Source organism: Lethenteron reissneri, chromosome 20 (assembly GCF_015708825.2).
Source record: "Lethenteron reissneri isolate LAM-NWPU_2019-01 chromosome 20, ASM1570882v1, whole genome shotgun sequence".
NCBI classification, from domain to species: Eukaryota; Metazoa; Chordata; class Hyperoartia; order Petromyzontiformes; family Petromyzontidae; genus Lethenteron; species Lethenteron reissneri.
This window is the reverse complement of record NC_083798.1, coordinates 10711457-10833469: the sequence shown is the minus strand read 5'-3', so window position 1 is coordinate 10833469 and position 122013 is coordinate 10711457. Positions and strand designations below refer to the sequence as shown.

Here is a 122013-nt window from a genome sequence, read left to right as displayed (position 1 = left end):
ATTGGGCTTGTTTGACCATACTTCACCGCGCTCGTTTAGTCCGGGTTGGTGAAAGGGGGAGCGGTTCAGAGGGCACTCATCACTGATGTCAGCCGTGGCTGGCTGGTAATCAGACTCTGGTTGCGACCGCTACCCCCCACCATCATTGTATATACAGCAACAGAATAAATACTCCACCGTGTATAACGGCGCATCTCGCCTATTTATACCTCGCCGCGTGCACTGTGATATCTTTTTCCTCCGAAAACCGGAATTCGCGGCGGAAACTCTCACGGGAGATTAAAAATCCTTGCGCAAAAATTTAAATAAAAATACCACAAATCCACGCAGCCACGTGCTCGCTGCGAGAGTCACGGGCGAGGCGAGTGAGCGAGCGAGCGCGAGATGAATTGCATTTGCTTTTTGATTGGGTTTTATGTTCGCTCCGACGTAACTAATTTAGCTTATTTATTCGGTGTAAATAATGCGCGCTGTTACCACTGCTATTACAATTTTTTTTTATTTTACCAGCTAAGGCCCACTGAGCTATATAGCTCGTTATCACAAAGCGTCATAGCCACAAATGATAGCTCAACAAAGTGGATTATCACGTGAAAATACTCTAAACGCATGTTTCTAAATGTGGAGGGGAAAACCGGAGGACCCGGAGAAAATCCACGTGACCACGGGGAGGACATGCAAACTCTAGATATACAGGCATCAGAGTCGGGGTCGGGATCGAACCCACAACCTCCTGTATACCATCTTGCCACCGTGGCGCCCTGTACGAGCTCATCGCCCTCGCGCTCGGGGAGAGAAGTTTTACACTCCCCAGGTTGCGGCTGGCTGCTGCTGAGCCACTTACCCATCGCCGCTTCTGAAACTCCACTATGCTTGCTCTTGTCTTACTTCTGCTTTTCAGCATTTCGTGCAACTTAATTATCATCGCTTCCTTCCTGGTGCGCTTCCTGCGTCAGTGTTAAGTTGTTTTTTTGTTTATTTTCCCCTCTTTGTTCACGTGCTATTCGTGGAATGGCCCCAGTTTCGTTTTTTAATCCTCGGTTGTGCTTCAGTGGCCATGTGATTTTCGTGCAAAGCGCCTTAATTGCCCATAGTTTCAACACGTTTTCATACAACACTCAGATTCACAAGTGGTTGTGCTCTAGAAAGTCCTCCTCCCTGCCACAGGAAATGTGGAATTTCCCCAAGCAACTCGCCGCCACGTAACGCTCCTTTGAGCAGAAATACGCGTGGACTTTGTTTACGATGCCAAAAGGGCCGTCGCGCGGAGTGGACAATATCACAGTTCAGGGAGCGTACATCTGCGAGCGTCTATGCTCCCAGCTGCCCTCTGCTCCCCACCTTGTATTCCCTGCAATCTGTAACTACCTGGTATGCATTCTGGTCACTCCTCCGAGCATTATCCAGGCCCTAGTCTGCTTTGGGTCTTGTCATCATTGGGCCCCGCACCTCCGATGAGCATGGTTGGCCATGTACGGTGCTAAAGAAGTTGAACACACACGTATGCATACATCTCTGCGGCAGAGAAACCGAGCTCCTTCCTGACAGGCACTCTGTTTCCCCTTCGACGGTTCCCCCAGCTCGTTTCTCGTTTGTCGACACTCGCAGGCCGCTCGCGGGGACGAGCGTTGTGATCGTCGAGCGAAACGATTCCTTTCACGTGCACCTGCGGTTCCGCCTGTTCCTTCCTCCCCCCCCCCCCCCGCCACTTTCCTCCGAGCGAGACCGTCCGTACGCGTGCAACATCCGCCGCCGCCTGCCTCCGGCGAGCCGTCCAAGATCTCGCGGCTAAATGCACTGCTGTTGAGAAGTGCGCACAGGGCATCAATTTGCCGTGTAATTGTGGCATTTTCATGACTTTAAGGTATTAGAGTGCATGGTTTTAATGACTAATGGGCTAGAAAGTATAATCCATTTTGAAGCCTTTAGCAAACCCGCATATTCTCTCTTCCTGTAATTCCCGCGTGCCCAGGGGCTGCCCCTAGAATGGTGCGCGCAATTTAGAATTGCACGTTAATGAGAGATTGAAAAAAGCTTTGCAAGAAGCGCGGACACGCGTTACATAAAGCCTGAATATTTAACAAGCCGCGAGCGCGCACGCGGAAGGCGGCGGTGCCGCGACGGCGCCGCCAGTCCGCGATGTGCACGCCGGGGGCCCCCGCGGCGAACTTAATGAGAAGGTTCATATTCGTGAGGGAGAGAGACAGAGAGAGAAAAAAAGCAAAGGCGCGTCGCGTTTGTGCAAACTCATCAATGATGTTACGGGAATTCATGGCCTGGCGGGGCGACCTTGTTCGTAGCCAACCGCGCTAAGCAGAGGTGCGTGGGGAGAACAACAAACTAAACACAAAAAGCAGTTCTAAACAAATAATATTCTTGGGTCTTTCGGTAAAGTCACGTAGATAGGTTAAAAGAAAATAACAAAAATACCAAAAACTACGACGTTTCGATCGAAACACAAGCAATCGTCATCAGGAGGTAGTTCTCCGATCTTACATTTACATGCAAATTTCTCACTTTAACATCACTAGCTCCGCCAACTTCGTTTATGACCCTTGGGCTACACCCATTTCAAACCCTTTAAACATCCTGACTCAGCAGCTTTCCCGCTCTTTTTTCTCATGATGACGATTGCTTGTGTTGTGATCGAAATGTCGTGATATTTTATTATTTTTATTCACTTTATTTTTATTTCTTACTTTTGTTACTTTCTTTTAACCTATCTACGTGACTTTACCGAAAGACCCAAGAATATAATTTGTTTAGAACTGCTTTTTGTGTTTCGTTTGTTATCCTCCCCCCGCACCTCTGGCTACGAGACAGTGCGAAAAAAAGTTCCTCGTACATACATACAGGCATGAAACATATTGTCCTAAGAAAAAGTTCACCGTTCCTAACAACGACATGAGGGTTATTGTTCACCTGGGACTCTGTCCCCAACCATCACATGGCAATTACTCGAGACCATCTATACCTACAGCAGGGTGTGCGGGCTGGGAGTTCCGTATGCTTCTATCATCAATGTCGTCGTCATCTTCAGCTGGGTTGGCGGTCGGTGGCTGTCGCTTGCCGCCACTGTGCCGCACGTCCAGGCCAGGAGGGCGACTTCTCCGTTCGCGGTTCGGTGCGAATTCTAGATGCGAGTTCTTGCACTCAGTTTTTCCTTTCGGCGCTCGGAGTGGCGTGCATCATTCCTCCACTTAGGCGCTCGCACATTTCTTAATTTTAAATGAAAATAGCATTAAATATTTACCCTTCCCCACGAAGTATTTATTGCGGTTTGCCGCATGTTATCTTTTGCGCCAAACAAATAATAAACGTGAATAATTAATGCGATATGTTTTAAATTTCCGCACGCAATATATCTCGGATATATAGCGGGGATGCTCCCCCCCCCCGCCTCTTGCAGAATGTATCTGCCCCGTGCAGCCGCGCTCGGAGCACTCGCGCCGTGGGTCCACGCTTAGCGGCGCGCCATCAGCTATGTTCAAAAGCCTAAAAGAGTTTGAGCGTGAGCTTCTTTATCACTTATTCAATCATTTAACACGCTCAATCATGCACTGTGTGGCCGACATAAATTTTTGATGGGAAGAGGCGGGGGCAGTGAGCTTGCGCTGGCTGGGTGGGCTTGGAGGGGTTGGGTGGTGGTGGGAGAGTTGGGGGGTGGTGGGGGGGTTGGGTGGTGGTGGGGGGGTTGGGTGGTGGGGGGGCAGCCTTTGGGGGGGAGGGGGGGGCGGACTTGACTGTCAAAATGCAAGCGCAACGCATCGCGTGCGTGACACACGCAAAAAGACAAAGACTCTCCGTATAGCCTTTAGCAGACTGTTGGGGCAAGTGCTGTTGATAAAGGCCGGCACGGCACACGAGGGAGTGGGTGGCCGGCACCACCTCCGGCTGCTTTTGTCTCCCCAGTGGCGATGTTTACTCCACACCGCACCGGATACTCGTTTGAGGCTGAGTCGACCTAGGAGAGGCCCAGGACCGGTTCAGATAATCGTCACCGGTGTTGGCCGTGAGTGGGAATCTGACTCGGGTCACCGCTTTCGTAGCGCAGCGCGCTGCTAACCACTGCGCCACCGCTCCCCGCACGCGCACGCACTCCCAGACGGGCGCGTGTGCGTGCGCGTTTGTCCCACGGACGGCTTTATAGAGAGAGCTCGCGGCGGGTGTGAATGGAAGGGGGGATGGGCTGTGTTGCCGGGGCGTAAATAATTTAGGAGTTGGGCCCCCCTTTCCCCCGGCCCCCCCCCCCCCACTTCTCGTGCTTCTCGCGGGGGCCACGCGGCCGGGCAGCCGCCGATGTCGAGCGCGCGACCGTCCGCGCGCGTCTTCTTAACGGCCGGCGTTGCGACTTTTGCCTCTGCGCCATAAAACAATTGGCGGAGCCGTGTGGGGTTTTTTTTGTTATTTGCACGAGCGAACGAGCGAGCGCGTGCGCCCTTCGTCTCACTAATAAAGGGCGACCGTGACAGACGTAATGGTACGTGCCGATTGGATGCTGAGCCGTGGCAGGTTGTTGCCTGCAGAACCCAATTATCTGAGATAAGTGCTCAATGCACAATTAGCACTCTGTAACCAGCCAAGCCTGATCTTATCAGATCGTGAAGTGTTTGCACTTTGCCAAAAATAGAAATAATTGTTTCTCCGACTGAGAAATTGACTGAGAAATTCCGCTAAAGCTGTGCACTAGGCCACTGTCAAATGCATTGCACATTTCATTATTATTGGTATTCGTGCGTTTCCGTATTAAATGCCCATTTATTGCTGACCCCTTAATGCATAACTGCCCACTAGTGTTCTCGATGAATTTGTCGCTCTGCTCTGAATGTTGATGTCATGGCATCCGAGAGGTAAATTCTCGTTCATTCGGGCTATTTACAAAAGCCAGCGGGGCATTGCTCAGACACACATCTTTGCAAGCGAGATGTTCCATCTCAAGGAATTATCCGGGTGAAATACTTTAATAGATAAATATCCCGCTGCGAATTTATTGAGCTTGTGATTTTTTCTCTTTCAAGTGACGCCTATTTCTACAATGAAAAATTTAATGGAAAAAAACGGAAGAGAAAAAGAAGTAACAACCGTTGAAAGGCACAAATAAACCCTTAATTTGCGTGAAAACGCGCGACGGGCACGGCTGATGGCCCATGGTCGCGGCCTAACAATGGGGTGGCAGACAAAGGAAGGAAACAAAACCGAGAGAGAGATCATCCACCACGAAGATGCAGTGATGAAATCAGGAGCTGGATGGATTGATGCAAGACGGGGCGGCATAGCTACGGCTTTGGAGAAGCCTTCATCTGGCAGTGAATAGATCGTGGCAACAACAACAACAAAACATCTGGTAGTTCACCAGCTTTGGCTTTCAGCAAAGCTGACACTGCTGGTGAGATGCTGAATGTCGACACCGACCCACAGTTTGCTTCTACAGTTGATCATCAATAATTATCCGGCACGCGATTATCCGGCTTCCAACATTATCCGGCGGTCCCGGGCCGATCCGGCGAAACCAGCCAAGCCGCTCCAAAGGCTGTAGCCAGTCCAGCGATCGTCTCAAACACGTGTTGTTGACGCCAACCAATAATGCAACAGCAGTGGAGGCCATATGAAGTGGAAGGCATTTGCGTTGAGGTTGTCCGAGCGTTGAGTCACGTTTTGTCATAGAAAAAATAATTGTGAAAGAATTCTCCTCGCGTACGAGAGGGATGTGCTTTTGCTTGAGCTTAATTCAAGTTCAAGGTTAACGTTTTTTTGTTGTTTAACCAAGCGAGGAGTCGGAAGACCAGCGATAGGGTCTCATTTGCAAGAGCGTCCTTAGTCTGCCAGTAGGGTTGCGATGACTGCTATTTGTAGTCCCATTTGAGTAATATTCAAATCCCTTTTATTTCATCCACTGCTAGATGAGGGCTCTCCCACATCGTGTGGGTTATACGACCGGGGGCGGGGGGGTTCATCCGGACCAAACCCCGCTTCATTATCCGTTGGCGTAGTGCTGCGTTTTCCTATTGGGCCGCGTGGCAACGGTCGACCTCCGCGGGTCTCACCTCTCCCTCTGCTGCCCCCCCCCTCCCCCAGGGTCACGAGTTGGCCGAGCGCTCGTAGCCCGGGGAGTCCCCGCGGTAAACAAATTAACGGCGCGGCCATAGCGACCATTCCCATCGCTGGCTCGGACCGAGGGAGGGGCGTCGTGTGACCTCTGCACTCTCATCTCTGCGGGTCGCAGCTGAGGGGGGTCCGGGTTTGGCGGCCCCCTTCGGGTCGCCACGGACGCCATGACCTCGCCCGGCCAACCAGGTGAGGTGAAGAGAAAATAATACCCTCCATGTAACCCCCGCAGTGCCGTCCGTTCTCCGCCCGTCACGTGGAAAGTGATTCCCGAAATTGCTGACTTTGCCGGTGGTCTGCGTGAGACGTTATGCGTCCTTGACGTTTGGCTGTTGAGTCGGCGAGTCGGCTGAAAGTGGCTCGAACGGAATTGTGCGACCTTTTCTTTTTTTTTTGCTGTAAAATTCCGCGCGTGGGTTAACGATATCAGTGCGTTGCACTTGCGGGGAAAATGAACGCCTTGCAAATGCGCCGCTGGCAAGAAGTGGAGCATTGACAGGCTGTGGTTACGCCTTTGCTCGCTGTGCCACCCGCTCGGAGTTGATGGGCGACACATTTCCAGCTCAGAAGTTGGGAGTTTCTCACAAAAATATGGCCCGGAGCTTAGCAAAGCAATCATCAATCACTCATTCCGAGTCACCAGCCATTGACATTTTTTAAAGCACTTTTTTTGTTATTTATCTGTATGTGTTATCTTTTTGTTCGCACTGATGTATTACCAAAATGCCAGAGGGGTTTGGTGACAGAGCAAAACGATAATAATAGGCAATTAATGACAATAATGATGATGATAAGTATTGCTGCGTCTGTCCGAGATAGCTTCTCTGAGTGTCTTAAATTATTTTTTTAGGAGAGTTCCATTTTTTAACTTTTCACCGGTTCCTATGTTTGAGAAGGGGTCTGTTTTTGTGTGGCATGAAACTGGAGTGCTGCTGTGAGGCAAGCGCACACGAAACAAAGCAGGTAACTCGTTAAACCCGCCACCACCCGACACGGCCAATTAGTAAGGTTTGTCACGTAAACAGAATGTGCTGATTGGTGACAAGTTCAGTGCACCGGAGTGTTGGGGAGTAAACCCACAACATTTACAGTTGGGTGGGTTTATTCTCAAACACACCGGTGTGCTGAACTCGTAACTAATTGGCACATTTTTTTACATGACAAACCTTACTAAGTGTCGGGTGGCGGTGAGGTTAACAACACATTTATATTTACGAACTATAACCCAAAAACCCTTTATTATGGATATTGGTCGTAAAAGTCTGCATGTTAAACTAAAAGGAAGTAACTCTCACAGAGCTACTGCAGCTCGGCCTCCGACAGGCACCACCGCATTGCCCTGGAGGTGAGCATTTCAAGCAACTGCCATCCCTGTGCGGTGCACCAACCCCACTTTCCATGTTGCTGGATTACAGGCGACCATCGCAGTAGTTGTCTCATAATCGCACAGGATCACGTCTGTGCATAATAACAACTGTCGACTGCCCTCAGGTTGTCCTCATTTTACGGACCTCCTTGAATGAGTGGACACATAACCAGAATGTGCTGTAATCTCAGCCCGGCCCAGCCAGGTTGTAATAAGTTAATATCGCCAATGAAAAAATTGCAGCGTCATTGGTTATTTTTTTTTCGACGCCTCTTCCCCGCTACCGTAACGTCCTCCTGCGAACAGGAACCGGGCAAGCAGCCGTGACCTGTGGCCCGCGCTGCAGAATGACGGAATGAAAAATGCAATTTGTCGGCATCGCGCAAATAAGAGTAGCCCAACGCTCGCGTGCTTGCCGCAGTTTCCTTCTTCCGCCGGCTAAATGGTTTAAGTCCAGGGTGGGACAGTGGGTGGGGAGGTAGGTGGGATGGCGGGTGATTGGCCACGGAGTCGGGAGTGAATCCGCGTTTTGTTGGAGAGCCGGGGACATTTGAGCAGGGAAATTAAGTTGCGGCCAATCCAACGTCATGGCTTAATTAAGGGGCGACTCAATATTTCAGTGTTTGCCTAACTGGTATTTTGGCAACACATTAAGTCAAATTAGCAGAATGTAATATGGACGGTTTCGTGTTTTGCTCGTTAAAAAAAATATTACTCCTGATGGCCAGCTTAACGGGACGGCTTCGTGAGCCGCCTCCGCGCGCACGGTGGGCCACGTTGCCGCTTGTCAGCCTCGTTGGCGTCCGATTATGAGACGCGGGCTAATTTGGTATCGCGTTGCGACCCGCCGCACCATGCAGCTTCACGGACTGTTTTATTAAATTTTTGTCATTTTCAGTGGGCTGGGGTGGGGGGAGGCAATGCCCGGTGTGAAATGGACACTTTGACAAAGGCGGACGGGCAAGCAATCGGCTAATGACCGCACGGCTCCTGTCTATAATTGCTACTGTTTATTTCTCGGCTTGCCCTGCCACCGGGGTATCTGGTTCTCTGGCCGAGCCTGGCGGCTTTTATTGTCTCGGGTTGCCGCTGCGCCGTGGAGTGGGCTGCGCTGTGCCGGCCTTCCCGAAGGAAGGGCTGTGCTTGTTCTCTGTGCCGTGGAGTGGAGGTGTGTAATTCCACCCCGCGGGGGGCATGGAAGGGGGGCAGGGATGGAGGCCATGATGTGGTGGTGGGGGGGCCGGGGGGCAAGGGTGAGAGAGAGAGAGGGAGGAGAGTGAATAGGAGCAGGCTCAACACCCAGTGGAGGAGACCTGAGCAGACAGGGAAAAGAGGGCCTTCGTTGGATCACAATAATAATACGATACAATTCCTTTATTTATATTCTTTGGGTCTTTCGGTAAAGTCACGTAGATAGAACAAAGTATAACAATATAATAAAAATAAAGTTAATAAAAATATCACAACGTTTCAATCGCAACACAAGCATTCGTCATCAGGAGGAAAAAAAAGAGTTTTATTATGATTTGTTATTCACTTTATTTTTATTATTTTATTGTAATTTTTTCAATCTACGTGACTTTACCGAAAGACTCAAATAATATGAATTCCTGCAGTCACGAAAGCTTTAAGTCAAGAATTCCTTTATTGTAAGAAATGTAGGTATGCTTGAAATATGTCCAATGTGTATTGGATGTATAGGCTTGTCTGTTTACATACTAGAACAAGAGTCACCAGAAATATATTTTTCGTGACTTAATTTCTAATTACGCTATGGTCAGTCTAAAACTAACCTGCCTGAGCCAACTTTAACGCTGCATGGAATTTCCAATGTTTTGGCATGTCTCACGTGACGTGGTCATATTTGCTCCCATCGCTCGCACTTGAATGATTTTTTGCTCTTACAATTTAGCGAACCCTAGGTTGCTCTTGCAGTCGAGACTCACCCGGGCTTCTTTGAGTTCCCTCGCCTGGTCCAACAAAATAAATGTTGAACTTGAACGCGTGGGGCAGGGCATGTCGTCCGTCCCTGGGACCGGGGTGTGGGGTGATGGTGTCCGGCGGTGGTCGAGACTGACCAAACATTACGACACGGATCGCTCTGTCGCCGGACTGTGCTAAGTGGCAACGGCTTGCAGAGGCCTTCGTCCACTGTAGCTGATTGATGATGATGATTGATAATAATGGAGGCGCAGTGGTTTCTTGCGCAGTGCTACAAATCTGGCAACCTGAGTTCGATTTCTAGCCATGACTAAAATTGGTGGCCAGTGATCTGTCTCCAACGGTCATCAACACTCACTGACCACCATGGTGAAGTGTGGTCAAACAACTCGCATGTCCGACGCAGCATAGGGAGTTCTTTATCCATTAGTGGAATGAAAAAATGGTTGTACATTTTTCTAGATTTTTATTATTATAACCTTAACTTGTATTCCTATCCCTAACTCTAACCCAACTTCTGTTCCTGACTGTAAGTCTAACTCTAACTGGAACACGCCGGTTATTGTCGGTTCTGGTTTCCCAGCGGAAACAAACAGATGTTTGACTTTTAACTTTTCTGTAACCCAACGAAAAAAACCCCACCCCGTTTTTTTTAGCTCATAAAACTTGAATATGCAAATTTAATTTTGCAGAGGCCAAGTTGGGTTACACGTTCTCTTGACCGGGTTTTAATGTCACAACCACCCAGAGACTGTGCTCGTACTGCGCGTGCGCGCCGGCACGTGCCATACTGTGCTGTTCCGCGTGCACGTGCCGTACCACGCGGACACGCGCCGTATCGCGTATATACATGTCGTACTGCGTGCACGTGCAATGCCGCGCATCTGTGTTGTGTCACGTTTGCGCGGCAGACTCGTACTGCGGAGCGCGTGTGTGCGTCGTGCACGGGGTTTGAGCGATGATGCACCGCCGCTGTGGTCGGCTTGGGCCCTCGACGCTCGCTCCGAAGCATTGGGTTTGCATGTTTTGGTTTACCTCATAAAAACTAAGCTCAACTATTGTTTATTTTTACCAGGGAATGCCCACTGAGCTATGTAGCTCTTTTAAAGATTCGACCTGCTCAGATATGATTGCGCAACAATAAGGCTTACCATCATATGGAAGTTTATAGAAGCCAAATACGCGTGACGTTGATTCTAAACGTGGAGGGAAAAACCAGAGGACCCGGATAAAAATCCACGTGACCACCGGGAGAACATGGAATCGAATTCACGACCTCCTGCATAACACCACGCCACCATGGCACCCCATTCCCTGCGTTGTCCCAGCTGTGGCACAGAGGTTGACATGCGAGCATGTCGCCTAACTGCTGTTAAGCTGTCCGTGTCGTTTTATTGAAATTTACGCTTATCTTTACGAGTCTGAGCGGGCAGCTTTAATGGTTTTGACTCTTCTGTGTACACACAGCCGATCCCTAACCTTGTTTGCTCGCCACCTTTTTACGGATGGAACCCTCAACGGTCTAACGATCCTCTGAGCCGATTTTACATCTTCCCCGTAATGAGTTTTTCCACGGCAATATCCGTAAACTCCAATTGTGGCCGCTTGATTACCGGCACTTCTCTTGTGTTTACCTTCGGGTCCGGCGGTCGCCGTGAGGTCACCTGTACCCTCGCCGTGGGACCCGTCTGCGCGTGCGCACGTGCCGGCCGTGCATTGCACAAGGCTCGGCACATCGCAGGGAAAATGAGATTCATACAGTCTATTCTCCTATAACGTGTAGTTTTACTAACGCAAATTGAATATAACACAATTAATCTATTGGGGAACGTGTGTTTTTATAACCCGATGCGAATTTCATATAACGCGATCGAGTCAACGGAATACATCACGCGAGTAGGAATAAGCAATCTTGATTTGAAGCTTTCGTGATTGCAGGAATCCATACTCTTTGGTTCTTTCGGTAAAGTCACGTAGGTAGAAAATTAACAGATCACGACGTTTCGATCGCAACACAAGCAACCATCATCAGGTGAAACAAACACAGCAGGAGAACTGCTGACGTAGAAGGAGGAGCTGCTGCAACAAAGAGTATGGATTCGGCAGTTGTACGGCTGCCTGGGCGTGGAATCGCACGAGGCGGGATGCTGCTGGATGCTTCTAGATGCTTTGTTCATCCTGCATACATATCTCACGTGTTATCGCGGACTGTGCTTTAACCTATATTATTTGTTATTTATTATAACGCGATTTTTCCATAACGCTGTGTTCTTCAGGAACGCAACTACCGCGTTATAGGAGAACGGGCTGTAATAAGATAATTCACCACCCTTTGTCAATCCGCTATGGGATGAGGGCCCCCTTCCCGTGGCTGTTTTTAGCCGTGGCGAGGGATCGGACTCGGGTCGCCGGCTTCAATAGAGCAGGGCGTGAATTACCGTGGTGGAAGTGTCCGATGGGAATCCATGTCCCAGCCCTGACTGCTGGAAGATCAACCCTGCTCGCTATACCCCCCCACCCCAGGGCCTCCCACCGCCCCCGTATCGTCGCAGTGCTCCGAGTGGACGGCAACAAATGTGCCATTCAGCTCCAATGCAAGGCATTGTGGGCAGGGAGTGGATGGAATGAATAGCGGCAATTACTCTTGTTTGGGCACAGTGCTTCTCAGTACTGAAGTGGCTTTGTTAGGCTCACGTGATTCGCAGCGGAGGCGTTTTGAGTAATGCTGGGGTGGCGGGCCGCCCGGTGGCCTCCGGAGCCGCCGCTGGCGCTCACGGCGGCCGGCACGGAAATCGGCAGAACCTGTGCCGGAACCACTATGCGGCGCGGCGTTTTGTGCGGAACGGCAGGCGGCCGCTGCGCTCCTCTGCCCACGACGGTGCGCCGCTCCACGCGCACGTTGCCATTATTTTGACGCTCTTTTGGTAATGCTGCCACCCCCGCATTCCACTTGTTAAATTTACGAGTCTGCAAATGATGCTGCCGCACGACGGTTTGCCGATTTTGAAAGCGGTGAGCACACCCCGGACGCGCTGTCATTTTTGGCTACGGTACAAAAAGCATGCCCCCTTCCCTGCCGCCCCTCCACCGGATCGGCGATTGATTTTGCAAGAGGGAAATGTGGTCCGCTTTTAATGTCGGCCTGCCACCCGCGGTACGGACCGTCAACCGTCGTTGCCTTGCCTCGTTTCAGATTTGAGTTGCGATTGCGCCAGTCCGCCGCATCAATCTGGTCCCGCGATGACTTAATCCGCGAGAAGCGTTTTTGAGTCCCGTAAACACCGCGTGCGCGCACGTGTGGGCGCCGTTATCGCCGTGCTCCGGCGCGTGCATTAGTTTTTTCGCGGCCGCTCTTGCGGGCGGGAGAGTCGCGCGCGGTTTCCTCACGGGGGTTGCAAGAGAAGCCAGCCCCGGGGACGACGCACGACGCAATAAGCACGCTAAATACAACGAAATCACTCACGCGACTGACTCGGTAAAGGTTTAGTTTTTGTCGAACCCTCTGAGCGCGTACCTGTACGCCGTGTTTGTCGTACGATGTGCGGTGCGGGTTGTTCTGCTTGAAGATGGCGAAACAGCAATTGATGCTTGAATGTGCCTGGACACACTTCACATGTGGACCCCCAGAAATGGGTGGTGGGTTTTATTTGGGATATCTACAGTTTTTCTCCCACATGAAGCCAAACTCTCATCCATGGAATTGGTCAAACATTCCGAAATATAAGTGGTGGGACACTCCTTGGATTCGGCCAGGCCCTCCTGGATAATTGAAGGTCATTATTCTTATAATGACAGCGTGCCTGCAATTGTAAACTTCTTTGGGATAAAATACTTCACATGTCAGTTAAAGTTTTCTTTTTTACGAGCGCCACATTAAACATTCATGCTCATTCACGGCACGGCACGGCACACGTGCCATCGTCAGGTGCTGCTGCCTCTGTAGGCGCCGTCACTACGCTTAAACAGATGATGGGAAATGAAGGAAACACTGCGCCTGCAGAGTTTTTTTTTATCCACGTTGCTGCGAGCGTGGCGCAGAAGCATCAGCATTCAAAACATCCCCCTCCCCTAACCGTACACCACGGCCGCTTCCCCGTCGTGTGGAACTGCGTCCTGTGCGATGCCCGGCAAGTAAATCGTGTGTTGTGTTTTTTTTTCTCTTGCTCCCCCCCCTCCACCTCGCTTTCTCTCTGCCGTCTTAAGGACTTGGGAAGTAGTCCATCTGAAAGCACTTAACAGGCGGGGGGGGGGGGGGGGGTCCCTTTGTCTCGCGTTGTCGAGTCGGCTGACCCAGACTCTTGAGTCTGCATCACATGGACGCGGGGAGCCGCGTTTATTTTTTTCCCCATCGCCAAATAAATTTGCCCGCCAGCCCCCTCGGGCCCCCTGTTGAGCACCGACCGAGCCAAGCTTGCCGTTGAATCTCGAAGGTTCACGCTTTTCTGTCCCATCCTTAGGAGATGGTGCTGCCCAAAGGAAAACATTTAGGGGTTAGGGGTATGGGGGGGGGGGATTGTTGGTTGTGGTGTGGTGGTGGGGTGGTGGGGCCGGTGGTTGTGGGGCCGCATTGGGGGAGGGGATCGGGGGCCGGGTGCACTTATCTCCCCGGGGTTACAAAACCTGCTGCTCACACGGTGTACCAAGTGGCGAAAAACAAGGAACCATGGCTGTCTGGCTGACAACCCACGGCAGCGCACCGAGCGGCACGCCGCCGCTCGTGACTACCGACGACAATTTCCAATTAATTATTTTTCTAAATGTTTGTTGGGTTTTTTTCTTCTCTCTCTTCCTTGGGACGAAGTTCTTTACTTCTTATACAAAGAAAGAGGGTCGGATGTAGAGGAAAATGGAGAGGGAGGGGGAGGATGGACATGACATTTGCAAGCGAGATGTTTGGCTGCCTGTGCATCATTCCCCCGACTTCTTCTCCATGAGCTCTGCTTTCAGGCGACGCCTCCACGCGCTCACCACCGCGTTTACCGGCTTGGCAACAAGGAAAGCTGCAAAATATTGAGAGCTCGATGCAAACTGGCGGCGCTCTGAAATTTCCACACCGATCCCGGATCATGACAACATGAGCGCACCTCACGCAACTGCGTCTTCCTTTTCTTACGCGCATGCCGCTGTCCAGAGGACCTCTTCTTCATTCCTTTGTGTTGAGCATCGTCCCTCGTTTCCGAACTTACGCCGGGAGAGGAACACGTTGACCAGAGAACAAATGCGAATTACAGCTGTGTGGATCGGCAAGTTAAGCATGCTTAGGCAGGACTCGCCGGGAGTAGAAGTGATGATTGCCAGTGGGTGAGACTAACGGCGGAGCGTCTCAGTCGGGAGAGGGAACGTGTCTGGAGAACGTCACCGTGAGAACGGAGGGATGAGATACGCTCCTCTGCAAAACGGCTAATGGCGATCATAATAATGACGATTTTTTTTCTCTATAAACTCCGCAGCTGCCGCACGTTTGCGAGTTATTTTGCAGACTTGTTGTGGGCTGAGGTTGCATGCGCCATCTCATTAACAGTTTGGCATGTTTGTGTAAGTGATTACGTATTGAAATTAAATTTTTATATATTTTTAAAGGAGTAATGATTTTTTAAATAAAAATTTTCTCAATCAATTTCCAACTTTGCGTGCGCCGCCTCTTGAGCCGCACGTATAATAAAGCAAACCTCAGCCAAAAATGGAAGTCCCGCGGTTCCCTTCATTAATTAGAACTGTGAAATGTACCAACTATTTTCTTGCAGAGACCGTTTAATCATTTCTAGAAAACCCGTCGAATCTCACCGGCGGTAATGTGGTTATCGGTCCTACGCACATCAGACTAGCCGGGATATGTTTAAGCTAGTAATTATCACAAATTTACCCCAGTGAGCCCACTGTGGATAATGACTTGGCACGGTATTGTATTGTGACGGATATTAGCGAAAATGTACGTGCGCAGCACTAGAAAGCATCACCGTAATGGAAATATTTGCTGACACATGCCGCCTTAATTTAGCACTCCCAGCCTAGCTAAGCTCGATCAAACTGCTCTGAACTGTAACCTTACGTTATACTTTCTTTTTTTGGCTTTTCAGCAACACAAATATCGACGAGGCCAGCAGAAAAACGCTAGCACGAGGGTTAAAGGACAAGTACGACACGCTTCTCTGTAGTCACCGCCTGCGATAAATATGAAGTATGTATGTTGAACTTCTTTTTCACCGTACGTAGCCAACCGTGTTAATCGGAGGTGCTGGTGGGTGGGGAGGACAAGAAACTAAACACAAAAAGCAGTCTTAAAGAAATTAGCTTTCAATCTAGATTTAAAAGTGGATAGCTCCAGCGGCTACCTGATATCGGAAGGAAGAGCTTTCCGGCCGAAGTGCATCTGGAAGTCTTAGCTCAATTGAGAGGGAAGGATGGGGTGGGGGTGGAAAGATGGGAGGGGATTGGAGCTTTTGGCAACAGAGAAAAAGGGAGAGAGTGGGTGTCGGGCAACTTTGCTGGACCCCTGACCCCAAAGTGTGTGGGCCCCCTGATTTGTTGAGGAGAGACGTCCGTCCGTGCGGTGTGGACGATAGAGGGGCGCGCAAGGCAGGGGGGGGCGGAGTGGGGGGGTGGAGGACATGGGGCCCACGAGGCCTGGCCGAGACGCCCGCAAGCCCCAGGCTTCCCCGGCTATCGAAGTCTGTGGGTGCTCGGTGGCCAGCGCCTGCCAGCCCGCGATAGGGCTGGCGAGTTTTTTTTTGTGTGGACGCTGATCGCAGCGCGGCGATAATGCACGCAGGGGGCCCCGGGAAACGGCTCCCGCGCGCCCGCCCGCGTGCGTCTCGGCCCACCGTGCAAGCGCCGAGATGGCGGCGCTTGCGCCCTTGGTGGACGATGATTTGAGAGTCGGGTGGACGGGACGAAGGTGCGCCCGTTGGTTGCCAGGCCTAATGTAAGAAGGTTCCGCTCACAGTGGGCTGTTTTTGGCGACTTGATTTGGAAGGTGAGAAGACGGTGTTTCACGCATCGCGTCTTAAATGTTAGAGGCGTTCCGCGAGAACTAATCGTACACCCACAAAATGAATGGAGAGCGTCGTTGTTAAGGCTTTGTGTGTGTGCTTGATTTCAGAAGTGACATTTTATTGTCATTGTCTTTCTCTCACTTGGGTTCATTCTCCCGGTTGTAAATTATTTATCAGCTTTTTATCTGGGCACAGTTGGGGCTTGGAACTCCCTTCCTGGTTCTGCATTTTTGATCTAACATAACCCACAGTTCAAGATGCCTGTCAACTCAACCCCACTATACTCCAGCCCACTCTCTTTTTTCGGCCGCTTTGCATCAAAGGCTCGGGATCTCTGCTTGCAATTGGATCGTCATCACTTCATCACAATGTGACAGCTCGGGGAGACCTTCATCCAGCAGTGAGTCGAACCTGGCTCATGATGATGATGTTGTTATCACAGCCTCCCCCCAGCTTGCCGAGCACCACGTGCGTGCCGTTCAAGCGTCTCGTTTGTTGTCGGTTTTCATTTTCCCCATGAGCTTATCTGCCGGGTGTCTTGGTGCGCTGTTCCGCACGTCGACGTTGCCCGTCTGCCCGGGCAGTGCCGTAAGATCGCGTTGCTGTCTCGGCACGCGCGGCACGGCGTGGGAATGTCAGAAATCCCAGCGAGTCGCGCGCGGGGGCTTCGTTGCGCCCAACGTCAACACAGCCATGCGCCGGCAGCCGGCGGCCTGTACGCAGCCACAGGTAGCGCTGCCACCACCCCCCCCCCGCCTTGCCTTTCGCTGGGCCATGTGTGTGCTCGCACGTCAGCCATTCTCTGCGAACCGATCTATTAGTGCAACGCAGCCGTGGCCTGGCATGGCAAAGTGGAGGCCTGGCAGTCTGGCGTGTCAGGCCCAGGACAGCACCTTAGCAGCATCCTCTCACCCCGCCCATGCGCCGCTGTCGGCCTTTCACCGCAGCCCGAGTCGTTGGCGCTACGTCGGCCCGGTTCGGGCCGGTCCGCCGACCCACGGCGCTCCGGGTTGCCGTGGAGCGGGCGGTCGCTTTCCCAGAAAACCGCACGCTTCCCCTCCCTCGCTACCCACCCCACTCGCAGCAGATACGCAGGCCGCAGGCTGTTAGTGTTCGGTGGCAATCTCTCATCTTGGCCTAATTTCAGGAAAAACCCTGCGAGGGAATAACAATGAAGTGAGAATTTCACCCGAGCGCTTGAAACACGGCAGCGGGGTGCTCCTAACTGGACCCAGTCCCATTTTTCAAGTTTTTTTCCCCCCGCTTTTATTATTTCGTCCCTCGCTCCATCAATATTTTATTTAGCGGAAAAATATATACTACCGGCAGCCAGAAAACTTTGCTTAACATTTTTATTAATATGCCTGCTTCATCGAAACTTCAAAGGAGGTTGTTAATTTCGAAATGCGGCATTTCATGAAACATTCAAAAACCCATAGTCTGGAAGGAGTCGTGTGTTTTATACTTAATTGGATCTTGGCCATTATTCATCTTCATTGCCGTGGACGTTTGAGCTTTGAGATGCTGCGGGCGGCGAGAGCGTGCCCACGCGCGCTCTCGGCTGGCCGGGAGCCACGGGAGGAAGAAGCGGAGGAAGAGAAGGTGGCGGCGTTTCGATACTTGATGGGTTGTTTTGAAGGCACTCGCCCACGTTCCCCAGAGGCACGCGCGGGCGCGCGCACGACTCCCGGACGGGTTTCCTTACCCCCACGTGCGTCGCTCCATCGGCATAACCCGAGCTCCCCCGCAAATCTACACCTTCCAGATGGGAGCTGATAGGGGGGGCTCGTGGCAGAAAGGGGGGGCGGTTGCTGGACCACAGCTGTGGTGGGGAGGGGCACTTAGCCGCACACACACACACACCTGCCTCGCTTCTCTGTAATCTGTGCCCCCCACCCTTCTCCCCCCACACACATGCACGTGGAGGAAACACGGGGAAATTCCTAGAACTCCTCTTCGTGCGCTATTTTAACACGGCCCGGGCACTCGCGGGCCTTGTGTCCCGTGGATACTCGCTGCGGTGACGCTCGCCGTCACGTTGCCTGCGGCCCCCCGGTGAATGCCGGGGGTCGCCGCCCCCGGTGGGGGAGCCGCCGCTTGCAGTGCTGCTGTTTACCGCCTGGGCCAATTTTGTAATTGAAGCGAGCGTCGCACGCGCCCCTCTCTCGCCGCGGGTGATTGATCGATGGTCGATCGCATTTTCGTTGGCCCGGGCTGTGATGATGAAGATGATGAAAAGCCACGGCGTTGATGCACGAACTCGTAATCGAGCTGTAACTTACGGAGGCCTGCCGCTGGTACGTCCGCACGCGCGGGAGGGGTGGTTAAGTGGAAATGAAACGCCTTCGGTGTGTCCACCGCCCACCCCCACCACCCCTCACCGCCTGACGAGATGAGCTGCCCGCTAACGAGTGCAGAGAAGTGTATTCGGACCCCGGTGCGGTTGGAGCTTTCGATACGATCGATGCCGTGGGTCACCTGCGAGGAAATCGGCGCAACGCCTGTGCAGCGGGCGGTGGCTTGTTTTTGTCAGGATTCATTCGGTCCCAATGATCGTCCCCTCAGGGAACCCTGCGAATCCTGATTGAGCCTTGCTCCAGTTCTACACAGTGTCAGGAATTAACGCCGAATCCTAAGAATTCTATCCGAGTCCGGAACACGGAACCCAGGCGAGTGCTGCTGGCGCCAGCGACGATCTGTGGCCCGGCGCTCTACCGTCAGTCGTGCCACTCACCCCGCGCTCACTTGCCACGCTCGCCCCGCTCTCATCCCACCCTCGCCCCACATTTGCCCCACATTCTCCCCACAATCGTCCCAAACTCGCCCCACGCTCACTCGTCCCACGCTCGCCCCACACTCTTCTCATACACGCCCCATACTCGCTCATCTTACACTCGCTCGTCCCACGCTGGCCCCACACTCGCCCCGCACACACACCACATTCTCCCCACACTCGTCCCAAACTCGCCCTACACTCGCCCCACACTCACCTCACACTCGCCCCATAATCACTCGCCCCACACTCACTCGCCCCACACTCGTCTGGGAGCCTTCTGCTGCTGCCTGCGGTGTCCCCGAGTCAGATCCCGCCGCTGGCGGCGGCTGCGTTTGATAGCGGCGCCCGTGGGGGTAAGTGACAGTGACGCTGCCTGTTATGTCGCTGGCTATTTTGCGTTTTGAAGAGCGCGGGTGGGATCGAGCGCGCCTCTGATCTCCGTCTGACGGCCGAATTCATCGTTTTCCTTTTGCGAGCGTTCATGGGGGCACCTTGATACGTTGTCCCCAAGCAATAGAAACAAATCATTCCACCGTCTTGACCTTTTCGAGGTTTTGGTAGAGGCCCGTCGACGTGGACCTCCGTGTGTGTGGGGGAGATGTTAAACTGTGCTCCTGTTGGTTTGCATTCCTGCCGCCGCGAGTCTTTTGGAAATATTGCTGCCCGGTCACGTGACCGACGTCCACCTCAACATTTGGTCGGCCACCAACACGAGGACCGGCCGGCGCGTTGACTTCTTTAAAAACGACGCGCCGTAAATTCTCACGGCGCATTTGCGTAATGTCCCGCAGTCCGCACTGTACTTTGGCAGCTGTGAGCCCGTGGCTTGTTTTCGGCCCATTTACAGATTGCTTTTTCGCCTCTTGGCTTTATGCGCGAGCGGAGAAAATTTAATTCGGCGGCGAGCTGTGGACATAACCGAGCGGGGCGAAGCGAGCGAGCGAGCGAACAGCACGCTGTGCCTCTCTTTCAAATGCAAAACACGGCGGTGGCCAATAAATAAATTGCACGGCGCGGAAGCGGCTTTGAGTAGCTGTCAGGTGTACGGAGCCACGGCCGCTGGGTCGCGCGCCTCCCCATTGGACTGCGAGCGGAGCGGCACCGCTGTCGCCACCCTGCAAGCTCCTCCCCGCCATCGCCCCTCCTCCCAGCTGCCCATCACGCAGCGCCTATTTTTAGCTCCCCCTTTCCCAGGGGCAGCTTTTGTCTGCAGCCCATGATTCATCATGAGCAGCACTCTCCCTCCCTACCCTTGCCCGTGCTCTCCCTCCCTCCGTCCCTCCCCTCCCCTCTGCTCGCTCGCTTTCACACTCTTCCTTTCTTCCCATCCCGGAGCGGGCGGCGCACACGGGAAGTCTCGCCTCGCATGCCGAGGCGGTGCGACGCGGTGCGATGAGCCTCAAGCGCGGTGCCCCCGCATGTTAATGGTCGGCAGCGCCCACGAGCAGCGTGTTCTCATTGTTTAGTCCACACCTGGCGCTTGGAGCGGCCGATAAGCAGGTGAAGCGCTCGTGTTTACACCCGCTCGCCAGCAGCCAGACGCTCTGCAAGAGCCAGGCTGCGTGCGTGCGTGCGCCCGATTTCACACGCCGACTGAGCAGCTGTTTCCCAGAAACAATTCGGTTATCTCACTTTGTAAAACGTTTATGAGCAAACGGCTGCGGTAATTTTATCAGTAGGTGACGGAAAGCGTTTTGCAATGACAGTGTTTCATTTATTTTGTGTCCGATTTGGATGTGTGCCTCTATTTGCCCCCACGATGTGTGCATGTACACTCTTGACCGTGCCGCGCACACACACAGCAGGCGCTTGGGGGGGGGGGGATTGTAGCGTCCTGCGCCTTGCCGCGTCCGCGAGGTCCACGCGTTTTCCACGCCCGCGGGGTCAGCGCGCCGTCGCGTTTGCTATCGCACGTTATGTCCGCCGCGCCGCTAGCTCGCTCACACACGTGGCCGCCTCTGTCTCCTCGGTTTGCAGACAGCTTGCCTGGACGCGAGCAAGTCGGGGAGCTGACGTCTCACCGCCAGCCCACCGCCGCCGCTGCCGCCGCGTGCTCCGGCCCGGGTAAGGAGGCCACGTGCGCAGGGCGACCAAGCGGCGTCTTTGGTGGTGGCGGGGGGCGGCGGGGAGCGGGGGAGGTCCACCCGCACCCCCTTCTCCCCCCATGCTGCGCGGGGCTCGGCCTCGCGCTTCCGAGAGCAGCGCTCGAGGAGTTCGTTGGCACCCGTCGGCAGGCGACGCGGCACGACGGGAGCGTTTGGTGTTCTTCGCGTCGATTTTAGCCGGCGACTCTGAAGACTTTTGTCTTTTTTTAGGTCCCTTGTTTATGTGGCCACTCGTTTGGGGGGTGGGGGAGGGCTGGCTGGGGGCGGGAGGGGGGTTGCCAACAGCCTTGACCGGGTGGTGGTGACCGGCCGCTGGTAACCGGCCGCATTTAAACAGAGCCTCCCTATTCTTGGCCCGAGTCACGGACCCTCGGAATGACAATGGGATAACCCTCCTGGGGTCGCGACCTGCGTGTTGGGAAGCGCCGCTGCACAGGAGGCTGCCCATGGTCGTGGTGGGGGGAAGAGGCTCACGGTGGAGCGTGAAGTGCACCGTTCAATGCATTTCTTTTGTATATTTTTTTATGGGCGCCGTGGTGGCGAGATATCAAGTACCTCGCCTGGTATGGAGGAGGTCGTGGGTTCGATCCTGTATACCTGGAGTTTGCATGTTCTGCCCGTGGTCGCGTGGATTTTTCTCCGGGTCCTTTGGTTTTTCCCTCCACATTGAGAAACACGTTTCGACTATTTGGCTGCGCTAAATTTCCACGTGATAAGCCACTTGGTTGAGCTTTCATTTGTGGCCACGTCGCTTCTGAAAAGCCCTATACAGCTCAGTGAGCCTTAACTGGTAAAACAAAACTAGTTTATCCACATTTGTAAGTTTAAAAACATGTATCTTTTGGGAGGGACACTGGACAAATTTGATTCCGTTCTCCAGGATATTAACTCCATTCGTTGTGCGCGGCGAGGGAAAGACAAAAACGTAAGCGTCGTGAAATGTTAACGAGGGGAAAGGGGGTCGGTGCGCGTGGTCAAATTGACGGCTGGCGGCAGAGTGCGGGAGGGGGCAGCAGAGGAGAGGAAGCAGCTACACACATTGCCCCCGGCCGCCCTCGGCGTCGAGCGTGAGGAGGAGGAGGTGTCAGTGTTTGCTGGAGCAGACAAAGCTAAGCGGGGAGTGGGGTGAGGAATCGGTGGTGGGGGGGTGGTCCCAGGTTCCGTGAGAGCAATCTCCGCGCGGCGCGAGCGAGAGAGTGGCCCCCTGCGCGTTGTTACCACCGTCCAGGGACTGGTGCTGCCGTGGGTAGGGGGGGAAGGGTGGGGGGGGAGCTCGGCCTCGCCTGGCGGTCGCGTGACAAGAGTGGAATGAACGCCGAGTGCCCGCCGGCCAAGACGGTGCGTGAATTGTGGAGCCGATAACGGCGGCTCCATCCCATTGTGACGTTACAACGCCGAGGCACGAGGTCACCCTCACTCCCCACCCGACCCCCCTACCCGACACCCCCCACCGTCAACCAGAGCACCGTCCCTCCCGCCAGCCCGTCCGTGTTTATCTCGCGCTAAATAGAAAGGGCCTTGTTTCATGTGCGTCTATTCTGGTCGGAGCTATTGCTGGGGGGACAAACGCGTGCTGTGTTCAGAAATGACAGGAACGTGAGCAGGGCCCGGCCAGATGCACGGCCCGTTTGTGTCACGCATCTAAAAATATTTAATCTGCTTCTCATCCTTAATCCCCCGCCATCTGGCCGTTCGCATGCACCATTCTCCTCCGACCCTTGTACGTGGCCAGAGCACGCACGCGCTAAGCAGCCACCTCGCGCTGATGGGGAGCGCGCGAGCCTCGCGCATTCCACCTGTTGATTTTATACATTTTTTTTTATGGCCACGCAGACGTGGATTTTAATATTGATAAGTGTGACTTGCACTGTAAATGCGCCCTTTACTGCGCAAGGCAGGGCGCCCAGCGTAGCCTGGCGTACACAGATGATCTGTAAATATTGACCGACACGGAGCGTTTTTGTGTGTAGGGGGGGGGGGTGTCGGGGTGGGCGGGCATGGCTTCTGCCAGTCGAAGGATCGACGTGATGAGAGATTGGTAGAGCTCTCGTCTACGTGGGAGGCTGGGCTTCAGATATCCGCTCGCTTGGGAGCCAGTGATCACGGCCAGAATCTCTTGGAACGGCACCAGCATCAGGAGCGGTGGCCCGTTCTTTGAATGATGAGGTGTGCCACCTTTCACGGCAGCAATCGATAATCAAGGCAAGCTAGGAAAGATCCGTGCATAAGCGCATGGCTTATGTAACGCTTTGACACGTGCGTTTGCCTTCGGAAGTATTTAATTATCAGCATCGAAGCTATGATGGGGAGCTATCGGGCTAAAATGTCTTTGTGCATGTTAGCAAGGAGTGGTTTTAGCACTGCTACTGTGGGTCTCTGAAGTCTTGGCCAACACTTTCACCAGTTTGGCCGTTTTTCAAGCAGGCCATTCATGAATAGCAGCACAAATTTGCGCTGCAGGTTCGTTCGTATGATGGCATCTCAACAAAAGTTACCATGCCCCCCCTACCACCCCCCCCCCTCATTACAAACGTTTAGGAGAACGCTGACGGTCGACGCTTTGGTCCGCTCCGCAGGAGTTGACGTTACCTCACCGAAACCAGCGATACCTGGGAGGTCGCTGCGTGAATTTTAATTAGCAACCACATTCCAGAGGGGGTACGTTGCGCGTACATTAATTTTAGCGTCAGAGGCGGTCTCCCGGGAGAAGGCGAAGAAGCCACAGAGGCAACGAGAGCGCCCCACCAATTTTAAACGCGCGCTAATCCCCGCGCAACAGTCGTGCGTGTGGCGCGTGCTGCCCACCGCCCGGCGGGGGCTGTGAGAAGTGGGGACCAGCTGTTTTGGCACGGGCGTCGTGCCACGCACGTCTCGTGCCACACGCGTAGCGGCGGTGGCGCGCCCGCGTCTTGAACTATTCCGCCTGAAAACAACAATCTTGCCGTCGCAAAAAAGCTTTTGAGCCTTCTTTTCCGAAGAGAAGGGTGTGTACGTTTTTATTCAAACTGTTTTACTCTAATCACGCTCTCGGTGGCATTGGGGGCAGCAACATATGAGAGCAATGCTCGTCAGAGGACAATCAAACCGATGTTGTGTTATTCTCATAGCTGGAATTTAGCCAAATTGGGAGCAGAACCAAATTTACTGTGACGGATGGTTTTGTGTGGTTGTTGGAGAGATTCTGGCTCCGGGACCCAGAATCTCTGCAGGTGCCATCTCAGCTGTCTGAACTGCGAATCCAATTGACAGGCGAAATTCGCCGGGCGGAACGCACGCACGCACGTGCCTCAGTTAAGATGGCAAACAACCGCGTCGCGGCCGGAATTTGCCCCGTCCTGCCCGTCGCTCGCCCCCCACCCCCCCACCACGTTGCGCGAGCCGCTGCGGCCGACGCTGGAGGGAGAAAGTGCCGCTCCTGGGCTTGAGAAGCGTTCACCTTTACAAGAAACGCCATTAGGAGAGAGAGAGAGAGAAAAAGCCCGAGAACAAAGGAGCCGTCCGCGGGAGTTGGTGTGTGACCTGGGGGCATTGAATCATTGATTTTTCGGGGGTGATGCCATTCTAAATATAGAGGAGCAGCCACGGCCGTCCTGGTAGAAAGCTTTTAAACGATGCATTATGTATGAGCCGGTGCGAGCGGCCCAGCAGCGCGGGCCTGCGTGCGCGAGGCTCGTGCATCCGTGTGCGTGACTGCATGCGTGACTGCATACGTGACTGCTGCATCAGTGTGTGTGTGAGTGGTGCATCAGTGTGTGTGTGAGTGGTGCATCAGTGAGTGTGTGAGTGGTGCATCAGTGAGCGTGTGAGTGGTGCATCAGTGTGTGAGTGAGTGGTGCATAAGTGTGTGAGTGGTGCATCAGTGTGTGTGTGTGAGTGGTGCATCAGTGTGTGTGTGAGTGGTGCATCAGTGTGTGTGTGAGTGGTGCATCAGTGTGTGTGTGAGTGCTGCATCAGTGTGTGAGTGAGTGGTGCATCAGTGTGTGTGTGTGAGTGGTGCATCAGTGTGTGTGTGAGTGGTGCATCAGTGTGTGTGTGAGTGGTGCATCAGTGTGTGTGTGAGTGCTGCATCAGTGTGTGTGTGTGAGTGGTGCATCAGTGTGTGTGTGAGTGCTGCATCAGTGTGTGAGTGAGTGGTGCATCAGTGTGTGTGTGAGTGGTGCATCAGTGTGTGTGTGCGTGCTGCATCAGTGTGTGTGTGACTGCTGCATCAGTGTGTGTGTGAGTGGTGCATCAGTGTGTGAGTGAGTGGTGCATCAGTGTGTGTGTGAGTGGTGCATCAGTGTGTGTGTGAGTGGTGCATCAGTGTGTGTGTGAGTGCTGCATCAGTGTGTGTGTGAGTGGTGCATCAGTGTGTGTGTGAGTGCTGCATCAGTGTGTGAGTGAGTGGTGCATCAGTGTGTGTGTGAGTGGTGCATCAGTGTGTGTGTGCGTGCTGCATCAGTGTGTGTGTGACTGCTGCATCAGTGTGTGTGTGAGTGGTGCATCAGTGTGTGAGTGAGTGGTGCATCAGTGTGTGTGTGTGAGTGGTGCATCAGTGTGTGTGTGAGTGGTGCATCAGTGTGTGTGTGTGAGTGGTGCATCAGTGTGCGTGTGAGTGGTGCATCAGTGTGTGTGTGAGTGGTGCATCAGTGTGTGTGTGAGTGCTGCATCAGTGTGTGATGTGAGTGGTGCATCAGTGTGTGTGTGTGAGTGGTGCATCAGTGTGTGTGTGAGTGGTGCATCAGTGTGTGTGTGAGTGGTGCATCAGTGTGTGTGTGAGTGCTGCATCAGTGTGTGTGTGTGAGTGGTGCATCAGTGTGTGTGTGAGTGCTGCATCAGTGTGTGAGTGAGTGGTGCATCAGTGTGTGTGTGAGTGGTGCATCAGTGTGTGTGTGAGTGGTGCATCAGTGTGTGTGTGAGTGCTGCATCAGTGTGTGTGGGTGATTGGTGCATCAGTGTGTGTGTGAGTGGTGCATCAGTGTGTGTGTGTGAGTGGTGCATCCGTGTGTGTGTGAGTGGTGCATCAGTGTGTGTGTGAGTGGTGCATCAGTGTGTGTGTGTGAGTGGTGCATCAGTGTGTGTGTAAGTGGTGCATCAGTGTGTGTGTGAGTGGTGCATCAGTGTGTGTGTGAGTGGTGCATCAGTGTGTGTGTGAGTGGTGCATCAGTGTGTGTGCGAGTGGTGCATCAGTGTGTGTGCGAGTGGTGCATCAGTGTGTGTGTGAGTGGTGCATCAGTGTGTGTGTGAGTGGTGCATCAGTGTGTGTGTGAGTGGTGCATCAGTGTGTGTGAGTGGTGCATCAGTGTGTGTCTGAGTGGTGCATCCGTGTGTGTGTGAGTGGTGCATCAGTGTGTGTGTGACTGCTGCATCAGTGTGTGTGTGAGTGGTGCATCAGTGTGTGTGAGTGGTGCATCAGTGTGTGTGCGAGTGGTGCATCAGTGTGTGTGTAAGTGGTGCATCAGTGTGTGTGTGAGTGGTGCATCAGTGTGTGTGTGAGTGGTGCATCAGTGTGTGTGTGAATGGTGCATCAGTGTGTGTGCGAGTGGTGCATCAGTGTGTGTGTGAGTGCTGCATCAGTGTGTGTGTGAGTAGTGCATCAGTGTGTGTGTGTGGTGCATCAGTGTGCGTGTGAGTGGTGCATCAGTGTGCGTGTGAGTGGTGCATCAGTGTGTGTGTGAGTGGTGCATCAGTGTGTGTGACTGCTGCATCAGTGTGTGTGTGAGTGGTGCATCAGTGTGTGTGTGAGTGGTGCATCAATGTGTGTGTGAGTGGTGCATCAGTGTGTGTGTGAGTGGTGCATCAGTGTGCGTGTGAGTGGTGCATCAGAGAGTGTGTGAGTGGTGCATCAGTGTGTGTGAGTGGTGCATCAGTGTGTGTGTGAGTGTGTGTGAGTGGTGCATCAGTGTGTGTGTGAGTGGTGCATCAGTGTGTGTGAGTGGTGCATCAGTGTGTGTGTGAGTGCTGCATCAGTGTGTGTGTGAGTGGTGCATCAGTGTGTGTGTGTGGTGCATCAGTGTGTGTGTGGTGCATCAGTGTGTGTGTGAGTGCTGCATCAGAGTGTGTGTGAGTGGTGCATCAGTGAGTGTGTGAGTGGTGCATCAGTGAGTGTGGCTGCTGCATCAGTGTGTGTGTGAGTGCTGCATCAGTGTGTGTGTGAGTGGTGCATCAGTGTGTGTGTGTGACTGCTGCATCAGTGTGTGTGTGACTGCTGCATCAGTGTGTGTGAGTGCTGCATCAGTGTGTGTGTGAGTGGTGCATCAGTGTGTGTGTGTGTGACTGCTGCATCAGTGTGTGTGTGACTGGTGCATCAGTGTGTGTGTGACTGGTGCATCAGTGTGTGTGTGACTGCTGCATCAGTGTGTGTGTGAGCGGTGCATCAGTGTGTGTGTGTGAGTGGTGCGTCAGTGTGTGTGTGAGTGGTGCATCTGTGTGTGTGAGTGCTGCATCAGTGTGTGTGTGTGAGTGGTGCATCAGTGTGCGTGTGAGTGGTGCATCAGTGTGTGTGTGAGTGGTGCATCAGTGTGTGTGTGAGTGGTGCATCAGTGTGTGTGTGAGTGGTGCATCAGTGTGTGTGTGAGTGGTGCATCAGTGTGTGTGTGAGTGCTGCATCAGTGTGTGTGTGTGAGCGGTGCATCAGTGTGTGTGTGAGTGGTGCATCAGTGTGTGTTCGAGTGGTGCATCAGTGTGTGTGTGAGTGGTGCATCCGTGTGTGTGTGAGTGGTGCATCAGTGTGTGTGTGAGTGGTGCATCAGTGTGTGTGTGTGAGTGGTGCATCAGTGTGTGTGTGAGTGGTGCATCAGTGTGTGTGTGAGTGGTGCATCAGTATGTGTGTGAGTGGTGCATCAGTGTGTGTGTGAGTGGTGCATCAGTGTGTGTGTGAGTGGTGCATCAGTGTGTGTGCGAGTGGTGCATCAGTGTGTGTGTGAGTGGTGCATCAGTGTGTGTGTGAGTGGTGCATCAGTGTGTATGAGTGGTGCATCCGTGTGTGTGTGAGTGGTGCATCAGTGTGTGTGTGAGTGGTGCATCAGTGTGCGTGTGAGTGGTGCATCAGTGTGCGTGTGAGTGGTGCATCAGAGAGTGTGTGAGTGGTGCATCAGTGTGTGTGAGTGGTGCATCAGTGTGTGTGTGAGTGGTGCATCAGTGTGGGTGAGTGGTGCATCAGTGTGTGTGTGAGTGGTGCATCAGTGTGTGTGAGTGGTGCATCAGTGTGTGTGTGAGTGCTGCATCAGTGTGTGTGTGAGTGCTGCGTCAGTGTGTGTGTGAGTGGTGCATCAGTGTGTGTGTGTGGTGCATCAGTGTGTGTGTGGTGCATCAGTGTGTGTGTGAGTGCTGCATCAGTGTGTGTGAGTGGTGCATCAGTGAGTGTGTGAGTGGTGCATCAGTGAGTGTGTGAGTGGTGCATCAGTGAGTGTGACTGCTGCATCATTGTGTGTGTGAGTGCTGCATCAGTGTGTGTGTGAGTGGTGCATCAGTGTGTGTGTGTGACTGCTGCATCAGTGTGTGTGTGACTGCTGCATCAGTGTGTGTGAGTGCTGCATCAGTGTGTGTGTGAGTGGTGCATCAGTGTGTGTGTGAGTGGTGCATCAGTGTGTGTGTGAGTGGTGCATCAGTGTGTGTGTGACTGCTGCATCAGTGTGTGTGTGACTGGTGCATCAGTGTGTGTGTGACTGCTGCATCAGTGTGTGTGTGAGCGGTGCATCAGTGTGTGTGTGACTGCTGCATCAGTGTGTGAGTGGTGCATCAGTGTGTGTGAGTGGTGCATCAGTGTGTGAGTGAGTGGTGCATCAGTGTGTGTGAGTGGTGCATCAGTGTGTGTGTGACTGCTGCATCAGTGTGTGACTGTTGCATCAGTGTGTGTGTGAGTGGTGCATCAGTGTGTGTGTGAGTGGTGCATCAGTGTGTGTGTGAGTGGTGCATCAGTGTGTGTGTGTGAGTGGTGCATCAGTGTCTGTGTGAGTGGTGCATCAGTGTGTGTGTGTGGTGCATCAGTGTGTGTGTGTGAGTGCTGCATCAGTGTGTGTGTGAGTGGTGCATCAGTGTGTGTGTGAGTGGTGCATCAGTGTGTGTGAGTGGTGCATCAGTGTGTGTGTGTGAGTGGTGCATCAGTGAGTGTGTGTGAGTGCTGCATCGGTGTGTGTGTGAGTGGTGCATCAGTGTGTGAGTGAGTGGTGCATCAGTGAGTGTGTGAGTGGTGCATCAGTGAGTGTGTGTGAGTGCTGCATCAGTGTGTGTGTGAGTGGTGCATCAGTGTGTGAGTGAGTGGTGCATCAGTGTGTGTGTGTGTGTGAGTGCTGCATCAGTGTGTGTGTGAGTGGTGCATCAGTGTGTGTGCGAGTGGTGCATCAGTGTGTGTGTGAGTGGTGCATCAGTATGTGTGTGAGTGGTGCATCAGTGTGTGTGAGTGGTGCATCAGTGTGTGTGTGAGTGGTGCATCCGTGCGTGTGTGAGTGGTGCATCAGTGTGTGTGTGAGTGGTGCATCAGTGTGTGTGTGAGTGGTGCATCAGTGTGCGTGTGAGTGGTGCATCAGAGAGTGTGTGAGTGGTGCATCAGTGTGTGTGAGTGGTGCATCAGTGTGTGTGAGTGGTGCATCAGTGTGGGTGAGTGGTGCATCAGTGTGTGTGTGAGTGGCAGTGTGTGTGAGTGGTGCATCAGTGTGTGTGTGAGTGCTGCATCAGTGTGTGTGTGAGTGCTGCGTCAGTGTGTGTGTGAGTGGTGCATCAGTGTGTGTGTGTGGTGCATCAGTGTGTGTGTGGTGCATCAGTGTCTGTGTGAGTGCTGCATCAGTGTGTGTGAGTGGTGCATCAGTGAGTGTGTGAGTGGTGCATCAGTGAGTGTGACTGCTGCATCAGTGTGTGTGTGAGTGCTGCATCATTGTGTGTGTGAGTGGTGCATCAGTGTGTGTGTGTGACTGCTGCATCAGTGTGTGTGTGACTGCTGCATCAGTGTGTGTGAGTGCTGCATCAGTGTGTGTGTGAGTGGTGCATCAGTGTGTGTGTGAGTGGTGCATCAGTGTGTGTGTGAGTGGTGCATCAGTGTGTGTGTGACTGCTGCATCAGTGTGTGTGTGACTGGTGCATCAGTGTGTGTGTGACTGCTGCATCAGTGTGTGTGTGAGCGGTGCATCAGTGTGTGTGTGACTGCTGCATCAGTGTGTGAGTGGTGCATCAGTGTGTGTGAGTGGTGCATCAGTGTGTGTGAGTGGTGCATCAGTGTGTGAGTGAGTGGTGCATCAGTGTGTGTGAGTGGTGCATCAGTGTGTGTGTGACGGCTGCATCAGTGTGTGACTGTTGCATCAGTGTGTGTGTGAGTGGTGCATCAGTGTGTGTGTGAGTGGTGCATCAGTGTGTGTGTGAGTGGTGCATCAGTGTGTGTGTGTGAGTGGTGCATCAGTGTCTGTGTGAGTGGTGCATCAGTGTCTGTGTGAGTGGTGCATCAGTGTGTGCGAGTGGTGCATCAGTGTGTGTGAGTGGTGCATCAGTGAGTGTGTGTGAGTGCTGCATCGGTGTGTGTGTGAGTGGTGCATCAGTGTGTGAGTGAGTGGTGCATCAGTGAGTGTGTGAGTGGTGCATCAGTGAGTGTGTGAGTGGTGCATCAGTGAGTGTGTGTGAGTGCTGCATCAGTGTGTGTGTGAGTGGTGCATCAGTGTGTGAGTGAGTGGTGCATCAGTGTGTGTGTGTGTGAGTGCTGCATCAGTGTGTGTGTGACTGCTGCATCAGTGTGTGTGTGAGTGGTGCATCAGTGTGTGTGTGAGTGGTGCATCAGTGTGAGTGTGAGTGGTGCATCAGTGTGTGTGAGTGGTGCATCAGTGTGTGTGAGTGGTGCATCAGTGTGTGTGAGTGGTGCATCAGTGTGTGTGTGAGTGGTGCATCAGTGTGTGTGTGAGTGGTGCATCAGTGTGTGTGTGAGTGGTGCATCAGTGTGTGTGTGAGTGGTGCATCAGTGTGTGTGTGAGTGGTGCATCAGTGTGTGTGTGACTGCTGCATCAGTGTGTGTGTGAGTGGTGCATCAGTGTGAGTGTGAGTGGTGCATCAGTGTGTGTGAGTGCTGCATCAGTGTGTGTGTGACTGCTGCATCAGTGTGTGTGTGAGTGGTGCATCAGTGTGTGTGTGAGTGGTTCATCAGTGTGTGTGTGAGTGGTGCATCAGTGTGAGTGTGAGTGGTGCATCAGTGTGTGTGAGTGGTGCATCAATGTGTGTGTGACTGCTGCATCAGTGTGTGTGTGAGTGGTGCATCAGTGTGTGTGTGAGTGGTGCATCAGTGTGTGTGTGAGTGGTGCATCAGTGTGTGTGTGAGTGGTGCATCAGTGTGAGTGTGAGTGGTGCATCAGTGTGTGTGTGAGTGGTGCATCAGTGTGTGTGTGAGTGGTGCATCAGTGTGTGTGTGAGTGGTGCATCAGTATGTGTGTGAGTGGTGCATCAGTGTGAGTGTGAGTGGTGCATCAGTGTGTGTGAGTGCTGCATCAGTGTGTGTGAGTGCTGCATCAGTGTGTGTGTGAGTGGTGCATCAGTGTGTGTGTGAGTGGTGCATCAGTGTGTGTGTGATTGGTGCAGCAGTGTGTGTGTGACTGCTGCATCAGTGTGTGAGTGAGTGGTGCATCAGTGTGTGTGTGACTGCTGCATCAGTGTGTGTGTGAGTGGTGCATCAGTGTGTGTGACTGCTGCATCAGTGTGTGTGTGAGTGGTGCATCAGTGAGTGTGTGAGTGCTGCATCAGTGTGTGAGTGAGTGGTGCATCAGTGTGTGTGTGTGAGTGGTGCATCAGTGAGTGTGTGACTGCTGCATCAGTGTGTGTGTGTGAGTGGTGCATCAGTGTGTGTGTGAGTGGTGCATCAGTGTGTGTGTGAGTGGTGCATCAGTGTGTGTGTGTGAGTGGTGCATCAGTGGGTGTGTGACTGCTGCATCAGTGTGTGAGTGCTGCATCAGTGTGTGTGTGACTGCTGCATCAGTGTGTGTGTGAGTGGTGCATCAGTGTGTGTGTGACTGCTACATCAGTGTGTGTGTGACTGCTGCATCAGTGTGTGTGTGAGTGGTGCATCAGTGTGTGTGTGAGTGGTGCATCAGTGTGTGTGTGACTGCTGCATCAGTGTGTGTGTGACTGCTGCATCAGTGTGTGTGTGACTGCTGCATCAGTGAGTGTGTGAGTGGTGCATCAGTGTGTGTGTGAGTGCTGCATCAGTGTGTGTGAGTGGTGCATCAGTGTGTGTGTGAGTGGTGCATCAGTGTGTGTGTGTGAGTGGTGCATCAGTGTCTGTGTGAGTGGTGCATCAGTGTGTGTGTGTGGTGCATCAGTGTGTGTGTGTGAGTGCTGCATCAGTGTGTGTGTGAGTGGTGCATCAGTGTGTGTGTGAGTGGTGCATCAGTGTGTGAGTGAGTGGTGCATCAGTGAGTGTGTGAGTGGTGCATCAGTGAGTGTGTGTGAGTGCTGCATCAGTGTGTGTGTGAGTGGTGCATCAGTGTGTCAGTGAGTGGTGCATCAGTGTGTGTCTGTGTGAGTGCTGCATCAGTGTGTGTGTGACTGCTGCATCAGTGTGTGAGTGGTGCATCAGTGTGTGTGTGAGTGGTGCATCAGTGTGAGTGTGAGTGGTGCATCAGTGTGTGTGAGTGGTGCATCAGTGTGAGTGTGAGTGGTGCATCAGTGTGTGTGTGAGTGGTGCATCAGTGTGTGTGTGAGTGGTGCATCAGTGTGTGTGTGAGTGGTGCATCATTGTGTGTGTGAGTGGTGCATCAGTGTGTGTGTGAGTGGTGCATCAGTGTGTGTGGTGCATCAGTGTGTGTGTGACTGCTGCATCAGTGTGTGTGTGAGTGGTGCATCAGTGTGTGTGAGTGGTGCATCAGTGTGAGTGTGAGTGGTGCATCAGTGTGTGTGAGTGCTGCATCAGTGTGTGTGTGACTGCTGCATCAGTGTGTGTGTGAGTGGTGCATCAGTGTGTGTGTGAGTGGTGCATCAGTGTGTGTGTGAGTGGTGCATCAGTGTGAGTGTGAGTGGTGCATCAGTGTGTGTGTGAGTGGTGCATCAGTGTGTGTGTGAGTGGTGCATCAGTGTGTGTGTGAGTGGTGCATCAGTGTGTGTGTGAGTGGTGCATCAGTGTGTGTTTGACTGCTGCATCAGTGTGAGTGTGAGTGGTGCATCAGTGTGTGTGAGTGCTGCATCAGTGTGTGTGAGTGCTGCATCAGTGTGTGTGTGACTGCTGCATCAGTGTGTGTGTGAGTGGTGCATCAGTGTGTGTGTGAGTGGTGCAGCAGTGTGTGTGTGACTGCTGCATCAGTGTGTGAGTGAGTGGTGCATCAGTGTGTGTGTGACTGCTGCATCAGTGTGTGTGTGAGTGGTGCATCAGTGTGTGTGACTGCTGCATCAGTGTGTGTGTGAGTGGTGCATCAGTGAGTGTGTGAGTGCTGCATCAGTGTGTGAGTGAGTGGTGCATCAGTGTGTGTGTGTGAGTGGTGCATCAGTGAGTGTGTGACTGCTGCATCAGTGTGTGTGTGTGAGTGGTGCATCAGTGTGTGTGTGAGTGGTGCATCAGTGTGTGTGTGAGTGGTGCATCAGTGTGTGTGTGTGAGTGGTGCATCAGTGGGTGTGTGACTGCTGCATCAGTGTGTGAGTGCTGCATCAGTGTGTGTGTGACTGCTGCATCAGTGTTTGTGTGAGTGGTGCATCAGTGTGTGTGTGACTGCTACATCAGTGTGTGTGTGAGTGGTGCATCAGTGTGTGTGTGAGTGGTGCATCAGTGTGTGTGTGACTGCTGCATCAGTGTGTGTGTGACTGCTGCATCAGTGTGTGTGTGACTGCTGCATCAGTGAGTGTGTGAGTGGTGCATCAGTGTGTGTGTGAGTGGTGCATCAGTGAGTGTGTGAGTGGTGCATCAGTGTGTGTGTGAGTGGTGCATCAGTGTGTGTGTGGTGCATCAGTGTGTGTGTGTGAGTGGTGCATCAGTGTGTGTGAGTGGTGCATCAGTGTGTGTGTGTGAGTGGTGCATCAGTGTGTGTGAGTGGTGCATCAGTGTGTGTGTAAGTGGTGTATCAGTATGTGTGTGCCTGCTGCATCAGTGAGTGTGTGACTGCTGCATCAGTGTGTGTGCCTGCTGCATCAGTGAGTGTGTGACTGCTGCATCAGTGTGTGTGACTGCTGCATCAGTGAGTGTGTGACTGCTGCATCAGTGAGTGTGTGACTGCTGCATCAGTGTGTGTGTGACTGCTGCATCAGTGTGTGTGTGACTGCTGCATCAGTGTGTGTGTGACTGGTGCATCAGTGTGTGTGAGTGGTGCATCAGTGTGTGTGAGTGGTGCATCAGTGTGTGTGTGAGTGGTGCATCAGTGTGTGTGTGACTGCTGCATCAGTGTGTGTGTGAGTGGTGCATCAGTGTGAGTGGTGCATCAGTGTGTGTGAGTGGTGCATCAGTGTGAGTGTGAGTGGTGCATCAGTGTGTGTGAGTGCTGCATCAGTGTGTGTGTGACTGCTGCATCAGTGTGTGTGTGAGTGGTGCATCAGTGTGTGTGTGAGTGGTGCATCAGTGTGTGTGTGATTGGTGAATCAGTGTGAGTGGTGCATCAGTGTGTGTGAGTGGTGCATCAATGTGTGTGTGACTGCTGCATCAGTGTGTGTGTGAGTGGTGCATCAGTGTGTGTGTGAGTGGTGCATCAGTGTGTGTGTGAGTGGTGCATCAGTGTGGGTGTGAGTGGTGCATCAGTGTGTGTGTGACTGCTGCATCAGTGTGTGTGTGAGTGGTGCATCAGTGTGTGTGTGAGTGGTGCATCAGTGTGAGTGGTGCATCAGTGTGTGTGAGTGCTGCATCAGTGTGTGTGTGACTGCTGCATCAGTGTGTGTGTGAGTGGTGCATCAGTGTGTGTGTGAGTGGTGCATCAGTGTGTGTGTGAGTGGTGCATCAGTGTGTGTGTGAGTGGTGCATCAGTGTGTGTGTGAGTGGTGCATCAGTGTGTGTGTGAGTGGTGCATCAGTGTGTGTGTGACTGCTGCATCAGTGTGTGTGTGAGTGGTGCATCACTGTGAGTGTGAGTGGTGCATCAGTGTGTGTGAGTGCTGCATCAGTGTGTGTGTGACTGCTGCATCAGTGTGTGTGTGAGTGGTGCATCAGTGTGTGTGTGAGTGGTGCATCAGTGTGTGTGTGAGTGGTGCATCAGTGTGAGTGTGAGTGGTGCATCAGTGTGTGTGTGAGTGGTGCATCAGTGTGTGTGTGAGTGGTGCATCAGTATGTGTGTGAGTGGTGCATCAGTGTGAGTGTGAGTGGTGCATTAGTGTGTGTGAGTGCTGCATCAGTGTGTGTGAGTGCTGCATCAGTGTGTGTGTGAGTGGTGCATCAGTGTGTGTGTGAGTGGTGCATCAGTGTGTGTGTGAGTGGTGCAGCAGTGTGTGTGTGACTGCTGCATCAGTGTGTGAGTGAGTGGTGCATCAGTGTGTGTGTGACTGCTGCATCAGTGTGTGTGTGAGTGGTGCATCAGTGTGTGTGACTGCTGCATCAGTGTGTGTGTGAGTGGTGCATCAGTGAGTGTGTGAGTGCTGCATCAGTGTGTGAGTGAGTGGTGCATCAGTGTGTGTGTGTGAGTGGTGCATCAGTGAGTGTGTGACTGCTGCATCAGTGTGTGTGTGTGTGAGTGGTGCATCAGTGTGTGTGTGAGTGGTGCATCAGTGTGTGTGTGTGAGTGGTGCATCAGTGGGTGTGTGACTGCTGCATCAGTGTGTGAGTGCTGCATCAGTGTGTGTGTGACTGCTGCATCAGTGTGTGTGTGAGTGGTGCATCAGTGTGTGTGTGAGTGGTGCATCAGTGTGTGTGTGACTGCTGCATCAGTGTGTGTGTGACTGCTGCATCAGTGTGTGTGTGACTGCTGCATCAGTGAGTGTGTGAGTGGTGCATCAGTGTGTGTGTGAGTGGTGCATCAGTGAGTGTGAGTGGTGCATCAGTGTGTGTGTGAGTGGTGCATCAGTGTGTGTGTGTGAGTGGTGCATCAGTGTCTGTGTGAGTTGTGCATCAGTGTGTGTGTGTGGTGCATCAGTGTGTGTGTGTGAGTGCTGCATCAGTGTGTGTGTGAGTGGTGCATCAGTGTGTGTGTGAGTGGTGCATCAGTGTGTGTGAGTGGTGCATCAGTGTGTGTGTGAGTGGTGCATCAGTGAGTGTGTGTGAGTGCTGCATCGGTGTGTGTGTGAGTGGTGCATCAGTGTGTGAGTGAGTGGTGCATCAGTGAGTGTGTGAGTGGTGCATCAGTGAGTGTGTGTGAGTGCTGCATCAGTGTGTGTGTGAGTGGTGCATCAGTGTGTCAGTGAGTGGTGCATCAGTGTGTGTGTGTGTGAGTGCTGCATCAGTGTGTGTGTGACTGCTGCATCAGTGTGTGAGTGGTGCATCAGTGTGTGTGTGAGTGGTGCATCAGTGTGAGTGTGAGTGGTGCATCAGTGTGTGTGAGTGGTGCATCAGTGTGAGTGTGAGTGGTGCATCAGTGTGTGTGTGAGTGGTGCATCAGTGTGTGTGTGAGTGGTGCATCAGTGTGTGTGTGAGTGGTGCATCAGTGTGTGTGGTGCATCAGTGTGTGTGTGACTGCTGCATCAGTGTGTGTGTGAGTGGTGCATCAGTGTGTGTGAGTGGTGCATCAGTGTGAGTGTGAGTGGTGCATCAGTGTGTGTGAGTGCTGCATCAGTGTGTGTGTGACTGCTGCATCAGTGTGTGTGTGAGTGGTGCATCAGTGTGTGTGTGAGTGGTGCATCAGTGTGTGTGTGAGTGGTGCATCAGTGTGAGTGTGAGTGGTGCATCAGTGTGTGTGAGTGGTGCATCAGTGTGTGTGTGAGTGGTGCATCAGTGTGTGTGTGAGTGGTGCATCAGTGTGTGTGTGAGTGGTGCATCAGTGTGTGTGTGAGTGGTGCATCAGTGTGTGTTTGACTGCTGCATCAGTGTGTGTGTGAGTGGTGCATCAGTGTGAGTGTGAGTGGTGCATCAGTGTGTGTGAGTGCTGCATCAGTGTGTGTGTGACTGCTGCATCAGTGTGTGTGTGACTGCTGCATCAGTGTGTGTGTGAGTGGTGCATCAGTGTGTGTGTGAGTGGTGCAGCAGTGTGTGTGTGACTGCTGCATCAGTGTGTGAGTGAGTGGTGCATCAGTGTGTGTGTGACTGCTGCATCAGTGTGTGTGTGAGTGGTGCATCAGTGTGTGTGACTGCTGCATCAGTGTGTGAGTGAGTGGTGCATCAGTGTGTGTGTGTGAGTGGTGCATCAGTGAGTGTGTGACTGCTGCATCAGTGTGTGTGTGTGAGTGGTGCATCAGTGTGTGTGTGAGTGGTGCATCAGTGCGTGTGTGAGTGGTGCATCAGTGTGTGTGTGTGAGTGGTGCATCAGTGGGTGTGTGACTGCTGCATCAGTGTGTGAGTGCTGCATCAGTGTGTGTGTGACTGCTGCATCAGTGTTTGTGTGAGTGGTGCATCAGTGTGTGTGTGACTGCTACATCAGTGTGTGTGTGAGTGGTGCATCAGTGTGTGTGTGAGTGGTGCATCAGTGTGTGTGTGACTGCTGCATCAGTGTGTGTGTGACTGCTGCATCAGTGTGTGTGTGACTGCTGCATCAGTGAGTGTGTGAGTGGTGCATCAGTGTGTGTGTGAGTGGTGCATCAGTGAGTGTGTGAGTGGTGCATCAGTGTGTGTGTGAGTGGTGCATCAGTGTGTGTGTGGTGCATCAGTGTGTGTGTGTGAGTGGTGCATCAGTGTGTGTGAGTGGTGCATCAGTGTGTGTGTGTGAGTGGTGCATCAGTGTGTGTGAGTGGTGCATCAGTGTGTGTGTAAGTGGTGTATCAGTATGTGTGTGCCTGCTGCATCAGTGAGTGTGTGACTGCTGCATCAGTGTGTGTGACTGCTGCATCAGTGAGTGTGTGACTGCTGCATCAGTGAGTGTGTGACTGCTGCATCAGTGTGTGTGTGACTGCTGCATCAGTGTGTGTGTGACTGCTGCATCAGTGTGTGTGTGACTGGTGCATCAGTGTGTGTGAGTGGTGCATCAGTGTGTGTGAGTGGTGCATCAGTGTGTGTGTGAGTGGTGCTTCAGTGTGTGTGTGACTGCTGCATCAGTGTGTGTGTGAGTGGTGCATCAGTGTGAGTGGTGCATCAGTGTGTGTGAGTGGTGCATCAGTGTGAGTGTGAGTGGTGCATCAGTGTGTGTGAGTGCTGCATCAGTGTGTGTGTGACTGCTGCATCAGTGTGTGTGTGAGTGGTGCATCAGTGTGTGTGTGAGTGGTGCCTCAGTGTGTGTGTGAGTGGTGAATCAGTGTGAGTGTGAGTGGTGCATCAGTGTGTGTGAGTGGTGCATCAATGTGTGTGTGACTGCTGCATCAGTGTGTGTGTGAGTGGTGCATCAGTGTGTGTGTGAGTGGTGCATCAGTGGGTGTGTGACTGCTGCATCAGTGTGTGAGTGCTGCATCAGTGTGTGTGTGACTGCTGCATCAGTGTTTGTGTGAGTGGTGCATCAGTGTGTGTGTGAGTGGTGCATCAGTGTGTGTGTGAGTGGTGCATCAGTGTGTGTGTGAGTGGTGCATCAGTGTGTGTGTGAGTGGTGCATCAGTGTGTGTGTGAGTGGTGCATCAGTGAGTGTGTGAGTGGTGCATCAGTGTGGGTGTGAGTGGTGCATCAGTGTGTGTGTGACTGCTGCATCAGTGTGTGTGTGAGTGGTGCATCAGTGTGTGTGTGAGTGGTGCATCAGTGTGAGTGGTGCATCAGTGTGTGTGAGTGCTGCATCAGTGTGTGTGTGACTGCTGCATCAGTGTGTGTGTGAGTGGTGCATCAGTGTGTGTGTGTGAGTGGTGCATCAGTATGTGTGTGAGTGGTGCAGCAGTGTGTGTGTGACTGCTGCATCAGTGTGTGTAAGTGCTGCATCAGTGTGTGTGAGTGCTGCATCAGTGTGTGTGTGACTGCTGCATCAGTGTGTGTGTGACTGCTGCATCAGTGTGTGTGTGAGTGGTGCATCAGTGTGTGTGTGAGTGGTGCAGCAGTGTGTGTGTGACTGCTGCATCAGTGTGTGAGTGAGTGGTGCATCAGTGTGTGTGTGACTGCTGCATCAGTGTGTGTGTGAGTGGTGCATCAGTGTGTGTGACTGCTGCATCAGTGTGTGTGTGAGTGGTGCATCAGTGAGTGTGTGAGTGCTGCATCAGTGTGTGAGTGAGTGGTGCATCAGTGTGTGTGTGTGAGTGGTGCATCAGTGAGTGTTGAACTGCTGCATCAGTGTGTGTGTGTGTGAGTGGTGCATCAGTGTGTGTGTGAGTGGTGCATCAGTGTGTGTGTGAGTGGTGCATCAGTGTGTGTGTGTGAGTGGTGCATCAGTGGGTGTGTGACTGCTGCATCAGTGTGTGAGTGCTGCATCAGTGTGTGTGTGACTGCTGCATCAGTGTTTGTGTGAGTGGTGCATCAGTGTGTGTGTGAGTGGTGCATCAGTGTGTGTGTGAGTGGTGCATCAGTGTGTGTGTGAGTGGTGCATCAGTGTGTGTGTGAGTGGTGCATCAGTGTGTGTGTGAGTGGTGCATCAGTGAGTGTGTGAGTGGTGCATCAGTGTGTGTGTGAGTGGTGCATCAGTGTGTGTGTGAGTGGTGCATCAGTGTGTGTGTGGTGCATCAGTGTGTGTGTGTGAGTGGTGCATCAGTGTGTGTGAGTGGTGCATCAGTGTGTGTGTGTGAGTGGTGCATCAGTGTGTGCGAGTGGTGCATCAGTGTGTGTGTAAGTGGTGTATCAGTATGTGTGTGCCTGCTGCATCAGTGAGTGTGTGACTGCTGCATCAGTGTGTGTGACTGCTGCATCAGTGAGTGTGTGACTGCTGCATCAGTGAGTGTGTGACTGCTGCATCAGTGTGTGTGACTGCTGCATCAGTGTGTGTGTGACTGCTGCATCAGTGTGTGTGTGACTGGTGCATCAGTGTGTGTGAGTGGTGCATCAGTGTGTGTGAGTGGTGCATCAGTGTGTGTGTGAGTAGTGCATCAGTGTGTGTGTGAGTGACTGCTGCATCAGTGTGTGTGTGAGTGGTGCATCAGTGTGAGTGTGAGTGGTGCATCAGTGTGTGTGAGTGGTGCATCAGTGTGAGTGTGAGTGGTGCATCAGTGTGTGTGAGTGCTGCATCAGTGTGTGTGTGACTGCTGCATCAGTGTGTGTGTGAGTGGTGCATCAGTGTGTGTGTGAGTGGTGCATCAGTGAGTGTGTGAGTGCTGCATCAGTGTGTGAGTGAGTGGTGCATCAGTGTGTGTGTGTGAGTGGTGCATCAGTGAGTGTGTGACTGCTGCATCAGTGTGTGTGTGTGTGAGTGGTGCATCAGTCTGTGTGTGAGTGGTGCATCAGTGTGTGTGTGAGTGGTGCATCAGTGTGTGTGTGTGAGTGGTGCATCAGTGTGTGTGTGACTGCTGCATCAGTGTGTGAGTGCTGCATCAGTGTGTGTGTGACTGCTGCATCAGTGTGTGTGTGAGTGGTGCATCAGTGTGTGTGTGACTGCTGCATCAGTGTGTGTGTGAGTGCTGCATCAGTGTGTGTGTGAATGGTGCATCAGTGTGTGTGTGAGTGGTGCATCAGTGTGTGTGTGACTGCTGCATCAGTGTGTGTGTGACTGCTGCATCAGTGTGTGTGTGACTGCTGCATCAGTGAGTGTGTGAGTGGTGCATCAGTGTGTGTGTGAGTGGTGCATCAGTGTGTGTGTGACTGCTGCATCAGTGTGTGTGTGACTGCTGCATCAGTGTGTGTGTGACTGCTGCATCAGTGTGTGTGTGACTGCTGCATCAGTGTGTGTGTGAGTGGTGCATCAGTGTGTGTGAGTGGTGCATCAGTGAGTGTGTGAGTGGTGCATCAGTGTGTGTGACTGCTGCATCAGTGTGTGTGTGTGTGAGTGGTGCATCAGTCTGTGTGTGAGTGGTGCATCAGTGTGTGTGTGAGTGGTGCATCAGTGTGTGTGTGTGAGTGGTGCATCAGTGTGTGTGTGACTGCTGCATCAGTGTGTGAGTGCTGCATCAGTGTGTGTGTGACTGCTGCATCAGTGTGTGTGTGAGTGGTGCATCAGTGTGTGTGTGACTGCTGCATCAGTGTGTGTGTGAGTGCTGCATCAGTGTGTGTGTGAGTGGTGCATCAGTGTGTGTGTGAGTGGTGCATCAGTGTGTGTGTGACTGCTGCATCAGTGTGTGTGTGACTGCTGCATCAGTGTGTGTGTGACTGCTGCATCAGTGAGTGTGTGAGTGGTGCATCAGTGTGTGTGTGAGTGGTGCATCAGTGTGGTGTGTGACTGCTGCATCAGTGTGTGTGTGACTGCTGCATCAGTGTGTGTGTGACTGCTGCATCAGTGTGTGTGTGAGTGGTGCATCAGTGTGTGTGTGAGTGGTGCATCAGTGAGTGTGTGAGTGGTGCATCAGTGTGTGTGTGAGTGGTACATCAGTGTGTGTGTGTGTGTGGTGCGTCAGTGTGTGTGAGTGGTGCATCAGTGTGTGTGTGTGAGTGGTGCATCAGTGTGTGTGAGTGGTGCATCAGTGTGTGTGTGAGTGGTGCATCAGTGTGTGTGTGAGTGCTGCATCAGTGTGTGTGTGACTGCTGCATCAGTGTGTGTGTGACTGCTGCATCAGTGTGTGTGTGACTGCTGCATCAGTGTGTGTGTGAGTGGTGCATCAGTGTGTGTGTGAGTGGTGCATCAGTGAGTGTGTGAGTGGTGCATCAGTGTGTGTGTGACTGCTGCATCAGTGTGTGTGTGAGTGGTGCATCAGTGTGTGTGTGTGTGAGTGGTGCATCAGTCTGTGTGTGAGTGGTGCATGAGTGGTGCATCAGTGTGTGTGTGTGAGTGGTGCATCAGTGTGTGTGTGACTGCTGCATCAGTGTGTGAGTGCTGCATCAGTGTGTGTGTGACTGCTGCATCAGTGTGTGTGTGAGTGGTGCATCAGTGTGTGTGTGACTGCTGCATCAGTGTGTGTGTGAGTGCTGCATCAGTGTGTGTGTGAGTGGTGCATCAGTGTGTGTGTGAGTGGTGCATCAGTGTGTGTGTGACTGCTGCATCAGTGTGTGTGTGACTGCTGCATCAGTGTGTGTGTGACTGCTGCATCAGTGAGTGTGTGAGTGGTGCATCAGTGTGTGTGTGAGTGGTGCATCAGTGTGTGTGTGACTGCTGCATCAGTGTGTGTGTGACTGCTGCATCAGTGTGTGTGTGACTGCTGCATCAGTGTGTGTGTGAGTGGTGCATCAGTGTGTGTGTGAGTGGTGCATCAGTGAGTGTGTGAGTGGTGCATCAGTGTGTGTGTGTGTGTGGTGCGTCAGTGTGTGTGAGTGGTGCATCAGTGTGTGTGTGTGTGAGTGGTGCATCAGTGTGTGTGAGTGGTGCATCAGTGTGTGTGTGTGAGTGGTGCATCAGTGTGTGTGAGTGGTGCATCAGTGTGTGTGTGAGTGGTGTATCAGTGTGTGTGTGTGACTGCTGCATCAGTGTGTGTGACTGCTGCATCAGTGAGTGTGTGACTGCTGCATCAGTGTGTGTGTGACTGCTGCATCAGTGTGTGTGTGACTGCTGCATCAGTGTGTGTGTGACTGGTGCATCAGTGTGTGTGACTGCTGCATCAGTGTGTGTGACTGCTGCATCAGTGAGTGTGTGACTGCTGCATCAGTGTGTGTGTGACTGCTGCATCAGTGAGTGTGTGACTGCTGCATCAGTGTGTGTGACTGCTGCATCAGTGAGTGCGTGACTGCTGCATCAGTGAGTGTGCGACTGCTGCATCAGTGTGTGTGTGACTGCTGCATCAGTGTGTGTGTGACTGCTGCATCAGTGTGTGTGTGACTGCTGCATCAGTGTGTGTGTGAGTGGTGCATCAGTGTTTGTGACTGCTGCATCAGTGTGTGTGTGTGTGGTGCATCAGTGTGTGTGATTGTGTGCGTGATTGGTACAGTGAGGGAAAAAAGTATTTGATCCCCTGCTGATTTTGTACGTTTGCCCACTGACAAAGAAATGATCAGTCTATAATTTTAATGGTAGGTTTATTTGAACAGTGAGAGACAGAATAACAACTAAATCCAGAAAAACGCATGTCAAAAATGTTATAAATTGATTTGCATTTTAATGAGGGAAATAAGTATTTGACCCCTCTGCAAAACATGACTTAGTACTTGGTGGCAAAACCCTTGTTGGCAATCACAGAGGTCAGACGTTTCTCGTAGTTGGCCACCAGGATTGCACACATCTCAGGAGGGATTTTGTCCCACTCCTCTTTGCAGATCTTCTCCAAGTCATTAAGGTTTCGAGGCTGACGTTTGGCAACTCGAACCTTCAGCTCCCTCCACAGATGTTCTATGGGATTAAGGTCTGGGAGACTGGCTAGGCCACTCCAGGACCTTAATGTGCTTTTTCTTGAGCCACTCCTTTGTTGCCTTGGTCGTGTGTTTTGGGTCATTGTCATGCTGGCATACCCATCCACGACCCATTTTCAATGCCCTGGCTGAGGGAAGGAGGTTTTCACCCAAGATTTGACGGTACATGGCGCCGTCCATCGTCCCTTTGATGCGGTGAAGTTGTCCTGTCCCCTTAGCAGAAACGCACCCCCAAAGCATAATGTTTCCACCTCTATGTTTGACGGTGGGGATGGTGTTCTTGGGGTCATAGGCAGCATTCCTCCTCCTCCAAACACGACGAGTTGAGTTGATGCCAAAGAGCTCCATTTTGGTCTCATCTGACCACAACACTTTCACCCAGTTGTCCTCTGAATCATTCAGATGTTCATTGTCAAACTGCAGACGGGCATGTATATGTGCGTTCTTGAGCAGGGGGACCTTGCGGGCGCTGCAGGATTTCAGTCCTTCACGGCGTAGTGTGTTACCAACTGTTTTCTTGATGACTATGGTCCCAGCTGCCTTGAGATCATTGACAAGATCCTCCCGTGTAGTTCTGGGCTGATTCCTCACCGTTCTCATGATCATTGCAACTCCACGAGGTGAGATCTTGCATGGAGCCCAAGGCCGAGGGAGATTGACAGTTCTTTTGTATTTCTTCCATTTGCGAATAATCGCACCAACTGTTGTCACCTTGATAATTGGTTCTTTACCCTTCTATCTGGCAACAAAACTGACACCTTTTTGCAAGGAGTCATGTTTGCATAGACCGCAATACCTGCAGTCATAATACAAACAAAATAACATAACTCTGATAATGTGCACTGTCCTTGAAGTTGATTGGTCCACACCCGAGACAGCTTTCCTTCGAGCCTAGTCTCATATGGGTTGGACCAGATGACGCCAAAAGGCGCCTTTTGGCGTCATCTGGTCCAACCCATATGAGACTAGGCTCGAAGGAAAGCTGTCTCGGGTGTGGACCAATCAACTTCAAGGACAGTGCACATTATCAGAGTTATGTTCTTTTGTTTGTATTATGACTGCAGGTATTGCGGTCTATGCAAACATGACTCCTTGCAAAAAGGTGTCAGTTTTGTTGCCAGATAGAAGGGTAAAGAACCAATTATCATATTTTTACTGGCAAATGAGGTCCCCATAGTGTTGTCACCTTCTCACCAAGCTGCTTGGCGATGGTCTTGTAGCCCATTCCAGCCTTGTGTAGGTCTACAATCTTGTCCCTGACATCCTCGGGGAGCTCTTTGGTCTTGGCCATGGTGGAGAGTTTGGAATCTGATTGATTGATTGCTTCTGTGAACAGGTGTCTTTTATACAGGTAACAAGCTGAGATTAGGAGCACTCCCTTTAAGAGTGTGCTCCTAATCTCAGCTCGTTACTTGTATAAAAGACAAGCTGAGATTAGGAGCACTCCCTTTAAGAGTGTGCTCCTAATCTCAGCTCGTTACCTGTATAAAAGACACCTGGGAGCCAGAAATCTTTCTGATTGAGAGGGGGTCAAATACTTATTTCCCTCATTAAAATGCAAATCAATTTATAACGTTTTGACATGCGTTTTTCTGAATTTTTGTTGTTGTTATTCTGTCTCTCACTGTTCAAATAAACCTACCATTAAAATTATAGACTGATCATTTCTTTGACAGTGGGCAAACGTACAAAATCATCAGGGGATCAAATACTTTTTCCCTCACTGTACATCTGTGTGCGTGATTGTGTGCGTGGCCGCTGCACTGTGTGCATGCGTCGTGCATTCATTTGGAATATTTCAGTTGATGGAGTCTTCGTACATATGCGCATTTTAAATGTAACCACAAAAAAAGGACTGCACTTGTAATGTTCTTTTTACTTTTTAGCATTATTTCAAAATCCTTGTTTTACACACTATATTTCGATTTAAAGCTTTCGTGACTGCAGGGATTCATCTTCTTTACTCCGTAAATGTAAGTCCGCACTCGCAGTTATTCGTATAGTTTCTTGTTCTGCGGTTCTTTGTACGGTGCCGCGCATGCGGGTCCTGTCTTGTGTCTGTTGCGTTTGAGTTTGTATATGTACAAAGTCCCTGTGGTGTTTATTCGTGTGTATTTCTGTTGGCGTGGCCCTTTCTGTAATTCTTAGTCTTGAAAATGTTATCCTCATTCATCGACGAGGTCTGATGCTCCACAGCAGCAGCGGCAGCAGCAGTAGCACAGACGTAAGACATGACTGTAAAGCTTTTCCATCAGCCAGGCTGGGCCTGTGTATGTACCAGTTGTGTGTGGTGGGGGGGGTTGTGAGGAGATAATGAAATTGCCTAAGATGTACGGTAGATTTCGTGTTGTGTCATGTCTGGCGGTTTGAATTCTGATCATAAAAAAATAATAAAAATAAACCTATTTTCAGTGCCTGCGGGTGAGTGCGTTTGGCAGTTCAATTTTTGTGAAAAATTGCGCTATGATATTTTCCTGCCAAAACTGGCCGCGCGCTCCCACACTCTGCCGGAAGGTTCCATTTCTGGCTACGGCTCTCCACCTGTGGGGTCTGCACGCTTCCCTTTGTCGCCCGCGGCAAAGTGTCTCTCGCCTGTAAATAACGCCGGGGTGATCGTAAAAGTTCCCCCGTATCGCACGGACCGGCTCGACGGGCCGATACGCGCACTGACGAGACGTCGCGTCGAGTTTTTCTGTAAAAATGTAAAATAGTCGTTTGGTTTTAGTTGAATAAACGTACCCCATATGTTTTGCATGTACATTTCATAATTCTTTCGAATGCCGGTCGGCAAACGCACTCCCACTCCGATCTGGAGTGTGGTCGGCCACCACCTGTGAAAAGCGCAGGTACAAGGCCTGTTTCTTCATACGGCAGTCACCGAATCACTCCAGTACGGAGTCGTAGTGTGTTCGCGACCGGCGTATGAAAACTGGCCCTAGCGTAAGCACAAATCCTGTTACAAGTCTCTGCGAGACACATTTAGTTGGGAAATCGTTCGTATAGCAGTGGTCGTATCACGAGATTAAGCTCGCCGTTGAGTTACACGACACGACATTGGCTCGTTTTCCAGGGCCAACCTGGGCTGTGTGGTGGCACCATTGTAATCCGACTTCGTTCTGAGCAAGTGAGAGCCCAATGCGATTATAGAGGCCTGCAACAAAATCACCCTGAATGCAACCAAATCGCCTTGGATCTTGGAAGCTAAGCACAGTTGAGCTTGGCTGCTACCAATACGTGCATGGGGGGGGGGGCGCTTCTTGGGACTACCAGGTGTTTTAATCTTAGTGACCAGTAAGATACCAGTACAGCAAAGGATCCTTCGATGTTTGGTACTTTGCAGGTATTTTGGTTTCCCTCGATAATGGAATTGTCCAAACATCTCTTATTCGGTACGACCGTTGTGAAAAGTATTGAGGCTTTAACTAGGTAAATATAGGGCATTTTTCTTGGTATTATTTGATTAAGGGAGAGCGTATCAAGTCAGTGATAACTTTCAGCATTGGATGAGAGGTTCAGTCAGGATCACCCTAGGCTCAATCAGAGCCTGCTCACGGTGGCCCAGGTGCCATGGCTCCCAGGGCAAACAGGGAATGCACCTAGCCCGTCACCCAGGTTGCTGCTGCCACCCAGTGGCTCCGAGAGGCAAAAGCTTTCGCGAAAACCTTGGAGGCCTGCGTTTCCCTTCACTGCCATAGACAACAGGGGGACGTGGTGGCATCGCCGTCGGCTCGCTGTGCTATGAACCCGGACCGGGAGACTAGCGTTTGAGTCCAAGCCACGGCTATCATTATTGGCAAGTGACATCCAGAATGGCCCCGGACATCCACGACACCAATCCACATTGACCAGCACAGTCCAGTGATGTGTGGTCAAACAACCTCCCATGACCGACACTGCGCGGCACAGCATTCATCCAGCAGCAGATTGACAAATGGCTGTAAATATCCTGGGCAATGGGCAGCTGTTTAAGCTACACTATCTCCTGCACCAGTCTTTGGCCTCCCCTAGGTCAACCGTGCCTTAAAAACGAGTTCGTGCTGTGAGTGTCTGGTCATCGGCACTGGGGGAGGCAAAGGCGGCCTGGCGTGGCTCCATCCACACCAACCTCATTTCTTTAGAACCACTTTTTGTGCTTCGTTGTCCTTCCCTCGCACCTCCGATTAGCGCCTTTGGCTACGCACGGCGCGAAATAACTTCTACGTACAGACGCGTACGTACGCAACCGTGCGCCGGCCTTCAAAGGTGCTCGCGAATAGCACTTGCCCCGACATTACGTTAAGGATGTGCCGGGCCGGGGGGGGGGGGCGGTGGATCTTCGTGTTTGTGCGCAGCGGAGGCACGTGCTGGCGCCGAGATGGCGGCACGCGAGGCTGGCGGCGGCGGCGACCAGCAGATGCAGGCCGAGCTGCTGGTGCTGAAGCAGCGGCAGCAGCTGCAGCAGCAGCTGCTCCTGGCCGAGTTCCACAAGCAGCAGGAGGAGCTGGCGCGGCAGCACCAGGCGCAGATTCAGCAGCACCTGCAGGTGCGGCGCGGACGCCCCCCCCGAAGGGCACGAGTTTTTTTGTGCAGTGTGTGTTTGCGAGCCGTGTGTGTTTGTCCTTGTCTTTGTTACGTATGGTGTATGTGTGCCATGTGCAACCTGTGTGTCGTGTGTGTGTGGTTTGTGTGTGTGTGGTTTGTGTGTCGTGTGTGTGTGGTTTGTGTGTGTGTGCGTGCCATGTGTATTGTGTGTATATGCCATGTGTGGTGTCTTTGCGTGTGAGTGGTAGTGTCGCAGTTAGTGCGCTGCACTACGAACCCGGCGTAGAGCAGCGCGCTGAGCGGTAGTGTAGCGGTTAGCCGGGTTCGTAGTGTAGCACGCTACCCGCTACCGGCCGTTGTGTCGGCCACCCTAACCCCTGGTGTGCTGTGCCGGTCTTCATAGGTGCTCGCTAACAGCACATGCTCGTCTAGTCTGTTAAGTCTATAAGGGGGATCTTTGTTTTTGTCTTTGTGTGTGTATGACATGTGTGGTGTGTAATGTGTGTGTGTGCCATGTGTGAGGTGTTTGTGCTACGTTGGCCGGGCATGACCAGGCATGGTGCTAGCCCCACCACCTTTTAAAGCACTGAGCTGTGAGCAACTACGGGCATCTTTCTAGGTACATGTCTGTACGTATATGTACTGTGTGCTCACATATTCACGTGTGTGGGTATATGAACCTTATAAACGGAAGTCAAAATCGTAATGAATTAATTTATTTTTGGCGACCCCGTCCCACCGCGCACATCAACGCCGCGACCCGCCTGGCGCGGATCGCTCCGTTGTCGTGTCGTCCAAGCGCAGCGGCGAGGACGAATGCGCAGAAGAAACACAACTTTGAAACTTTGATTCACGCATCGATTAGAGCTTATCGAGAGGAATAGATCGCCGTGTCGTTCGCCTTCAACAGACATAAAATGACGTCGCAACGCAGTTTATGCGAGAGCCAGGGCCTTATGGGACCCCGAGGTCCCGCCATAAGGTTCAAATGCGAGTCAAAATGGTTATCACACTGTGCTAAGATTTTGGCAAACGATGGTTTTAATCCAAGCCATGACATGTAACAAGATTCTTCCAACTGAAGAATATCTTAATCAGGTCCGGGATTCTCCTAGGTCAGCTCAGCCTAAACAAATGAGTACATCAGCACCTGGTGCGGTCAACATCGGTGCCCCTTAAGCCGGGTCCACATTGCGCAAATGAATCGCCTGCAACTGCTTTTCTGGCCCACATATGAGCGAATGGTTGCGCAACAATGGAAATGAAACCTAATGACACCCGCGTATTCAGGACTCTTGCGACCACGATCACAGTTGTGGAAACGTCGTATCACTGCAGCCATGAAACGCGTCGCTGCAATGCCCGGAGCAGATTGGCGCCTCGAAAAGTAGCGTCCGTCTTTACCGCGGAGCGACCCGTCGTGGCAGAGACGTGCCGCTTGCGTGCAAAGCGGCGCCGGTTTTCGCGCAAGCGCTCGCGCCCCGGCGACCCGGCTCGACGGGATTGCCTCGCCAGCCTTTAATAGGCGCTCGCCGACAGCACAACGGGGGGCGTTCGTTTCCGTGCGTCCGCCTGCAGCAGCGGCAGGAGCTGCTGGAGCAGCAGCAGCGGCTGGAGCAGCAGCAGCGCGAGCAGGAGCTGGAGCGCCGTCGCTTGGAGCAGAAGCTCACGCAGATCAAGAACAAGCAGAAGGGTCAGGAGAGTAAGCGGAGTGCGCACACGCGCCGAGCGCTCGGTTACGGCGCACCCCCCACCCCCCACCCCCTCCGCCAATCGATGCATCCGGTGGGGGGGCTGGTGTATATATGTCCATAGTAGAGGGTTTTTTGGGTTATATCGCGTAAATGTATAAACGTGTCGTTAAACCCGCCACCACCCGACACAGCCAATTAGTAAGGTTTGTCACGTAAACAGAACATCTCAATTCGTTACTAGTACAGCAAAACCGGTGTGTTGGAGAGCAAAGCCACAACATTTACAATCTGAGTACCACATTTCGCATTTATATATTGGGGGGTGGTGGGGCATCTCATCCAGCAGTTGATATTAGCACGGTTGGCTACGTACGCTACATTCAGCGTACTTCCGGCTGACAAAAAGCTGTACCACTGAGGGAGAATGAAAATGATATTATACGAATGAGTGGATAAACGTGAGACTCTAAAGAATCAATAATCAAGCCGTGACTGATTCATGGCGGGTCATCAAATTGCTGGGGGTGGTCAACCATTCGCTCTTATTTTCTCTGAGAAAATAAGAACTTGCGTCGGACGCATTTAACCTTAACGAACACTCGGGCAGCATTTGGTGATTTTTGTGTGTTATTTTTATCGAAGTAAATATAGAAACGGTGTTTGCTCCTCGCTCCCCCCCCTTTGCTGCCAGGTGCCATGGCGAGTGTGGAGGTGAAGCAGAAGCTGCAGGAGTTTGTTCTCAACAAGAAGAAGCGGGAGGCTGGCAACCTGAACCACTCCGTCCCGCACCACCCGCGCCTCTGGCACATGTACGTGGGGAGCTACCCCCGAGTCGCACGACGGAGTCGCTGCCGGGCGGTGCCGTGGCTTTCTCTCCTCTCTCCTCTCTCCCTCTCGTGCCTAATGCCCAGACCCCCCCCCCCCCTCCACTTCCCACCACCGCACCGCCACCTCTGCGTGAACGTAGGTGTTGAGCTTTGCAAAGCGTCTGAATGGAGACGGGTGTGCACTCGTGCACTGAGACGCTGCGTTAAACTAAAAACGGTGCCCGTGAATGTTGCCGTGTGTCCGCTCTCGTCGCCGCATCGCCGTCTCACTTTGTCCCTTGACGCTGGATTGTTAATCCTTTACAACAACATTAACGGCGGCGTTTAAATGTTGTAAGGCAGCATTGGAAGGGGGTCGTAAGGGGGGGGGGGTCAGGGTAGGGAAGCACGGGAGAGAGGAGAGAGAGCAACACACCCCGGCACAGTTCCGCAAGAAAACATCTGGGGCTCAGCACCATCATCAACAACAACAACATCAACAACAACAACGAGCCTCGGGCGCTACACCAAGCCGAGTGTTCCCGGCCGCATTTTGTGCTCGATTGCCGTGACGCCGCGACGATCGTCCCTCGTTGGTGGCAATTCTACAGGGGTGGGGGGGGGGGGGGGGGGCGAGGGTCCACCCAGCGACATTACCGAGTGGTGCGCTGCCGCCCAGAACAACGCGTTCCGCTGCACAGACGCTCGCCCCCCCCCCCCCCCCACTTCGCAGTGACGTCGCCAGAGTTATTTTTCGTTACACGAGCATATTTGTCGAGTATCGCTTTACGGCCTTGAAAGTGGCGTGAGCGCGTGCACTTTCCCGCGCATTGTTCCTCATTACTGCTGCCGCTGCTGCCCTTGTTGCTGCTGTATGTTTGCTGAACTTCTTTCGCACCAAATGTAGCCAACCATGCTAATCGGAGGTGCCCTTCCCTTTGCTGCTGCTGCTGTTCCTGTTGTTTCTGCCATTGCTGCTGCTGCTGCTGCTGCTGTGTCCACGGCTCAGGACGGGCCATCACGGCTCACTGGACCAGAGTCTCCCTCCGCGCACTAGCCCGTCGGCACCGTACCAGCACCCCGGCCTCGGCACGTACGAGTCTCAGAGCGACTTCCCGCTGCGTAAGACCGGTGAGTGCCGCCGTACTCGCCTCAGTGGCATGGTTTTGGTGGTGGTGACATTGGCGTTGCGACCCGGAGAGACGCGTTGTGTGCACGACGCCGCCGCTCCTCGTATCAACGGCACAACACCACACAAGCGCCCCATAATGCAACGCGTCACTGGTGCGGCTCAGCATATTGAGGCAATTCCATTCGTAATCCCTGACCCTGGATTTTTTTGGAAGTGTTCTTCTATTGCCGAGACGATGGCTTCACCTAAAATCTGAACACGTTTTTTTTTCTATGGTCGGTGGTCGTTCAGGAACGGCCGGGTTCTTGGTTTTATTCGTTTGTTCGTTCGTTAGCGGCTCCTTGCGTGCAGCAGAGATTCCTCCACGCATCAAAGGGCGGCCGGGCATGTCGGCACCGAATGCTTGTGAACAACAGGGACACGCGACGATGGTAGCGTGGGTATATATAGAGAGATATGCAGATATGCAAGTCAGCTGGCTGTTTTGACAAAGAACAAACACACGCATGAGTGGGCACATATCACATGCGCTGGCCGCACAATGGCTCCATAGGCCACGTTTTCATCTTGTCAAATGTTTATTTTTACGTCCAATATTCAGCAAAAGGTTGATGATTGAATTGCCCAGAATGCACCCGATATCATCGATTGAGCCTGAATATTGCTATAAGCTGTAAGAGAGCAGTGCAGCGAAATCCAAATTTGTGCTGTCCTCTATGCTCCCCGGCTTCACCATCCACGCTGACACGTGGTAGGTTTTAGTGCGGTCAAAATGATATCCTCCACCCACACGGCATCCAGCAGTGGATCGACAAAAGGGGCTCGGCGAGTAGGAACACGTTCTGTCTTCTTTCGGAGCGGTGTTGTTCAAAAGGCATGTGGATGAACCTACAGTGCCCCCTAGTGTATACGTCAGATCTAAACCACAGACTTTATGGAAATGGGATAGTTGGTTCTGCTGTGACGCACTAATGCATGGGAATGGGTTGCGAAATACAGCAGATACAGTCCTAGCCTTTGGGTTATTTTCAAATGCCACGTGAAAGAATGCATGATGTGAAATGTATGGTAATTCACAGCCCTTTTTCAATCCGATGCTGGATGAGCCTTGCTCGCGCCGTGTCGGGCGTGGAGTTTGTTTGACCATACTTCACCACCCTGACCATTGCGGTTTAAGGAAGGCGTGTGCATCCAAGACCCCTCTGTAAGACGCCACTCGCCACTGATGGTTGCCACGGCTAAGAATCTTACTCGGGTCATTAGGCTCAGAGAGCAGTTCGCTCATCACTGTGCCACCAATCCACCCTACATTACATTTGTAGAATTTTCCGTGCATATTAATGCTCGCTGCCTATATATAATCAATGGCAAGTTGCTGAAAATATCAGGTTTTTTTATTGTGTTATTGAGAGGGAAACGGGATCATGATATTTTGGCCTTCGTATCATTCAGTTCGCCTACTAAGTCATTGTGCGAGGTGTCGGAGCAACATGATGTAAAATTCGCCCCCAACTGAAAATCGGTCAAACGCTCTCTCTGCTCTGCAAACCAAGGGTCGTCGCCCGAAACGTAGGCCAGCTTGTGCACGTTTCGATTGCGAGGCAGCGTTAATGATGGGACGGCGGTGAGATTATTGTGTTTGTTTAAAGCCACTGAAGGAGCCACTTTACCCCCCCCCCCCTCCCCACACTGAGCGTAATGCATCTCAGCGAACGTAAAAAGCCAAGCGAACTCTGGCTGGGCATTGCGCAACAGCTGACTGACGTAACACAAAGCCCTCTTGTGTCAGGGGGGCTTAAAGGGTCTCGTACGGTGCTGGCAAACCATTTCATTTTAAAACCTTTTATTATTATTGTTATTACTTCTCATTTAAATGATATAGAACTCAAATTTAAAATAACAAGGGCAGGACGGATCAATGTGAAAGCCATCGTGCCTTAATGCCGAGAATCGGCTAATCCTGCACAACCATTGAGTGCCGCTCAGATTGACGGCTGCAATAAAAAAAAACGTGGCGCTTTTTTAAACGAAACCAGCTGGCAGCTCGTTACGCACGGGCGGAGTCGAGGGCCCGCGGAATCCTCTGTGGGGGCCCCGAGGTAATTGCCCTTTCCCTGAAACGCTCCCCTGTTTTCCGGTCGCGGAATTATTACGAAATGGAGCGGGGATTTACAAAAAAAACGCGGGGAGCGTGCGACCGACGGAACGGATCTTAGTCGAAGTGCGCGGCCCCGGTTGGCACCGAGCATCGCGGGCGAGAATCGCTGGTGTGGGGCGGGGGGAGGATGCGGAGGAACCGCGCCAGGTCGGGTCTTACACACGGGGACGTTCCCCGCGCTGGCCATCGAACAAAGACGGTCACCGCATCGCGCGGCGCTTTCAGATGCACTTCTGCGGGCGTCTGGAGCACTCTTCCTTCCGATATTAAGAAGCCACTGGGAGCTATGCACGTTTGAATCTTCTGTATTGAAAACTCATTTCGTTAAAATTGTTTTTTGTGTTTAGTTTGTTGTCCTTCCCCCGCATATCCAATTGGCATTGTTGGCTACGTACGGTGCAAAAGAAGTTCAACATCCATACATACATGCATGCTGAGTGCGGAGAGAGAGTGTTATTACCTCTTTCCCTCCCCTCCTGCCTGCCTCTCCCTTTCCCTCCCTTCCACGGTGGTTCGCTAATATCCTCACGATTCAATACGAGAACCGGTTTTGTTGTGTTACATCGCAGTGAATGGTAGTGCCTCCGGTGGCTGCATCGGTGACACGTTAACCCCATGACATTCACATCGCTAACGTGAGCGTCGGTAAGGAACCAATCGAAGTGTGGGTTGGGTTAGTGCCATGCCGTGCAAGCAGCGTGTGGCTGAATCGAGCTCCGGCTCCTTGTGTACGCACCGTTGCGTTCTCGCCCGGTGATCCGGAGCGCATTCGGCCCGGTGGCAGGAGCACCGCTCTTTTTATGCCGGCGAGCCACCACGATTAGCGACCGAGCGCCCCCACAGGGAGCGCGTCGCCAGCTCCGTGCACATTTTTGGGATGCGGAGTCCTTCAGTTGATTTTGCGGGAAGAAAAGCGTTCCCGTCACGCGTGCGGCAGATGAAAAACCGTGGATTCCGTGAAGCCAAACCCGTTCAAAGTACGACTTGTCTCGCTGCTGCTCGTTTTGTTATGACCGCGCTTCAAGGATATATTTCTTTATTTTTTTCATTTCAAAGCCTTTTTCTCATTTTAACAAAGCCCTCCTGTAAATGCAACCAATCTCCACGTTTGCCTTTGAGGGATTCTCAGGTTGTTTATGTCGGCACCAGAATTGTAAAAGATTTCATGTTTGCGTGTAATGCAGAGAGATTCCACGTAAAATCTCTGCTGAGGGCAGGACGCATTTGGGGGGTTTTTCATCTGCAAGTTTTCCTTTCCCCCAAAAAAATTATGTTTATTTTGGATTCAACAAAAGGAGATGGCCATTGCCAAACGTGGCGAGTTTAGTCTAGCGCCTACATTTCTCAGTCTCTCACGAGTTTAATCATCTTCGTGTTTTCTCTTTAAAAAAAAGTTTTCCTTGAAGCCCGCTGTGCCGCGCGCTCTCTCTTTCATCACCTTCATCCCAGGGTCACGTTTGACCTTTTACCCCCTGTGACCCCCCCCCCCCCCGACTCCTGCGCAGCATCGGAGCCCAACCTGAAGCTGCGGCACCGTCTGAGCAAGAAGGGGGCCGACCGCTTGCGGGGGAGTCCCCTACTCCGCCGGAAAGACGGGGGGCTCCCCGCCGGGAAGAAGCGACCGCACGAGGCCACCGGTGAGAGCCTCCCCGACCCAGCCCCCCAACCTGGCCATGACAGCTGCCCCCCCCTCCTACTCGCCCCCTCCCCCGACACTTCAAATTGCGAGAGCCCCTTCTCCCCCGTTATGGCCCGTGCGTTCGCTTGCTTTCCATCCCACAAACTCCGGTCATCCTCCCAGCAGCGGCTTTTTGCTCAGCCATCGAACAAAGACGGTCACCGCATCGCGTGGCGCTTTCAGATGCGCTTCTGCGGCCGTCTGGAACGCTCTTCCTTCCGATGTTAGGGAACCACTGGAGCTGCACACTTTTAAATCTATATTGACAACGCATTTCTTTAGAACTGCTTGTTGTGTTGAGTTTGTTGTCCTTCCTTCGGACCTCCGATTAGCGCGGTTGGCTACGTATTGTGAAAGAAGTTCAACATACATACATACATTAAGCCCTTCCTACTGCCCAGGCTGCTAATTATTAGGCCACCTTCATGATTCGGTGAATTGTTTGATTCAGAGGTTGGGATTTGACTTGACAATCGGTGCTGTTTGTTTGCCGTTGTCGTGATCGTAGACCGCTGTTTCTCAACTCCAGTCCTTGCGACCCCCTCCCTCCCTGCCACTTTTGTGCGCCCTTTTTTTTTGTCAATGAACAATGTCTTCTATTCTCATGCAAATGAAGCTGCCCACCATGTACTTGACGTGCCTGATAGGTTGGTAATCACGGAGAGAGTTGGCTTTTTTGCGAGGACTGGATTTGAGAAATGCTGATGTATGAAGCCTCAAATGGCTGGAAGGGTTTATGTGAACCAATTCACACATAATCGATTCTCACGTGCACCATTCAATGTGGATATGACAAGCAGCACAATCGGACTTGGATCGATTGAGTCCATCCGTACGTCCGTCCGTCCCCACGCGCCCGAGGTCAGCAGAGGGCAGTGCAGCAAAACCCATTGCTGTGTCTTATCTTCTTGGTTCTTTCGGTAAAGTCACGTAGAAGGGAAATAATTAAATAATAAGAATATAACATAATAAAATACAATTCTCACGACGTTTCGGCCACAACGCAAGCAGCTGTCCTCAGGTGAAGAACAGGTCTGTCGGAAAGACAGCGTCTGAATGAACACCATTGCTGTGTTGCACCGAGTTGCAAAGCGTCTGCCCCCCCCCTCCCCCGCCTTCACCAACCTGCTCTGACAAGCTTGGTGAAGTATGGTCAAACAACCCCAATGAACCAAACGCACGGCATTGAGAAGGCCGTCATCCAGCAGTGGATTGCCCCGTCCAGTCGTTGCATGGTTACGAGCCAGCTGGGTATGCCCGGGCCCTGTCAGCAGAGGGAGCCACGTGCTGTGGCCTGCGATGTTGAATTTGTCTGCTGCACCTCCCACTCAACCACAGCCGCTAATGAACACAAAGATAAAGATCCCCCGTATATCCCCAAACAGACTTTTGGGGCAACTGCTGTTAGCGAGCATGAAGGCCAGAACGGCACACGAGGGGGTGGGTGGGTGGCCAGCACCACGTCCGGCCGCCTTTGTCTCCCTCGGGGTCGATGTTTAAACATCGCACCAGGTACTCATTTGAGGCTAAGTCGACCTGTGGGAGGCCCAGAACCACTTATAAATGTCACCACAACAAATAAAACGCGCGCACAACGAGGCGCGCTCGTGTAGGCGCGCGGCACGCAACGACGGCCGTGTTCGTGGTGGCGCCCCCCCCCTTTGCCGGACAAGCACCGGGCTCCGCCGCGGTTGAGACGCCGACTCCCTTTTGCCTCCCCGCGTTGGGCAGAGGCCTCCATGAAGGACGCGGCGGTCAGCTCGGGACCGGACTCACCGAGCAACGGTGTGGAGAACGGCCTAGGCCCCCACGCGCCCTCCGAGGTGAGGCCACTCACCGCCATTGCGGACGGCGATGGAGTGTGAGGGATGGATTGGATGGATTGCATTGCAGATTAAGTGTGTTGAGGATGGATTGCGTTGCGAATGGATTGTGTTGTGGATGCAGTGTGTTGAGGATGGATTGCATTGTGGAGGGATTGCAATACCATTGGATTGCATTGCGGATTGGGTGCGTTGATGATGGATTGTGTTGCGAGTGGATTGCATTGTGGACGAACGACATGCCCCTCCTACAGGCGGTTGCTCCTGGTCACCGCCCTCTGAGCCGCGAGGGCTCGGGCCCTGCTCAGGAGAGTCTCTACATGTCTCCGTCTCTGCCCAACATCTCCCTGGGCCTCCCCGCCAACGTGAGACCCCCCCCCCCCCCCCCCATCTGCCACCCTGCACTCTCGCTCCACTCCACGTTGCGTTGTGAGCCGGGGCCCCCTCTGCCTTGCGTTCTGGGCATTTGTGTTTTAATGACCCGGAAATAAAATGACGATCCCATGGGCTGTCTGCCCATGGATCATGATGACGATGATGATGACCTGGAGTGTTTTTGTCGTCCGAGTGGGGGCAAGCAAGATGTCATTGCTGGCGTAGCTGCTCTGTTTTACTGAGGATGGAGCTGGAACTTTTGTGGCTGTGTTGACCTAATTGTGTCCATCTACGTGGCTGTGTGTATACTTGCGTGTGTCTGTGTATATAGTGTATTTTGTGTGCGTGTATGACTGTTTCAGTGTGCCTTGTGTGTGCATCCATGGCCATCTGTACCTGTGCACGTGCGCATGACTATTTATTATTACATCAATGCATTGGAGTGTGTGTATATACACACCCCCTCGTGTGCCTTGCCGGCCCCCATAGGTGCTCGCTAACATCACTTGCCCCAAGGAGTCTGTTAAAGCTGTACGGGAAGGATCTTTGTCTTTGTTGTTCGTGCCCATCCGGTCACCGTCCTGCGCGCGTGCGCCTGCCGCCTCCGCAGGGCTCCGGCACTCAGGGAGACCCCGAGGGCCAGCAGCATCTGCCCCACCACCCCTCCCAGAGCCACCACGGCCGCGTGCAGCAGCCGCTGGGCCACAGCCTCTCGCTGCCACTGCCCTACACGGCGTCGGCCAGCGGCGACGCGGACAGGGGCGGCGCGGGGCGGCCCTCCCTGCTGCAGCAGCACCTGCTCGTGCTGGACCAGCACCGCATGCTCAACGCAGGCAAGGGCCGAGTGTGCGTGTGCGTGCACGCGTGTTTCATCGTGTATGTATGTGTGTGTGGGGAGCGGTAACGCAGCGGTTAGCGTGCTGCGCTACGAACCCGACCACCCGAGTTTGATTTCCCGCTCGTGGCCAACACCAGTGACAATTATCTGAACCTAGTGTGGTGTGAAAACATCGCCACTAGGGAGACAAAGGCTGCCAGGCGTGGTGATGGCCACCCACCCCCTCGTGTGCCATGCCAGCCTTCATAGGTGCTACTTGCTAACGGCACTTGCCCAAGCAGTCTGTTCAGGCTATGTGGGGGATCTTTGTTTTCTGAGCGGTAGTGTCACGGTTAGCGCACTTCGTTATGAACCTGGCGACCCGAGTTCGATTCCCGCTCACGGTCAACATCAGCGACAAATATTTGAACTGGTCCAGGGCGCTCATCCTTACATAAGTGCAACATCAACATTGGGGAGACAATGGGTGTGGTGTTGGCCACCTAGCGCATCATGTGCTTTCATAGGTGCTCACTGACAGCACTTGCCCCAACTGTCTGTTAAAGGCCACACTGGGGGGTGGGGATGTTTGCCTTTTTTTTTGCAGGTGTGGGGGGTTTGCCGCTGCCCCCCCGGGGCCCGCTGCTGGGGCCCGAGAGGAACCCCTCACGGCACCGGCCTCTGAGCCGCACGCAGTCGGCGCCGCTGCCCATGCAGCCGCGCTCGCACGCCCACTTCCTGGACCGGGGCAAGCCGCTGGGCACGGTGAGCGCCGCTCTCACGTCGGGTCTTGACCCCGGGGTCAGAATTCTCCATATTATTTGAACCCCCCCAGTCGGTCGGGGTCATTCAACTTCTCTCCTGTCATGATGTTGTGAGTTAGCGTATTAGTCCTGTAGCTCAACACAGACAAGAGACGATACGAACCCGACTTTTGGAAGCATTGCGTTGATGACACTAGCCCAAATTATAATCTTTTTAGTGTTCTTGACTCTTACGGCGGCGTGGGAGTCATATTGCCGTAATTGTATTTATACACTGGGGTTCGAATAATATATGTAGCGTGTTTTTATCTTCGAATTATTTGGGGTCAAAATCTCATCTCGTACTGGGACAGATGGCCAGGAAATAGTAACCACCATGTCAGATATTCAGGTACAATGGTCAGTTGGTACGACTGACCGCTGTGAAAATTAGGCTCGGTTGTGTTAAACTTCCACAGAGAAGGGGTGGTGAAATAATGTATCGTATTCTGACCCCAAGTGTGGGCGGCCACGGGTCAGAATTCTACGGGGGGTGTCAAAATACTATCTCACCCTGAGCCATCTGTGCCGGGCGTTCGTCCTGAGTGGTCGGTCTGCGGCCTGGCTAACCGCTACAAGCAGCACTCACCGGCTGTCGTCTATGTGCCGACCGTCTGCCCGCGGCTGTCCGCCGGAGCTGTCCGCGCCGCACCCGGGGTTGCGGGGCCTCGGCATCCACCGACCCGGTCGCCCCCCCGTGTGATACCCGGCCGATTCTGCGGCAGCTGCGGTCCCGGTTGGAGTGGCGGTGGGGGGCGCGGTTATTTGCGCGGCCATCCTTCGAAGCAGGAACTCGGTGCCGATCCGAAAGCGGACGGGGCGGTGACGGCCTCTTCAGAAGTGGAAACTGGAATAAAGTTTGAAAACGAGCGAACAGCCTCGGCCACCTGCGCGATTGGTATTGCGTTCTAAGCACTCGTGTAATCCAACATCAAGACCGCTGCTAAATGCGCTGTGGGGAAATTAGCAATTCCTACCTTGACCCGCAGATTAGGAATGCAGAGCTGCGGCGTGCGCGTTGCGTGCGCATGTGGATGTTCGTCATGTGCACGCACTTGGTTGTTGCGGCCGGTCCAGGTGCCTTAGCTCACCCGTGCATGTCAGCATGCGTGTGCGATTGCGAGTGTTTGAGTGCGTGTGCGTACACACTTGCACAGACTAATCGGCTGCCTACTCGCACCCATGCCTGTGTATTTAGATGCATGCATGCGTCTTGCGGTGTACACGGATGTCTATAAGTGTGTGTGTGCATGTTCACACCGCGCGTGCATATGTAGCGCGGTGGGGAGCGCAGGCAGTGCATCTGTCGATCAACTCAGTCAATCAACCCCATAACACCTGGGTTTGTCCTGTGACCTAGCAGCGAGCCTTCCACACTTCCATGCACCTGGCCTGGCAGAAGCGCCGTGATGATGTCACCGGCGAATGGCGGCTGATGTTGATGATGTTGAGCGCGAGTGTATTGTGTGCGTGTGTGCATTCGTACACGTGTTTGCGTGTGTGGGTGTACCCGTGTGTGTGTGTGGGTCGCGTGCTCGCGTGCTTTGCTCACGCTCGTGGCTCACGCCGACCGGCCACCACATTTCCAGATGACGGAGGAGGAGCTGGCGTGTGCGGGCGGTGGCGGCGACTCCGAGAGGGGCGTGCGGATCAAGCAGGAGCTGCCCGACGGAGACGGGGATGCAGAGGGGGGGGCGGAGGGCGGCGGCGACCCAGCAGTCAGGCACAGCCAGGTAGCCCCCCCCCCACCCTCGCAGTCCTCGCGCGCGGCCACTGGGTGTGTCAGCGGCACACCCCTCTAATGCAGAAACCACAATAATAATATTGCCAACAATGCCCTAGGGTGGCTCTTGCTGCCCTCCCGTTCCAATCAATACCTTTACAGCTCTGTAGGCAGGGAATGGTACGTGAACACACGTCGCTGAGTTCATGTGGTCTTTTTTGAAAAGTACTTTACAAAACTATGATGCTCTTTATCCAGGGAAGCCTCGCAGAGTCTCAATACCTTGTCAGGAAGGTTGCTGCTACTCTCGTGCCTGGCTTTCACGTGAGAGCAAATGGGCGAGAGCCCAGATGAAACCCCCACGACGTACACCCCACGACGTACACCCCACCACGTACACCCCACGACGTACACCCCACCATGTACACCCCACCACGTACACCCCACTACGTACACCCCACGACGTACACCCCACTACGTACACCCCACGACGTACACCCCACCACGTACACCCCACCACGTACACCCCACGACGTACACCCCACGACGTACACCCCACCACGTACACCCCACCACGTACACCCCACCACGTACACCCCACGACGTACACCCCACGACGTACACCCCACGACGTACACCCCACGACGTACAACCCCACCACGTACACCCCACCACGTACACCCTACGACGTACACCCCACCACGTACACCCCACCACGTACACCCCACGACGTACACCCCACCACGTACACCCCACCACGTACACCCCACGACGTACACCCCACGACGTACACCCCACCACGTACACCCCACCACGTACACCCCACGACGTACACCCCACCACGTACACCCCACCACGTACACCCCACCACGTACACCCCACCACGTACACCCCACCACGTACACCCACGGAGATAGGATGGAGCTGCCACCTTCTGGCCACCTCGCAGCCTAAGCCAACCACAACCGGAGTTCCCGGGTAGTGTCCTGTCCGAGTACACAGCAGGTTATTTTGTTACGTAGATTTGACAAAGTGGTGCCTGTGGGAGAGAGGAGTACAGCAAGTCGGTTACTCTTGAATCCAGTAGCTTTTCAAATACAGAGAATGAGGAGTGCACACGTCAAGAATTACCGTGCATTTTAGGCCGTAAGACACGGAGTAATGTTCACCACCGTAACAGAGAGTCGCCATTATGAAGCCCATGAAGCTCGGGCAGCTGCACCGACAATGCGGGCGGACAGCAGCAAACCATTGCAAGGGTGCCGCACAGGCCAGCTCTGTTGGCGTGTTTATCGCGAGCGCAACCTCGTGATGCTGCGCAGCCACCGTGCCCGCGTGCGTGCGCAGGAGAGACATTCCTCGCGTGGCGCTGTGAGGGGGACGCGCTGGCCCGGACGGTGACACGCGTTATTATTATTATTATTTATGTGTCGCTGCTCGGGACGTCGCGGTGATACAAACCTGCGCTGCTTCACCACTGCCAACACGGCGTCTGAACACCCACCGGTAAAAGGTGCAGCCCTGCAAGTGCTTGCTTACGGTACTGCTGGCGGGAAGACCTCTGTTAGATGCCCCTCTTAAGAGAGGGTGTTTTTTAGCCTTCACTTCAGCACTTTTCCAGACGCCTCAGGAGAGGAGACGCTATTGTACGAGAGTTGCCGTGATCAATCGCCAGGCCATTGATGGCCTGGGCTGGCGCACGGCTTAGGCCATCGCCCTTTTGCACAGGCAGCAGTTGAAGCAGTGGCGGCACTTGCCGATGTTTGTGTGGCCTGTTCCGTGTTAGCTCCTAATTAGTGGTTTCAGTCAGCGATCGGCTTATCTCCTTTCCCAGGGGCTAATGCCCAATAAGCCTCCAGAGCCCTTCCTACACTAATAGTGCTTTTCCTAGCATCCCACCTCTCTTATTTTCAATCCAAACATCGTCGCCACTGCTTGTTTTAAGTTCGGCGAAGCAATCTCCCTATCTCTCAAAGAGAAACCCCAACTTAATCCTCTAATCTGAAGTCAAGCGTTTTAAAATGTAGTTCTAATCTAGACGCACCCGAAACGTTTTTGGGCAGGCGGGCGGGCGGGCGCCGTTATCTTTGACGCGAGGTCCATTTCCCATGTCTGGGCCCGCGCGAGGGCCGGTCACGGACGGGGCCGAAGGATCGGCCCGGCAAACACAACGGCGGCATTAATAACCCTTCACTTTCTCTTATCGAGCGGCGGGGCAGGTTTCAAATTTCCGAATTCTTTTCTCCCCGCAAGCAAGCAAAAAAAAACGACAAAAATTGGAGCGAAAGAGAAATTGCGCACGATGTCGTTTCCGCTTTCCATAAAACCGCGGGGCTAGTTACGGGTTTTCTCCTTTTTTGGCATAAATTGATGACCGTGCGCGGGGAGGGCACAAGAGCGGCACTGTTCTCGGGGCCATACCGGGACCGGCGGGGCTTGCCGGGCCAGGGCCACCGCCTCCGTCTTGACAAACTAATAGGGGGGCCCTACACGAGCCGCTGGCAGGGCCCGCTCACCGGCCCCTCTTCCGCCGCGCAATTATGTCAGCGGGCGGCGGTAATTGGGCGTGCGGTGCCCTTGCGAGGGCCCTCGGCCCCGCACCGGAATGACCCCGCGTGGCCGACGGCGCGCACGTAACCGCGAAATCGCTTGGGCCTCCACACCCACACGCCGCTCCCCTGCCCCCCCCCCCCACCTTCGTCAGAGGGGTATGTCTTTAATTAGGGTCCGATCCCCCGCCCCCCCCCCCTACTGAGGGGGATGATGCGTCCATCCCTGCCGGCAGGAGCAGCTTAGCCCGAGTAATGGGCTGATCGTGGCAGGGGGTGGTGTGGGACTGAAACGGTGTTTATGCAGCAGCTGGAAATAGCGCCTGCCACTGTCGTCATCTTGAAAACTAATTAAAGGAAAATGTTTTGTTTTGTGAGCGCGTCCCTTAAGCGCGGCGATCAGATATCGGGAGACGTGGCGTTGCGTTGGTGTGGGGTCGTTGGTGCTTTTTTGCGTCAGCCGGGCTTTACGACCGGTGCCGTTGCTCGTGCGCACCCCGGCGGAGAGAGGTCACCGTGGCCTTTGTGAAGCAATTAATTCGTCCCTTTCACGCAGGGGGGCCGGCTCCTGGCATTCTCCCGCGAGAGCCGCTTGCCACCGCAAGCAGTGACATTTTGAGTCGCCTCGTCAAAAGGGCACAGCAAGCTCCCTGATCAGTCGAACGATGGGGTAATGTTTATCTCCATCTAAGCCAGTGGTGGAAATTCCTTGTTGTCGTGGTGGAGAACAGTCTCACCCACAGGGTGACTTCCGTTGACCTCCTTAAAAGTGGTTAGTAGTTGTATCTGCTGCGGAGAGGTGGCGTTGCGAGACGCTCAGTTGACCGCCGACTATCATTTCAAGAGACACTCGGACAAACCGACAAACACAAGGACACATGCCGACTTGTGAGTGCGCACACAAGCACAGACTGTTGGGGCAAATGCGATCACCATTAACGCCGGTACAGCACATGAGGGAGTGGTGTGGTCTCAGCACCATGCTCAGCAGTCTCCGTAGTTCTGATGTTTACTCTCTGCCCCAGAATCTCAATTCAGGCTGATTTCCACCTCAGGAAGGCCCAGGACCAGGTCAGATAATCACCACTGATATTGGCCGTGAGCGGGGACCGAACTCGGGTCGCCAGGTTTGTTGCGCGGTGTGCTGAACATTTAACCACCGGATGAGATGAAGAGCACTCAGGATAGATTGTGATGCCACTGGTCAGAGTAGCCAATCGCTGAGCGGTCACGGCGACAGTGGCGACAGTGGCGACAGTGGCGACAGTGGCGACAGTGGCGACAGTGGTAGTGGAGCCGATTGCTCGGTCAGCGTCTCCCGACATCCCTGCCCCAGTGGCGGGGTGACAAGGGGTCACGCCACCACCGCCCACCCCGCTCCTCCTGCCAGTGCCACTCTGCCGCAGCAGATATCGAGTTCCTCGGATCCAATCGCCGCTGATTGAGCTGATCAAAGCGCCGTTCTGCCGTGCTGCCCGTAAGTGGAGAAGCGCCACGTTTTTTTTTTTCTCCCCGGGCAGAGACGGGAACTGTATCGAGCGTGGCGCATGCAGCGGGGGCGTTGCGAGACGGCCCAGCGCCCGCACTGTAATTCCCGGGCCACATGCCTGGACCTGTCACGCGAGGTTTTATGCCAGAAATTGCCTGCTTTATTGGAGCACGTTTTTCTGTTTTGTTTTTCAAACGAAAAACATGTTGCTTTCATAAATTGTCTTCATTGTCTTATTCAAATGCTCTCCTCGCTGCGGCTTACACCAAGCAAAGCGGCCAGATAGCCGCTCTGCGTCTCCTGCACGTTAATTGTTGCGTTTAGCCACGGGAATGTTCCCGCAACCCCGGGACCGCTGGCTGCCGTGGCCTCGCAGCCTTAACAACAACCTTCCCCTTGCCGGTGCTGAAACGACTCGGCTTTAATGGAACGCTGCTCCCCCTGCTCTGCCCAGGAGACCCCCCCCCCCCCCCCCCGCAATCTCGGCCTGGGGGTCTGCCTCTTCTCTGAGCAAGAGCCACCCCCGCACGACCCAATTGGCCCTTGCCATTCACACGAGGAACCTGCCTCCTCTCAGATCGTGGACCCCACCGGACGGGTCCGGGGCCACCCGCAAACCGGGGTCGAGAACCGCCCTCCCCGGGGGGCGCCGGGCGCTACCGCTAGCGCCGTTCCCCCCCCCTGGTGACCGCTCGTGCTGCCCGTGTACCCCCCTCTCCCCCCCCCCTCTCCCACCGTGTGCCCAGGGTCACCTGCTGGAGCAGCAGAGAATTCAGCAGCTGCACCTGTACCAGGCGCAGCTGGCGGCATCGGGGGTAGCGGCAGGGCTGACGGCGCACCGCCCGCTCATCCGCACGCGCTCCTCGCCCGCGTACACCAGTCTAGCGCCGGCGCCCGAGCCCCCGCGCCCGCTCCGCTTCACCACAGGTGTGCGGGCACGGTGGTGGCGGCGGCACGCACACGTTCATGCCCGACCTGTGTGTGCCTTTGGGATTGCTGCTGGAGGAGGCCCTCATCCCGCAGCGGATTGATATAAGGGATGCACGTCAATGAGTGCCTCTTGTAAAACACTGTTTCTGTACATTTTCTGTCGACGCACGATACGTTCCCTACCCTCGCGTAGAGACCCTCGGCTCCCTGCCCCTGTTCAAGCCCAGCTATTGTAACTTGCTTTTGTAAATTAAATTACTGAAAGAACCAATTACCGAAAGAACCAAGAATAAGTCTACATTATAGACTGCCAGTACAATCACCAAACTTAATAACCATTGCTACAGTCTACATTATAGACTGCCAGTACACTCACCAAGATTCATAACCATTGCTACAGTCTACATTATAGACTGCCAGTACACTCACCAAACTTAATAACCAGGCTACAGTGTACATTATAGACTGCCAGTACACTCACTCCGATTAAGAACCAGACTACAGTCTACATTAGTGGTTTGTATTTTATTATTATTTTATTTTTATTACCTTTATTTTTGATTATTTTTCTATCTACGTGACTTTACCGAAAGAACCAAAGAACGTGAATTTGCTTTTGTACGTCGCCCTGAGATGCGGGCGCGTCTCGACGCTGTGTTGACCCGCGTCGCGCTGTCCTGTGTCGTGCTGCCCGCCCCCCCGGTCACGCACGCAGGCCTGGCGTATGACACGCAGATGCAGAAGCACCAGTGCAGCTGCGGAGATAACACGTTCCACCCGGAGCACGCCGGGCGCATCCAGAGCATCTGGTCGCGCCTGCAGGAGACGGGGCTCGCCACACAGTGCGAGGTGAGTGTCTTTGACGTCGGCCGTGTTCCGTCCACCGCTGGATGGAAGGCCCTCCGCTAAAGCCGCCTCCGCCATCTTTCGCGGTCCTGTGATCTCAGTGATTTGTCACCTGCCAACGAGTTTCGTTTGTTGTCCTTCTCCCATAACTCCGATTAGCATGGATGGCTATGTATGGTGCAAAAGAAGTTCAGTACCTTGCTCCGTCCCCACGGTGTACGAATTCTCAGGCGTGTTCGCTCCTCTGGCCTGCCACTCGTGAGACTCGTCCACTGGGGATTGATGCTTCAAGCGAAACGTTCTGCCCAAGCCCGTTGGCTTGTCTTTTGAGCCATTATGATGTTGCAGACTAGCTTATGTGAGTGTTAGGCAGAGGTGGGACAAAGTCATTGTTATGCAAGTCCAAGTCGAGTCTGAAGTCATCAAATTCATGACTCGAGTCTGACTCGAGTCCAAGTCACATGACTCGAGTCCACACCTCAGAGGTGGGACAAAGTCATTGTTATGCAAGTCCAAGTCGAGTCTGAAGTCATCAAATTCATGACTCGAGTCTGACTCGAGTCCAAGTCACATGACTCGAGTCCACACCTCTGGTGTTAGGCAGTATTATTCATGAATGTTATTTGGGAGTGGTCGTACAGTGGGTTTAGCGCATTGCCCTACAAACCCGGCAACCCGAGTTTGATTCTCGCTCGTATATTTGTACTAGTTCCGGGCCTCCCCTAGGTCAACTGCACCTTCAATGAGCACGTGGTGCGTTGTATTGACATCAACAGTGGGGGAGACAGATACGTCTCGGGGTGGTGCAGGCCGCGCCAAACGCTTTGCGTGCCATGCAGACCTTGACATCCCTTAGCCCTGCAGCCTGTTAACACCGTTAACGTTGTGCCGGCATACCCACGCACCTGTGTGTGTGCGCGCTTGTGCGAGTGTGTGCGCATGTCCTGCGCACGTGTGTTCCCACGCTCGAGGTAAACGCGTTCCCACAAACCACTCGTATCGCTCGCTCCGTGCGGCGCCTTTCATTTGTGGAAGCGCGAGGTCGTTTGGGGCAAAGGTGAACGCGGCGTCGCGTTTCTGGGTTTTCGCCCACGACCGTCGGCCTAATTTGTCAAAATCTCGTTCAGTGGCGGCACCTTGCGTAAGAGTGTGCAATGCACGTGTGTGCTTGTGCACTAGTTCATACACGTGTGTTTGTTTGTGACATCTGAACTGTGGGGAGCGGCAGTGTAGCGGTTAGCGCGCTGCGCTACAAACCCGGTGACCTGAGTTCGATTCCGCTCACGGCCAATACCAGTGATGATTATCTGAATGGGTCATGGACTCCCCAAGGTTGACTCAGCCTCAAATGAGAACTTGGTGTGGTGTGTAAACATCACCACTAGGGCGTGGTGTTGGCCACCCATCTCCTCGTGTGCCGTGCCGGCCTTCAAAGGTGCTGCTCGCTAACGACACTTGCACCAACAGTCTGTTAAGGCTACACGGGGGGGGGGGATCTTTGTCTTTTGCCTTTGCCGTAGCGCGTACGGCCACGGAAAGCCACGCTGGAGGAGATCCAGTCGGTGCACTCCGAGCGCTACACTCTGCTCTACGGCGCCAGCTCGCTCAGCCAGCACCGTCTCGACAAGAAGCTGCTCGGTACTGCCATGCGTGGGCCGATCCCCCGCCCATCCCAACTGTGCCGTGTGCCCCCGGTGTACCTCTACCGCCCCTCCTCCTCTTCTCTGCACGCAGCTCACCCCAGCGCGCCCCCCTCCCCTCGCTGTGCATCTTGAGCCCCCCCCCCCACTACCCACCCCCACCTCTCCAGCAGTAGCCAATTTTTGTGGCGCTCTCCTGCCTCGCTTCCCTCGCTGCCGCCCCTCCCCCGCCGCTGCTGCTCTCTCGGACTCCTTCCGCTCTGCTGTCGCTGCCCGCTCGTGACCAACGCCGCTGCCGGCAGGCACGCGCGGCCCGGCCTAATTTGGCTTGTTTGTCACCTGTGGTAAAAACAAATAAAATAAAAAAAAAACAAGCCAATCCCCGAATCTCGGATTTTAAAGAAGCCCAACGCTAGCCAGCGCCTGAGTGGATTATATTGCGGACGCGTAATTGAGTGTCAAAACTTGCGTTGCAGCTGCCATCACGAAAAGCCTGTTTTCCATCTCTTCATCATTTATGAGGAGCTCCTACCTAGAGGGCCTTCACCCTCCGCAGGCCCACAGGCCATGCGTCTCCCACATGACCGGTCGGTCACAGCGCCGGCGCTCCCCCGGCGATCCCGTCCTGCACCGCCCCGCCCCGCCCCCTCCCCCGCCCGCGTGGCCGCGTCCCCCCGCGTTAACGCAACGCGGCAACGCCCAAACCACCATTCTGGTGTTCAGCTTGGCCTCCCTCCTTCAAGCCACCGCAATTTCTGTGGCGCCCCTCCCGCCCTGCTGTTGGCTTGGGGACGGCCGCTGCCGCTCGTGGTCGCACGAGTCGCTCATTGTTTGTGGGGAGAGAGCTCCTCCGCAAGAATCCTTCTCCCCCCCCGCTCTCCGTTCCCCCTCTCTCTGCCCGCTTGGTCCCAGCTTGGGTTTTACTATCGGCGGTGTTTTTGTTTCGGTCTGCAAACTTAAAAAAACACAAATAAACGAAACGCAATACTAAAATAAACGACACGACCGCTTCCCATCAAAATGGCCTCCTATGTTCTCTCGGCGATGCGGCTTTTGTGGTTTTCGTTTTTTTGGCAGCTCCCTTCAGAGAAACGTTCTTTGTGAACGCCGGTTTAGCGGCAGGTCGAGGCGTGCGCCGCCAACAGAGCCGCGACTGCGGCGACGCTGACCCGCGCGATAAACCAAATTACGGTTTCGTTGAAACGGCGCGTCCGTCCGTCTCTGTACCCCCCCCCGCCTCTCCCCACCCCAGGGCCGTCGTCTCAGAAGACCTTGGTGATGCTGCCGTGCGGAGGCCTCGGGGTGAGTTTGTGATTCCTGCCAAAGAGCCTGAGCGAGAGCCCGCGCTGCGAGGCTCAAGGGTCCTTCAGGGGAACCTGACCACGTGATTGGCAAAGCAATTGGAGCTGCCACTCACCCGTCCATGCCGAGTCCTGATGGGTTAAATGCATGCTCCCGGGTTTCTCCGAGAGAGATCAAACACGCTATTTCGTGCTTCCTAGCTTATTGCAAAAACAGCGACGGAGCGGAGTGTGGGAACAACTCGGCTAGCAGCCCCGGCTTGGGAGCTCTTCCCAGTTGGATTCAAATTCTTCTGAATCCTGCAGACAATCCCGAATTCCACTCTTCATCACCCAGGCTGCTCCGTCTTTCCGGTTCGCGTTCACGTCATGGCGGCCCTATGATTGGCGTATATAATGGTACCAGCCTCTTTGACCTCGACACGGCTAATGATGAATATACAAAGTGGGTGCGACACGTTGGGAGAGGATTTGGCTTCGCCTTGTGTGCGTGCATGTGTGCTTGGGTGCGTGCGTGCATGTGTGCGCGGGGTACGTGCGTGCATGCACGTACGTATGGGTGCGTGCGTGGGTGCACGGGTGCGCGCGTGGGTGTGCGCGCGCGTACTAAATTTGTAAAACATTTGCGGAACGTGCGCTGTACGGTTTGGAATGGGGGGGGCGCCCTGCGACTCGGCGTGCGCTCTCCGACCGTGGATTTGTCTCATTACGCGTGGAAACCCAAGTAGCCGCTCTATTCGGGGACTTGAAATCCACTTAGGTTAGACATTGCTAAATGAGTGCACCTTGGCCGAGCCCCAGAGGAAGCTGTAAGTGCGTGTGGAATGAACTCACCGTTGGGGGCTTGCGAGCTGGCGAGTTCACCCGCACTGTGCGTGCCACACCTGCGCGAACCCTCCGCTCGCTCACCGCCCGCTCACCCCCCTCTCCCACCCCCATCCACTCTCACCCCTCACCGCTCACCGCAGCAGGAGAGGAGTGCGTGTGCATGCCTCCCGCGAGACCACGGGCTTCCAAATGCAGGAACCAGAGCCCCTCGCGCCGCACTTGGCCTTGTTGTTGTTGTCGTTTGAGCGGGGATCTTAAACACAATCGGGCAAGCGAGGAGCCAGGCGTGCGGGCGGGGACGAGCGAGGAGACGTTTTTAATCTGGAAACTTACGCTATAAATAAACTCGTTCGTAATCGTTATGCACGAGGCTGCCTCAAACCGTTGAGCGCGAATTGAACGCCCCCCCCCCCCCCCCCGTGCAGGCGAAAATTGAATGTGGATGTAGCGAAGCTAAAAGCAGCAAAATCCAATTGAATCAAATAATAACGTTTTTATCTCATTCCCCTGATGGGTCGGCTTTAAATGGCCGGAGCCAATGTAAACACGCGGAGGCTCTGCAGCCTATTTGTTAATTTACTCAGTAATAGGAGGAATCGTGCAAACCACGCTGCCGCCTCACTCGATCTGGCACATGCGTCTTTATTCAATTCAGCTATTTTTATTTTACCAGGTAAGGCCCACCGAGCTATGCAGTTCTTTGTCAGAAGCGACCTGGCCCACATGAAAGCTCAACGAAGCAGCCAAATACCCTAAATGCGTCGTTTGTTCGTTCCTCAATCCGCTTGTCCTGGTGAGGGTCCCGGCGGCAGCGTGTTGAGTAGGGCAGTCCAGATTTCCCTTTCCCTGGTGTGTCCTGGGCCAGCCCTGGGGCTGGCCCAGGACATGCCCGGCAGAGTTCCAGGGGGAGTCTAGTGGGGGACATCCTTACCAAGTGCCCAAACCTCCTCAACTAGCTCCTCTCATTCCAGAAGAGCAGCGACTCGAATCTGAGGCTCTTCCCGGATTGCCAAGCTGCTCACCCGATCACGGAGAGTGAGCCCGGAAACCCTGCGGAGAAACGTCATTTCGTTCCCTGGTACCCGCGATCTCATCCTTTCCGTCGTTTCCTAAAGCTCATGACCATAGGTGAGGGTGGGAATGTAGATCGACCTGTAAACCAAGAGCTTTGTTCGAGAACTCAGCTTCCGCTTCACTACCACAGAACGGTACAGCGCCCGCATCACTGCGGACACCGCACCGATCCGCCAGCCGATCTCCCGCTCACTCGCAAAAGAGACCCCGAGGTACTTAAACTTTTCCACTAAGGGCAGCTGTTCCCCCCTCACCTGGAGACCACACTCCAGTCTCCCGGGAGTGAAGCATGCATGTTGATTGTAAATGTCGAGGGGAAAACTGGAGGACCCAGAGAAAAATCCACATGCTCACCGGGAGAGAAACGTGCAAACTCCAAATATACAGCAGGCGTTCGGGTTGGGATTGAACCCAGGACCTCCTGTATACCAGGCGAGGTAGTTAACATCTCACTTCCATGGCACCCCACGGTCCCCTCTGTAACGCGCACGGCGCTCAGTAACTCGCGTGCTCATTTCTGTCGTTCGAAGCAGGCAAGGAGACGTTGGGGCCGAGGCCCGCTTGACTTTGTCGGGAGCCAAGGGAAACACCAGCATTTTGTGTTCCCTTTGAGTTGAGCGAAACAAAAGAATCAAAACAAAGCTACGTTTTTCATGAGACTCTTTAGGACACGATGTGTTATTTTCCTCCCATTCTTGTCTCCCATCCGTGGCTTTTGCCGAACCCCCCCCCCCCGCCTTCCATCTGATCCCCTGCACGTGCTAAATCATTCTTAGTTTTACAGACATGAAAGGGCCCCTTCTCAAAACGGCACTTCAAAGTGCACAAACAACATCAATTTTAACGTTTTTTTTGTTTTTATTTTTCTTCCAAAGAATCAGTGACAAGCGGTGGCTCTCGGCCAAACCGTAAGCAGTCCCCCCCTCCTCCCCATTTTGCGCGTCAGCGTTATTCAAACCCCCTGTTTGCGTCGAGCGAGGACGCGCTATCGGCGCGTCCGCCCCTCGTTCCGATATCGGTTTTTTTCCCGCTGTTGTCGGTCGTGCCACCCGCCCCGCCCCGCCAACGCGGCTCGCAAACAGGGCGCCGGCTTGCGCGCCGTTCCGCCTGGCGCGCGTAATTGATTGGTGGCGCCACGCGCGCTGTTGCCGGCCCGTGCGCCCGGGCGGCGCTCATGGCCGCGCGCGTGCGCTCGCGACACCGAATGCAATTATCGCCGCGGGAACGCAAACGGATGGGAAACACATGGGGCCACGGCCACTGCCTTTGCAGCGCAGGCATTCCTTGCTGATGAGCCGAGTCCCATTGGTCGATCGACTTCCTTCCTTTAGCGAGTCCTATTGTTGAGCTCGGAGGTTCCGCCCCCATCGCTTGCTCTCGTGCCCCAGGATGAACATCCTGGCGAGTCGAGTCGCTGGGTTTAGGCGTGGCCACCTGTAAGTGAAAGGTAACATTCTATGCACCTATGGCACGTTGGATATTTTTGTTTATTTTCTTGTCGGTGCGTTGTTGGCAAAGTCAAAAGTCTCGGGGACCCGAGTGGTGTGAGCAATCCCCCATGAGAAGAGAAGGTTTCACCCTGGCGCCATCTCACCTGTTCGATTCGATTTACGCATTGCACGACATTTGTTAGTTGGAGCTCCTGTTGAGCTGGAGGCGGCGCCGTGTGACACACGTTGGTGAGAGACGCCAACATTCGTGTCACACGAGACGGCGCCGTCGCTCACTCGCACCACACTTGACGTCCGCCGACAGCTGCCCCAGTCGCCGCCGCCGCCACCGCCGCCCGTCGGTGTTTGTGTTGGTTTAGGGCGAGGAATCTTTTGTTTCTCGTAAACTGCGCGTAAAACGGTGCCGCTCTGCCGCCCCGCTAGAAGCGGGGGAGAGCGGCGTGGGGGAGGAGACCGCAGTTTAGTGTCGAACGCCTCCGCTCCGCCATAAATCACCAAACCTGGCTCTTGCCGCCGTCGTCGCCGCGCTGTTCCGCGACGCATCGGCGAACGTCCACGTGGTGCTCGTGGGGCACCTCCGGCCGCGATCGTCCCGCTCCGACGCAGCCGCGCCTACGGCGGACGCGCAAACAAATCACGAGAATCGCACCGCAGCCTGGGCCCGTGAACTTTGTAGAGCCGGCTAGGGAATGATTTTGGGGTTGTTGGGTTGTAGGGGGGTGGGTTATGAGGTCTGCATGCGTGCCCCCCCCCCCGCCCTCCCCGTGCTCGTGCCCCCTCCTGTCTCCCTGCAGGGGGTGGGAGCCGGGCCCCCACAGGAGGTTAGATTGACGCCATCTGCCACAGGAGGCCGGAACTGTGGGGGGCAGGGGGCGGGGGGAATGAGGAGGAGGAGGAGTTCATGGGGATCTCCTCCGTGGTGGGGGTGGAGGGCTCATTCTGTTCACATGAGCTTGGCGCTTGGCCTTTGATGATGGCCCTGGGTTTGTTTTTGTTTGTTTTCTTGGCTTCTGTCCGCACAAAGCGAAATGCGTTTTTTTTATTCTTGAGCGTTTTTTGCTCTCTCTTCGACGACGCGCGTTTCGAGGAAGAATTCTTTCTGGAATGAAATCATCGTGTGTACGCGCGCATGCTTGCACGAATTCCCATCCCGCGCTTGTTTCAGCGTGCGTGAAGTAAATAAATTACAGCTGTGGAAAAATGCATCCTCGGTTTTACAATTTCCACCAGCTGAGTAGCAACGCTAATGCAAAACTAATTTGAGCAAATTTCCTGGGTTTTGCTCACGAGGCTACACAATCCGTAACCTCATTAGGCTGTTGTGACGTTCTCTTAAGCTGTGCGTGTGTTTGGCTCGTGTGTTTCAACAGCCTGTAAGCTAATCGTGACATCTTTGTGTGTGTCTGTGTAAATGACACGGTGAGCGGTAGCAGAGTGGTTACCATACCTCGCTACGAAGTTCGATACCCACTCGTGACCAATAACAGTGGTGAATATTTCAGTTTTTCTCAGTTTCATTTATTTGGTATAGCCCTGTGAGCCATTCGGCTCTTGCATCGGGTGCAACTGCAACAAAAAAGCATGAACAAGAAAACATCTTAAAGTGACTATGCGCAAACAGAAAAATCCAGGAAAAAACTGCAAAGTCTTTCATAAAAAAAGCACCGTACACCAACGCTGTGCAAAAATCCCAGTGGGATGCAAGTCAAACAACAACAACAACCACAAAACAACTTAGATTAAAGCCATCATTCTAACTCCGTACTACAACAAACAAACATGGCCAAACCAAAAACTTTTCGAAATCACCAAAATAAAGCCATAAGCAATGTAAATTCAACCGGTCCTGGGTCTCCCCTCAAATGAGTACCTGGTTGCTGTGTGTAAACATCAACACTGAGGAGACAGAGGCAACCAGGCGTTGTGCAGGCCACCCACCTCCCTCGTGTGCCGTGTTAGCCTTCACAGGTGCTCGCTAACAGCGCTTGCCCCGACAGTCTGTTAAAGGCTCCGCGGGAAATCTTTGTCTTTGTGCGTGTTATTTGGCCTTGGTGTGATGCTGGATACCCCAACACTTAATTTGTCGTGCCAGTCTGAATGGCTGCTCACTAACAGCGCTTTCCCTTACTATCTGTAGAGCATCAGCACCAATTGTGCTGTCAAACACCTGCCTCTGTTCCAGGCTCAAGACTTTCCCTTCCTGTGCCCATGACCGATTGCTGCTCTGAAAAATAAAAATGCCTGTACAGTGTCTTCAGATGCAGTCGCATTTGAATGCTAAAGAAATGGAAATAGAATATCCAGTCGTGGTTTTTGCTTAATGCAAGCTTTTGGGCCTGGATTAAGCTTACCGCTGATAACCGGTGACCGCCGCTAACCGCCCGCTAACTCCAGCGCTTTTGTCGTCGTTGGCCAGGTGGACAGCGACACGATCTGGAACGAGGCCCACTCGGCCATGGCGGCGCGGCTCGCCGTGGGCTCTGTCCTCGAGGTTGCCTTCAAGGTGGCCACCGGGGAGCTCAAGGTGAGGCCGGCGGCGGCGGCGGCAGCGCCCACCGGGAGGCAGCGCAGGGCAGTGGCGGCGAGGCCTGGCAGCCCGGGCCGTGACGCCCATAGACGGGTGGAGTGAGCTAACGCGACGTCGGCCAACCCAGCACCTGGCCCCGCACCCCACCCCCCTCGTGCATTGTTCTGGCCTTAATAGGTGCTCGCTAACGGCACTTGCCCCAACCGTCCCTAATGATAAATGGAGGATTATTGTCCACCTGTGAATGCGCGCATGTGTAGTTACGCGCGAGTGTGCCCGCGTGTGCGTCTTGTCGTTGCCAGAACGGCTTTGCTGTGGTGCGGCCTCCAGGACACCACGCGGAGGAGTCTCTCGCCATGTGAGTGCTGCTCGGTGGCGTTCATCTCTTAGCGCTCGGGCATGTGAGTGGGTGACGGCCTCCACTCGTAACCAAGCGAGAGCTTAATTGAGACTCGACAGTTCTGTTTGCAAAGGAAGACCTGGTATAGCTGCAGAGCGCCACGGCACGATTGTGGGGTCGAGTGCTTGTTTGTGATGCCGCCCGGCTGGGTGGGCGATGGTAAATGTGTAACTACAATTTGTCGAGTCTTGCGATCACGCCGTCAGACCGTGCATGTGCACATTGAGGATTTATTCAAATGACGTGCAAATTATAAAAATTTGCGTCCACGAACTAGATGGATTGTTGCGTCACAAGACTGACTGCAAGAGATGGCAATGGCATGCGGAGACCTTCATTCGTCAGTGGATGTCAACGTTATCCAGGACAAGATTGAAACAAGCCTATTGTTAACATTACTCCAATTGTTGTTCCGCCGCTGCTTCTGCTGCCGCAGTTGTTGATCACATGACATCGTGTTCCCCCGCCCTCCCCCCCACCCTCCTCTGGCCTTGATCGATTGTCCGCAGGGGCTTCTGCATCTTCAACTCCGTGGCGGTCACTGCACGGATGCTTCAGCAGCGCCTGCACCTGAGCCGCATCCTCATCGTGGACTGGGTGAGCATTGCCCATCACCCCCCCCCATAGTCACTCCCGTCGCTCATTCCCTATGCCCCCTGTCCCCTACCGCTCTCGCCCTGACGTACGGTGCTCATCTTCCTGGGTCGCCCCGTTCCTCACGATGGCCGTTGAGTTGTTGGGATCCAGGGGAGAAGGCAGGGAGAACGTGGACTGGCATCCGATGCTTGTGAAAGTGTCATTCCTGGGGCCCTCGCAGCTATAAATGACCGATTCGAAAGGCACGAACATTGTCCACATTGGCACATTGAGGAGACATCGCATGTGTGAAATGTTACACGCGGGTGTAAAGTGCTTGTAATGGCAGGCACCAGTGTTCAAGTGTTAATTAAAGTGCCTGAAATAGAAATATAAACATCAGTGGAAAAGTGTCTTAAACCATAAATATGAATAACAGTGCCTTAGAAGGCAGACATCAATAGGAAAATACCTTAAATAAAATACTGAAATAGTCGAGGGCCTTAAAAGGCAAGCACCAATGGCAAAGTGCCTTAAACATAAACACAAATAGCGAAGTGCCTTAAACAGCAGCCACCAATGGTGAAGTGCCTCATAAAGACAGATGCACACTGCAGTCCCTCCTCACAAGGGCAGGCGCTGAGGCCTAGGCGGAGTTGAGGCAAGAGATTGGCGCGGCGGTTTCACGGAAGGGACGGCATTTGATCTGTTTGGAAAGCCTAAGCCCCGGCAGGAGGCCGCAGATTTCAGAACCGCCGACCCCTCGCTCCCCGCGGGGCCCCCGGCCGTGCACAAACAGCCCCGGGGCCCCCGCGGCGCTCGCTGGGAAAACGGCCAGGCCTTCACTAGGCCCCGGCCGCGCCCTGCCATCGTCATTAACTTAAATCAACACCGAGGCTTCCCCGCTTCGTGTGAAGGAGCGTTTTTGTCTCTGGGGCTGATGAGCCCCCTTACTCGCTCGTGCGGCTTTGAGGGTCCTTTGACCCCCCCCACCCCCGCAGCCTCTGCCGGAAGCGAGGTGTTTTCCAGTGATGCCAACTCGGCGATTTATCGGCAAATCCAGTGGCTTTCTGGTTTGCCCTGGGTGAAGGCATCTTGTCAAAACGACAAGTGACGTATCGAGTGGTTGTCCGAGACAAGGGGCATAATTAGGTTCTAGTAGCAATTCCAGGTGTGAATTAAGGATTCTGTATCACCAATAATAAAATTTTAAAAATCATACATTAGGCTCCTGTATCACTTTACTATGCGTAACACTTGGTAAATTACCGACTGATATCTTTAGTATCTATCTTGAGCTTCACCGTATGTAGCCATCCGTGCTAATCGGAGGTGCGGCGGAAGGACTAACAAACTAATCGCAACAACAAGGAGTTGTAAAGAAATTAGTTTTCAATTTAGATGTAAAAGTGCATAGCTCCAGAGGCTTTAAGAATGTCTATCTGGTGACATTTTGAGGTTCGTTTGGTAACTTTCCACTTTAAAGAGTTGGCAACGCTGGGTGGGGTGGGGTGTGAGGCTCAGCCTGGAGATCGCTGGGCACGATATGGCCCGGGTAGCGGTGGATCGTCCTCGTGCGGCTGATGGGGCTGGTGGACACCTTTTTGGTGGACTCACCCACACCCACTGATCCACCACAGACGGCACTGAACACCGCGCCCTCGTGGTGCAAATGAGCAAGTGCAGTGACTCACCGTTCCCTGTTAAGCCGCTATCACATTCTCGCTGCGCTGATTCTGTGGTGTGGCTAGCATTGCATGTCTGAAAGCAGTTTCATCCTGTGCATACATAACGCTGAGTATTTGTATGAATGTCCAGCAAACTAATTACTGGCATTGCCTGTGCTCCTTTTTAAGTGTTGGTATTCCATGAATATTGTTTACTCTGGGCCAAAGCCTGACTGGTAAATGTGTTTGTGCATTTTATTGTGTGTGTCTCTGTTCTCACATGTGCGTGTGTGTGTATATACACAAACACATTTGCGTGTGCGTGTGTTTGTGTGCTGAGCAGTGGTGCAGTAGTTTTCACACTGCACTATAAACGCGGTCATTTGAGTTCATTTCATGGTTAACTTCAAATACATTTGGTATCTGAACCAGTCCTGGGCCTCCCTTAGGTAGAGCAAGCAATAAATGAATAGCGGGTGCGGTGTGTATACATCAGCACTGGGGAGATAACGGTGGCCAAGTATGTTGTTCATTGTGTGTTCATCACCGATGTGTGCTTGTGCGTCTTTTTGCTTATTTCTATGTTCTTGCATTTGTATGTGTCTGTTATTGTGTTTAAGCATATGTTTGTGTTTTAGTGTCCATGCGGATGTTGTCGCGTGTGTATCCGAGCATATCCGCGCATATTCGTGTGTATGTACGTTCACGTGCCGCGTTTGTTCGAGCGCGTGCGTCTGTGTTTTATTTGCGCGTTGCCGTGCGTGTTGGTGTGTTCCTGTGCACTTCAATGTTTCATTCCCACGTGTTCACGCTTGTGCGTGCGTGCGTGTGTGCGTGCGCGTGCTTCAGGACGTGCACCACGGCAACGGCACCCAGCAGGCGTTCTACAGCGACCCCGGCGTCCTCTACGTCTCGCTGCACCGCTACGACAACGGGAACTTCTTCCCAGGCAGCGGGGCTCCCGAGGAGGTGAGGCTGCTTGCATGCGTACGGGACCGCGCGCGTGCGGGACCACGCGCGTGCGGGATCGCGCGCGTGCGGGATCGCGCGTGTACGGGACCGCGCGCGTGCGGGATCGCGTGCGTGCGGGACCGCGCGCGTGCGGGATCGCGTGCGTGCGGGACCGCGCGCGTGCGGGATCGCGCGCGTGTGGGATTGCGTGCGTGCGGGACCGCGCGCGTGCGGGATCGCGTGCGTGCGGGACCGCGCGCGTGCGGGATCGCGCGTGCGGGATCGCGCGTGTGGGATTGCGTGCGTACAGGACCGCATGCGTGTGGGATCTCACGGGTGCCCCCAACTCGCCAAGGCCTTACTCGTCTTCGCAGAAGTCAGAGGTGCGCCATGGTGGCGAGATGTCAACTACCTCACCCGGTATACAGGAGGTCGTGGGTTCCATCCTGACCCTGACTCCTGCTGTATATTTGGGGTTTGCATGTCTCTCTCCCCGTGGTCGCGCAGATTTTGTATCCGGGTCCTCCGGTTTTTCCCTCCACATTTATAAACGTGCGTTTAGAGTATTGGCTGCTATACATGTTCCACGTGATAAGCCATTTCTGGCCAGGTCGTTTCTGAAAAAGAGCTACATAGCTCAGTGGGCCTTACCTGGTAAAATAAAATTAGTTTAGTAAAGAATTTTTTTAAATAGTTCTTTGTTGTGTCTCATCTCCCCGCACTGCGGTCTGGGAGCCCTGTCCCCCCACCCCCCGTGGCACCGCGTGGAGGTCTCGGTTGGTGGCAGCGGAGACTCACGGGAAGCCAGGACTATGTTCTCCTGTCATTGCTTTTAGCTTTTTATGGCCGCTGTGCGTTTCTGTGCACTCGTTATGCGCCGTGTTCAGAATCCCGTGTTCAGTGTGTGTTCTGTGAGATGTCTCCTCATGTACACAGTTATTCTTGTGGGCCCACAGCATTTGGCTTATTCTGCAGTTGGAGTTTAATTTGTCTTTGTTACTACTTGTACAACAACAACAACTGCCATTCGCCACTATGTGGTGGTGATGTCACCATGGCGCTTGTGCCAGGCTATGCACTTTAAGGCCACGTTAGGTGTCAAACACCTGTTGGCAGGTAATGGGACAGACCCAGGTGCCATGGGTTGACTGACTGATATGACTACTTGTATACGTACACTCACACGCATATCAGAAAATGTTATTTTGGTGACTATGATAATCATGATGACAATGGTGTCTACAATAATTATGATGATGGCCATGATGATGGCAATGACGATAATGACCCTGATGATAATGACAATAAGATGGTGGTGGTGATGATAATGATCATGATGGTGCCTGTGACGACGATGACAGGTGGGCACAGGGCCTGGCGTGGGCTTCACGGTGAACGTGGCGTGGACGGGAGGGGTGGACCCACCCATGGGCGACGCCGAGTACCTCGCCGCGTTCAGGTAACGGCGTCCGCCATCAACCGGCAGCCCTCGCTGTCGTCGCGCCACCGTCGCGCTGCCGTCGCTCGCCGGCACGTGTAATGGTGACCGGCCGCTGGCTCTGTCGACGCGGTCCCCCCCCCCCCCCCCCCTTTCCGGTAGTTTAAACGCCGAAATGTCAGCCAGTCCGCATGCCTTGCCTGCGCGGAGGCCCCCGGCTCACCGGCCGCGAGATGAAAGCGATGGCTAGTGGTGGGGGCGGGGGGCGGTAGCAGTGGGGGGGTGGGGGGGGGTTAAGGTCGCCGATTTGGGGCGGGCTGGTGGGACTGCCTGCTCGTCCCTGGTTGGCTGGGCTGGCCCGGGATGGTCTAGCGCTGCGTTGAGCTGGGCTGAAGCGAGGAGGGGAGAGCTTCGAGCTGGATGTACTTGACGCTAATTCAGACCATACGGCTCGGTTTGTTTTCCGTCCAGCCTGGCAGCACGCGGACTGTTTCCAATTTAGCCGTAATCTGCCCGTGCCGCCGGTTTAGCCCGGGGCCTTGCACGCCGCGTTTCATGTGTGAGGACTTTGCCGCTCCCCACCCCCAACCCCCCCCCCCGTCCCTGCCTCCCTCCCTCCCCCTACCACCACCACACACCCAACAACCCTCCCCTCCCACAACCTCTCCTGCCGCCTGTCCATTTTAACCCCCTCCCACTGCGAGTTCCCCTGCTGAGAGTGCACACTAATAGGTCACGTCTGCAACAACTGGCCGCGTACGGTTACCGCCGTTATTGCCGTCCCGTAAGCCGGTGCGGTGATTGTGGCAAGGGTCCTGAAATTGATTTTGCGTTGAAACGAAGTTGAGTAAAAAAGAAAAGTACAGGGGAGTTGTCCGAGATTGCGATCCGACCAGGTATGGGTTTCTGGGAGCGAGGTTGCTCGTGCTCGCAGCAATTTCCATCCGAGACGCGGAGAAGTCTGCATTGCTCGCTCGTAATCATTTTCAGCTTAATCGCAGAAGTCAGAATTTGAGCGTCAGCCCGAGCAAGCTGCAGCCCTGCCATGCGTCAACGGAGATTAGGGCAAAAACTCTCCTTTTTTTTTGCTGCTCCCCAAATACAGTATTACAGAAAAGAATATTAACACCGCACAAAGCCAATTTATCAATTTAACGGATTTGACAACTCATTTTGACAACTCACAATCACGCCTCGCCCACCTACGGCGTTGGAGTGCGGCGCACGCGCTTATGAATCTCACGGCGTAATGGCAAACAGCTGCCCCGGCGCGGCACCGAGCCATCGGCGGCTTTGGCAACGAGCGCCGCGCTCTGCTGCTCTGATGCCGGCCCCGCCGTTTGAACCAAGATGAATAAAAAGGGGGTCCCGAGTGTCCGCCCTCCGTCTCTGCCGATCACCGACAGTTTACGTGACGGTGCTCAAAATGCTCGCGCCGAAATTGAAGGGCCGTGTGCTTTTTATTTGGGCACATTTTTGCGTCGTTGCCTTTTATCTCCGCGTCGCGGGACGGTTGAGCGTTTGCAGCGATCCCGGCAGCCGCGGCAGTGGCCGTGCACGCGAGCAGCTGCACGCACGCCGCTCTGCGGTACACGCACGCTGTGCCGTGCGTGCTGTGCGCGTGTGCGCGCACTTGAGCGAGTGCACACGTCGGATAAGTGCGCCGTGCATGCGATGAGCGGTGCATTGCTCTGCGTGCCGCATTGGTGGTGTGCGTATTGTGTTTGTGCGTATCAGGTGATCGCGCTGCGCATGTTCCGTGTCACGGTGCACTGTGCCACCGCTGCGAGTGTTTTGGAGCCGTCGCTCCGGTTTTACGTCTCGCCGCGTTTTATTCTCCAGCTGTAAAACGTCACCGCGGAGAGAACCGATTCGGACGTTTGTAGGGACCTGGGGGGGCAGTCAACCCAGGGCTGGGTCTGTCCACGCTCACCTTCCTCTTGATCTGGGTCGGGCAGGCCCTGGGTCCCAGGAGGGGGTGGCGTGAGCAGGAAGGGCGGACAGCAATGCTGGTGGTGCGTATAAAGAAGACATTCATGGCTCGGCCGTCAGCATTTGTTAGCGGTTAGCGAGATTCTTTTAAACAAACGCCGGCACCTTGTCACTTGCGAGCGCGTGATTTTCGCCGGACGTCACGGTGCCCGCGGGATTTCCTGTGTTGAACGCCGCACAGTAACCGCGTGGAGGTTGGATGTGGGCGCAGTCGCGTGGTCGGCAACTCGGCTGATGAAACGACGAGGGTTGTCAATCTCGGAGGGCGTGTGAATGATGTGAAATAATAAATAAAGTGAGCAAAAAAGGGAGGAGTTTCGAGGGCAGTTTAACTTATTTATTCTCGTCAGTTCGTGTGTATTGTGTGTACTGATTGTGAGCAGTGTATTTGTATCGTAATTACTTCCTTCCTTTGTGATTCGCTGGTAATTATCTCAAACACCGCTTTCTTTCCGACTCCTCAATATGCACTGCGTGGGAGGCGCGGAAATAAAAATAATAAACGATGCCGATTGTCCACCTCCTGACCCCCGACCCCGGTCCCCGCAGGACGGTGGTGATGCCGATCGCGGGGGAGTTTGCGCCGGAGCTGGTGCTCGTGTCGGCCGGGTTCGATGCCGTCGAGGGTCACCCGCCGCAGCTCGGCGGCTACAGCGTCTCCGCTAAGTGTGCGTCCTGCACGCCGCCACTGCCACCTTACCCCTTGTCCCCCTCCCCCACAGCTCCCGTCCGTCACTCCCACCGTACAACCCCCGGGCCGAACTCGCCCGGCGCCTCCTTGCCCCCGTGTCCCCGCGACCTCTTGACGGCGCCAGCGGGAGAAATGCGAACGCCGGCCGCGGTGAACTCTGAACCCTGGGAGGCCCCTGTGGTGGCACCGTTCGCTCCATGCTGGAGCTCGGGGTACATTCCCCCTTGGCTACCCCCGACGAGTGGCGACGCTACGCCATGGTTGGTCACTCAAGGGGGGCGATGTTCATACTGGGGTTGAGGTCGGGATTTGGCTGAGGTCAAGGTCAGAGCCAAGGTCAGGTTTGGGGGTTGTTGGGTCAGCGCCAGCGCGCTCGTTGCTGGCCGCAGTGGCATCGCCGGCACCGGCTCCCTGTGTCTCCTTTGCGTGTCCCTTCTTCTCCAGCCCCACAGCCGATTCTTCTCCTCTCTCACACCGTGCCAAAGAAAAAATGGAAAAGCTATTAGCTGTGAAATTATTTGCGCGACGTTTCTAAGCTTCATTTGTTATATTTACGCACTGCAAAATTGCCTGGCCTTTGCCCGCTGTTTATGTCCCCCAAGTTGAATGGTTTTCACATCAAAACGCTGTCTGCTTTATAAAGCAAATTGTTTAAAAACGGTTCTGTGTTTACTTGGGAGCGGGATGGATCCCACGCACATTTGCACCTTCCCACCGCCCACTGCCAAGGCCCATGCACGGGCGCCACGCTCACATCCGGACACAATCGCTGGCAACATCATTACTCCAGCCCGGCCGCACGCCGCAGCCTTGGTTCTCTCTCTCTTTCTGTACGTTTGTGTGCACGTGTGTCTCACTCCGCCCCTCTGTCGTACTCTCCCTCCGTGCCTCTCATCCAGTTTGAGATGGGTCGCCCGTTCGCGACTGTAAATACCTCGCTGCACTTGAGCGTTGGAGGTTAGCGTTTGGATTATTGTTACGGCAATTAGTTTTACATTGGGCTTAGGTATCGTTCATCATGTGAGTTTTTTCAATCGGCCACTCCCAAAACTCCTTATTCAACGCAGACGTCGCTTGAGCGGACGTTGAGCAGAGCTCTCTCGCCGCGTCAAGCTTGCGGCGAGCAGCGCCACATTTCTCAGCTCGATTTTTTTGCAGATTTTTTGTTAGTTTTTTTTTCCCCAAATCGCCGGCAAAAACCCAGATGGTCAAGGCCACCCGCGATCCCCCACTAGGGGCCCGAGGCCTGGCCCTGCCCCAACCGACAGCGTCGAAAGTGGCCAGGGGGGCCCGATGGCCGAGCGTGCGGGGCGAGGTGGTTTGTACCTCCCTGCCGTGCCCGCCCGGGCGCCCCCGTGGGCGTCGATTTGAAAGGGAGGGGCGGGGTCACGAGGAGCCCGGGACTTGGGGAGAGAAGTCGGGGAGGAGAAGGAGATGGGAGAGGTGGCGGGGGTGCTGACGGAGAGACATCTGTTAACCGATTCCAACACTTACTTAACCTACCCCCCCCCAACCCTCCCAGCCTAGCTCCCTCCCGACTCGGTCTGTTTATCTCATCAGCGTACCGCAGCTGTGCGGTGCGATGAGTGGGTGCGTTAGGGGGGGGGAGGGTGCCGTCCTCCCGCCCGCCCGTCCGCACGGATGGGGATGAGTGCGTTGCGTGGGGGGACGAGGAGTCTGGAGTGCCGTTCCAACACACCCGGCCCAGCCTCCGTGCCGCACGCCCCTCGTGGTGCGGGCGATGACGACTCCCGCAATCAGCAGCAGACGGCGGGGAGGCCGTGAGTGGTTTTCCTTGCGGTGGTGAGAGCGCCGCTGGGAAATGCTGCGTCACACTTTCTGCTGCTGCTGCCGCCGCCGCCGCTGCTGCTGCTACCGCGTGATCCTGGGGGGGGCTGCGGTTGGGAACGGCGCGACCTGCAGACCGCCGTTGACGAGGGCGCCGTGACGCACGTGTCACGTTGCCATAACGTGGACGTTGTACTTGAGATGACGGTGAACCTGATGACGCTGCTCACAGTGTGGATACTGACGTTGCTGTTGCTGCTGCTGGACATCTGTGAAAAATGGCATCGCTCTTTGGATTCCTCCAGTGTAAATAAATATTCTGATTCTGCTGCTTCTATCATGCTGCTCATGCTGCTGATGACCATCATGTTCTTACTGCAGATGGTGAAGAATATTCCTACGATGCTGCTGAATTCAACTTTGGTTACATCTGCCTTCCACCCTATGGGCGCATTATATTTTCTTTCCCATGTTGCTGGTGATAATTATCTAGATTCTGCTGCTTATGAGGATGGTGAAGACGACGACGATGCTGCTGATAGTGATGTTTACCTTCTGTTTGGTCTGCCTTTTGAGCCGCCGGGCAGGCCCTTGTGAGTTGGTCCTTGCCAGGGTGACGTTCACATCCTGCCCCGTGCGCGTCTGCCAAAGTCGGCGCACGCGATGCCGTCGTGACGGCCGTGCTTTTGTTGGACCGCTCGGCGCGGCGGTGACCTCGCCGCCAAACGCGGCTTTCAACTGCACGTGCCGTGCAGGGGCGGCACCGTGACCAGCATGCTCTGTTTAGGGAGCGTGGGTGTGCGTGTGTGCTGGGAGGGTGCGTTTGTGCGTGTTTGTAGTACAGCAAGTTAGCGCTGTGCTGCGCTACAAACCCGGACGGCCCGAGTTCGATTCCCGCTCATGGCCAACACCAATGATGATTATTTGAACCGGTCCTCGGCCTCCCCTAAATGAGTACCTGAGGCAATGTGTAAACATCGCCACTGGGGAGACAAAAGCGGCCGTGCATGGCGCTGGCCTCCCACCCCCTCGTGTGCTGTGCTGGCCTTCATAGGTGCTCGCAAACAGCACTTGCCCCAACGGTCTGTTGAAGGCGATTCGGGGAATCGTTGTCTTTGTGTTCGTTGGGATAATGTGTATATGTGTCCTGGCAGATTGTGTGCATATGTGCATGCAGGATGTGTGTGTGCTGTGTGCCGGGAGGGTATATGTGTGTGTGCACGTTGAGAGTGATTGTGTGTGCTTGTGTTCTGGGAGATTGCGGGTGTGTGTGCTGGGATATTGTGTGTGTGTTGGGATACTGTGTGTGTGTGTGTGCTGGGATACTGTGTGTGTGTGTGCTGGGATATATATTGTGTGTGTGTGTGTGCTTCTGTGAGTGTGCAGGCCCTTTTCTTGCACCTGGCTGTGGGACTGCTCCCAATCAATGCTTAATCATGAGCCGAGTCTCGTCCCGACGCATATTTCCCTGACCACAGCACATGTGTTGCGTTTTCATGCTCTTGCTTGTATTCCAGTTTGCACGTGTAGGCGCTCGTGTGTGCGCGCGCGGGCATCCACGTGCGTGTCCGTGTGTGTGTGCAACCCAAACAAGCGTGCACGTGCCTCTGCGGCGTGGCGCGGTTGCTTGAGAGCGGTGCGGTTGCTGGAGAGAGCGGTGCGGTGGACCCGCCGGCCACTCGTACAAACACCGACCATGCCAGACGCTCCCTAACCACCAGGGCCCCAGCATTCCGTCCAGGCCAAAAGCACGCTATCCCATTTTGTTGTGCATATGAGTGTGTGGATGCACATGGTTGTGTGTGTGTGTTGTGTGCGTGTGTATGTACGCTTGTCCTGCGTGTGTGTGTGTGCGCACGTATGGGTTGACCCATAACCCCTTGGCCCGTCCTGTGACCTCCCTGCCATCGAGCCTTCAACAACTCACGTGACCCGAGCATGCTCCTAGCCTGTCGCAAGCGCCGCGGTGCTCCACTTAGCGGGTGACAAATGGTGGCGGCTGTTGCTGTCTGCGTACACGTGTGCGTGCGTCCTTTCATGTGTGTACCCGTGCTTGTGCTCGTGTGCGTGCGCCCGTACGTCCCCTCTCGCGCAGGCTTCGGGTACCTGACGCGGCAGCTCATGAGCCTGGCGGGCGGACGCGTTGTGCTCGCGCTCGAGGGTGGACACGACCTCACTGCCATCTGCGACGCCTCCGAGGCGTGCGTCACCGTGCTGCTGGGCAACCAGGTGATCGCCGTGACACACGCTGCACGCCGGGGCATCGCTAAAGACGCCTCGGTCTGGCCAACTGCCGCTGTCGTGCCTTTTGGTGCGCCGTTTGTGTGTTTTGCGTGAGCGGCAACCGCTCGTGCCCCCCGTACGCTCGTTGGCACGTAGAATATAAACATTACCAAGCTGCAGCGTGTGGACAAAATCCGTTGGCGCGTGTCGTGACGGGGTACTGCGAGATCCGACCATCGTCCGTCCAGTGCTCGCCGAGCTGTATTGGCTTCCGGTTTCCAAACGAATCAATTTACAAGGTCGCACTCATTACACACAGAGTGCTTGCCACAAATGAACCCCACAATACCTTGCTGCTGATCTCGTCAAGGAGCATAACCCATCGCCACGCCAACTCTGGTCATCGTCACAGCGGCTTTTGGCTGGCCATTGAACAAAGATGGTCACCGCATCGAACGCTTTCAGATGCACTTCCGCGGCCATCTGGAACTCACTTCCAATATTAGGAAGCCACTGGAGCTATGCACTTTTACATCTAAATTGAAAACTCATTTCTTTAGAACAGATGTTTGTGTTTAGTTTGTTGTCCTTCCCCCGCACCTCCGATTAGCACGGTCGGCTACGTTCAGTGTGAAAGACGCTCAACATATGTACGTACGTAAATATGAAACGAATGAAAGCAGATTCCTCCAGGATGAATACAGATTATGATTCCGGAGTTTGGTATAGCAGGGAGCCGTCGCTACGCCTCAACCCCGTGACCTCGACGAAGAAGCCGTCGCCAGTCCTCGGGGGGGGGGGGGGGGGGGTCGGGGGGGGAGGTCGGAGTCCATTGCCACTGGGCGCAGAGCATCGGGAGGGAGAGATGAATATGGATGAGCGCGAATGAGGGGAAACAGATCTACGCAGCCAGATCAGCCAAACTTACCCTCGGTGATCAACGGGCGGTGTGAAGGTGTTTGCTGCCAAATCGCTCGGCACATCCCTAACTAAAGATTCTGATGAGTACCTGCCAGACGCTGTGCGTGCGCCGTCGATTCTCGGGGGACAGACGCAACTTATTACCGCGGATGCTTCGTGTAATGTCGGTGATGCTGCTGCTGCTTTGGAGGCAATGTGCTGCACGGGGGGGGGGGGGGTGGGAGGCGACACGACGTTAAAGACAGTGGAGGTGGCCACATCATGGAAGGCGGAGAGTGGTGCGCACGTTTTGTGCGGTCCGGCAATATTCTGACCGACTGGCTTTATGACCATCTTACTCACTGTCTGGCTGTCTTGCTGGCAGACTGTCTGACTGCCCTATTGCCTCCTTCACTATTTTATTGACCCTCTGTCTGTATCACGGTCTTCCTGTCTGCCCATCCTTGTGTCTTCCTGATTATCCTCCTGGCCTTGTATCGTACCGACCGATTGACTATCTTACTCATAATAGAGGGGGGGTTTTAGTTGGGTTAGATCGCTTAAATATAAATGTTTCGTTAAACCGTCACCGCCCGAAACAGTCAATTTATTAGTAAGGTTCGTCACGTAAACAAAACGTGTCAATTAGTTACTAGTTCAGCACACCGGTGTGTTGGAGAGTAAACCCACAACATTTACAATTGGGTGAGTTTACTCTCCAACACACCGGTGTGCTGAACAAGTAACTAATTGGCATTTTTGCTTACGTCACAAATCTTACTAATTGGCTGTCGGGTGGCGGCGGGTTTAACGACACAACATTTATATTTACACGACCTAATCCAAAATAATAAAAAACCTCTATCATGGATCTGACTGACTTGACTGCCTGTGTGTTGTCTGGCTGACTGACTGACGGAACGAAGCGGGTCTCCCCCACGTGCCATTCGCGTGCTGTGTGGGGACCAGGCGGGCACCGGATTCCTCCGCCTGTTGCTCGTGGACTCTTTTTTTGTTAGCAGTAGCGGCGCACGTGGGACCGACTTTGGATTTTCCCAAAGCAGCGGTCGAAGCCGTGGTATTTTTGCGTGCTGCCGACCCCGCCGTGTACCACACGGCGTCCGTCCGCGGCGCGCAATTCCAAACGACCGCACGTCCCATCACTCGCACGCGACGTGCCCCCGCCGCTGCACAGCTACCTCGCAGGTGGCGGCTCGCGACGTCGGAGGAGGATGAGGAGCGTGCCGCAGCGTCGCCCTCGTGATTTAGAGGAGCAGTTGGGGGGGGGGGGGGGGGGGGGGCGGCCGTCCAAGCCCCTGGCGCGCAACTTCAAAGTGACCACAAAAAACACTTGGGAACACTGCGAGGGTTAGAAACAAAGCTGGCCACGTGGCTGTGGAAAGAGGACAGATTTCTGGGGATGAGATGAAAACCGAAGTAAAGTCACGCTTCTTTGCCAGCAATCAAATTCGTTCCAAGGCTCCGCTCTGCCGAAATCAACCCTTCAAACTCGAAGCGTGGATAGCGAGTGCTAACGATGGTGGGCATCTCGGCGCATCTGTTTGGATCGCTCTCCCGTGCAGTTTGCTTCCCTCCGCTTGGAAAAGGCGGAATTCGGGGCAAGAATTTCAACGCTCGGGCTCTTTGGCACCCGCCGTCAAATCGCGGGCGGGTTGAGCACTCGAAGAGAAGAAGGCGACGGTTTCGATCAAATTCTCTTGGAACTGGAGGCGTTCTAGTTTTAGGCTTTTTCTCTAGGCCGCAGTGATATATCGATAGCGTGTCGTGCAATATCACACTGTGCCTGAGATATCGCACTGTGCCTGAGATATAGCGCCAGTTCCCGTAATGTGTAGTGAGTCATAACAACAAGAAAGTGTTACGAAAGTATCTCACTCGAGCACCACGTGTCGTCAAGTGTGGGGGTATCCACTTCCTGTTGGGGGGATTTTCCCCAAATTCTTCCCAAAAACACCCGGACTGTCCACGCCTGGGCTACACGGGTCTACGTGAAACGCGCGTGTGTGTCTCGCGTGACGACAATCCTTTAACCCTTCCTTGCGAATCCTTCCCCGCCCCCCCCCCCCCCCCCCACCCCGGTGCAGCTCGAGCCGCTGCCTGCCGATGTCCTTCAGTGCCGGCCAAACCAAAACGCGGTGGCGTCGCTCGAGAAGGTCATCCAGATCCAGGGTGAGGCCTGCACGTGCGTGCGCACTCCCGCCATCGGACGCTGCCCCGCCCCCCCCCCCCCCCCGCACCCCCTGCACCCTCTCATCCCACCCACGCCCCGACACGCGCCACCCCGCGACGCGTACGTCATAAGGTCGCACTCATTACACGCCACAAATGAACTCCGATACCTCGCTGATCTCGTCAAAGGAGCACAAACTCACACACAAAATCCGGACATCTTCGCAGCAGCAGCAGCAGCAGTGGGTTTAGGCTGACCATTGAACAAAGACGGCTGTCACCGCATCGCGTGGCGCTTTCAGATGCGCTTCTGCACCCGTCTGGAACGCTCTCCCCTTCCGATATTAGGAAGCCACTGGAGCTATGCACTCTTACATCACCTAGATTGAAAACTCATTTCTTTAGAACTGCTTTTTGCGTTTAGTTTGTTGTCCTTCCCCCGAACCTTTGATTAGCACGGTTGGCTACGTACGGAAGTTCAACATCTACATACATACAGCCCACACGTATGCCCCACCCCTCCCCCGCCACTCCACCTCATACCACCCGCACCTGCCCTCTCGGAGTAGCCCCCCCACGCCCACCGCACCACAATCCAGACAGGCTGCACCAGCAGCGTTAGCAGCTGCGTTGAATTCTTACAGAACGCCCTCCCGTATCGGCGGTACATTTCTAACGCCCGTCGGGTTTGCGGGGCTGTGCCGTATGTAGATGTTGGGGGAATTCCGTTGTCTCGTGACGTGCTCGTGCGCCGCCACCATCTGCGCTCCCCCGCATCCACCAATGCCGCACTTGACCGGCGTCGTGAAGCATGGACAAAATAGCCCCCTCCCCCCACAACTTACGCGGCTTACGAAGACACCCCCCCCCCCTGCCACCCCATCAAGCAGTGGATCACTAAAAGGGTTAATGGTGCGTGCGTTCGTTCTGGTTGCCTGTGGCAGCGCCGCGGTGGCTGGTCCAGCGTCGATCACGCCACCTCGCTCTCTGCCCGCGTTGCCGATGTGTCTGTCGTGTTCTTGGCTATGCGCAAGCGCCTGACCTTGACCACGTGTATTTTGTGTGCGTGGCGGTTTCCGGTTGCACGTGTGCGTCAGTTCATCATCGTAATCGTTACGGTGCGGTGTGTAAACATCGCCACGGGGGAAGACAAATGCGGCCGGGCATTGTGCCGGCCACTCGCCCCCCCCCCCTCTTGTGTCATGGCGACCTTCATAGGTGCTCCCTAATATCGCTTGCCCCAAAAGTGAAGGCTACACGTGTATACAAAGATACATATACGTGCGTGGTATATGTACCGCACGTTCGCGCGTACCCATGTGCGTGCGTGTGCAAGTACGTGTGTGTGAACGTGCGCGCCGCGTGTGTGGACGTGCGTGTGCAAGTACGCGTGTGTGGACGTGCGTGCGTGCAGGGAAGCTGTGGCCGTGTGTGTGCCGCTACGCACGCTCGATGGCGCTGTCGCTCGTGGAGCTGCAGGGCCACGAGCGCGAGGAGGCCGACACCGTCACGGCGCTCGCCTCGCTCACCGTGGCCGGCCGGCAGCACAGCGCCGACGAGGAGGGCAGGTGCGGGCAGCGCCGTCACGCCAACATCGCCGAGGTGGCGCGGGGGTCAGAGCGCCAAGATGGCCACCGCGGAGACGCTGGGTTCGAATCCAGGCCTCGGCCTTCCTTGATTAAAATTTAATCTTGAGTGTAGTGGAGTTGATGTTCTCAATCTCGTCGCCAATGACTGCACAATACAGCCTCAATAAAATTGCTTCTGATTTTATTTTGGCAAAATTCCAGCTCTTTGACGACGAAATGAATGTTTTGCTGCGTTCAAAGCGGCCGCCGGCTCCACCGCACACCGCCCGATGACTCGAACGAGCCGAGCCGTTCCCGCGGCTCCTTCGCCCCAAACCGAGTGCCGTGCGGATGCCGTGTGTCCGTGCAGGCCGCCCGAGGAGCCGATGGAAGAGGACTCCGGGGCGTAGGAGCGCGGGGGCGCCGGCAGGGTCTGTTCCCCGTCTGGCGACCACCTTTCCTTCGACGGCGGCGGCCGGCCACACTGGCCGTGGAATTTGTTTAGTTTTTCGGAAGAATCGGCTGTGGCCCCCACCCCCCACCTTCCTACCCCCCGGACCCCACCTGCATTGGCCACGTCCGCCTCCACAGCAGCTCGGAGCCGCGGGAGAAGGGAGGTGGTGGTGGCGCCCCGCGGTGACGGTGACGCTGCGGTTACCGGCGCGGCGAGCCGCCCGCGGTGCCGCGCCCGCGGTGTTGCGCCCGCCACCGCTGCCCCGACGCCCTCCGCGCTGGCAAGGCCGAGCGTCGTTGCGGTCTGCGCATAGTAGGGGGGGAGGGGGCTGGGGGTGAGATACGCTGACGTGCGAGTGCTTGGCCGCAGCGGGGAGCAGGGAGAGCGTGCCCACCGTGGGGTACCGTAGGTCCTTGAAGTTGATAAGCCATGGCGGTGTCACGGCGACACCCAGAGTTCATAGCTTTAGGCGTCGAAGCGGCAAACCGTTTACAAGGAAGGCTTCCGGCTGCTGGCGTTCGGGGCTGGTGACGCCACTCGGCTGCAAGGGGCCACCAACAACAACAACAACATCAACAACAAGGTTTTTCACAAATAATCACAGCAGTAATAATCGTAATGATGACGGCGATGAGATAGTGGTGTGAGGCCGTCACCGACCTTCATTGGTTATGGATCGCTCGCAACAACAAAAACCGCCGCAGCGACGACAATGGCTAAGGCTGCGCTGTTAGTCCAGAAGACAACGGGTGGCGTTACCTCGACAGTAACAACACTCCGGAAAGGCCGCGTGGATGTCGACGCTCGTCAGGGGGCTGTAACGCAACCGAGCTGTCCAAATCCCCGACACATTTCTTAAAAGGTATTTGAAGTTCGGCCGTGTCGGGCCGCGCGTGTACAGGTGGGGGGTGGCGGGGGGGGGCAAGCGCTGGAGCCAGCGACACCGGCAGGTATTGGAGGTTGCTTTTTTCCGGCAAGGCCGTCGTTGACTTGGGGCGCTGGGACAATTGTGCCTTCGTGACCGCTTTCTCGGTTGAGTTGGGGGGGGTGGGTGTGGTAGTGGGGCGACGGCTTCTGCGGAAACAGCCTTAAATTCTCACGGACGCTCGGCTCGTCCTGTTCCTCAACGTCTTTTTGTTGAATGTAAAAAAACAAACACTGAATTCACGTCTTCTTCACCGCCCCCCCCCCCCCCCCGACGTAAGAAGAAAAGATGAAAGGAGGAATCACACACGAAAAGCACTTATTGTAATAAAATCGGGACGCCTGGCGGCTCCTCCAGCTTTTCTACGCATGTTTGTATTTATGAATGCCGAGCTATAGGAGATATTTATTTGGGTGGCAGGCAGTTCGCTCGTGACCACTTCGGCTTTTGAAACTACTCGCCCTTGCCGCGCATCTCAAAAGAATGTTTCAAATGACCAAGCAGTGTTATTTTGTACGGAACGTTTTCGTTTTCGCCTTGTCGAGTTTTTATTTTTTACAATGATGAATATTATAATTATTTCTTTTGTACTTTCATACTAAACGACCATCCGAACCCTGCCAGCTTCTTTTAACCCGTGCTGGGGGGGGGGGGTTAAAGGTCGCGTCGTTTGTCACTTAAACGGGCGAGCCTCGGGTCTCGCGGCTGCGCGATATTTTTTCTACCACGGGGAAGGTGGGGGGGGGCAAAGAGCGCTCCTGGGTTTGTGGATTGTTCATAACCTCCCCGCCCACCCCCGCCCAGCACGGAGCGGACTGCATGATGCGCGCGCGCGTGCGTAGTTATTTCGGTGACCTTCCAACAGTTAACATCTACTTTCTGTATAGTGATCGTCACGTATTTACTGACCAGCTGGAGTACTCTCGCAGTTGCGAATGACCTGAGGTATAACGACATACAGAAATGGACAAGTACTCCTGTTGTTGTTGTTTTTATATTCTACTTGTTTTCAATGACAGTTACCCACGTCACTCACGACACACACACACCATAGAGGTGTTCTGAAAGGAGGCTCCGCCATGTTTGTAGGCCTGATTGAGGTTACCGGCCGGTACCTGATCCAGCATTGTTCTGCTCTGACTGCAGTCGGCGTGTCCTCTCGTGGTAGCTCCCGAGCTGTTCTGAGGGTGCCCCAGTTAAACGGTTTCCCCGCAAGCCTGGCCACCATATCGTAGATCGTACAGCGGCCCGAGAACCATGGTGCAATGCAGGGGTGTCATCTGGGATAATTTGTTATTGCCGGTTCGTGATGGGGATACCTGTCAGCGCTGGTGAGGCCACGCTTGACAATAACACGGAGGCTTTTGCCTGCAGGGTGCGCCGACTGTACTGGAGCAGTTAACTCTGGTGACGAGTACTTTTCTCGCGTCTCATGCTGTGTCGAGACAAACCCTTCGTTGTCCTTCGTGGCGGATAACAGGCAGGCACTGAAAAACGTATTTTACACCGATCGGGGACCGATCTCTCTCTGGCCCATTTTCAGCAAATACCACTCTTGAATGCCACCTCCACTAATGCCATCCAATGGATGAAAACGCTTAAGATTTGCAGTGCATGATAGACGTTGTTCTCTCGCCAAACGTATTAGCTCCAAGGCTTGTGGTCGCCATGGCATGACAGGCATTGTGCCGTTACTATGCAGAGTGACGGAATCTCCCGGCAGCAATCGGCTGCTCCATCGCTACCGTGTCTTGGTGATCGTCAACGTGGGTTCCGTCCGGCACAATCTGCAGGTGGCCTCTGTCGGCTTGCGTGACTCGTGATTGGAACTCAAGCCTTGACCATTTTGGAGAGTCTACGATCATGACACTTTGACATCGCTCGAGCGTTGGATTGTGTCTGGCACCGCACGCAACTTGCCAAGCTCCACCCGTCATCTGGCTTCCACCCAAATCTGTACCCTGATATTTTCATCTCTCTTTTGTCAAATCTGCAGTAGTGGGGGGTGGCCAATCGGACGCCTTCGCGATTAACTCTGGTGTTCCGCAAGGCAACGTTATTTCTTCTCTTCAGTTCAGACTGACTCATCCAATCCGTTCGACCACCACACTATAGGTCACGACACCTCCCTTGCTACGTTCTGAATTCATACCTGTCAACCCCTTATCAGCACCTACCTTATTACAGACCAATTCAGGCTTTATTGATCACCCCGTGCCCCTTATAAATCTTAACGTTCATCCTACAACGTCCCATCACGAGGGAGAAACACAAATAAATAGACAAAAATTATGTTCCGAAACAAAAGCTGTTTTATGTATAAATGTTTTTAATTGGTGTCAGTGATGCTACTTATCATGCTACAGTCTACGGGGATCGCTACTCTCCAGAGTAAAACAAAAATATTGTCCCACGACTTTTTTATTTGGCCGTATGATTTTATTGCTGCCCGTATTGAAACGGCTGTACGTCGTATGGACCTGAAATCTAAATTTCCTTGTACAAGAAGACGGGTAAACCATATGGGTTGACAGCTATGTGAAATCCCTCCCATCGCCTCTTTTCCCCAAGCTCCTATAACATTGCTCTTTTCAAGAAGCCTGTTTCACTCTTCTATTATCTATTACTACTCCGATCGCGCTGTGCTGTTGGTTTGATGGACGCTTGACGTGCTGGGCCTGTGACCCTCTGCCGAGAAATTGTGTAAAAGAAAATGCCATTATTTTTCCACATACGCACAAACAAACACAGACAAAGATCCCCTGTATAGCCTGAACAGACTGTTGGGGTAAGCGCTGTTAGCGAGGACCTATGAAGGCCAAAACTGCACACGAGAAGGGGTGGGTGGGCAGCATCACATCCGGCCGTGATCTTCACATCTTCTGGGATCTCTCGTAGTCGAGTAAGATTTCCCTTCAGGTGTCACTTGTCCGTGCTGTGAGATGGAGCTGGACTGGCCATGCGTCCGGAGATGACTGAATCGGCCAATCCGTGACCTGCAGATCTTGGCACAGTGAGGGCACGGATGGGCCATCCTGGAGCTCCCCCTCGTTGTCGTCTCTATCTCTGGTGTGCGTGCTTTGTGGCGTGCTCTTTTACTGGCTATCAACTCTCTTCGCTCAGCCTCAAATTGCTGAGTTCCATTGTTTATTTTGGCCCTCCATGATGGTCTATCGAGAGCATTGATTTCCCATCTGTTTGGATCTATGTGGCTTCGCTTGAGGTGCATTTTAAGGTTGTCACGGGCACGCTTCCTTTGACCTCCAGGGGCACGTGATCCATCGCTGAGCTGGGAATAGAAGATTTGCTTAGAAAGCCTCGAGTCATTCATCCTCACAAGGTGACCTGCCCCTCTGAGTTGATACTTCATCATGATGGCCTCTATGCTGGATGAGTTGGATTGCTCCAGCACACCGATATTAATTTGTCTTTCTTCCCAGGTGATGTTTAGTATTTTCCTGAGACAGCATCGATTAAACATTTCGAGAGATTTTACGTGTTCACTGATAAGTGGTCCAGATTTCTGCACCATATAAGAGAGTTGGGCATGACCACAGCATTATACACAGCCACTTTGATCTTGGTGGAATTGTCGTGGTCTTCAAAGGCCCTGTTCTTAAGTCTGCCAAAGGCAGCACTCACTTGGGCAATCCGCTGTTGGATTTCATAATCAATGAAGACATTGCTAGAGAGATGGCTGCCTAAGTATGGGAAACTGGGAACGTTTTTTAGTATTGCATTGTTGGTAATGCTTGTAGGGGGTGGTAGGTGTCCTCCTGGAGCTTGTTGGAAAAGGATCTCTGTTTTGCTGGTATTCAATGTTCGACCGAATCCTGCTGTAAGCATCTCTAAATATGTTGACGATGACCTGAAGGTCAGCTTCTGAGCAGGCACCGACTTGGGCATCATCAGCATATTGGAATTCAATAACGGATGTGATTGATGTTCTTGACTTGGCTCTGAAACGGTTGATGTTGAATATGTTCCCGTCTGTCCTATATGTGATATTTATTCCTCTGGGAAGTCTGTTCTCTGTCAGATGAAGCATTCCCACCAGGAAGATGGAGAAAAGGGTTGGTGCAATAACGCAGCCTTGCTTCACACCGGTACTTCGATTGGCTCTGAGGTTTCGCCATCAGAGAGGAGGATGACAGCCTGCACACCGTGATGCAACAGACGGAGGACGTTAACACATTTTGTTGGGCAGCCATGTCTCAGAAGGATTCTCCATAGTGCTTCACAATTAACAGAATCAAAAGCTCTAGTCAAATCAAAGAAGGCCATGTACAATGGTAGTCTCTGCTCCTGGCACTTCGCTTCGGAGTTGACAGGCTGAGAAGATCTTGTCTGAGGTTCCCCTATCAGGTCGAAAACCACTCTGCGATTCAGAAGTCTTTTAGTAGGATTCTTGGCAATATTTTCCACCAGTGGCAAGAATAGAGATTCCTCTGTAGTTGTCACAGTTTGACTCGTCAATTTTTTTGAAGACGGTGATAATGATGGCATCTTTCAGTTCGTTGGGAAGGTCTTCATCATTCCAGATTCTGGCCATAAGGGAACGCAGGTGTTCTAGGAGGCGTTGTCCTCCATGTTTGTAAATCTCAGCAGGAATCTGGTCTAGCCCACTAGCTTTGTTCTTTTTCATCTGCTTGACAGCTTTAGCCACTTCAAGCATCGTTGGTTCTCCAGCTAAATCCTCAGTGGTGGAGTGTTGTGGAATCTCACTGAATATAGAAGCGTCTACAACAGCGTTGCAGTTGAAAAGTGCTGAAGTGTTCCTGCCAGCGGGAGATGATTGCATTTTTGTCTTTGAAGATGTTTGTCCCATCCTTAGACTGAAGTGGTGCAAGGCCCTGTTTTGATGGTCCATTTAAGACTTTTGTTGCTTTAAAAAATGCATGTGGGTTATTGGAATCTGCAAGATGTTGTATTTCTTCTGCTTTGTTTCTGAACAATTTGTTCTTTAGTTCCCGGATTTTAGTTTGTACTTCCGATTTGGCCTCCTTTTATGATTGTTTTTTCTGTCTAGACTTTGTGTTGTTGCCAGGCGATGAATCCTTTCCGCTTCTTGTCAATGAGGCCTGTGATTTCCTGGTCGTTGTCATCAAACCAGTCACAGTTTTTCCTTCTTGTGTAGCCAATGGTGTTTTCATAGCTGGTTATAACTGGCATCTTCAGTTGTGTCGAGTACTCATGAACATTTCCTGAAGCCTGGTTGGTGCCGAGTCTTTGAGCTCATTCTTTCAGTCAGACCTGTACTGATGGATCTTTTAGTCTGGTTACATTGAGTCTTTTCCTCTGTAGTTTTGGTCGGTTGATGTGTTTGAGAGTCCTCACTGATCGAATTAGTCTGTGGTCAGTCCAGCAATCGTCTGCATTGATCATGGTACGAGTGATGCGGACGTCTGTGCTGTCAAGCTTCCTGACAATCGCGTAGTCCAGTAAATGCCATTGGTGTGATCGAGGGTGGCACCAGGAGGTCTTAAGCCTATTCTTCTGCCTGAATAGGGTGTTGGTGATTGTCAGGTCGTGCTCAGAACAGATTGTAAGAAGAAGGTGGCCATTGAAGTTGGACTTTCCAACTCCCTCTTGACCAATTACACCGTTCCACATTTGATGGTCTCTCCCAACTCCAGCATTGAAGTCGCCGAGGAGAATCGGCTTGTCAGTTGTTGATGTACTCTGAAGGATTTGCTTGAGTTGCCTGTAGTAAGACTCCTTGGTGTCTTATTCAGAGTCCAGTGTTGGTGCGTAGGTGCTGCTGCTGATGGTTGCATGTTGGTCTTTTGCCAGTTTCAGGCGTAGGGTCATAACGCTCATTGATACAAATTGGAAGCTCGCTTAAGCTGTTGATGAGCACGTTGTCTATTGCAAACCCTACAACATGCAGGCGTCGTTCATGCGCTGGTTTACCCTTCCAAAAGAAGGTGTAGCCTCCACCTAGCTCGGTCAGTTGGCCTTCATCTGCCAGACGGGTTTTGCTGAGGGCGGCAATATGGATATTAAATCGTCTCAGCTCGCGTGCCACAAGAGCTGTTCGGTGCTCTGGACATTGCGAGTTTGGGCTTATCTGTGAGGGTCCTGACATTCCATGTTTAGGGCACCTTTTCTAGCCCCCTCCCCATTTGGGGTGAGCAGAGTGGATCCTGGTGGGCTGCTCAGTCACAGCTACAGCTGCCGGGATGCCCTCCTGCCTGATCCGAGTGCGTGACGACTTTCTAATAGCTGCCGCCTTGGTGCTGGGTTGTGACTAGGAGCTTATAGCTGCATAGGCCTGCCCCGCTCGCCACTTGCCAATCGCCCAAGGGCTTTGTAGTAGTGTGGTGGTGCGATGGCACAGTTTCCCTGGAGGGTGCCAGTGCGTGAATTAATGTACCTGCAGTGTCGCACAACATCTACCGCACGGGGCTTAACCAGGAACCAAGCATAGGTCCAATGGCGAGGCAGAAAACCAAGACGATTGAAAGGCTTGTCCTGAAGCACCAGTGGCTCCTCCGCCATATGCTGTTGGCCATCTGGACCGTAGCTCATCTGCCCAACCGAGGTGGGCCGTTGGCCACTTGGTATCCACCTGGGATTTTGTCAGGGTTTACTCCGTTAGCCTAAGTGGCTAACCAGAGCCCCGTTAGCCAGCGCGTTTCCAGGTGAAGTCCAGGCAGGCCTTCTTGGTTATCGAAGCGGCCCAGGTGGTCGAACCACCCACCATACTTCGCCCTGTCTGGCAATCCTGTACTTTACCTGTTGCCACCTCCCACGAGGTGGACGAGGGGTTGGCCCGCCACTCGACTCTCCGCTCCCATCGCTTGGCCTCTTCTCCCCGTGTGTGCGTGCGTGTGCGAGTCTTTGGGTAGCAGTGCGGAGTATGGGTAGCAGTGTTGAGTTTATGGGTAGTGTTGTACATTTAGGGTCTGCGGTGTCTCCCCATCAGCACATCATGTCATCGCTCAACTCTCCGTGTGTTGCTGGCGGTTGTGCAGGAGGCCGGGCTGAGGATGACAGCGAAATGCCCCCCGCAGCCTGCACCCCACCCCCTGCCATGATTGGGTGCAGCTAATTGAAGAGGTGGCTCGATTTCCGCCAATGTTTAACACCACGGCATTTCAGCGCCAGGGCCTCGCGATATGGCGTGCGCCAGAGTCTTCCAGCGGCCCAGAGCCTGTGACACCTGATATTTCACTCCCTGTATGCGTAGGCGGCATGCGAGGCGCGTCCACAGCGCCTGGTTCGGGTTGTGTTTTTAAACGCCTTTGAAGTGTGCATAGCCCTTTATTAGTCTAATAGTTTCCTCCCGACTCCAATTTCGTTTGCGCTCACCAATCACCGTCTCTCCTTCATCTGTGTCGGACAGCTCCAAGTGGAAAAGCTCCTCCTGCTGCATCTCCTGCTGCTCCTTCTGCTGCTCCTCCTGATGCACCTCCTCCTTCTCCTGCTCCTCCTCCTGCTCCTTCTCCTGATGCATCTCCTGCTCCTCCTGCATCTCCTGCTCCTCCTGCTGCATCTCCTCCCCTTGCTCCTCCCCCTCCTGCTGCTCCTGCTGCTCCTGCTGCTCCTGCTGCTCCTGCTGCTCCTCATGCTCCTGCTCCTCAGCCTGCACCTCCCCCAGATCCTGCTACAGCAGGAGCTGTGTCTTCTGCTTTTTCTTATCCGCCTCCAGCAGAAGATTCTTGTAAAGCTCCACCGACTGCGCCTTCATCTGAAACCTCTTGAGCTACTGCATCAGCGGGGGGGGGGGGGGGGGGCTCCTCAATGGGCATCTCAGCCTGCAGCTGGAACAACTTTTGCTTAAACTCCATGTCCTGCTGCTGCGCCTCGAGATGCTGCAGATGCAGATTTTGTCTGTTCATGATATTTATCTGCTTCTACCGAAGAATCGCCTTCTGCTCCTCCTTGACCTCCAGCTGCTGCTGATGCTGCAGATGCTGCTGCTGATGCTGCTGCTGATGCTGCTGCTGATGCTGCTGCTGATGCTGCTGCTGGAGCGTCTGCTCCGACTTCTCGAGCTCCTCTTGCTGCTGCTGCTGCTGCTTTTTTAGTTGACAAAGTAAATTATCCATCGCCCTTGAAGAAAGTTGGAGTGGATGGGGCGTGTGTGTGGTGATCCCGTGAGCTGGAGAGAGAAACTTGTGGTTTTGGACGCGGTCCTTTGTGTGGAGCCAGGAACCACCACAGCGTGGCCAGACCGGTGTGGGAACAGGTTTTGAGGCGAACACGCCATCTTCACATATCGCACCAGGCGCTCGTTTGAGGCTGAGTCGACCTAGCTGAGGCCCAGGACCGTTTGAGACAATTGTCACTGGTGTTGGCCGTGAGCAGGGATCGAACCTGGGTCACCGGATTTGTTGTGCAGCTCGCTAACTGCCACACCTCCGCTCTCCGCAACCTACACATGCACACACATGTAACAAGTCATACTTGCAAGCCCCAAGTACAAACATGCAAGAACGTACATGCGGCAGCACAGGCGTGTGTTCACGCATGTGCAAGCGCACAGTCACCTCGCTGTACACACACAAGTGTACACGCGCATCCGCATGCACACGGAGCAGAGCGAACATGCATATCCTAAAACCCTAAAATATATTTAAAAACATTTCCATTAATATATAAATATATATAGTTGTCATTTGTTTTAATTTTGATGTTGCTCCCTCCCCCCAGCCCCTCCCCCCCGTGGTGGCACGGGTAGAACATGCATCGGGGTTTTACCAAACATGAGATTCCGCAGTCCCGTCCACGTCGGAACCGCAGTGACTCGTTGTGCAGTATTCAGAGAACGCTCCCAGTGTCTCCCTTCAGAGGGCCAGGTCTCTTTGAGGCAGCAGTATTGGGCTCACGGCTGATTGGACAAGAGCAAGGCCACAGCGAGCGGGTTGGTAGGTGGTGGACCAGTTTTCTCGAGGCATCAGATCCAGAGGGCACCTCGGAAGAAAAGAAAAACCTTTTGGCGGCCCTGGCAATTTCGAACCATCACGATAAAGAATTGTAACGCTCTGCTTTTGGCCACTCAGTAGCAGCGCACGTGCGAAGTGATGTTGGTCATCTGTGTTGGTTATCCGTGGTGGTCACCCGTTCGGTAGCACCTCTACACAGAAGGATCCAGCTCACGTGATTAGCGCTTGCATGCGGTAATTGTGGTTTTGTTACAAAAAGGGATTTCCTTGATCGCACGATCTGCGATTCTGGCGAGGCCGCGACCTGAATTCGGTGACTAATTTACACGGGGAGCTGCAGTGGTGGTCACTGATGGGTGACCTCGTGCCGAGGGAGATGGTGGCTGCGCGATGATATCAAAGCATCCGAAAGGGAATACGTAAGTTCGATACGGTTTAGTGTTTTGTTCCAGCGATGGCGCTGGCGGTCGCGCGTGGCGACGGGCCATGGTTGCGCGAGGCGAGTGGCAGGCGGAGAGAGCGATAAAAGGGATCAAGAGTTGTTATTTTGTATTATCATGTCCAGGAATTTTTGAGCACCGTATAGAAATATATTATATAATGTGTATGTGAGCGCGAGTGTACATAGTGGGCGTGTACAGCAGGGCATCATCTGCAGGTGACGGCAGAAAGAGAGAGAGCGAGAGGGCGAGAGAGGAGCGGCCCCCGCGTTTACAAGGCGTTGTCCCGTCTGGCCACACGGTATTAACGTCGCCTACCCGCTAATGTCGCTTTGCACCTCCCGGTGTCTGGCTCCAGACGCTTTGGCAACCAGACACGAATCTGTTTTTGCATCCAACTGCTGGGGGACGGTGGGGGGTGGTGGTGTTAAGAATGGACAGGAGCGGTTCGGGTGGGGTGGGGGGTGAAGGGGTCATTGGGTCGAGGTGAAGTGGCGAGTGGAGTTGGACCGGTGGTGGCACGGCCCGTGGTGTCGGTTCTGGCCGCGTGTGTCCTGTTCGCGAGCGCGGCCTCGGCCTTCGCGGCTGAGGCCACAACGTTGATTGTGGCCGCCCGTCTCTCGGAGCTTGAGAGTGTCGAGCCAGCCACTCCACGTGTTTGTCGGGGCTCATTTGAAGCTAAATCCGAAGCTCGTGAAGGACACGGGCACGCGTCACGCCCCACGCCCTGCCTCTGGTATTGATCATTATTATAGCTACGATCTTAACCATACAAGTGGAGTTGAATGGAGGAAAACGGTCGAACGTGTGCGTCCCATGCGTTGGCGATCTCAATCATTGGGTGTCCAGTTGCAAGTAGGGCGAATTCCTTCACTTCTACGATCTTTTTACTTATTGCTTTAGCAACGAATCGGATATGACAAAGAAGAAAATTAGGTCCGTGTACATACGCCCTCGTCTGAAATGGTCTTGCACTATTTTTACATGTTTAAAAAAATATCCGCCTAATCGATTTTACCAACCTGTTTTTACTCGAATAAAAGAATACACTCATTCGAGCAACAACGCGGCTAATTAGAACACCCAAGTGAGAGTTACATTAATTAGCACGTGGGTGCGTGCAGCGCGCAGCGGTGGCCCCTGCCCATCTTACCGTGTGTGTGTGTGTTCACTTACTGTGTACGTGTGTCTGTGTGTGTTCACTTACGAGTGTCTTCATCAACACCATCAGCAGCAGCAGCAGCTTTATTATAACTCCCATCGTCATCATCATCGGCGTCGTTACTGCAAGGGTTGGCCGGTGGTGCAGTGGCCAGGCTCACATGGTGTCCGCGCGTGTACAAAAATATGCAAAAGACTGCTGTTGCCAGTGAGTGACTTGCCCTGGTGGATATTAACAAAGGCAGCTATATTTGTATCACGTGTCAAGTCCACGTAGAACCCTCGTTGTGTCGACACTTTTTTTCATCGACGTGCGCGTAAGGCTTTCGGTGTTTTCTCTCTAGGCATGTGATCGCGAAATAAATATGAAATAAACACGGAGGCCCCCGGAGACGAATGGCGTCCCGTGAATTGCCACGCAAGGCCACGTGCAGCATGCTCGGCTGATTTTCAACAGCAAACCACGAAATCGCCCAGTCGACGCTCATCTTGTAGCCGCACGCCTCGGGATGTGTCGCACGAGCTTAAATACCCCTCGTGTCGCGGAGGCCTTCGTACAGCAGTGGATTCGCCGTGACCAATGAGGACAGATTTTAAAAAAAGGACTTTTAAAATCGCGGCCATGCGGATCCATCGTGGTACCCTCAGTGACGTCACCGCCCTGAAGTCGAATGACGCGGCTGGCAGGAGCGCCGCACCGACGTCACTGGAGTGCCACAATGATCGCGCTTGATCGTCAATTAAGTCTCGTTTTTACGTCGGATAGGAATGAGAGAACCTGGGACGCGCGGCTCAGGCGGTGGCGTAACCTGGTTCTCCGTAGGCCCTGATTGTAAGGAGTGGCCACGGTGCCTGGGTCTCTTCTCAGGCCCGTGGGCTCCGGTGCAGTTGCACCGCCTGCGTACTCGCTCGGCGCACCAACTGAGCATCGGGCGCGCGGTAGCTACAGGACGAGAGCTCTTGCGTGCGTGGGTTGTACTGCGTTAAGGCAGTTGTGTTGTGTGACGCCGTCCGCCAGAAATGTCCTCATCCCGTCCGTGTCTGCAAGTCTCTTGCCTCCCCGGCGCTCGCTGCGATGCAGTTGATGAGAGTTCCACGCATCGGGGAGAGAGGGGGGGGGGGGAATTCGCAATTCGGCCAAAATATCTCTCTGTGGATTCGCTGTTCTTGACTTCATTGTGCGTTCGGGTCAGGCCGGCCAGTTGAAATCCATTGGCTTTGTTGTTGTACCTGTTGTGTGTGTGTGTGTCCGTGAGTTGAGTGTGTGACAGAGAGAGAGAGTCTCTTTGTGTTTTATAATTCCACGTTGGCTTTGTATTGGTCATTTGAGAAAACACGCTCGGGTTATCACGTGTGCGACATTCACTTTGACACGTTTGAGATATGTATAAGTGTACACACTCACGCAGCTATGAATATATAATCCACGCTCCGCGTGAATGTGACCCGAGTTTTTGAATACGGCCGTTCAAGTTAAAGCGTTTTTGCATCCACGTGATTGTTGCGTCTTTGAATCCCCCGCTTCTCCTTGTTACCAATCACGCGTGCGTGTTTAATGATGAAATGCTTGCGCTCACGTGGTGACATCACTCAAAACGCTCCACAGTTGTATTCGCCACGTTAAAAGAAAGGAAACCGGTAACTACTAACCTGTGTCCGCTCTCAAGTGAGTCCATGACTACTGGATGGCATCGTTTTAACCCCCAGTGATTGATTCCACGAAGCCTCATACCCTGCCACTATCGCCGACGCCACTGCGCCCACTCAACACGAATCGAGTCCCACTCACGGCGCGATCCGCGTGCGTTTTATCACCAATCCTCTCCGGGTATTTTGTTTGTTGTTGTTGGTTTTTTTGTATTGGCATGTGCGACACTTTGGTAAGGTCGTTGCGGCTGCTGTTTCCGTGAGATCCCCGCCCTCCCCCCCCCCCGTCTGTTCGATTTGTTCGGAGCAAGACGGTGGTCGACTACTCGCATTGTGGGTTTTTTTGTGTTGTTGTTTTTTTTACTACAAAAGGAGCGGCGATGTGGTTCGGTCGAGTGGGGCGATGGGGGTGGCGGGGGGAGCGATTCTCGAGACCACGTGGCCCACCGAGTCCCATCGCTCCTGTACTAATGATGACGATGATGGCATTAGCGTATCCCATATTACCTAGTTTACATACACACGCGCGTACATATATATATATTTTAGCATTGTTCCCCGATTGGAAATGTCCATGCGACGTGCCGTTTGTGTGGCATCAATAAAATGAACGAGATCACAGCGCTCTGCTTGACGAGTCGTACCTCTTTATTTTTAAAGGATTCTTTTGGATTGGGATTACAGCCCGTGCTGAGCAGCTGTGGTGAAGTATGGTCAAACAACACCTCCACGACCACCACATCTCACAACCGCCTTCCAATGGCCGCCACGGAATGAATGAGGAGCCTTTATTTCGATTGTCCGTTCACGTGCACAATCTGCTCGCCACGCGCAAACGTTCACGATGCGTTCATTATGAGCAGCGCTCCTGCCACCGGCATTCTTAGTCCACTGCTAGATGACTGTACGATCATTTGGTTTACATAATAGGCTGAAGGAGGGAAAAGTTAAATCGGTTACATTTCCTATAGACTCCGTTTCATTCCTTGTCGGCTTTAAGTCGGTGCCTACTTCAATTGTGATATACATCTTTGTCGTTAGCCATGGGCGATCCACTGCTGGATGAAGACTTCCCCCAAGCCGCCGCCACCTCTCACGAACCCGCGATGAATCGTGCCTGGATCCTCCCCCTCGGTCGACTCGGCCTCAAATGGGTACCTGGTGCGATGTGTCCACGTGGTGCTGGCCAGCCACCCCACGTGTGCTGTCTGCCTCCACAGGTGCTCGCTATCAGCACTTGCCCCAACAGTCTGTTAAGTCTATACGTGAGATCTTTGTCTTTGTGTGTATATATTGGTCTGTATATATATGTGTCTGTGTGTGTATGTATGTGTGTGTATGTGGGTCTGTATGTGTGTATGTATATGTGGGTATGTGTGTGGGTCTGTATGTGTGTATGTATATGTGGGTATGTGTGTGGGTCTGTATGTCTGTATGTGTGTATGTGTGTGTATGTATATGTGGAGCGGTAGTGTAGCGGTTAGCGCGCTGCGCTACGAACCTGGCGACCCGAGTTCGATTCCCGCTCACGGCAAACACCAGTGACGATTATCTGAACCGGTCCTGGGCCTCCCCTAGGTCGACTCAGCCTTAAATGAGTACCTGGTGCGATGTGTAAACATCGCCACTGGGGAGACAAAGGCGGTCGGGCGTGGTGCTGGCCACCCACCCCCTCGTGTACCGTTCCGGCCTTCATAGGTGCTCGCTAACAGCACTTGCCCCTACAGTCTGTTCAGGCTATACGGGGGATCTTTGTCTTTTGTCTTTGTATGTATATGTGGGTCTGTGTGTGTAAGTATATATTTATATGAGCTCAGAGTTTTCGCGACTGCGCTCTTGGCGCAGAGCAAATCGGAAGTCGCTTTGCAACGTCTCCCCGTGCCCGCCGCGGCTGCGAGTGATTAGTGGGAGCGCTCTGTGTCACTGCCCGCCTGCACGGAAAAGATCAAATTGCTCTAATCACCAAAAATTCCCCCCCCCCCCCCCCGTCTTCTAACCCTCGACCCCCCCCCCCCCTCTCAACTTCTCCCCCCCCAACTCCCCCCACAACTTCCCCCCGTTCCAACGTCTCCCCCCTCCCCAACGTCTCCTCCCCCCCCAACTTTACCCCCCCCTTCACCACCTCCCCCCCATTCTCTTCTACCCCTTCGCCCGCCGAACCTTCATCTCCCGCAACCCAAATCAAGCGCATTGCGTCTTGTTCCGTCATCTCTCTCTCGCAAGCTCAGCAGGGGGGGGGGGGGGGGAGTGGTCGAGTCTGGTTTAGCCTGGCTATTGGTGTGCCGTGAAGAAGGGCCGTTGCCCGAAACGTCGCCTATCATACGTGCACCCATTCGGCGAAGCGTACAATGTGTTGTGCGGGACACTGCTAGCCCGGGAAGGGGGTGCCAGGCGCGTTGTGGGCTGGGATTGCGGTATGGGCATGAATCCTGAATCCGCCAGCAACTTGGCCTCCCACACGAAACCAAATCGCCCTGAATCAGATCCGCACGGCTCTCCGACGCGTGTGCGTGTGGAGTTGTACCGCCTGTTGTTCGCCAAGTTGTCCGACGTTTCGCTGCACGTGCTGCGAGATTACTCGAGAGTCCGTGGCGAACAACACGAGGTACTCTCCCCCCCCCCCACCCCGTAACACATCCTCCACTGTTTTGAGACGTCTGGCATTTATGGGGGGCGGCGGTGGTGGGGTGCAGGGTGCACAGAGGGGGACGAGACGAAGGTGCGAACAGAATCCGTAGCAGCGGGATGGGGAGGTATCGTGGCGGACAACAGGAGAGCTTGAGCCTGGACTTGGATCAGAGATGGGTCTCGAGTGTGCAACAAATTGAATGGCCAGGGGGAGAGAATTGCAGAAGCTCTTGAAACGATGTTTTAATTTGACAGGAAAGGTCAACTGAGCTACGCTGCTCTTTTTTTTTTTAGAAGCGATCTGGCCAAAAATGATGGCTCAACGAAGTGGCTTATCACGTGGAAATGTACAGCAGCAGCCAAATATTCTAAACGCGTGCTGATTAAATTATAAACGTGGAAGGGAAAACCCGGAGGGAAAAAAACCCAGTGAAAAATCCACGCGACCACGGGGGAGAGAGGCACTCAAACTCCAAATATATGGGCGTCAGGGTCGGGATCAAACCTATAACCTCCTACGTAGCAGGCGTGATAGTTAACATCGCGATACCGTGACAGAGGCAGCAGCAGAGGAGAAGAAGCGACCTCCTACTGAGCGGAGGTTGCAAGCTTCGAGAGAGAGAGAGATGAGAGGGAGCGAAGTGTGAAGAGGGGAGTGATGGGCATGGCTCGAGTCCGTGGAGGTGAAAGTGCGATCCTGCAATTTACCAGTGACTAGATTGGTGAGCAGTGGAGGCATTTGATGAGACTTGGATGGGACCTCGCTTATAGTGGCGGGTGTTCTGAAAGTCTGGCAGCGGAATTCTGAAAAATCTGCATCGAGGATTTGGGGAAGCCATAACAATCAGCTGCCGCCGTGGTCAGAGTTTTTGAGTCAAGTCCCGGGACACGTTAACTCGCCTCATTGTTATCATCAGTATTATTACCATCAATCAGATCTCGCAGTCGACAAGAAGATCACCGATGTGTGTGTGTGGTACGTCAACAATGGTTGTCCTTATAGGGACTGGCTCTGGCCACGGGAATATTGAACTTTCACAAGTGGATCAGAGCCCCCCGACAGAATGATGGTGCGAAGGGCGACACTTGGACTTGGCTGCACAGTGATGGAGGTAGGTAACCATGGAGACGTCTTAGCCCCCCTCCCCACCTTCCCTCCTTCTGCCCCCCAAATGTCGCCATTTCGGGGCCGCGTTGTGGCAATGCACCGCCTCCCAATGAAAATAGTGAAGAGCTGTTTTGAGAATCGCTGTTGGGGGAGGTGGTGGGAGCGGGGGTGGGGTTTGGGCGGGGGGGTCGGGGGGGAAGGAGTCGAGGGCGGCGGAGGGGGGGGGGGCCGTAAAGGCCCCCGGACCTCGGGTTCCCGTAAAATTCCCCCACCCACCTCCAGTTCGCGTTTCATCTTCGCGTAATTAGGCGGAGCTATTTTCAGTTTTATGCCCCCCCCCCCATCCTCTCTTTCCTCCCCCGTGGCAGCCGCAGCTCCCCCACCCCTCCTCCTACCCACACTGACCCCCCCCTTCTCCACATCCCCCCTCACAGCCGCTCCCACCCCCCTTCCTTCCCCCACACCAGGGCTCAGGTGAGTTCCAGGTGACTCTTTCATCCCGTGGTTCCTCTCCCCCCGTGGTTCCTTTCTTGTCATGCTCCCTCTCCTCCTGCTGTCCCTCTCCTCCCATGCTTCCCTTCTCCCCATGGTTCCTTTCCTGCCGTGATTCCTCTCCTCCCGTGGTTCCTCTTCCCCGGTGAATCCCTCTCTCGCTCTCTCTCCGTAGCTCGTCGGTGTGCCCGCGCACGCACGCGGCCGCTATCGTTTATAAGAAGAAGAAGAAGTGGAGGAAGGAGCCCCGAGGCGGATTCCTGGTCGCGCTTCCTGAGCGCGCCGCGCTGCACGTGGCACGCATCAGGCTCGGCCAGATGGCGGCGAGGGCTGCTCACGGCTCGGCCAGAGCTGCGTGCGGCTGCTAGGCGGGTGGGTAGGCACCGAGGGTAGTTCGTATTCAAGTGGGTAGGCAGGCAGACGAGGAGGTGTGTGGCCAACCACGAGGGTAGGCGTGCGCTTAGGCATGCGGACAGTCGTGTGGGTAGGCGTGTGGGTGGGCATGTGGATTCGTATGAGAAGAGGCATGTGGATAGACGTGTGCGGAGGCATGCGAACGGCAGGTACGTGTCGAGATAGGTGGTTCGGCCAATCGGTAGGGGAAATGGGAAGGCGTGCCAATAGATAAGTGGGTGTAAGAGCTCACAGGTCTGTGGGTATAATGGCTAGTAGATATGTGGGTACAAGGGCGAGAAAATACGTGTGTATTAGGGCTAGGAGGTATGTGAGTATAAGGGCTAGGAGATATGTACTGTAGATATAAGGGATAGTAGATATGTATCTATAAGGGTTAGTAAGTATATGGGTATAAGGGTTAGTAAGTATGTTGGTATACGGTCTAGGAGGTATGTGGGTAGCAAGTTGGACACACACTGGACGTGACCTCAGAGTGCAGCCACTCGACGGAGACCCTCCCGTTCAACGGGAGAAGTCGCCGCTTAACCCCCACACACTTCGCCCCGTGTCACATTCGACGCGCAAGCATCTCGCACACCAAGGAGCCGTCTCATTGACAACTGATTGATTGGACTACTTTTACGTGAACCCTACGCGGTTTGTGTACGCGCCGTGGTGGTTGCGCGTTCTCCGTCGAGCCTCTTTCTGGGTTCGATCCCTGGTGCCACTGGAGCAGTCATTGGTCGAGTCTGTAACGTCAAGGTCATTTTCGTCATCGCGTCCTTCCTTCTGCTTGATAACTCGTCTCCTGCGCAATCGACACCACGCTGCCAGCGTGGGATTTATGCCCTCTTATATCTCTCTCTTCTCTTCCACTTGGTCGCCGATCCACGGGTGCCACTCCAAATGCCCGGCCTGGGCAACCCGCCCTCCTGCATCGTGCACACGTGTCCCACCCATCACCACAACCCGCTCCCCTCCACCCCTTTTACATCTACAAGTCTCCCTCGCGCTTGACCTCATTTTCTAAATACATTCTTAGCTTCCTCCAGCGCATGCTCCTGTAACCAAAGGGCAGACGAGTGATTTTCTAGGTGGAACTTTGCTCAAGGCCGCTGTTCTCCACCTGCCTTCGACTCTACTGGGACATCTGTGAAAAAGAGCGTCAAAGCTCATCGGATTCCTCCACTACAAATACTGATTCTGACTCTGCAGTGCCACGTGTATCAGCGCCGTGTCACTTGGGGGCTCCATCTCAACCACGCGCACAACGCGACGCAAATCTCTTAACGATGCTGGCAGCAGCTTAACATTGTGGCGATGGTGCACGCGTGGAGGCAAGGGTTGGTGGATCACACAGAGATGTTTTGAGACCCCCCCCCACCCCCGCCAACGCCCCCGACGAAATCCAGACAGACTGCGTGGTATCCAGGAGATTGAGGTAGAGCAAATATGTCGTGTGTGAATCTGTCTGCGCTCACCTCTGTGGGGAGCGGTCGTGTAGCAGGTTAGCGCGCCGTACAACGAACCCCGTGACCCGAGTTCCCGCTCACGGCCATCGACACCAGTGACGATTATCTGAACCGGTCCTGGGCCTCCCCTAGGTCGACTCGGCTTCAAAGGAGTACCTGGTGCGGCGTGAAAACATCGCCACTGGGGAGACAAAGGAACCCGGGCGTGGTGCTGGCCCCCCGTGTGCCGTCACGGCCTTCATAGGTGCTCGCTAACGGCACTTACCCCAACAGTCTGTCGTGTCTATACGGGGGATCTTTGTCTTTGTCGTGCTCACCTCCGAGTAAACCCCCTCCCACCCACCCCTCTCTACCCCCGGGTATGAGCGGCGACGCTTACCCGGCCACTCTGTGTACCTCGCGTACAAAGCCCAACACTCATTTACCGGCGATAGCCACCCATTGCAATGCAGGGCCCTCCTGATCGGAGAGCCTTGAGCCTCGGTGATGTTTTCCAGAATCCACACACACATCTCGCGAAGTGAAACGGTTAAGTCCCACGTGCTGACACAGATGCCGTGGACTAGGTGGGGTCCATCGCCACCTCGTTTTCAATTGTAACCGCGAGCGCGTCCTCCTTTGCCTGCTTTTTATCGGCTTTGGCGTCGCACTCCAGGGCTGGCGAATTACTCGGTTCACTTGTGATGATGGGGCTCGCTTGTGCGAGTATTGAGCAGCGGCGCAGCGGTTAGCGCGCTGCGCTACGAATCCGGCGACCCGAGTTCGATTCCCGCTCACGGGCCATCGACGCCAGTACCGATTTATCTGAACCGGTCCTGGGCCTCCCTTAGGTCTACTCAGCCTCAAATGAGTTTCCGGCGCGGTGTGTAAACATCGCCATATTCCTCCAGCATAAATACATATTCTGATTCGAAGGCGGATGAGCGTGGTGTTGGCCACCCCCCCATCCCCCCCCCCCTCGTGTGTCGTGCCGGCTTTCGTATGTGTTCGCCAACGGCACTTTTCCCAAGACGATGTTAATGCTATACGGGGGATCTTTGTCTTTGGTGCGAGCGGCAGCTGTGTGGACGGAGCTCCAGGCTGATGCTGCCCGTGGGGGAAGCCAATCGGCATCCCCCACGCGCCCACCTTCTAAACATGTTGGGTTTCACGATTTTGCGAGTTATAAGCGTAGACTGGACCGTAGCTATTGCAACATTTCAGCTTCTAGCCATCGTGCAGTAAGGGTCGCTAGGACTTAACATCGCTCGTCCCCACGTGATGAACGCATTTGCGGTGAGCGTAGGATTATGTCCGTGTGTGTGTATTAATGATCGTGAGAGATGGATGGAGAGGGAGCCGTCGTGTAGCAGTGGGTAGATCGTGGCTGGTGATGTTGATGTTTTTCAGTACACGATGTAAATTAGGTTCGTCATTCATTTTGGGGTCAGTCGCGTGAGTACACCCTCCTCCATCCAATACAGGTGTTAGTAGGTGTTGATTCGCTCGATATGTAGGTGTATACGAGTCGTTGTTTAAACGTTACAAAATATCTATTATACCACCCACCCTGCTCTTGCCCCCGGCCCCCTCCCTTGCTTTTAGCATGAATTGTATTAATACTTTCCATCCCCGGTCCTCCTTCAATAATCTATGTGGGTAGACTCTGTTCAGCCCCCCACCCCTCACACGGCCACCCTCACCGGCTGAGCGAACATTCCTGGCCCCCCAACTTGTTTGTCTTCGTTTCAATTCAACCTGAGCCCCGATTTTTTTGCGCAGCCTTCTAAATTGGGGGCGTTCTTCTGTGTACTCATTTGTCTGAGCTCAAGTTCCGTCGACGTGTCTATAATTTAAATCGGCCAATCTGGCGTGGCTAATATTGTATCGATGTACATTTTGGGCATGCGTGTAATTCAGTTTAACACACAGTAGGCTTTCGCGACAAATATTATCCATAATAGAGGGGTGTTTTGGGTTAAATCGCGAAAATATAAATGTGTCGTTAAACCCACCACCACCCGACATAGCTGTGTTCTTTTATATTTACACATTTATATTTACGCGATATAATACCAAAAAAACGCTGTATTATATATGCGCATATTTCTAGCTTTGTTTTTATCCAATTCCAATGTTTAGGACACGTGTTATACGGCTGCGTGTGACGCTGTGTAGGACTGCGTGGAGAGAATACACACATTCTTGTCTGACCACTTCTGAGAATGTAATTTTTATCTTACGTACACAATCTGAGCGGAAACTGTCCCATCCGTGCACATATTTGTTAAATTACGAATACGTTTAAAATAAATGGCATGAACGAGTTTAACACGCAGTAGGCTTTCACGACCAGTATGATCCATAATAGAGGTTTTTTTGGGGGGTTAGATCACGTAAATATAAATGTGTCGTTAAACCCGCCACCACCCGACACAGCCAATCAGTGCAGGTTTGTCACGTTAACAGAACGTGGCCAATTCGTGACTCGTACCGCACACCGATATGTGACAAGCCTTACTAATTGGCTGTCGGGTGGTGACGGGTTTAACGACACACATTTACGCGATCTAACCCAACAGAAACCCTCTATTATGCGCGGCACGAACGACTTAACGGACACTGACGTCGCATAATTGAACGCGCGTATTGAAAACGCATCCAGCGACGGGAGACGTTTAGAAACCGGCGCGCGGCCTCCGCCAAGACGTTGAAGGGAGGCGAACGGCGACGATTCGAGGCCCCCAAACTGAACGCGGCACCAACGCAACTGACGACGGGGGCGCAGCACCCGTGGGGAGAGGCCACTCGTGCGTGTGGAAGCTCTATTCTTTTCGAACCGCTTGCTGCTGTTGTTGTTGTTGTGTTTTGTTGTTCCTGGCTGCGTACGGTGCGAAAGAAGTCTCCGACGTGCTCCTGTGACGCCGCATCGCGAGGCCGTCAGAGTTGGTGACGGCTTCATCCGCCAGTGAATGGAACATTGATGACAGCTCATTGTGTCGGTATGTGTAATTATAGATGCTGTTTGTAAGAAGTGTGTCTGCTCGTGTGAGTGTGTGTAGGTTAGTATGTATACATGTGTGTGTGTGTGTGTGCTGCAGCATGTTTGCATGCTACTGGTTACATATGCGGCCGTCAATATGTATGCACAGGTTTCGTGATGGGAGCCTTCGACACTTCGCGTGGCCTTCCAAAGTGCACCTAGCCTGGCACAAGCGGTGTGGTGACGGCTGTTGTTGCTCGTGTGTCATTGTGCGTGGATGGTCGACTCGGCCTCAAATGAGCGCCTGGTGCGGTGCGAGGGAGACAAAGACGGCCGCGCGTGGTGGTGCTGGCCACCCACCCACCCCCTCGTGTGCCGTGCGGGCCCTCATAGCGGCTCGCTTACAGCACTTGCCCCGACAGTCCGTTACAGGCTACACAGGGGATCTTTGTCTTTGTGGATGGTAACGCACCCGAGAGGAGGACGTAGTCTGTGCGGAGATGGAGCGCTGAAATCAGCTCCCGTGCAGGTGCGAGGTGGCGTCGTGACACCGCACGGCCGTGAGAGATGGCCATGGCTTTGGTGGGGGGGGGGCCTTCGTCGGGCAGTGGATTGACCGTGGCTGATGATACGGGTGTTGCTTTCGCGTATGCATCGTAGCACGACCTATGCACGGTATTTGTATACACAAATCACACGCACATATGAAGAGCGGAGAGCGGTAGTGTAACGGTTAGCGCACTCCCCCGTCCCCCGAGTTTGATTCCCGCTCACGGCCAACATCGGTGACGAACATTTCGACGAGTCCTGGGCTTCCCCTAGGTCGACTCAGCCTCAAATGAGTACCTGGTGCGGTGTGTACACATTAGCAGTGCCGGTCCTCCATAGGTGCTACTCGTTAACGGCACTTGCCCCAACAGTTTGTTAAGGCTTCGCGGAGGATAAGCCTTCACGTGGCCTCAACGGGCACCTAGCTTGGCACAAGCGCTGTGGTAGAGACGTCACCGTTACTTCGTGGCGAATGGATAGTTTTTTTGGTATAGTAAAACATCATACGTGTGTACATGTAGGGTGTGTTACGTGTACACGTGTGCATTTGTAGGGTGTGTTACGTGCGCTACGAAGCCGCAGCCAACATCGGTGACGGATAGCTGAGCCGGTCCTCCCCTAGGTCGACTCAGCCTTGAATAAATACCTGGTGCGGTGTGTAAAACTTCATAGTTGTGGGAGATAAAGGGATCCAGCGTGGTTCCGATCATACCAAAGACAAAGAACCCCCGTATAGCCTTCACCGACTGTTGGGGCAAGTGCTGTTCGCAAGCACCTATGAAGGCCGACACGGCACACGAGGGGGCGGGGTGGCCAGCAGCACGCCCGGCCGTCTTTGTCTCCCTAGTGGCGACGTTTACGCACCGCACTATAGATACTCATTTGAGGCTAAGCCGAGCTGGTATTGGCCCAGGATCGGTTCGGGTTGTTGGCCGCGAGCGGGAATTAAACTCGGCCCGCCAGGTTCGTAGCACGGCGCGCGAACCTCTAACACTACCGCTCCCCTTTCCCGATCACACCACCCACTTGAACGGATGCTCGCTCACAGCACTTGCCCCGCAGGTCTATTTCAAGAGGGGTGGTTGCGTGGTACGCTGGGGGACCTTTGTTTTGTGCGAGTTGCAGCGTAGCGTCCGCGCTTCGCCCATTCACAACATTTCACGGCGCTCCGCTCCACGCGCGAGCCGAGCCTCCCGCGGGACCTGGGATCGCACGGGAACTGTGGCAACGGCTCCAGCCTCCTCCAACCAGAGGTCGCAAACGGGTTTTGATTCCTTACCCGTACCCGGCCGCACCAGGGTCGCAAACGGCTCCTCGTACCCGGCCGGGTACGGGGAGCCGGGTATCGGGTAGGGTACGGGTATCGGGTACCCGGTTGCGACCTCTGCCTCCAAGCCACGGCGCTGAGCAGGCGAACGAGTCAGGCCGTCGTGGTTGTGATGAACTGAGCAGGCGAACGAGTCAGGCCGTCGTGGTTGTGATGAACTGAGTAGGCGAACGAGTCAGGCCGTCGTGGTTGTGATGAACTGAGCAGGCGAACGAGTCAGGCCGTCGTGGTTGTGATGAACTGAGTAGGCGAACGTTGCTGGGCCGTTAGCAACGTGCGCGTCCGTCGGAGGCGGCCACACTTTTTTGTGTGTTTGTGTGTTTGTTTTGAAAACGTCTTCTCGTTTGCGTTTTGATAGGAACGCCCTCCTGTACGATCAGCGACTTGCATCGCATTTCAAAAAGGAATTAAAGCGCACGTGGAAGAGCATCCCCGGTGGCAGCTGTCTTTCCCCCCCTCCCCACACCCCCTTTGCTGCACGCTGTGACTTAGCACCTGGTCTGCAAACAATGCAATCACAACTCAAAGCAACGTCGTAGAATACTGCACAGTATCACGCGACTCAATGTAATACAACATGATAAAGAACGAGACAATGCATTGTCATTTATACAACTTGAACTAATGCGACACAGTGCAATAGAATGTAATACGATGCAATATTTCACGACGCACTATATAATGACGACACTGCACGGTGTTCCAACACTGTACAGGTCAATAATGCGAAATAGTGGCTAACACTTTATAATAGCGCGAGACAATGCAGACGCACAACACAAAACTACACAATCGGTGTAAAAAATACACCACCACAATACAGCAATAAGCACAAAACATTATTTATGACACAATATATTACAACACAGTTGAACCGGAAAACAAAAACATGCATTACGGTATTGGGAAACAATGTAACCGTTCCTAAATTTCAACGCCATAAATACATGATGACACAATAAAGCACAATACCATGCAAAACAACAACGTGCAACACAACCCCCAAGAGCACACTGCAACGCATTACAATGCAGCATCGAAGCGATGCATTGCAACACAACACAGCACGGATTTACAGAGAGTCCACATTCAGATGCTGTGCAAATAAGGAGGCGGATATGCAAATCACCATCAGTAGGGCCGCTTTGGGATTACTGTATTTTTGTAGGGGACAAAAGTGAGAGGTGTAGGGGGGGGTTATAGGATGGTGGTCATTTGAGCAGTATTGATTTTAAAGACAGGTCAAACAAACTCTGGATCGGTTTCGACACACACGGGGTCCCATCACCAGTGAGGCTCGCTTGAGTCAATGTCGGCGAACTGTCAGATGTCTTTAGGCAAGGGCCCTCTCTTTACGGCATGGGCCCTCTGTGTAGTTCGACGCGAAATGATCTAGAGATACACAACTCAACACAATCATCAGCGTCGTTGTGGAGAATATAAATAAGCAATGTGACTCAATAAACGTAGAAGCAAAGAGAGAGAGAGTAATCGGCAGAAGAGGAGAGGGACATCTCCAGCGTGTTCCTGAACAGGAGATGGAGTCTCGGCAGCACGGATGGCCGAGGGAGGAAATCCCCAAACAGAGGGAACAGCAGAGGAGAGGGAGCGACCTCACAACTGAGCGGAGGTTTCAACGAGTGCCCTTGCCGAGGGCACGTGTGAGGCAATTTCCCAAAACATGTCAATGGGTATCAGGACCCCTCCTGGAGGAGAGTCTTGACACTCATTGAAGGCTTTCCTGGGAAAATAACATTGCTCGGTGCACGTATAAACGCCCTATTATACTTTTTTAAATCGACGATTCTTAAATTCGACTTGATCCCCCGTGAACATCCGCGGGTGGGTACCGGTCTCATCATTTCAAGAAGGGGCGCCACAGTGACTATGAGATGTTAACTACCTCGCCTGGTACGCAGGAGGTCGTGGGTTTCTCTCTATCACCGTCATCATCATCACGGTGGCTAGGAGATGTTAACTACCTCGCTTGATATACAGGAGTGCGTGGGATCGATCAAGACCCTGACGCCTGCTGATGTATATTTAGAGTTTGCATGTCTCTCTCCCCCTGGTCACGTGGATTTTTCTCCGGGTCCTCCGGTTTTTCCCTCCACATTTAGAGTCAACATCACGCGTTAAGAGTATGTTGGCCGCTGCTGTACATTTCCACGTGATAAGCCACTTCGTTGAGCTATCATTTGTGGCCAGGTCGCGTCTGAACAAAGCTGCATAGCTCAGTGAGGTCCTTACAAGTTACAATAATAATATCAATTGCAGCTTATCCCCGCTACAATCCCACCAGGCGATGAGCGAATTGACACGAAGGAAGAACAAGCAAGCTCACGCGTGGATTCAATGACGCTCTCCAGCACGCGCTTTGCCTCGGAACTAATCCGCGAGCGGCTCACGCCGGACTCGCGGGGAACGCTGCGATGAGCCACGCGGGACGCGGACAGCGGCTCCAACGGGGGATGAGGGCGCGGGCGAGTAGCACGCGTTGAGTTCATCATCGCAACCGAACGTTCTGTTCACTCCGTGTCGCTCGGACGGAGTCACACCTCCAGGAGGGTTCGCCGTCATCCCTCCCAGTTCCAGTCAAACGGATGGAGACTGTGGACGTTGCTGGCGCATCCATTGCGAACAGACGACTGCTGGAAAGGTGACACGAGCACAGGAGGTCGGGAAACAACTCCGCTTCGAAATAACACCGCCAAGAAAGGAAATGTGTGAATATTTACATCTCAAACTAGGCGACTTTTCTGACAATGGACCTTTTAAATTTAGATTTAAAGCTTTCGTGACTGCAGGGATTCATCTTCTTGGTTCTTTCGGTAAAGTCACGTAGAAGTGAAATAATAAAATTAAAATATGATGTTTTATTTTTATTATTTTATTATTTCCCTTCTACGTGACTTTACCGAAATAACCAAGAAATTGGACCTTTTCTCATAGCACATCAGCTGAAGAAGGGTCATTGCTCGAAACGTCGCCAATCAGATACACTGTACGTACGTTGAACTTCTTTCGCGCCGCACGTAGCCACCGTGCCCATCGGAGGTGCGGTGGAAGAACGACAAACACGGCACGCGGCATTCCCTTTGATGGCAGGATGTGATTGACACGTGCGTGGTTGAGTCAACATTCTTGATTTGAAGCTTTCGCGACTGCAGGAATCCACACTCTGTGGTTCTTTCGGTAAAGTCACGCAGGTAGAACAATAATAGATCACGACGTTTCGATCGCAACGCAAGCAATCGTCATCGGGTGGGACAACCACGGCAAGAAACGACTGCATTCTTTGGGGAATCGTTACATATACAGTACATGTTGTGTGTGTGTGTATATACACACTGTGTGTAACTCAGTCGATTCAAGGGAAACCAAATCGAGGAATATTTCGATTGAAGGAAATGAGCGAGGTCTCTGGGCCCCCCTCCCCCCCGTCCCCAACTGAGACGACGAGCACTGTGCACCCTGGGTGTCGTCTCGCGGGCCACTCCGCGGGGGCCGGAGTGGCCCCGCGTGGCGAGCGACATGAAACGAGGGTAAATATTTGGATGCTGCGAGCGTGGCGGCGGGAGGAATGATTCAATCGCCCGGCTCGCCGTGTTTATGTTTTGACACGTGGCACGGAACCTGGAGTGCACCGACTCAGACCGAGCACTCGGATAGACACGGAGACACACACACACAGATATATATGTAGTATACACGGAGAGACACAGGCAGGCAGGCAGAGAGAGACACACGCAAATAGACATGGATATAGAGCTCTTAATGCAGAGACACATATAGAGAGAGAGACACACAGAGACACACGGAAACATTGATATACATACGGAGAGACATATAACACAGGCTGACAGAGAGATGCAGAGAGGCAGGCATAGGCTGCGATAGACACAAACCGACATGGATGTTGAACTTCTTTCGCACTGTACATAGCCAATCGTGCTAATCGGAGATCCGAAGGAAGAACAGCAAACTAAACAAGCCACAGCAGTTCTAAGGAAATGCGTTTTCCATCTAGATTTAAGAGTGCATTGCTCCAGTTGCTTCCCAATATCGGTAGACACATACATACAGACGTAGAAAGAGGCAGACATGCACATACAAACAGATAGACATATACAGATGAACACATGCAGATAGACCTATACAGACATACACATACGTACTTACGTACAGACGTCAACACATACACACAGGCAGATGCCATGCAGACACATAAATACAATCATACACACATATATGTACATGCAAAAAGTGTACACGTAAAATCACATTCACATGGGGGCACGCTTTGACACATGGAACATGCCTGAGCCAGCACATTGCTTCATAACGTCTCTTTACAAATGCCGCTCACATTACAAACATGTTGCAACTTTATTAGAAAGTATTAGTGATTATTGAACGCATGCCTGGAGAGGCAATCGACCTCTTTGCTTTACGCACGTGACTGCAAACGAACAAAATCACAAACACCCCCAAAGGCTGCATTAAAATACCATCACCACCACCACCGCCACTACCACCACCGCCACCGCCACCACCACCAACGCCACCACCGCCGCCACCAACGCCACCACCACCGCCACCACCACCACCGCCGCCACCAACGCCACCAACGCCACCACCGCCGCCATCGCCGCCACCAACGCCGCCACCACCGCCACCACCGCCTCTACTGCTGCCAGCTGCTGGTGCTGTGACGTCGCTGCGGAGTGCGCAGGCGGTGCAACTGCGCCGTGGGTTCCACGGACCGTATGGGGGCCCCCAGGTGCCGGATTATCAAGAGTTAGGGGGTGAAATCAGACGAAGCCTCCCCCCCCACCTCCAATGCCAACCACGTAGCGGCTCTCTTGAGATGTGCATGCTGGGTCCTTGTGTGTCACGTGGAGGTGAGCCCTGGGTGGCGACGGGATGACGACCTCGTCTGAACCCGAGGCACAAAGGACTCTGGAGTCGGAGTGGACGCGAACCCAAGCTGCAGAGAGTCGGACTCCCGCGACGAAACCTTCGGACACGATCCGTCGGAATCGGCATCACCGTCACAGCCATCGCGGTCATCAAAGACGTTTGTTCAACCATTCCGCTAACACCGAGATAACCGAAATTAAAATTCGTAGCCGAGCATTGCACCCAACAAACAAGCCACGCGAAATGTCTCTTTGTGCCCCGAACTGAGTGTTGTGCTGTGAGAGCGCACGCAAACACATTTTGACCACCGCCTCACTGCCATCTGCAAGTCGCAAGAACGTTAGATATTGAAGTGACCGAGTGTGTTCTTTTGGGACGAGGGGATTGCACGCCACTCATAAGCCATTGCCGTGAGCTAAACTAACACACTCATTTGATTGCGTGCATTAATAGGTGAATGACTCGCCACGAACAAGGCCCGTCGCTTGAAACGTCGACGGTATTCCTTTCATCTCGTTGACTGAATACATCTGTTATGCGTTTGC

General features: G+C 53.7%; 1 protein-coding gene across 2 annotated transcripts; it reads left to right on the top strand.

Moving 5' to 3' along the window:
- The first annotated feature begins 6079 nt into the window (after positions 1–6079).
- LOC133344747 (histone deacetylase 4-like) lies at positions 6080–106232 on the top strand. 2 transcript variants are annotated; one of them, XM_061554866.1, is made up of 26 exons: positions 6080–6294; positions 21158–21244; positions 47876–48066; positions 49644–49758; positions 50451–50568; positions 51575–51696; positions 55361–55492; positions 57265–57356; positions 57611–57721; positions 58342–58564; positions 59156–59313; positions 60941–61084; positions 65859–66039; positions 66758–66891; positions 68409–68526; positions 69781–69830; positions 75599–75706; positions 76012–76067; positions 76619–76706; positions 79202–79321; positions 80665–80762; positions 83283–83401; positions 87308–87441; positions 90441–90525; positions 91940–92174; positions 92464–106232. In XM_061554866.1, the coding sequence occupies exons 1-26, from the start codon at positions 6273–6275 to the stop codon at positions 92501–92503; spliced, it is 3081 nt and encodes a 1026-aa protein (XP_061410850.1). In that variant the 5' UTR covers positions 6080–6272; the 3' UTR covers positions 92504–106232. The 2 variants fall into 2 exon arrangements, with proteins under 2 accessions (XP_061410850.1, XP_061410849.1); XM_061554865.1 differs by having other exon boundaries at positions 49644–49767.
- Positions 106233–122013: the final 15781 nt, after the last annotated feature.

What these genes read in the sequence shown, in the direction of transcription:
- LOC133344747 (XM_061554865.1), top strand. Translation starts at nt 6,273, where the DNA reads ATGACCTCGCCCGGCCAACCAG. An exon ending in GAGTACCTCGCCGCGTTCAG is followed by an intron (nt 80,763 to 83,282) that starts GTAACGGCGTCC and finishes CGGTCCCCGCAG; the next exon opens with GACGGTGGTGATGCCGATCG. An exon ending in CCGTGCTGCTGGGCAACCAG is followed by an intron (nt 87,442 to 90,440) that starts GTGATCGCCGTG and finishes ACCCCGGTGCAG; the next exon opens with CTCGAGCCGCTGCCTGCCGA.